Source organism: Meriones unguiculatus, assembly GCF_030254825.1.
Source record: "Meriones unguiculatus strain TT.TT164.6M chromosome 13 unlocalized genomic scaffold, Bangor_MerUng_6.1 Chr13_unordered_Scaffold_34, whole genome shotgun sequence".
Lineage (NCBI taxonomy): Eukaryota > Metazoa > Chordata > Mammalia > Rodentia > Muridae > Meriones > Meriones unguiculatus.
The window spans coordinates 4,919,729-5,063,907 of NW_026843646.1; the positions used below are offsets into that span (position 1 = coordinate 4,919,729).

The window sequence follows — 144,179 nt, forward strand, 5'->3', positions numbered from 1 at the left end:
AGGAATAGGTAGTAATGGGGGAGAGAAGGGAGTGGGACTACAATTGGAATTTAAAGCAAATAAAATTATTTTTAAAAAGAATACAATGAATGGTGAATATCAATTACATGCAAAAGTATTATAAAATGTGTTTAGGGAAGACTTATTGATAAATCTGATTCTCAATATTTACTGTTTTCCATTGCCTCACTGTAGACAAGAAAAGTTCAGTCCAGTGGATGAATATGTAGGGAATGGTGAACTAACACCAGCCAGGAAGTTCTCTGAGAGTAATATAATAGTGGTAACCTGTAGAAGTTTCTTTGTGTATACATATATATTGTTCCAGGGGTTCTATTGAAAACCATCACAACCCAGACTGAATTTTGAGATGTGAAGGAGGAGGCTTTCTCTTCCTTGTATGACCCTGGTGCTGGCCTAGTTGTGTAACAATGTAAGGGTGAGTTTTCTGTGCCTGACTTCAACTGGGGAGTGTCTTTAGACATAGATGCTACTAGCAAAATTTGATAGATGGCTTTTGACACTGATCCCTGCTAACTCTCTCCTCCTTTTAAATATAGGATGATTAGGATCTATGCTCTTGTTCATATGATAGGAATGTGCTATCTAATGCAAATCAAGCATTCTTGAAGTACCTAGTTTTGAACAATTATATACACCTATCCATGGAGCATCCCAATCATTTCCCAATGGGTATATAGCCTCTGTTTTCTGGAATTCAATTTGAACTTATTTCCTGAGGTGGTTCCTCTAGACAGAAGGAGAACCAAATTCTTTGAAATGCGTGTGATCAAATGTTTCAGACTTCATAGCATTTCATATTTCACATGTTTCTGGATGTGAGATGGTCAATTAAACATTGTCTTGTGTGGGGGACTCTGTAAAATGAGTTATACTTAGTGTTAATTTCACAGTAAGGTTGCAGGCAAGCTTCAGGGTATGGAGTCTTCTGACGTGAGCAGACTGGCCTATGGAGAAGTAATAAGAGCACAAATATTATTTCCTTGTTTTAATAGCTGAGTAGTATTGTGATAAGACATGGGTGGATGGCAGAGGAGGGAAACTCACCTTTTGAGTGGGATAGAGGGAAGAGAAAGGATGTGACCAGTAGGAGTTGAGGGAGGGGCCTTCAGTCAGGATATATAATGAATAAACTGTGAAAAAATTAAAAATAATTAATAAAAGAAAAACGAATTAGAAAAACAAAACCAGAGAGCAAAAATTTGAGTTCAGTCTGGGTAACTGCCCTTGCTCAAAAAAAAAAAAAAAAGATATAAAGAAACAAAAGTTTAAGCATCTTACCATGGTCTTCCTTCTTGATTACCTTCCCTAGGTCTACAGATTTTAATATGAGCATCCTATATTATATGTCTAATATCCACTTATATGTGAGTATGTACCATGTGTGTCTTTTTGCTTCTGAGATACCTTACTCAGGATGATAATTTCTAGATCTCACCATTTGCCAGCAAATTTCATGATTTCTTTGTTTTTAATTGCTGAGTAGTATTCCATTGTGTAAATGTACCACAATTTCTTTATCCATTCCTCAACTGAGGGATATATGGCTTGTTTCCAGCTTCTGGCTATTACAAGTAAAGCTGCTGTGAACATGGTTGAGCAAATATCCTAGTTGTATACTTGAGCATTTTTTGGATATATGCCTAGGCGTGGTATAGCTGGATCTTGAGGTATCACTATTCCTAATTGTCTGAGAAATAACAGGAGCCTATCACAGAGGTCCTCTGAAAGACTCTACCCAGCAGGGTATCAAAACATATGCTGAGATTCAGAGCTAAACATTTTGCAGAGTGCAGGGAATGTTATGAAAGAAGGGGGAGATAGAAATATCTGGATGGAACAGAAGCTCCACAAGGAGAACAACAGAATCAAAAGGTCTGGGCACAGGAGTCTTTTTGAGACTGATATGCTAAACAAGGACCATGCATGGAGATAAATTAGAACCCTTACACAGAAATAGTCCAATGTGTCTCTGTATCCAAGAGGGTTCCCAATAATAGTACTAGGGACCATCTCTGACATGAACTCATGGGCTAGTTCTTGGATCAGCTCCACCTGAGTGGGGAACTATCCTTCCAGTCCACAGAGAAAGACAAAGAAGCCAGTCCTGATGAGACCTGATTGACTATAGTCAGATGGAAGGGGAGGAAGTCCTCCCCTATTACTGGACTGGGGGAGAGACATAGGAGAAGAAGAGGGAGGGAGGGTGAGATTGAAAGGGGATTGTGGAGGGGCTACAGCTGGGATACAGAGTGAATAAATTGTAATTATTAAAATAAAAAAGAAAAGAAAAATTAAAAAAAAATGTTTAATAAAAGAAAGGAGAATCAAAGATGGTGGTACCAAGAGGACAGTTTCTGCAGAGCAGTAGAGCAGTGACTACACAGCAAGCAACAGACCAAACTCTGAGCCCTAAAACAGCAGCAATTGTGTTTCCAAGTTAAGAACAAACCCCACGGAGTGGGAAGTAATCGCTTCTTTTCTCAGGCTACCCAGATAAACCATGGAAGATTTCCTGGGTCCCTGCAGGCAATAGGTCACCAGCCCAGAGCCACATGACTTTTCTCTGGCTCTGGTCACCATCCCAGACTGTACTGTGGGCCCCACAACACCAGAGATTGGGATTTCCAGGCTATAGAAAACCCCATGGAGTAGGAAGCAATCAGGACTGACCTCAGGTCACCCAGAAAATCCCTGAAAAAGGTCTGGCCTCTAGAAGGTGCTCAGGCCAGAGAGCTGCTTGTATGCCCAAATCACTGTCCCACACAGAACTGTGGGTACCAAAGCACCAGGGACCAGGTTTCCTGTTGGGAGGAAACCCCATGGTGAAAGAAACATCAAGTCCAACCTCAGGGCATCCAGTGGAATTCCACCACACTCCCCCAACAACTTCTAATGAAAAGTTTTTGGGTTCCTTCAGATGCCCAGTCAGCAGCATAGAGCCACTTACCTGCTCCTGTTTGTTCTACTCAACATCCTAGACTGAACTGTGGACCCGAAAACAGGACAGACTGGGTCACCCTGTTGGGAGGTAACCATAGGGTGGGGGAAACATCAGTTCCAAACTCAGGACAGCAGTTCAGGAAAAGTTTCTGGGTTCCCACTGGCTCCAGGATCTAGCATCCTGCTGTATGCATGACTGCTGCACTTACCTGCTGCTGATTACCGCTTGGGTACTGAGGCACAGAGCTCCAACCTCAGATCTACAGAAACCTGGGATCCACAGATCAACACTAGACAAAACAGTCCCAGCATGATTCTTAAATTTCTAGCAGGGTGGCAGTTCTACCCTAGCCTCGCCCTAACAACAGAGGAAACACTCTGTCTGTACACCCTCAGGGACACAGAGCTAAAGTCAGTTTCACTGTTATCTGCAGTCTGTGGCCTGGAACACAAAATGTGGACCTGAAACCATTCAAGAAAAAGACTGGCAGGCATGAAGGTGCAGGCTTGTAATTGGAGGACAAGAAGCTGAGGGAGGATGATGAGTTCCAGACCAACCTGGGCTTCATGTTTCCAACTGCTTGTCCCATCAAAACCCAGAGAACTGGACTGAAGATATAGATCAGTAGTTAAGACACATGCTGCTCTTGCAGAGGACTGCATTAGGCTCCCAGAATCTGTATCAGGTGGATCACAACGACGTCTAGCTCTTGGGCATCTCCTACCCTCTTCTGGCCCTTGCCAGGCATGTATACCCACATGCACACAGATAAATAAAATAAAGCTACTTAAAAACTGAGAATGACAGACAGACAGAGAGATGGACAGGTGGACACAGCATGAGCTTGCCCTGCACTGGAGACTACTACTGTGCCTAAGACCCCTCACTGTGCCTGCCAAGCTGCTGTGCCCATCGACCTGCTGCAGTTCCTGCTAACCCTACTGCCAAGTCCATCAAATCTTCTGCCACTTTCTCTGTTCATCACTGCACAGTAGTTCACTGTTTTTTTTTTTTTCTTTCTTGAGGTGGGATCTCATATACCCTGGCTGCCCATAATCCTGGTCTGTAGCTGAGGGTGACCACAAGCCTGAATAGTCTTTTGAGCTTTTGCCATTCTGATGGGTGTAAGGTGAAATCTCAGGGTCATTTTGATTTGCATCTCTCTGATAACTAAGGGCATTGAGCATTTTTAAGTGTTTCTCTGAGATATTCCTCTACTGAAAATTCTATGTGTAGCTCTGTCCCCATTTTTGATTGGATTACTTTTGATTTAAAACATAGTTTTTGAACAATTTTTGAACCATGTTTCTTTGGAAGAAATAACAGATTTTCACAACAATATGTGTGTGTAATAGATATATGACAAAGATGATAGATAGACAGATGATAGATGTGAGATAGATGGTTATGTAACTGTAATAATATGTGTGCAACAATAGGAGGGAGACTTGTATAAAACATCATGATAGGCTAGGGTCAAATAGAAGGGGAGTAGGATCTTGCCTATCAGTGGGCTAGGGGAGGGCCTTAGGTGCAGAAGAGGGAAGGAGGATGTGAGCAGATGGAGATGAGGGAGGGGCACAGCCACAGTACAATTGGAATAAATTGTAATAAATGATAATAATAAACAGTAATGTAAAAAAATCACCTTGAAATTTATATTCATCTCCAAAGATTATGAATACCTAATTCTTTTAAACTGTTAAAGGTCCATGGTGAAAATAAAATAACAATAAGGCAAGAATTCTAGAAAAACCAGAGTGTGTAATCTTGACTGCTTAGAAGGACAGAAAGGCCCCAGGTGAGGCTTACATATCAAGCATTATTAACTACTCATACAATGTCTTTGAGTCCTTTAAAAAATAAAGATTTGAAGTTGGGCATCTTGGCGCAAGCCTACAATTCCAGCAACTCAGGGAGGCAGAGGCAGGTGGATCTTTTTGATTTCCAGGACAGCCTGGTCTACAAAATGAGTCCAGGATAGCCAAGCTATAAAGAGCAAAGAAGGAAGAAGGAAGGGAAGGTAGAAAGGAAAGTAAAAAGCCAGACCACACTAGTACATGGAGCTGGTCTTTTTAAGTTTTAATAAAACGCATTCAAAGTTTTCCAAACATATGTTCATACCTATCACAATGAGATTTCTCACATGGGGGGGTGTTTAATCAGCTAACCTCAATTCTTATCATTTCTTCTACCAATATTCTGTAATTTGGTTAGTAAAAACAACAATCAAATAAGGAAAGTTAGAGTTAAAAATGATCCTTTATGCCAAGCAGTGATGGCACACACCTTTAATCCCAGCAGTGCTCAGGAGGCAGAGACAGGCAGATCTCTGAGTTTGAGAACATTCTTAATTTACAGAGGAAGTTCCAGGATAGTCAGGGCTACATGGAGAAACCCTATCTTGGGAAAACAAACAAACAAACAACAACAACCAAAAACTGAAAAAAAATGTATAAATTCTCAAAAGAGTACATCATTCATTAGAGTAAACTTGCAGTTCATGATTTGCTATTCAATGATGGAGTTAAATACTCACAAGTAAAAATGGGAGGCCACAGGAAGGAGGGAGACTTTACAGTCTCCTCCTTATCTGTACAATGCATATAAGTAGATCATCTGTACATTCAACCACAAAGTTCTTCAATAACTGCTTCTCTCAATGGTGCCCTCAATTGTTTACACATGACACTGAAAAACATTCCTTCACTATCTATGTCCCTGGATCCTGATAACCCATCCTGTCACCTTGTACCTGTTTTGCCAGCATGAAACTGAAAACTCAGATTTATAGTGCTTTAAACATATAATGTTATTATTTATCATGTTAAAAACAAAGAGAAACAAAACACAAAGCAGCTATCTAGACCTGCTATGGCAACCCTACTGTCAGTCATTAGTTATCCAGGATCTTTCTAGCTGTTTGCTCTGTTACTCCTACCCAAGATGGCTGCTACATCTCCAGTCCATTTCTTGCTTGCTTGCTTGGATTGGGTTTCTCTGTGTAGGTTTCTCTGCTGTTCTGGAACTAGATCTATAGACCAGGATGGCTGTTAATGCAGAGATCCAAATGCTTCTGCCTTGCCTCCCAAATTCTGGGATTAAAGATGAGCCACCACCTCCCAGCCAATCTCCAGTCTCAGCTAAAGAAAGGCTAGGAGGGAATACACACCATTATCCCCTTAGAACACTTTTGAAACATTATATTCATCATTCTATTTATATTCAACTAATGTAGACATAGTCACATGATTATATCTGTTAAAAATTTAAAAAGCACTGGAGTTGACTCAGTGATTAAGAGTACTGACTGCTTATCAAGTGGTGCAAGCCTTTAATTCCAGTGCTTTTGAGGCATAGGCAGGTGGATCTCTGTGAGTCTGAGGAAGAGTTCCAGAACAGCCTGGACTACACACCCAGAGTCCATGTCTTGATGACTCCTTCTCTCCCCCACAAAAAAGTAGGAAAAAAGAAATGTAAAAAATTCGTTTTAATTTGAAAACAATCTCTTCTATACAGCCATGTAACTAGACAAAAATTATGGCTCATATCACCTACAAGAAAAATAATATCTATTAGGGAGAGCTGAATATCTCTTCCAAGTTCACAAAATGCATTTGCTGCTCCTCCTCTTTCACCCCTAAGCAATGGTGTACCCCAAAGCCTGGGCCTTCGTCATTTAATCATATCTTTGCTATGCTTGTAGACAGGAGACCAGCATAACTGTCATCTGAGAGGCTTCATCCAGCAAATAATGGAAACAGTTGCAGAGACCCACAGTCAAACAAACATTAGGCAGAACTCTGGGAATCTTGTGGAAGAGTTATAGGAAGGATTGGAGAGGTAGGAGACCATAAAAAAACCTACATAGTCAGCTTCACCTGGGACTATGGGGCCTCATAAAACTGAACCACCAACAAACGAACATGCCTGGCCTAGCCCTCAGCCTCTTATACATATGAAACTGATGGGTTGCTTGTCCTCAAGTCAGTCCCCTAGCAACTACAGCAGGAGCTGTCTCTGACTTGGACTCTGTTGCCTCCCTTTAGATCCCATATTCTTATCCAGGGCTGCCTTGTCTTTCTGCAGTGAAAGAGGAGGTACTTAATCCTGATATAACTTGATGTGCCTGGGTGGGTTGGTTGGGGGAAGTACAGGGAAAGTGTTTGGGAGTTTGGGACTGGCAAGAGATGAGGGAGTAGGGCTGTGAGTGGACTGTAAAATGAACAAATAAATAAATTAATGAAGAAAAAATATAACTGACCTATAGTCATCAAAGTGACAAGATCATGAAAAAGTTGAGGGAACTGTTCCATACTGAAAGAGACTAAAGAGATAAAAAAAATGAAACACTTAAATATACCAGCTTCTTTTGACATTTCTGTGAGTAATAACATAGTCAATAAAACCCACATTAAATGGAATATTATGTCAGCGTGAATTTCCTATTTTGATAACTGCACTGTCATTATGTAGGACAACATTCTTGTTTGCATAAAATTGACACTAAACCATTCAGAGTGACAGGGCATAAGGTCAACAGCTTCCTCTCAAAATGTCCAAAGTAAAACAGCACTTAACTGTGTACCATACTTGGAACTTTTTTCAAGTTTGTTATTGTTTTAAAATTGTTGTGGGGGAAGCTGGGCATGGTCTTTAACCCAAGCAATTGGGAGGAAGAGGAAGGCGGGTCTCTGTAGGTTCAAGACCAGCCTGTACTACATAAGGAATCCCAGAACAGCCATCCAGGGTTCTGTAGAGAGAATTTGTCTCAAAAAAAAAAAAAAAAAAAAAAAAAAAAACCTAAATAAAATTATTGTAGGGGAAAGAACAATGTAACTGAAAACTGAACAAGATTAAAAACAAAACTGAATCTCCACACTAGCAGTCTGGGTAAGATTATGTCTGTAAGAAACTGACAAGTGAAATGACATGACATTTTGGAGCAGCAATAATATTCTCTAAATACAGCCCAATGTCGTCTTTGTGTGTGTGTGTGTTCATGATGCTGGTGAAGCATGCATACTAGGGAACACATAGGAAGGTTAGAAGACAACTCTGTGCAATCACTTCTTGCCTTCCACCTTTTCATAAATTCAGGGATTGAACTCAGGTCTCCAGGCTTGCCCAACAAGAGCTTTTATCTCTTGAGCCATCTCATCGACCTGCAAGCGGTTTTTTAAGTGACCTCAATTAGGCAGTAGTGAGAAAAAACTGGGAAGAATCCCTTCTCTGAAACAAATTCTTAGGAATGAATAAATAATAAACATTGGTACTCTAGTGCTACCAACGACTAACAATCAGCAAAACACAACCTAAGCATCTCCAGAGACAAGGGGATGCAGGGTTAGTAGCTAAAATTCCTTGCAAGTGTAAAACTGGAATTACCCTGAAATAAAAGAGCTTTCCCAGCTCTACAGTAAACTTGTTATTATGTCCTGGTTATCTATACATAACAACACAAAGAGATAAAAATAAGAAAATAAGCCTGCGTGAACCGTGTATACTCCTGGTTGTGCAAGTCCATTAAAGTATAAACAGCAGTGTATCTGCCAAACTGTTCCTTATGAAGAATTCTCGGACAAATAAAGGGAACAATCAAAACTCATGAAAGCCCAGTGAGAGAGAGCACTGGCTTTCTTTACCCAAGAGTCTGGCTGTCTTTACTTAAGAAGAATCATTTCATTCTGGAATGCTGGCATATACATCCTGAAAAAAATAATGTTCCTAGAAATGTGCACGGATCCTGTAGCCTTTCCAAGTACCCTGCTTTCTTTCAGCCCAGATGTGTAAGCTCCCCACCCCACGAGCTCCAGAGCAGGGGGGAGGCAGCACGGGACTCTCTGCTCTTACTTTCCAGGAGGACTGGTCCCAGCATCACTCTTCCTCAGGATGCAGGGCACAAGTGTATCCCTAGGAACGCCATACAGTCTGGTCCTGCCCTCCCAACCCAGGCGGCCCGAGGGCGTGGCTCCGGATAGCAACAGCCTCCACAGAAGCTCATGGAGGAACTCGGGCAGGCTCTCCCGACCCCCCGACCCGGCCAGCCCACCAGCCTCCAACTGCACAGCCCTGGCCTCGCTCCACAACCGCCGTCCTGCGGGTCCCTCACACACGCCCACATCCAGCCAGGCTTGGCTGCTCCGCGATGGCCAACACCTGTGGGCCCGCCGCCCCTCCACCTTGGGACCCAACCTTCTCTCCTCCCCGCCTCCCAGCCGCGTTGCCAGGCCCAGCACCGCCTAGCCCACTGGATGGCTGCTGGGGGCGGAGGCGAGCCCAGAGGCGGGGCGGGGGAGGAGCCTGTAGGCGGAGGCGGAGCCCGAGGGGCGGAGGCGGAGCCAGGGGCGGGGGCAGGGGAGGAGCCCGGCGGAGGAGGGAGGCGGAGCCCGCGGTAGCAGAGGCGGAGCCTAGCGGAGCGGGGGCGGAGCCCGGGAACGAAGGCGAAACTCGGGGTGGAGACGGGGAGGGGCCCGGAAGCGGAGGGAGGAGGAGCCCTGGGAGGTGAAGGCGGAGCCCGGCAGAGGAGGGAGGCGGAGTTCGGGAGAGCAGAGGCGGAGCCTAGTGGGTGCAGAGGCTGAGCCTGGGGCGGAGGCGGAGCCCGAGGGGACGGAGGCGGAGCCCGGGTCAGGCGGAGGCGGAGCCCGGGACGGCGCCTGCCACACACCCTTACCTGGCTTCTCCTGGTCTCAGCCTACCACAGTGAAGTAGTCTACTAGCCAAACCACGACCACCGCCACCGCACCCAGAAAGCGGGTTCCCGCCGCCAACCCTCGCCGCCATTGCCCTCCCAGCACGGGACGAGCTCAGCGTTTTCCCTTCAGCGTCTGTAGCCATAGCAACGGTGCTTACGTCACACTTGACAATGGAGGCACGCACTGCGCCTGCGCTGAGCCTCGTTCGAGCCCCTCCCCCGCCCCACCCGAGAGGGCTAGACCTTCTGGGTCAGGACGCTCTGAGGCCTGATATTTCTGAAATCTTGTTATTAATTTTACAGGACAAAAGGATCTTTGAGATAAGTGTACATCAAAGCATTTCTCTCCTGTTTTCAAACCCCTTGTCTTAGTTACTTTTCTATCACTGTGTTAAGATATCATGACCATGGCTGCTTATAGAAGAAACAGTTGGTTGGGTACCTAGAGTTTCAGAGGGTAATTCCCCGAGCATCACAGCACAGACCATAGTGGCAGACAGGAATGGCAGGCAGAGAACCAGACAGAACAGTGGCTGAGAGCTTACATCCTGATCTACAAGTATGAGGCAAAGAGCTAACTGAGAATGGTGTGCAATTTTAAAACCTCAAAGCCCACCCACAGGAACATACCTCTTCAACAAGATCACACTTCCTAATTTTTCCAAAACAGTTCCACCAACTGGGGACCAGATTTTCAAATATATGAGACTGTAGGGGTCATTTTCATTCAAACAACTACACTCCTCAATAGCTTCCTATGGAGCCAAGAATTAAGATAAAAAAAAAAGAAAAAAAAAAAACTTGAATGTCCCAAAGCATCCCAGGCACTCAGATTCTTGTGCTGTTTTGTTGTTTCTGCTGCTGTTTTGTTTTTGAGACAGAGTTTCTTATAGTCCAGATTGACCTTCATTCCTGACCTTCCTGATGCTCCATTTACAGGCATGTGTCAATACTTGTGTCAACACACTTGCTTTATGATCTTGTTTATTTTTGTATTGTTTTGCTTTGTTTTGTTGTTGTTGTTGTTTTGCTTTTCAAGACAGTTTTTCCCTGTGTAGCTTTAGCTCGTCTGGACTCGCTCTGTAGGCAAGGATGGCCTCAAACACACAGAGATCCAGTGGGTGCCACTATGCCTGCTGACCTCCTTTTTTGAAGGGGGGTATTTTTAAATTTTTCATAGATCAGTGATAAGAGTATTTTACTTGTATGAATCTAAGTGTACCCCATGTGTGCCTTATATCCAAGGAGGTCTAATGGCATTAAATTCTCTGAAACCGGATCTAGAGAAGATTGACAGCCACCATGAACATGCTGGGAACTCGGGAAAAAAAAGCAGAGAATGTTTTGTTTTGTTTTAAGATTTATTATTTATTATGTATACAATCTTGTGTTTGCATGTACACCTACATGCCAAAAGAGGGCACCATATTTCATTATAGATGGTGTGATCCACCATGTAGTTGCTGGGAATTGAACACATGACCTCTGGAAGAGCAGCCAGTGCTCTTAAATTCTGAGCCATCTCTCCAGCCCCAGAGAAAGTATTTTTCATCACAAAGCCATCTATTCAGTCCCTCTAGCTTTCTCTTCAATTATTATTATTATTATTATTATTATTATTATTATCATTATTCCTTTCTTCTTCCCTAATATGTTGCAAACAAATTCACCTTCTTTCATTTCCCCTACTGAAATAAAATGTTCTTACCTCTAGGCCTTTGAATATATATATTCTTTATCCCTTTTGGGGTGTTAAGCACCTCTTGCTTTTCTTTAGGTTTCATAGTGTAATTTATAGTGATGTATGCATTTCTATGCATGGTCTATAGGTTTATTTTTGGTGGATTACCCCACAAGACTGTAAGCTTATAGAGAAAAAAAATGATGTTTGCATGAATCATTTTTGTGTGTTCAGGACTTAGCACAGTATTGAGTGCCTAATTTACAAACAGTACCTGTCTGCAGGACAAATAACATTTTAAACAGTAAATGCTATTAACAAAGTTTTCATAATCTGATGATAGTACAGAATTCCCACCTAGAGGATAGGAGTACTTAGCATTTTATTTGTTAATGACAGCCATTGTGCCATTTGTAATAAACTTCTCCTGAAGTATTTTTTATCTTTGTTCTGTTTCTGCTGTTAGTAGAAACAGCCTCTATGTCTGTTGCCTTCGCTGTGTTCTCTTTCATTTATCCCATAACCAGTTACTTTCTTTAAGCTTTAGTGAGTTTTAGCATCTGGCTTTATCATATGCAAAGACTATCTGTATCTGCTTGTTTTGTACAGAAGCTAGAAATGTAGCTTGGGGGTAGAACATTTCCTTCACATATATGAGGTAAAGAAAGAGGAGGAAGACGAAGAGGAAGAAAAGGAACAGGAGAAGCAAAGCATTGCTTTTCTTTATGCAGATGCTCTGCCTTAAATACAGGGGTTAACAGTCTTCCTGTCTCTGCCTTCCAGATAAGATAGAAATTACAGGTACATCAACAGTGTTAATTATTTGGTGTTAGATTTTATCCTGGTCCTTCTCCTGACATTTGCTATATACATGCTTATACAGAGATGGTTTTATATACATGTTCATTTTCTGCAAAGAGTCTATGTTTTCATTAGGTTTTATAAGAGGTCAGGTCCCCAGAAAATGTCCTGGGCTTTGCATCCTGCCATACTTATCCCTAGGAGACCATATCCACAAAGCTGATTGTGTCCTCCCTGTACATCAATAGATGTTATGACTTCAGGATGCTTCTTGAACCTTGTTTTCAAGAGCATGCTGTAAACAAGCCCTAAGCTTAACAGGCATTTTGTTCCTCATGAAAAGATTTCATCATAAAATGACCTGTCTGAAAAGATCATCTGAGATTACTGTACAATGCTCTCAGTTACTTTCATTTTAGTCACTAACATTATTAGTACTGTTTATTGTTTTTCATTACTTGTCTAGAGACCCAAGTATGATGACCCTGGTGTAATGGACTGTGGACACACTATTAACTAAGAAAATAACACAACACATTCAAAACAAGAAAAATCTCCAAATATTGATAAGAATTGTGTCTAGATTTAGGGCCCAAAAATAATTCAGTTGAAATGTAAAGAAGATATTGAAACACCATTATTCAGCAAGAATTTTCATCATATATGTAAATATGGTGAAAGGGTTTACACATAAACACAAATTAAGAATTCTTGGACACACAAAAGGTGGAAATTCATTAAGCAGGGTTTTTTTTTATTTTTTGTTTTCTTGCCAGGAAGATTTTGAACATGATTCCTTCCCTACCTGTCCATTCCCCTACTCTCTCCTCCCCTTCACTTTCCTCCCATTCCTTTCCTTCATTGCTCAGTGTGAATTTACAAACATTACAAGTGAATGGATGCAATGCTGCAAAAGCATTGCCAAAAGGACCCCTGCAGCCTCACTTTTAGACCTTGAACTTAAAATACATTCTAGCTATTTTTTTTTGCACTAGTGATTAAGTAAATCAACTCATTTACTAGGGGGAGGAGTAGATACCCAGACATGGTGAATTCTTCATCTATCCCTCTCCCTACCCTCTACTGCACCCTCCACTTAAGTCCTTTTGCACTTTGAAGAGCACATTGACAGAAGTTCCCTGAGGAGTTTAAGTTAGCATGTGTGACTCCATTTTGAAATAAGGCAACATCTTGACTAGGAGCTGAACTCAGGTACCAGGAAATATCACAGAATGTGCACCTGACAGAATACAAAGTTAGCTCTCCAAGCAACGGCCTCCAGGAAATATGACAGAATAAATGTTTAGTAAAAAAATAGAGACAATCTACCAGGGAATTGTGATTATGTAAACGGTCACCTCTCCCTTTTGGCTTCTACCCAAATCTGTAAGATCAAGGCGTGAACCCCCCTGCTTTCTCTCATGAAAACATGTATCCCCCTACTTGCTGTTATGGAAACCCACCTGCTTAGAGTCTTTCTCTTTAAAAACCCTGCTCACTCAGGGCTCAAAATCCCAGTTCTCTACTGCTGTGTCAGTGAGACTTGGGCCCCAAGTTCAGTCACTCTTGTAATAAAGCTTTCTTGCTCTTGCATCAAGTCATCTCGTGGTGGTCTCTGAGGGTCTTGTGTTCCTGGTATTACATCCCCACCCAAGCAAACCACAATCATACATGTGCTTTCTAAGATTTTCTAACAAAATTCTTATAGTTGCCAGTCTGAGACCTCACCTAAAAAAGAATTGGCTGGGTTGGAGAGATAGCTCAGAGGTTAAAAAGCAATGACTGCTCTTCCAAAGGTCTTGAGTTCAATTCCCAGCAACCACATGGTGGCTCATGACCATCTATCATGAAATCTTGTGCCCTCTTCTGGCCTGCTATCACACAATGCAGGCAGCACACTGTATAAAAAATAAATCTTAAAAAAATAAAAAACCTGTCCTCTCCAGCTCTTACTATTTCCCACTTCTTACATAAAATTCCATTCACTCTGCCCAACAGTTGACCATCAGGCTCAGCATCTGCTTTGATAGTTTGTAGGGCAGAGGATTTCAGAGGCCCTCTGTGGTAGGTTCCTAGTTTGTTTCCTGTTTTCTTCTTCTGGTTTTCAGAAGCCCTCTGTAGAAGGTTTCTAGGTTGTTTCCTGTTTTCTTCTTCTTCTGATGTCCATCCTCTTTGCCTTTCAGGATGGGGATTGACTGTTTTGGTTAGGGTCCTCTCTTTTGCTTAGTTCTTAGATTCACAGATGGACTGCCTCTGACATAATCTGATTGTCCTGCTCTTTGATCACCTCCCCCTGAGGGGGGAGCAGCCTTACCAGGCCACAGTAGAGGGCAATGCAGCCACTTTTGATGTGAACTGATAGACTAAGATCAGAAAGGAGAGGAGAACTTCCCCTATCAGTGGACTTGGGGAGTGGCATGCATGCAGAAAGGGGAGGGAGGGTGGGATCAGGAGGGGAGGAGGGAGGGGCTTATGGGGGGATTCAAAATGAATAAAGTGTAATTAATAAAATAAAATAAAGAGAGGGACAAGATGGCGGCACCGGGAGGACTCTCATTCTGAGCAGCAGCAGCAGTATCAGCACAGTGACCAGCAATCAGAACTCGAGGCCATAAAACACAGTCATTGTGTTTCCCAGGTGAGAGGATACCCCACAGTGGGGGATTCAATCAGCTTTTAACTCACCTGGCTAAACCGCAAAAGAGCTCCCAGTTCCACCAGATGCTTGGCTGCTGGCCGCCAGCTCCAGGCCCAGCCCAGAGCCACAAGCCAGTGTCTCTGGTCACGGTCCCAGACTGAACCATGCGCACCACACTTTCAGAGACTGGAATTTTCAGTCCAGAGATAACCCCATGGTGCAAGAAACGATTGGGACCAACCTTAGGTCGCCCAGACATCCCCTGGAAAACACTCGGGTTCCATGGGTACCCCAGGAGCCAGCCCGGAGCCAGAACTGGGGAGCCAAGCTCCAGCACAGAGCCCTGCCTGCCTTAGTACCTGATTTGCCACCTGAGATAGAACTGTGGGCACCAAGGCACCAGCGAATGAGTTTCACTGTCCAGTGCAAACACACTGGGAGGGAAACGGCTGGTCTGATCTCAGAGCACTCAGCTGACACCCCCACCCCGAAAAGGTCATGGGAAAATTACCCAGTTTAGGTAGATGCCCAGAGTCCCAAAGGCCAGAAAGGCAGACACAGGCAGTTTCTGTGAGCCAGAGAGCTGGTGGAGACTGAGCTGCCATCACTCAGCTGTGATCCAGACACAGGCAGGTTCTGCTGCCAGCCATTTGGCAGAGACTGAGCAGTGTGCACCAGGGCTAAAAAAAAAAAAAAAAAAGAGACTGGGAGTCCCTGTCTCCAGAGAATCTACAGGGAAGGAAGGAAAATGTATTGACTTAAATCACCCCAATCCTTCCCTGGAAAAAGTCTAGCAGACCAGTGGGGCTGAGGCGCCATCACTCAGCTGTGCTCCAGACACAGGCACAAACAGTTGCTGTGCGCCAGATGTCCAACTGGGTCACAGCGGCTGATCATTAAATTTACAGCAAGAAACCCAGAAACAGGGCAGCTGCCCTCAGGACTTCCCTGGGTGAGAGGAGAACCCTCTTGACTAACAAAGACCACAGTTACCACTCAGGTCTATATCCCTGAGGTGAGCAACTCCTGAGAAAACACCAGCCATCCAGGGACTATACCCAAAAAGCTGAGAAGACATCCTTCAGGAAAAACCAGCTTTCTGCAAAGGGGATTCTCTCCACCATAGCATCCCCAGGAACCACCAGAAAATAACCCCAAACACCTAAGATAGCACAATGGGTAGAGGCCAGCGTAAAAGCTCAAGCAACAAAAGACAGAGCAATATGGCATCTCCAGAACCCAGTTACCCAGGGGCAAGTAGCCCTGGATACCCCAGCATAACTGAAATCCAAGAAGATGACCTAACAACTATGCTCATGAAGATGATAACAGAGGAAACAAATAAGATACATAAAGACATAGAGGAAGATAAACTCAAACAGAATATTGCCATCCGTAAAGAAATAGAGGAAGCTGCAGCCAAACAGTTTATGGCCTTTAGAAAGGAAATGCTTAAAACACTGAATGAAATAAAAGAAACAGAGATGAAGGAACTAAAAGAAAAACAAGAAAGCACAATCAGACAGGTGAAGGAAGTAAACAAAACAACTCAAGACCTGAAGATAGAATTGGAAAAATTAAAGAAAACACAAATGGAGGAAATAATGGAAAGGAAGAATCTAGAGAAGAAAACAGGATCTACAGAGGTAAGCATAACCAACAGACTACAAGAGATGGAAGAAAGAATCTCAGGTGTAGAAGATACAGTGAAAGAAATCGATGTATCTGTCAAAGAAAATGTTAAATCCGAAAACTTCCTGACACAGACCGTCCAAGAAATGCAGGACAATATGAAAAGACAAAACCTAAGAATAATAGGTATAGAGGAAAAAGAAGACTCCCTTCTCCAAGGCCCAGAAAATATTTTCAACAAAATCATTGAAAATTTCCCCAAGCTAAAGGAGAGGCCAATTAGAATACATGAGGCTACAGAACACCCAACAAATTTGACCAGAAAAGAAAATCCTCCTGCCACATAATAATCAAAACAGTAAGTATACAGAACAAAGAAAAAATACTAAAAGCCGCAAGGGAAAAAGGCCAAGTAACATATAATGGCAAACCCATTAGAATCACACCTGACTTTTCAACAGAGACTATGAAAGCCAGAAGGGCTTGAACGGATATCATGCAGACCCTAAGAGAACACAGATGTCAGCCCAGGCTACTATACCCCGCAAAACACTCAGTCCTCATAGATGGAGAAAACAAGATATTCAATGACAAAAACAAATTTCAACAATACCTACAAACAAATCCAGCATTACAGAAGATACTAGAAGGGAAAATACAACCCAGGAAAACTAGCTACATTCAAGAAAACACAGGAAATAAATAACCTCACTTCAGTAAAACAAAAGCAACCAACCACACAACCCGATGACCACAGCCAACATCAAAATCAAGGGATCTAGCAGCCACTGGTCATTAATCTCTCTCAACATCAATGGACTCAACTCTCCAACAAAAAGACACAGATTAACAGAATGGATACGTAAACTAAACCCAGCTATCTTGCATATAAGAAACACATCTAAGACACAAAGATAGACATTACCTGAGGGTAAAGGGCTGGAAGACGACTTTCCAAGCAAACGGACCCAAGAAGCAAGCAGGAGTAGCCATTCTAATATCTGATAAAATAGACTTTCAACCGAAATTAATAAAAAGAGATGGGGAAGGACACTTCATACTCATCAAGGGAAAATTTCACCAGGAAGACATCACAATCCTGAACATCTATGCCCCAAATACAAGAGCACCCACATTTGTTAAAGAAACATTGATAAAATTTAAAGCACATATAGATCCCCACACATTAATAGTGGGAGACTTCAACACCCCACTCTCAACAAAGGACAGGTCAACAAAACAGAAATTAAACAAAGAAACAATGTCTCTGACAGAGGTCATGAATCAAATGGACCTAACAGACATTTACAGAACTTTACACCCAAACACAAAAGAATTTACCTTCTTCTCAGCACCTCGTGGAACCTTCTCCAAAATAGACCATATAGTGGGTCACAAAGCAAGCCTCAACAGATACAAGAAGATTGAAATAATCCCATGTATCTTGTCTGATCACCATGGAATAAAGCTGGACCTCAACAATAACAGAAATAGCAAAAAGCCTACACACACGTGGAAACTGAACAACTTGCTACTAAATGACAGCTGGGTCAGGGAAGAAATAAAGAAAGAAATTAAAGTCTTTCTAGAAATCAAAGAAAATGAAGACACAACATACGGAAACTTGTAGGACACAATGAAAGCAGTGCTAAGAGGAAAGTTCATAGCACTAAGTGCCTTAAAGAAGAAATTTGAGACAGCTCATTCAAGCACCTTAATGGCTCACTTAAAAACCCTAGAAAAAAAAAGAAGCAGATGCACCAAGAAGGAGTAGACTGCTGGAAATAATCAAACTCAGGGCTGAAATCAATCAATTGGAAACAAATAAAACAATTCAAAGAATCAATGAAACCAAGAGCTGGTTCTTTGAGAAAATCAACAAGATCGACAAACCCTTAGCCAAGCTAACTAAAAGGCAGAGAGACACCACCCAAATCAACAAAATCAGAAATGAAAAGGGGGATATAACTACAGAAACTGAGGAAATCCAAACAATTATTAGGACTTACTTCAAAAGTCTATATGCCACAAAATCTGAAAATTTAAATGAAATGGACAATTTTCTTGATCGATTTGAATTACCAAAGCTGAACCAGGACCACGTGAATCAACTAAATAGTCCTATATCCCCCAAAGAAATAGAAGCGGTCATCAAAAGTCTCCCATCCATAAAAAGCCCAGGACCAGATGGCTTCAGCACAGAATTCTACCAGACCTTCAAAGAAGAGCTAACACCAATTCTCTTCAAACTATTCCACAAAATAGAAACAGAAGGAACATTACCGAACTCATTCTATGAAGCCACAGTCATCTTGGTACCTAAACCTCACAAAGACTCAACAAAGAAAGAGAATTTCAGGCCAATCTCCCTTATGAACATTGATGCAAAAATACTTAACAAAATACTTGCAAACCGAATCCAAGAACACATCAAAGATATCATCCACTATGACCAAGTAAGCTTCATCCCAGGTATGCAGGGGTGGTTCAATATACGGAAATCCGTCAATGTGATCCACCATATTAACAAACTGAAAGAAAAAAAAAAAACACATGATAATCTCCCTAGATGCTGAAAAAGCCTTTGACAAAATCCAAAATCCATTCATGTTCAAAGTATTGGAGAGATCAGGGATACAAGGCACATATCTAAACATAGTAAAGGTGATATACAGCAAGCCTATAGCCAAGATCAAACTGAACGAAGAGAAACTTAAAGCAATCCCACTGAAATCAGGGACAAGACAAGGCTGCCCACTCTCTCCATATCTCTTCAACACAGTGCTGGAAGTCCTTGCTAGAGCAATTAGACAGTTGAAGGAGATCAGGGGGATACAAATTGGAAAGGAAGAAGGCAAATTATCACTATTTTCAGACAATATGATTGTATACCTGAGTGACCCCAAAAATTTTACAGAGAACACCTACAGCTGATAAATACCTTCAGCAAAGTGGCCGGATACAAAATTAACTCAAAAAAATCAGTAGCCCTCCTGTATATAAAAGACAAAAGGGCTGAGAAAGAATTTAGGGAAACAACACCCTTCACATTAGCCACAAATGACATAAAATACCTCGGAGTAACCCTAACCAAGGAAGTCAAAGACTTGTATGAAAAAAATTTCAATTCTCTGAAGAAAGAATTATAAGAAGATATGAGAAGATGGAAAGATCTCCCATGCTCATGGCTAGGTAGGATTAACATAGTAAAAACGGCCATTTTACCAAAAGCAATCTACCGATTCAATGCAATTCCCATCAAATTACCAACACAATTCTTTACAGACCTGGAAAGAAAAATTCTCAACTTCATATGGAATAACAAGAAACCCAGAATTGCTAAAACAATCCTCTACAATAAAAGATCTTCTGGAGGTATCTCCATCTCTGATCTTAAGTTGTACTATAGAGCAACAGTTTTAAAAACTGCATGATACTGGCATAGAAACAGAATGGTGGATCAATGGAACCGAACAGAGGACCCAGAAATAAACCCACACACTTATGGACACCTGATCTTTGACAAAGATGCCAAAACCATACAATGGAAAAAAGATAGCATCTTCAACAAATGGTGCTGGTCCAACTGGATGTCTACATGTAGAAAAATGAAAATAGATCCATACTTATCACCCTGAACAAAAATGAAGTCCAAGTGGATCAAAGACCTCAACATAAAACCAGACACATTAAATTGGCTAGAAAAAAAAGTGGGGAATACCCTAGAACTCATTGGTACAGGGGAAAACTTCCTGAACAGAACACCAACAGCACAGGCTCTAAGAGCAACAATCAATAAATGGGACCTCATGAAACTGAAAAGCTTCTGTAAAGCAAAGGACACCGTTATCAAAACAAAGTGACTGCCTACAGATTGAGAAAGAATCTTCACCAACGCTTTATCTGATAGAGGACTCATATCCAGTATATATAAAGAACTAAAGAAGCTGAAAAGCAGCAAACCAAGTAATCCACTTAAAAAATGGGGAACAGAGCTAAACAGAGAATTCTCTGTAGAGGAATACTGAATGGAAGAGAAGCAATTAAAGAAATGCTCAACCTCACTAGCCATTAGGGAAATGCAAATCAAAACAACCCTGAGATTTCACCTTACACCCATGAGAATGTCCAAGATCAAAAACTCAAGTGACAACACATGCTGGAGAGGTTGTGGAGAAAGGGGAACCCTTCTCCATTGCTGGTGGGAATGTAAACTTGTACAACCACTCTGGAAATCAATCTGGCACTTTCTCAGACAACTAGGAATAGTGCTTCCCCAGATCCAGCCATACCACTCCTAGGCATATATCCAAAAGAGGCTCAAGCATACAAAAAGGAAATTTGCTCAACCATGTTTGTAGCAGCTTTATTTGTAATAGCCAGAAGCTGGAAACAACCCAGATGCCCCTCAACTAAAGAATAGATGCAGAAATTGTGGTACATCTACACAATGGAATATTACTCAGCAATGAAAAATAAGGAAATCATGAAATTTGCAGGTAAATGGTGGAATCTGGAAAGGATCATTCTTTGTGAGTTGTCCCAGAAGCAAAAAGACACACATGGTATATACTCACTCATATAGACATACAACATAGGACAAACCCACTAAAACCTGTGCATCTAAAGAAACTAATCAAGAGAGAGGACCCTAACTAAAATGTCCAATCCCCATCCAGAAAGGCAAAGAGGATGGACACCAGAAGAAGAAAACAGGAAACGACCTAGGAACCTACCACAGAGGGCCTCTGAAAGGCTCTGCCCTGCAGACTATCAAAGCAGATGCTGAGCCTGATGGGCAACTGTTGGGCAGAGTGAATGGAATTTTATGTATGAAGTGGGAAATAGTAAGAGCTGGAGAGGACAGGGTCTCCACAAGGAGAGCAACAGAAGAAGAAAATTTGAACACAGGGAACTTCCCAGAGACTCATACTCCAACCAAGGACTATTCATAGAGATAACCCAGAACCCCTGCACAGATGTAGCCCAGGGCAGTTCAGAGTCCAATTGGGTTACATAGTAATGTGAAGAGGGACTGCCTCTGACATAATCTGATTGGCCTGCTCTTTGATCACCTCCCCCTGGGGGGAGGAGACTTACCAGGCCATAGTAGAGGACAATGCAGCCACTTTTGATGTGAACTGATGGACTAAGATCAGAAAGGAGAGAAGAACCTCCCCTATCAGTGGACTTGGGGAGTGGCATGCATGCAGAGGGAGGAGGGAGGGTGGGATTGGGAGTGGAGGAGGGAGGGGCTTGTGGGGGTATGCAGAATGAATAAAGTGTAATTGATGAAAAATTAAAAAAATAAAAAAAAGAAAAGAAAAGAAAAGAAAAAAAAGCTTCTGGAGATATCTCCATCTTGGATCTCAAGCTGTACTACAGAGAAACAGTAAAAATGGTGTTGTATTGACATAGAAACATACTGGTGAATCAGTGGAAGTGAAACAAAGACTCAGAAATAAACCCACACAGCTACAATACCTGATTTTTGACAAAGAAGCCAAAACCATTCAATGGAAAAAAGAACATCTTCAACCAATGGTGCTTGCCTAACTGGATGTCCACATATAGAAAGATATAAATAGGTCCATACTTATCACCCTGCATAAAATAAAGTCCTTGTGGATCAAATACCTCAACATAAAATTAACACTCTTAATCTGTTATTAAAAAAAAGTGAGGAAGATCTTGAACACATTGGCACAGGAGACAACTTCCTGAACAGAACACCAGCAGCACAGGCTCTAAGATCAACAATCAATAAATGGGACCTCATGAAACTGAAAATCTTCTCTAAACCAAAGGACATTGTCAGCAGGACAAAATGATGGCTTACAGACTGTGAAAGGATCTTCACCAACTCTGCATCTGACAGAAGGCTAATATCCAGAATATATAAAGAACCCAACAAATCAAATAATCCAATTAAAAATTGGGTACAGAGATAAAGAGAAATTCTCAACAGAGGAATATTGAATGGTGTAGAAACACTTAAAAATGCTCAACGTCCTTAAAAATCTGAGAAATGAAAATCAAAATGGCTCTGAGATTCCACCTCACACCCATCAGAATGGCTAAGATCAAAAACTCAAGGGACAACACATGCTGGGGAAGCTGTGCAGAAAGGAGAGCCCTCCTCCATTGCTGGTGAAAATCTAAACTTGTAGATTTTCGGAAATCAGCTGCTTCGGAAATCAGTCTTGTGCTTTCTCAGAAAACTGGGAATACTGCTACTCCAAGACTCAGCTAAAAAACTCCTAGGTATATATCAGAAAGATGTTCAACCATACAACAAGGGCATTTGCTCAACTATGACTGTAACAGCTTTATTCATAATAGCCAGAAACTGGACTCAAACTAGATGTCCCTCAATGGGGGAATGGATACAGAAATTGTGGTAGATTTACACAAGGAAATAATACTGAGGTATTAAAAACAAGAAAATCATGAAATTTGCAGGCAAATGGATGGAACTAAAAAAGATCACCCTGAGTGATGTATCCCAGAAGCAGAAATACATGTTTGGTATATATTCACTTATAAGTGGACATTACCCATACAATATAGATTGGACATACTAACATCTACAGACTTTAAAAAGCTAAAGTACAGGGAGAAACATAGGGAAGATGCTTAATTCTCATTCAGGAAAGAAAACAGGATAGATGCCAGAGCACATAGAAGAGAGAGAACAGGATAGGAGCCTTCCAAGGATGAGCACTAAGTGACTCCACTTAACAGGTGATTGAAGCAGATGGAGAGATCCACAGCAAAATTTTGTATAGAGCACAAAAAGTCTTATTGAAGAAGTGGGAGATAGAAGGACCTAAAGGGGACAGGAGTCACTCAATTAGACCAACAAAGCCAAAATATCTGGGTCCTGGGGCCATGCAGAGACTGATGCATCAACCAAAGAGTATGAGAGGACTTACATCCCTGCTCAGATGTAGCCCATGGACAGCTCAGTCTCCATATGGGATTCCTAGTAAGGGGAGAAGAGACAGTCTCTGAACTTGGTTGCCTGCTTCTTGATCACTTCTCCCTGGTGGGGCCACCTAGTCAGCCCACAGATGAATAGGATACAGGGAGTCTTAATGGAACCTGATAGGCTAGGGTCTGATAGGACCTTCCCTATCAGAGGACTACATGAGAAGGATAGGGGATAATGGAGGAGGGAGGGATAATGGTACATCGAGTAGATGAGGGAGGGGGCTACAAGTGGAATTCAAAGTGAATATAAATGTAAAAATTAATGATAAATATGGGTGACAGAATGAAGCATACATAAGACACAATTTACTGAGAAACACAAAAAATACTCATCTTTAATCATAGATCTATCTAGAAAAAAGAACTTAGGCAACCAAAACCTCAAATGACAAATAATATATGTTTAGTGTTCTTCTTGGCACTATAGTAATAGAGAATGTGATAGGATGCAGACAATATCATTGGAAATCTTTCTTCATGGAGTGACTAATAGGAGTTGAGATGTTGATTTACTTTCTCCCCACATATCAGCAGGAATGTATCCCTTGCTGAATTCAAGAGTACCCAAACCTTGAGAGAAATTACTGCCTGCCCATGGCAGTGACCTTCCTGTCATTTGAGGAACCTCTGGGTTTGGCCCTGGCCTGTATGGCTTTGTGCTTATCTGTCAGCACAGCTATAGTTTTGGGGATCTTTCTCAAGCACCATGACTCACCCATCATTAAGTTCAATAACTGGACTATAGTAAGTTTATATAAAATGTATATCTAACCATAACTATAAGAGCCCTTCATTTAAGCAATGTTATATAGATACACTCTATTTTAGAACAGAAACTACTTCTGAAAACATATTTTAGTAAGTTATACATGTTACTTTTTAATTTCTGGAAAATATAAGTAATCAAATTTTAATTACATAATAGTAATTTAGATAAATAATACAGGTATTATATATTTTTCCCTTAGTATTTTATTTTTCTGGAGGAAACAGGAATTAGGTTGACAGTTGACATCTTCTGTTGGACAAGCAAAAACCTGGACCTCTGGCAAAGGGAGCTTGCTAAATTGTACATCCACAGCGGAAATCAGTGTTCAGAATTCTCAAAATTATGAAAATAAATCTACTATATGAACCACTTGTAACTTTCCTTGACATATGCACCATGGACTCAACATACTCCTTCAAAAATATTTTCTCAACCATACTCATTGCTATTCTGTTCACAATAGGTACAAAACGAGAACACCTAAATATCCTTCAACTGATATAGATAAGTGAAATGATATACACATAAGTAGATAGAAATATAAATGACGATGTTGATTTAGGTAACTCAAATCTAGAACACAGATTTCACATGTCCTATCTACTCTGAAGCATATAGCTCTAGATCTTCAGTTGTGAGTATTCACCCTAGTGTGAAAGAAAAGAAAGTGTGGCAAAAGATTGGGTACCAGCCCCAGCCTTTGATAGTATCCAGAGAGGAGGGAAGGATAAGGTGGAGGAGAAATGAGTCAGACATGGTTGTCCAAAGAAACTTAGAGTCTTGACTCACTGGCAGTCAGAGTACTTCTTTATTTAGACAGATTTCAATAATAAAAGAGAGATTCACGTTGTTCTAAAACATAGATTATATCATTTTTGTCTCCAGATAGGTGTTTTAACTGTTTCTTGGTCATAAATTTAGTCATCATTGATAAACCTTCTCTTTTTCCTATCATTTTTTCTTCATCAATGCCATAACCTGACATTTTTGAGAATCTGGAGGCATATTTGCCACAGCCTGAAAGCCCATTCTCAGGTTGGACACATTCTCAGATTCAAAGGCAATAGATAGAAAATCTTCAAGCCAGCCTGGGCATATTGCTTTGTCCCAAGAAGTATATTATCATATTTTAATGGACAGCCTCATGAAAAACAATTTATGCCAAAGGAGCAACAGTTGTTATTAAATTCCTGGCATAATGCATTGTCTATACCTCATATCTTTGTAGAATTTACCTATGTGCTAAATCTAAGTATTCTTTCATTATTTTGATCATACAACACCACAGTGATACTCTGAAAGCTGATATTTACAGGAAAAGGAGGTCATAATTGTTCACTTTTAAAATCATTTTTACAAAACATTCTTTGTCCATCATTATAGACCCTTGTGTAAGGTGAAGATGTCTCCAGCCATTCATTTACAGTTCTGTCTAGTCATTGAGGGGCATACCATATGTAGCTCCTAATCTTATATGCCAATTAATCGCCTGAGGATACAGCAATACGAGGTATTTAATCTCAAATGCTATCAACTCTCCTAGCACTACAAACTGTGGTTGCCTTTTAAGAGTATGTTGTTCTGATTATTTTCTTCTTGAGGAAGCACAGGGGTCGATTTTGCAAGACTATCTTGGAGCTGAAGTCTCATAAAGAATTCCCTGCCATTTTTATGTGAATTACAACTTCCACAAGGAAGACATTCATGTAGGACAAGAAAATTTATATTTCTGAGAGAGGCAGTATGCTCAGAATTTTTCTGGAGAAGCTTAGAAGCAGTACCACAGAGTGAAGGCATAAATGATTCATTGAAGTATTTCCCATTGCTCCAATGTCTCCAGGTCTTACATGTACTGAAAGCCCTCTAAGCATGTAGCAAGTAGAGATAAAGACCAAGCCTGAAAGACAGCATGAAAGCTATTGTAACATGCAACTCAGCTATGCTGGATCTTTGTCAAATAGCTGTGCTGACTTCAATACTTTAACTGTATATAAATTTTGGTGAAGTTTTAATCCATTTGGAGGTGACTTCATGTGAAAATAAGAACCTATTTCTATGTTTCTACATATAGACATCTAGTTTGGTCAGCATCATTGTTGAAGATTTTATCTGTTTTTACAGTGTGTATTTCTAGCTTTCCAGTGTGTATCTCTATTTTTTCTTATACTAGTAGTACATTTACATAATCAAATATTACTCAGACATTTAAAAATCAAATCATGGAACATGAAGGTAAATGCACATTTGCAGGTAACTGAGAGTGAAAGAACCTAGACCCCAAAAGAGAAATAGGGTATGTATTTGGTTTACATATATATTAGTTGCAAGATGTATGATATGGAAGCAACTGAATACAATACCACAGGGGATACATACAGATTAAGAACTGGAGCTTAGGGGAGGCAGAGATTTCTCCATAGGAAAGGGAAATAAAATACTTGGTACAAGTGGAAGGTGGGCTAAAAAGATAGAATTGAAGGGGATTGGGAAAGGAAGAGGGCAATGAAAAGGTAACATGAAAAAAGACAGGTAAAATTAAGGGTCATTTGTTTGGTACAGTGGAAACCTAATGCAATAGAAACTTTCTAAAATATATACATATAAGAAGCCAATATAAATGAAATCACCACACAAGAAGAAAGTCCCAACTGGAAATCTCTTGTCACTAAAGAAAGCATCCAGTAATGGTAATAGTTTATATTTAACTGAGGTATTGTCCAAAGTAGTGTGATTGTAATGCCAAAACAATACAGGCTTTTGCCAAGACTATAGGCTGCTCTCCATAAATTGACTGCAATGCCCTCTTGCTGGAGATAACACTTACACTTACATGGAACACAAATAACTAGAGCTTGTACCTAAATAGAACCTTCAGACTTATATTCTAGCAACCTTGATATGGGAAGTGCTCGGCAACTACAAGAGGAGAAATATAAACACTAACCCAGCTACCAAACTTTTGAACTATAACAATGTCCTACCTGTAAGACATATTAGTGCAAGAGTTGTAGGAGTGAATAACCAATCTATAGTTTGACTTAAGGCCCACTTCACATAATGGAATCCACACCTGACACTGGTTTATTGATCAAGAAAAAGAAATTACACAGCCCATGGTTCTGGGGGAAAAACAAATACTACATTCTACTAAAAGTAATGAAATGACCATTGACACCATTCTGCTATACTCATAGACCAGTATCTTGTTCAGCCATCATCAAAAAAAAAGTCATCCTGCATCTGATGGAGACAAATTCACAGACCCATAGAGAAAATAGACAGTTAGTGAGAGACGTCAGAATATGCCCTTCAGGCTCTTAAGTAATTCAGCTAGAAGAGTGTAAGAGCCAGAAAGGATAGAGGATATCAAAGAACAAAGCACTATAAATTAAGAGGACTGAAGAATAGATAAACTGTGAGAGACTGAGGCAGCATGCACAAGGCCTTTAGTGTTCTGTCCCTAGCCCTATCTCTAATTGATAAGTGCTTGCAAATGAAAATGTAGTTTTCTCCAAGGGACACTCATTTTATCCCAGGCACTACTCTTAATTGTATTTTTAAGAGTACATTCCAAAAGGTAGATGGCCAAAAATTTCCCTCACTGGCAAGTTTGGATTCTCATGTCCTAGAATTCTGGCATGCATTTAAAAGTTTTTTTTATCATAGTTCTTATTTTAATTTGCTGACTATTTTTTTCTATTTTTAAAGCTACAGGTTCTCTGTGTGTATACTATTGTTTCAAGTTTAATATTTTATGAAAGTCCTGCATGTATGATCAAGTCTTCATCACTTCCCAACTTGGGCTCTTTTTATTTTTCTTTTCCTACTCAGATGTGTTTGCTTTTGTCTTTTTGCTATTTTATTTTCTTATTATACATTATAGCCCTCCTTTTTTAATATGAGGGTGAATTTAGACAGGATAGAAGGGGAGATATAAAAGATGCCAGGATTAAAGGAAGGGAAAACTTTAATCCGGATGAATATATAAGTAAAGTGACTATTTTTAAAAGAAAAAAGGAGAAGGAGGAGGATGAAGAGAAAGAAAAAAGAAGGAGGAGTTGGAGAAAGAAAAGAGAAGCAGGAGGAGGAGAAGGATGAGAAGATGATGATGATGATGAAGAAGAAGAAGAAGAAAAAGAAGACTAACAACAACAATTGTGTCAAAAGAAACATTAAATAGCCATGCACAAAAGATCCAGAAAATCTGAAAAGTTCAAAAAAGTAATTTATGAATAATAGAAATAGAAAAAAAAGAAAAAAACTCACATCAAAATCCTAGAAAATATTTTCAGCAAAAAAAAAAAAAAAAAAAAAAAAAATAGAAGAATGTATCCTTAACCTAATGAAGAAGGGGTAGCCTGTAAAAGTACAAAAAGTATATAGAACAACAATTAAAGCGTACCGAAAAGAAATTGTGCTCAGCACACAAAATCAAAACATTAAATGTAAAGAAAAGTATATTAAACAAAGAAGGGATATTAAAAGTTATAAGTTGAAAATACTAAGTTGCATATAATTTTAGAATAACTCCTGATCTCTCAAGAGAGATTCTAAACCTAGAATGGCTGAGACAGATTACATATAATCTTTAAGGGACCCTTATTCCTACATCCAGTAAACTTTCAATAATAAATGATGAATAAAGATATATTGCATAATAAAACCAAATATGAGCAGTATCTCTGTAAAACTTCACTACAGAAGCCAATCAATCGAACACTCCAATCTAAAGTGTTAACCACACCCAAGACAACACAAAGAATGAATAATCCCAAGCATCAAATCAGGAGGCAAAACCCCACACCATTACTACAAAATACAGGGAAATAATAAACATTGCTCATTGAAATCTTTCAACTTGGATGTTCAATTCTCCAATAGAAAGACAGGAACTAACAGAATGGACTAGACAACAATGTCCATTCTTCTGCTGCACCTACTGAACACTCTTTATCATCCAGGTTGGAGAGCATCTCTGTGTAAAAGGATGAAAGGAGACAGTAGAAGAAAGTGGACCAAAAAAGAAGTTTAGTGGAACTTTATTTTATAATGTTTACACAAACAAATACTAAAATTCTTGAGTCAATTTAAAAGAGAGTATGTACTGTACACACTGAATGAGGAGTTCCACCATTATCCATATGAAACAGATGACTTGCACTGATCCAGCACACATCTACACTCATGTTTACTGAAGCAAAGCTTACCATGTGCTAAGATAGAATGGACTTGATTGTCCTGAATCACATGAGTGCAAAATATAATATTATTCATTTTTTTTATTCATGGAAAACATGTACTTTTGTTTTTTGAGATTTTTAATATAATAACATTATTTCTCGTTTCTCTGTCCTACCTACAAAATCTCTCATATATCCCTCTTTTGTCTCTTTCAATTTCAAGTCTTGGGTTGCCAATAACTATTACATTTATCATGTGTGTGTGTGTGTGTGTGTGTGTGTGTGTGTGTATGCGTGTATGAGAGAGGGAGAGAGATCATTTAACATTTCAAGAAAGGCAATCATTTTACTTTGAAATTGTGGATGAACTCAAAATGTATCATCAAAAGTTATGACCTGCGTTAGACACAGAAATCAAACATTGTTTGACTTCAGTCCTAATTTGGCTAAAAGCAGTCAGTGCTCTGAAATAAGAATTGAATACTCAGTATTAGAGCCTGAACATCACGGTGTAGTGGCATGACTTGTCAAAGAACACATTTCAGTGAAAAGAGGAATAATATAAAGAAATACTTTGGGGTGTGTGCATAAGAGCTATTAATAATATTAATAATAGCTTACATTGTTTACTTGAGAAATATTCTGTGTATATTTTTTAAATCTCAATACCCAAAATGTTATAATTACTGTGTAAGAGATATTAATTTATTTATATATTATTTATTCTTCCATCAATTTTCCTTCCATTTTCACTCTCCTGAGTTTTGAGTAATCATTCTTTGCTCTTTTGAAAGTTCAAGCCACTTTTTCATAAAGTATTTTTACACACTTAACATATCAAAATTTGATTTGTAAAATATTTTATAATATTATAATACTAGGAATATATAACAAACCACTGAATTTTATCAAGGGTATTTATTATATATAGTATTACAGGAAAAAGGAAAATGTGAAGAGATGAAGTACTATTCTTTCTAGTTGTTTTTAAGAGACAGTTGCCTGAGTCCAACCATTTCAGGAAAAAAAAACCCTCATTTTTTTCTTTTTTATTGAATATTACAATTTATTCACTTTGTTTTCTGGCTGTAAGCCCCTCCCTCATCTTCAACCAGTTACAACCTACCTCCCTCTTCTACACCTATGCTGTCTCTCCTACTCCACTAATAGGGGAAGTCCTACTTCCCTACTATCTTATGCTAGCCTATCTTATCAAGTCTGACAAAGAATGACTGCACCTTCTTCCTCCTTAGCCAGGCAAGGCTGCACCTTCTAGGAGTAGGTGATCAAGGAGCCTTCCACTGAATTCATGTCAGAGACAGCCCCTGTTACCCTTAATAGGGAACTCACATGGAAACTGAGATACTTATGAGCTACATCTGAGCAGGGGTTCTAGATGTTCTTCATGCATGGTCCTTGGTTGGAACAGGACCCCCTGGGCCCATATTTTTTGGCTCAATTGGCCTCCTTGTGGAGGGCCTCTCACATCCAGGTCTTTCTACCTCCTGAATCTTCCATATTAATCCATGCTTTCTGCCCAAAATTTGGCTATGAGTCTAATCATCTGCTTCAATACCCTGCTATGTAGATTCTTTCAGAGGCCCTCTGTGGTAGTTTCCTGCCCTGTTCCCTATCTTCCCCCATTACCGATGTCTATCCCATTTGCCTTTCTAAATGAGGATTAAGCATCTTCCTTAGGGTTCTTCCTGTTGTTTAGATCTTTTAGGACTCTAGATTTTAGTATTTTTAAACCCAATATTATATGACTAATATCCACATATAAGTTAGTATATACCATGACTGCCTTTCTGCTTCTGGATACCTCACTCAGAGTGATCATTTCTAGTTGCATCCACTTGCCTGCTGATTTCCTTGTTTTTAATTGCTGAATAGTATTGCATTGTATAAATGTGCCACAATTTCTGTGTCCATTCCTCGGTTTGGGGACATCTAAATTGTTTCCAGATTCTGGATACTGTCAATAAATCTGTTATGAGCATAGTTGAGCAAATGTCCTTGTTGTATGGTTGACAATCTTCTGAATATATGCCCAGGGTTGGTATAACTGAATATTCTAGTAGCACTATTCATAATTTTCTGAAAAAACACCAGATTGATTTCCAAAGTGGTTGTAGAAGTTTATATTCCCACCAGCAATGGAGGAGGGTTCACTTTTCTCCACATCCAGTCCAGCTTGTGTTGCAAATGATGTGATAGTATCCATGAATAACACAAAAAATTCAACCAGGGAACTCCTACAGCTGATAAACAACTTCATCAAAATGACTGGATACAAAATTAAATTTAAAAAAAGTGAAGCCCTCCTGTATACAGAAGACAAATGGGATCGGAAGGAAGTTAGAGAAACAAAACCCCTTCACAAAAGCCACAAATAACATAAAGTATCTTGGTGTGACTCTAATCAAGCAAGTGAATGACTTGTATGAAAAAAAAAGAACTTCAAGGAAGATATCAGAAGATCTCCCGTTCTCCAGAATTGGTATGATTAACATAGTAAAAATGGCCACTCTACCAAAAGAAATCTAAAGATTCAATGCAATTCCAATCAAAATACAAGCACAACTCATTACAGACCTTGAAAGAACAATTCTCAGTTTCATACAGAAAAACAAAAAAAAACCCAGAATTGATTTTTAAAAAAATGCCTGTACAATAAAAGCTTTTCTGGAGGTATCTTCCTGTGAGATCTCAAGTAGTGCTATAGCACAACAGTAATAAAAAATGGCATGGTACTGGCACCTGTACTTTAAATCTTGAAGGGGAGTGCATCTACTCATTAATCATTTTTATTAAATCATATCAAGAAGCTGAGGGGAAAAACAAATATAGGTGAATCAACTGCTGTCTCAGTTTTAGACCCAGTTTGAGGGTGCCCAGACAGCCAATGCTGTCTTGGGCTATTTTTTCTGCTCATCAACCTTAAAGCGTTCCTGCTTTTCTATTAAGAGTGTACTTTTCTTAACTTAAAATTGTTCTCCAAGATTTTTTACATTAGCAAACACATCTTCCCTGAATTTGTTACACAATCTATTTTTCCAAATTCTTTCTAAGTGTAATGGCTATTGCTAACAATCTACATTTATGGCTCTTTTCAAGGGCAGTGGTTAATTCATTAAACTGCTCCAGTAAACATGTGAAAAGAGATCAAGCATTGTTAGTTTTAAATGCCAGTGATATTGCCCAGTGATGAGATAGAAGCTTTCTTAGAGTTTTCATACAACTCATGTTATAAGGAATATGGGCATCATAAGGGCAGCAAGCAGAGATATGCTACATAAGAACACAAAGTCCTCCAGAAAATCAGTTCTTGGGATTATGCTTCTCCAAGACAAACTCATCATGATTATGCTAACAGGGGAGCCACATTCCATGAGTTCTACAGCTGTTCTGCTGTTGCTCCTGCATGGTGCTTGACAGAACCAGGTAGCCAAAATAGTTTGCCTATATGTGGGTGAGGGTGGGGTAAGGTTATCTCAGGCCCTGGGAAGGAGAATTCAGGGTATTGCATGGGCTGTACTAGTCTGGACGGCCAGATAACATGGAAGGACTGAAGGATTTCTGAGAGAAAATGGCAGGTAGCTTTGATTTGATATGTTAACTAGGAAACTCTGCCATTAGTTTCAGGTTTGAATCCTACTTCTATGGTAACATAAACTTCAGAGAGAGAATCATGGTCTCCATTGCATAATGATCTTCAACTGAGCTCACAGGGAAGATAGGTGACAAAGACAAAGATTCTGTTTTTCTTTTCTTTCTATATATCTTCTTTCTTTTCTTTGAGGGAGGGCAGTTAACCAAACTAGACTCAAATTTTTGCTGTTTTGCTTTGTTTTTCTTCCTATATTTTATTTTATCAATTGTTTTTATTTTTCACAATTTATTCACAATTTATTCATTATATATGCTGATTGAAGGTCACTCCCTCGACTCCTACTGGTCTCTCCCTCCACCTTCCCCCATCCCCTTCCCATAGACTACTCAAAAGGAGAGTTCCTCTCCCCTGCCATTCACCCTTACATTATCAGAACAGTACTCAGCTATTAAAAACAGAAAAATAAAATTTCTGCTTGTATTTATTTTCCATGGGCCACTGTACTCACCTTAGAAGATTTCATACCATGAAGCTTGCCTGCAACCTTACCTTGAACTAAACACTAAGTATAACTCATTTTAATGAGTCCCATCCCAAGATACTGTTTGATTGACCATCTCAAATCCAGAAACATGTGAAATTTTAAATGCTACGCAGTCTAAAATATTTTATCACAGGCATTTCAGAGAATGTGATTCTCTTGCTCCCTGGAGGACCAGGGAGCACCAGCCCAGGAAGGCATGAGGGGTAGAAGATGAGTAGTATAAAGCTTGGAAAGCTTGCGAGCATAACAGTGGTTAGCCACTCTGGGAACCACCTCAGAAAGTAAGTTCAACTTTAATTCTAGAAAACAGAACACAGTGGCTTATATCCCTTGGGGAGTACCTGGGATGCTCCAAGCATAGGTGTAGATAATTGTTTAATACTAGGAAATTCAAGAATGCTAGATTTGCATTAAACAGCACATTCCTATTATATGAAAAAGAAGAACAAGAACACAGAACCAAATTATTCTATATTTGAAGGGAGGGGAGAGTTATCAGTGATCTGTGTCCAAGGCCATCTATCAACTTTGATTGGTGGTTTCCATGTCTAAAGATACTCTCCAGATGAAGTCAGGCAGAGAAAACGCACCCTTGACAGGGTTACCCATCTAGGCCAGAAGGAGAGTCATACATGGAAAAGAAAGCCTCCTCCCTCATATCTCAAAATTCAGTGTGGGTTGTGATTTTTTTCAGTAGTACCTCTGAAACAATAGGTATGTGTACACAAAGAAACTTCTACAGGCTACCACTGTTGTGATACTCTCAGAGAACTTCCTGGCTGGTGAAAGTTCATTTCCTACATATTCATCCACTGAACTAAAAGTTTCTTGTGTAAATTGAGGCAATTGAAAACACTAAATGTTGAGAATCAGGATTATCAATAAGTCTTCCATAAACACCTTATTATATGATACTGTTGCGTGTGATTGATATTCACTATTCATTGTATTCTTTTAAAAAATTAGTTTATTTACTTTACATTCCAATCTAAGTCTCCCCCCTTTCACTCCCGCATTACTACCCTCCATTCCTATTGCCTCTATTCCCTTTCCCCTTCAGAAAAGTGAGGTCATTTCCATTGAGCTAGTTTTACAGTTCTGTTGCATCTCAGTGGACCAAAGTACACAAAGGCCTTTCCACCTTGCTTATAGTCACAGAATTCCTCTCCAGTAAGGATACTTTTATGATGATGATGACGACTCTAGATTTGTGCAAGGCCTCACCATTTTAACACATTCATAAGTTCTCTCAAGTATGAATCATTTCATGATGATGAAGATTGTACAAATATAGAATGGTTTCACCATGTTAAAAGCACTCATAGGCTTTCTGTCCATTAGGATTTCTTTCAGGAGTTTGAAGATGATTCTGAAGTGCAAAAGTTTATTCACATTGGATGCAGTCAGACAGCTTCTTTCCAGTATGTGTTCTTTTATGTACTAAGAGATGTTATATGCAAAGGCTTTGCCACATAATTATAATCATATGGTTTCCCTCCAGAATGTGTTGTTGTCTTAGGAGATGACTGTTACATGCAAAGGTTTTATCACACTAATTACCCTCACCAGGCTTCTCTCCACTGTGTGTTTTTTTCATGTTTTTGGAGACTACTCTGTTGTGCAAGGGCTTTATCATGTTGAGTATACGTATAAGGTTTCTTTCCAGTATGTGTTCTTTTATGGCTTAAGAGATGACTGTTTTGTGCAAAGGCTTTACCACACTGGTTACATTCATAAGGTTTCTCTCCACTGTGTGTTCTTTTATGGCTTATGAGAGGACTGTTTTGTGCAAAGGCTTTACCATACTGGTTACATTCATAAGGTTTCTCTCCAGTGTGTGTTCTTTTATGGCTTAAGAGAGTACTGTTGTGTGCAAAGGCTTTGCCACACTCATTACATTCATAAGGTTTCTCTCCAGTGTGTGTTCTTTTATGGCTTATGAGAGCACTGTTTTGTGCAAAGGCTTTACCACACTGGTTACATTCATAAGGTTTCTCTCCAGTGTGTGTTCTTTTATGGCTTATGAGAGCACTGTTTTGTGCAAAGGCTTTACCACACTGGTTACATTCATAAGGTTTCTCTCCAGTGTGTATTCTTTTATGGATTAAGAGAGTACTGTTTTGTGCAAAGGCTTTGCCACACTCAGTACATTCATAAGGTTTCTCTCCAGTGTGTGTTCTTTTATGGCTTAAGAGAGTACTGTTTTCTGCAAAGGCTTTGCCACACTCATTACATTCATAATGTTTCTCTCCAGTATGTGTTCTTTTATGCCGTATGAGCTGACTGCTTTTTGCAAAGGCTTTACCACATTGATTACATTTGTAAGGCTTCTCTCCAGTGTGTGATCTTTTATGCCATATAAGAACAGTGATATAGGGGAAGGTTTTCCCACATAGAGTGCATTTAAAGGGTTTCTCTCCAGTATGACTGCTTTCATGCCTGCAAAGAAAATTGGCACATGTGAAAGATTTACCACCGTCATTTCATTACACTAATAAATATATTTATCTATATGAATTAATTTCATAATTTGGTCTAATGGTAAAGAAGAATCAAATTTTAAAGTTTTATCACATTATTTACATTCACGGTATTCACCTTCATTATGGGTATTTTTGAAGATCCCTGTGATGGTAAGAGAATTTGTTATGTGGATCACTTTTATAGCATCATTTTTCTATAAGAGGTTTTCTCCTATATATGAAGAGTATTTAAGAATTCAGAGTTTTACCACAGCAATCCCATTCACAAATTTTTGTACTGTATGAATGATAATTCATTTACAAAGTGAGCCAGGAAAAGTAGAAGTTCCAAATTTCTAGTATTCATAGGTATTTTCAGCAATATGAGTTTGCTGATAAATTCTCAGTGAAGTTGCAAAACCAATTAACAGTAACTATTTATCACATTCAGAAAATTTACTCACAGTGGGGACTACTACCAAATCAATTGTTCTTGGAGAAAGACAGGGACACTGCTTCTTTCAATATCCCTATGCTCATGTGTCTTAGAATCATTTTGACATATGATATACCAGTTTAATTTACAAAAATAATAAAGATTCCCACATTGAATTAACACAGTTTGTTTTTTGTTCATCATAGACATGTCATATAGGGATTAAGGTTTCTCCACAACAATATTCTTGATTCTCATAAGCTGCTTCTTTCACTAAACTTTACAAAGTTACTGCACGAAAATGAGTAACACTGGTTCTACTATGAAATTTTTGCTTATTAGAAGGTTTTGGACACATACTGATCACCAATTCAGTGTGTATACCTCTTACAATATCTGAGTAGATAGAATGAGACTAAACAGATTGGCAGTTCAAGTCAGTAGTTGTAATGTCCATATGATTCAAATGGTATTTTTGTTACAATATTATTTTATTTTCTTCTATCTTAGGGGAGTGCCTTGTAAACACAAATCAGATACCTGACATTGAAGTACATGGAATTATGAGATTTTAATGATCATCAGTACACGTAAAGCAGTGCTGTTTTTACACTGTTGCTTTTCTTTAAAACTTCCAGGACACAGCCATGTGTGCTGGTACATGCCTTCAATCCCAGCACTTGTGGAGGCAGAAGCAGGCATATCTTGCTTGTTATTTTGAGGTCAGGCTGGTCTAACAAGCAAGTCTAAGAAAGTCACAGATACCCAGAAAAAATCTATTTCAAAAACAGAAAATAAAAAGCAGCCAATAAACAAACAAACAAAAAACACCAAACTTCCAGGACACATTAAAATTTAAGATTCATATCTGTATCAGTGTGCACATAAAGTTACCTTTTATTACTGGTAGAACTTTGAAAATGTTCTTCAATATTATGGTCATCCCAATTGTAGCCTAAAAATATAGTACGAAAAAATATATATTATTGGAAATAACATGTTATTATTAAGACAAAACTTAAATCATTATCTTCTGTGACCCTTAGAATCATGCCTGATTTATTTACCACATTCCTCCTCATTCTCAATTGGAATTACAGAAGAGGATCAATTACAAAGTAAGAGTTGTCTCTTTATTTTAAAAGTGAAAGAAAAATTGCAGTCTTACCTATAGCAGTGAGGTTTTCACAGGTCTCTAGCATCACATCTTTGTAGAGTTGCTTCTGGGAAGGTTCCAGCAAGGCCCACTCTTCTTGGATGAATTTCACATGCACATCATTGAAGGTCACTGAATTCTAAAATATGCCATACATTTGTACAACAGAAACCGTGGCAACAATATAATTTATACGTCATTGTCAATATAATCATATAATTCTACTGCTTCGTCCATTTATTTTCTGACACAGAAGTGTGAATGTTATACAGTTGGGTGCTGTGCGTGATGTGAAGTAGGGGAGATGAAAAAGCCTAAAGGTTAGATTGAAAAAAAACAAAAACAAACAAAAAACAAAGGCGTGCTTCAAAAACCTGTGTTTCATCAGTTTGTAAGACATGAATATAAAGTAGCCATTAGTTGGGTACTTGAGCAATCTATGAATCATTTTCAGTTACTTGGGTGAGTAGGTCAGGACCCTGTCATGAGACAGGTGGAAGGACAAAACACAGTCATGATATTTTATATAGCAACAAATGAGATGTGTTGATCAGGGGACACTGAACAGATGGGTAACATCAGTCAAAAGACAACATGGTACTGAATATTATGTTTTGACCAGGGCTCAGGGATGTGGCATATCAGTATGTGAAGAGGGGGGCTCATATATTTGTGGAAGGGAAAGTGGACTACAGTGAATACATGGATAAAAATAATGTGAGTGGCAAGCAACAACAATCATAGCCAATAGCACCATATTTCTGAGTGACCAGACAAAAGAAAAGGAATTGAACACATGATTATTCTTTGATCATTGTTTTGTATATCCTCCTTACTAAATAATGTAGTCTATAGATTAAAAATAAAGATTAAAACTTTTTTATTAAAAAAGAAGTATTAATGTTATCACTAAGTCATTTTAGAAGAAAACGGAATAACAAGTTTTAACTGTATCATATCTGAACTTTTTGAAGAGGATATAGCTTTGGAATAGACATGGCAATTAATGCGGACAAAGACAAACAGAGAGAAGGGTTTGAAATAGAGAGACAGAGACATAGAGACAGAGACACACAGAGAGAGAAATTAACAGATGATCAATACTAAGTACAGATCAGAGAAATTTATTAACAGTTACTAACTACAAAAATTGGTGGACAAGCTGGGTGTATTCTGTCATGCTTTCAATTCCATCACTCAGGAGGCAGACGCAGCTGTATCTTATTGAACTGGATGTCAGAATTATCTATTCAAAGAGTTCTAGGACAGCCAGACCTATATAGTAAGACAGAGCCTCCCCTAAAAGTCAATCAAACAAACACAAAATATTGAAAGAACTCAGAGGTCTTTACTGAAGCTTCTACAAGGAATTATACATTCACTCCTGTTGTATATTTATTTTCCAGAAATCCGCAGTGCCCCAGCTTAAACTGTAACTTCAATGATAACTTACTAAAAGGGAATGCATGTTTAAACAGGTAAAAATAGAAGACAAAAATATTAGCGGTGTAAATGATGATCATAAATGAGCAACATAAGATAGGAGAAATGGCTCAGCAGTGAGGAGCTATTACTGCTCTTGCATATAATTGGGCTCAATTGTTAGTGTTTACCTGGGACCCGCTACTTTCAATCGCTATAAGTTCATGAATTCTGAAGACATCTTCAGACTACTGTGAGGATTAGGCACACAAGAGGTGCATATTCATGCATACAATCAAAATACTTATATTCAGTAAAACCTAAAAATAGATCCCAGATGGCTGGGGTGATTGTACACTGTGTCTGATAACCTGGGTAGCAGAGACTGCACAGTGACCAGTAGTTGGATCTGTGGTCCCCCAAACACCACTGACTGTGTTTCCAAGGTAAGAAGAAAACCAATGATGAGGGAAACAATTGGGTCCATCCTCAGAGTGCCCAGCAAATCTCTGGGAAAATTCCTTGGATGTTGCAGCAGGAATAAGTTTTTCAAGCAAAGGGACCCAAGAAGCAAGCAGGAGTAACTATTCTAATATCTAATAAAACAGACTTTCAACCAAAATTAATTGAAAGGGATGAGGAAAAGGGAATCCAAGATGGCATTGCCGGGAGGACCAGGACAGGAACAAGACAGCAATGTTGGTACAGCAACTAAAAGACTGAACTCTGGGTCCTAAAAGAACAGCAATTGTGTTTCCCAGGTGAGAGGAAACTCAGTGGTGTGGGGATCATTCAGTTCCACTCTCAGGTCATTCAGTGAGAACCCGGAAAATATCTCAGGCGTAGGATGTACCTGTGTGTCCTGATCACCTTCCCAGGCAAAACTGTGTGCTCCTGGGCACCAGAGACTGGGAGCCCCAGTCTCAAAAAAAGAAAAAAAAGAACAGGGAAGAAGAAAGTTGGACTGACCTCAGGTCACCCATTCTATCCCTGGAAAAGGTCCTGCAGGCTGGTGGGTGCACAGCTGCCAGCCTTGAGTGGGCCTCCAGTTGCGAGACCTGCATGCCCTACTCTCCATCACAGACAGAACTCTGTGCCCCAGGACACTAGAGGATGGGTTTCCCTGTCTGGAGAAAACCCCACAGGCAGGGAAAGAGCAGGTCCCAGCTTAGAGCACTCAGCCAACTCCCCCCCCACACACACTACCACCACCACACATGGGAACATTCTTGGAAATGTTTTCAGGTTCTTTCCCAGTCACCAGCTTGGTAGCCATCTGGCAAGTGCCTACCCATTCTACACACCATGTCAAACACCACAGACTAGGTCTTCTTGTTGGGAGAAAACCCAAAGGTGGGGAAAACATCTGGCCCTACCTCAGGACACCTAGCTTTAGAGAAGTTTCTGGTTATTCACAGGCTCCAGACTCTAGCCTCCTGCTGCACATGTGAGAGCAGTGATCAGCTGCCACGGGTTACTGCTTCGGTACTGGGGCACAGAGCTCTAACCTCAGACCTACAGAAGCCTGGGATCCCCAAGATCAACCCCCCAGATACTGCTCCAAGGGACAACCAGTTATCCCTAACTAAGCTGACCAAACCATGGGGTACCCAGGTTACAGCTACAGCTTACTAAATTCACAGCAAGAAAGCCAGAAGCAGGACAGCTGTTTCCAGGACTTCTCTGGGTGAGAGAAGAGCCCCCTTGACTAACAAAGACCACAATTACTGCTCAGGTCTCTATGCCTGTGGTGAGTTTTGGCAGTTCCTGAGAAATACCTGCTATTCACTGACAGTACCCCAAAAGCTGAGGAGCCCTCCTTCAGGAAAAATCATCTTCCTGCCAAGGGGATTATCCCCACCACAGGATTCCAGGAAGCGCCAGAAACTAACACCCAACACCTAAAATAGCCAAATGGGTAGAGGCAAGTGTAAAAGCTCAAAAAGACAGAGCAGTATGGCATCTCCAGAACCCGGTTATTCAGGGGCAAGCAGCCCTGGACACACCATGGTAAATGAAATTCAAGAAGATGACCTTACATCTGTGCTTATGAACAGGATAATAGCGGAAAAAAATAAACTACATAAAGATCTAGATGAAGATAAAGTCAAACAGATTATTGCCTTTTGCAAAGAAATGGAGGAAGATAAAGTCAAACAGATTATGGACATCCTTAAAGAAATACAGGAAGTTGCAGCCAAGTAATTTGTGGCTTTTAGAGAGGAAATACTTAAATCACTAAAAGATATTAAAAAAACAGAGGATTGTTTGAACAAACAGCTGAAGGAATTGAAGGAAAATACAGTCAGAGAAGTGAAGGAAATCAATAAAATGGCTCAAGATCTGATAAGAGAATTGGAAAAAAATTAAAGAAAACACAAGTGGAGGAAACTGTGGAGAGAAAGAACTTAGGGAGGAAAAGAGGAACTACAGAAGTAAGCATAAGCAATAGACTACGAGAGATGGAAGAAAGAATCTTAGGTGTGGAAGACACAATGGAATAAATAGATGTAGCTATCAAAGAAAATGTTAAATCTAAAAAATTCCTGACACAGACCATCCAAGAAATCCAAGACAACATGAAAAGCAAAACCTAAAAGTAATAGGAATAGAGGAAAAAGAAGATTCCCTCCTCCAAGGCCCAGAAAATATTTTCAACAAAATCATAGAAGAAAATTTCTCCAACTTAAAAGAGAGGTCTACAAGAATACAAGAGGCCTAAAGAACACCCAATAAATTAGACCAGAATAGAAAATCCTCCCACTACATAATAAACAGTAAGTATACAGAACAAAGAAAAAATACTAAAAGCTGCAAAGGAAAAAGGCCAAGTAACATATAATGGCAAACCAATCATTATCACACCTGACTTTTCATCAGAGACTATGAAAGGTAGAAGGGCCTGAATAGATATCATGCAGACCCTAAGAGAACACAGATGACCACCCAGGCTACTATACCCAGCAAAAGTCTCAGTCATCATAGATGGAGCAAACAAGATATTTAATGACAAAAACAAATTTAAACAATACCTACCCACCAATCCAGAGGTACAGAAGCTCCTAGAAGGAAAACTAACTACAACCCAGGAAAGCTAACTACATTCAGGAAAACACAGGAAAGAAATAATGTCTAAACTAAAAGTAACCAAGCACCCAAACACACTACCACAAGCAACATCAAAATAAAAGGAACTAACAGCGACTGATCATTAATTTCCCTCAACATCAATGGACTTAACACTCCAATAAAGACACAGACTATCAGAATGGATATGTAAACAAGACCCAGCAATCTGTTGCATACAAAAAACACATCTAAGTCACAAAGATAGACATTACCTGAGAGTAAAAAGGTGAAAGGTTCCAAGCAAATGGACCCAAGAAACATGCAGGAGTAGCCATTTTAATATCTAATAAAGTAGATTTTCAACCAAAATTAATCAAAAGACATGAGGAAGGTCATTTCATACTCATCAAAGGAAAATTCCGCCAAGAAGAAATCACAATTCTGAACATCTATGCTCCAACGACAAAGGTACCCACGTTTGTAAAAGAAACATTAATAAACCTAAACCACACACAAATCCCCATACATTACTACTGGGAAACTTCAACACCCCACTCTCAACAAAGGACAGGTAAACAACAGAAATTAAATAAAGAAACAATATCTCTAATAGAGGTCACGTATCAAATGGACCTAACAGATATCTACAGAATCTTACACCCAAAGAAAAAAGAATTTACCTTCTTCTCAGCACCTCATGGAACCTTCTCCAAAATAGACCATATCGTTGGTCACAAAGTGAGTCTCAACAGATACAAGAAGATTGAAATAATGCCTTGTATCCTGTATAATTACCATGGACTAAAGCTGGACCTCAACAACAACAGAAATAGCAAAAAGACTACACTCACATGGAAACTGAACAACTCACTACTAAATGACAGCTGGTTCAGTGAAGAAATAAAGAAAGAAATTAAAGTCTTCCTAGAATTCAATGGAAATGAAGACACAACACAACCAAACTTATGGGAGACAATGAAAGCAGTGCTAAGAGGAAAGTTCATAGCACTAAGTGCCTTCAAGAAGAAATTTGTAACATCTCACATAATCAACTTAATAGCTCATCTAAAGGCCCTAGGAAAAAAGAAGCAGACGCACAAAAAAAAAGAATAGACACTGGAAATAATCAAACTCAGGACTGAAATCAATAAAGTAGAAACAAATAAAACAATTCAAAGAATCAATGAAACCAAGACCTGGTTCTTTGAGAAAATTAACAAGATATACAAACCCTTAGCCAAACTAACTAAAAGGCAGAGAGAGATTATCCAAATTAACAAAATCAGAAATGAAAATGGGACAAAACAAAAGACACTAAGGAAATCCAAACAATCGTTAGGACTTACTTCAAAAGACTATATGCCACAAAATTTGAAAATCTAAATGAAATGGACAATTTTCTTAATCAATTACACTTACCAAAGCTGAATCAAGAGCAGGTAAATCAATAAAATAGTCCTTTATCCACTAAGAAAATAGCATTCCTCAAAATACTCCAATCCACAAAAAGCTCAGGACCAGATGGTTTCAGTGCAGAATTCTACCACACCTTCAAAGAAGAGGTAACTCCAGCTATCTTCAATTTATTCCACAAAATAGGAACAGAAGGAACACTACGAACCTCATTCATTGAAGCCACAGTCACCTTGTAACCTAAACCTCACAAAGACCCAACAAAGAAAGAGAATTTCAGGCCAATCTCCCTTATGAACATTGATGTAACAAAATAAATCAACAAAATACTTTGCAAACCCAATACAAGAACACATCAAATATATCATCCATTATGACCATGTACACTTCATGCCAGGTATGCAGGGGTGGTTCACTATACAAAAATCCATCAATGTGATTCACAATATTAAAAAATGGAAAGAAAAAAAAAAACACATGATAATCTCCCTTAGATGCTGAAAAAGCATTTGAAAAAATCCAGCATCCATTCATGTTTAAACTATTGGAGAGATCAGGGATACAAGGCACATACCTAAACATAGTAAAAGCAATATACAGCAAGCCTGTAGCCAACATCAAGTAAACAGAAAGAAACTTAAAGCAATCACACTGAATTCAGGGACAAGGCAAGGCTGCTCACTTTCTCCATATCTCTTCAACATAGTTCTTGAAGTCCTTGCTAGAACAAGAAGAAAATTAAAGGAGACCAAAAGGATACAATTTGGAAAGGAAGAAGTCAAAGTATCAATATTTGCAGATTATATGATTGTATACCTGAGTAACTCCAAAACTTCTACCAGGGAACTCCTACAGATGATAAACACCATCAGCAAAGTGGCTGGATACAAAATTAACTCAAAAAATCAGTAGCCCTCCTGTATACAAAAGATAAAAGGGCTGAGAAAGAAATTAGGGAAACAACACCCTTCACAATAGCCACAAAGAACATGAAGTACCTTGGTGTGACCATATCCAAGCAAGTCAAAGACTTGTATGAAAAAAACTTCAAGTCTCTGAAGAAAGAATTGGAAGAAGATATCAGAATATGGAACTATCTCCAATACTCATGGCTTGGCAGGGTTAACATAGTAAAAATGGACATCTTACCAAAAGCAATCTACAGATTCAATGAAATTTCCATCAAAATACCAACAGAATATTTTACAAACCTTGATAGAAGATTTCTCAACTTCATATGGGATGCAATGAAAGCAGTCTGAAGAGGAGTTTGAATACCAACAAAGGCCATCATAAGCTATTGCAGACATCCCATACAAGCAACTTAATGGCATACCTGAAAGACCTAGGAAAAAAGAAGCAGACACACCCAGCAAGAGTAGACCACTAGGAAAAACCAAACTCAGGGCTGATAACAATGAATTAGAATCAAAGATAATAATTCAAAGAATCAACAAAACCAAGAGCTAGTTCTTTGAGAAAATAAAAAACACGGACAAATTCTTAGCCAAACTAAGTAAATGGCAGAAAGACACTATCCAAATCAACAAAGTCTGAAAGAAAAAGATATAACAAACACTGAGAAAATCTAAAGAACCATTAACTCTTATGTCAAAAGCCTATATGCCCCAAAATTTCAAAATCTAAAATATACAATTCTCTTTAGATTCCACTTACCAAAGTTGAATCAACATCAGGTAAAGATATTAAATAGTCTTATAGTGCCTAAGGCATTAGAGGCAGCCATCAAAATACTCCCAACCAAAAAAAGCCAAGGGCCAGATGATTTCAGAGCAGAATTCTACAAGACCTTCAAAGAAGAGCGAATACTGATATTCTCCAAATTATTTCACAAAATAGTAATGGATGCAACATGACCAAATTCCTTTTGTAAGAACACAGTCACCTTGATAAATCCACAAGGATTCCCCAAAAGAAAGAGAACTTCAGACCAATCTATTTTATGTACAATGATGTAAAAATACTCAATAAAATACTTGCAAACCAAATCCAAGAACACATCAAAGATATCATCCACCATGACCAAGTAGGCTTCATCCCAGGCATGCAAGGGTGGTTAAGTATATGGAATCCATCAATGTAATCCACTGTATAAACAAATTGAAAAAAAGACCATTTTCTTAGATGCTGAAAAAGCATTTGACAATATCCAACAGTTATTCTTGTTTAAAGTCTTGGAGAGACCAGGGACAAGGCACATATCTAAAAATAGTAAAGATAGTATACAGAATATATACAGAATATACAGAATATATACAGAATAGTATATAGCTAACATCAAACTAAATGAAAAGAATGTTTAAGTCAATTCCACTGGACTTGGGGACAAGACAAGGCTACACACTCTCTCCAAATCTCTTCACTACAGTACTCGAAGACCTATCTAGGGCAATAAGACAACTAAAGGAGATTAAGGGGATACAAATTGATAAGGAAGAAGTCAAAGTATCTCTATTCACAGATGATATGACAGTATACAAAAATGAGCCCAAAATTCTACTGTAGGGAACTCCTACAGTTGAAAAACACTTCAGCAAAGTGGGTGGATATAAAGTTCACTTAAAAAAAACTCAAAAAAATACACTCCTGTATGCAAAAGACAAATGGACTGAAAAAAAATTAGGAAAATAACACCCTTCACAATAGCCAGTAAAAAAACAAAACAAAAAAAAAAACAACAACAACCAAAAAAACATAATGTATTTTGGTGTTATCCTCAACAAGCCAGTAAAAAACCTATATGAACAACAACAACAACAACAACAACAACAACAAACCCCAAAAACTTCAAGCCTCTGAAGAAAGAAATTGAAAAAGATACCAGAAGACAAAAATATCTCTCATGCTCATGGATCAGTAGGATCAACTTAGTAAAAATTGCCATCGTAACAAAAAACAATCTACAGATTCAATGATATTCCCATCAAAATATCAACATAATTCATTAAAGAACTTGAAAGAACAATTCTCAGCTTCATATGGAAAAATAAAAAAGCCAGAATAGCTAAAACAGTCCTGTACAATAGGGGATCTTTAGTAGGTATCACCATTCTTCATCTCAAGGTCTATTATATATCAATAGTAATAAAAACTGCATGGTACTATAATAAAAACAATCAGTGGATCAATGGAATTGAAGTGAAGACCCATAAATAAACCCACACACCTATGTTCACTTGATTTTTGACAAAGAAGCCAAAACCATGCAATGGAAAAAGGACAGCATCTTCAATAAACAGTGCTGGTCTAACCTGAAGTTTACATGTGGAAACATGAAAATAGATCCATATTTATCACCCTGCACTAAACTGCAGTCCAAGTTGTTCAAAGACCTCAACATAAAACCAGATACACTAAATCTGTTAGAAAAAAAAGTGGGAAAGATTCTCGATCTCATTGGCATAGAAGGTAACTTCCTCAACAGAACACCAAGAGCACTTGCTCTAAGATCAGGAATTAATGAATAGGATCTCATGAAACAAAAATCTATGAAGCAAAGAACACTGTCAATAGAACAAAATGACTGCCTACAGCCTGAGAAAAGATCTTCACCAACCCTACATACAACAGAAAGAGCTAATAAACAATATATATAAAGAGCTCAAGAAATTAAACTCCAACAATCCAAATAATCCAATTTAAAACTGGGGTACAGAACTAAACAGAGATTTATCCACAGAGGAATATCAAAATGGTGGACATTAAATGCTCAATATCTATAGCCATCATGGAAATGCAAATGACATTCCATCTTAAACCCATCATGGTTAATGTTAAAACCTGAAGTGACAGCAAGCTAGCAAGAATGTGGAGAAAGAGTAACACTCCTCCATTGCTGGTGGGAGTGCAAACTTATACCACCGCTTTAGAAATCAATCTGATGCTTTCTCAGACAATTGGAAATAGTTTTACTTCAAGACCCAGCTATACCATTCCTGGGCATATATAAAAAAGATGCTCCACCATTCAACAAAGATATTTGCTCAACTATGTTCATAGCATCTATATTCATAATAGTCAGAATAGGGAAACAAACTACATGTCTCTCAAACAAACCATTGTTTTACAGAAATTGTGGTACATTTACACAATGGAATGCTACTTGGGTATTTAAAACAAAAAGGAAACCATGAAATTTTCAGGCAAGTGGATGGAACTAGGAATTATCATCCTAAGCGAGTTATTCCAAAACCAGAAAGACATGCATGATATATACTCATTTGTAAGTGGATAATAGCCATAATACAGGATAAACATACTACAAGCCACAGGCCTAAAGGAGCTAAATAAAAAGAGGACCCTATGGAGGATGGTCAATTCTTATTCAAAAGGGCAAATAGAATTGACATCAGAAGTGACTGAGGAGAGGGAAGAGGATGAGAGCCTAACATACATATTCTCTGAAAGACTCTACCCAGCAGGGGATCGAAGCAGATGTTAAGACTCACAGCCAAACTTTGGGCAGAGCACAGGAAGTCATAGGAAAGACTGGGAGGATAGAAAGACCCAAAGCTGACAGGAGGTCCATAAGAAGACCAACAAGTCCAATGAATCTGGGCCCAGGGGACCTGCAGAGACTGATGCACCAACCAAAGACAATTCATGAAGAGGACCCAGACCCCTGCTCAGATGTAGCTGATAGGCAGCTCAGTCTCCATGTGGGATCCATAGTAAGAGGATCCCACGTCTCTCATATGGACTCTGTTACCTGCTCTTTAATCACTTCCCCGTGGTGGAGCGGGCATTGCATGTCACAAAGGAAGAGGATACAGGCAGTCCTAGTGAGAATTGATAGGAGGGCTCCTACCATCTGAGAAGTAGAAAATTAGATAAGGGGGAAAGAGGAAAGGAGGGTAAGGCCAGCAAGAGACAAGGGAGGGGTTTCAACTGGGATGTTAAGCAGATAAATTATTTTTAAATGCTATTTATTTATTTATTACAATTTATTCACTTTGTATCCCTACTGTAACTCCCAGTCCCATCCACCCTCCTTCTTCCCTCCCATGCCCTTTTTCTAGTCTCCTGATAGGGGAGGAACTCTTCCCCTTCTGTCTGATCCTAGCTTATCATGTCTCATCAAGGATGGCTGCATCATTTTGCTCTTTGGCCTCACAAGGCTGCACCCTCCAGGAGGAGGTGATCAAAGAGCCAAGTTCATGTCAGAGAATAAATTATTAAGAAACAAATTTAAATTAAAAATGAATTAAATGTGAATAAATAAATAAATAAAGTTAAAAAGAACCAAACAGAACAAGTAGGAAGGTTGTCATACACCTGACCCTACATTCCAGGCTCAGCGGCCAATGATGATGATGTTCATGCCAGGCATGTTGGACTAAATTTAAGCCAAATACTCAACTGCAGTTAGACTTGTAAGTTCAAAACCTGCCTGGTCTACATACCAACTTTCAGGACAGCCACAGCTACATAGAAACTTTTTCTTCAATGTCAAAACAGAAACATTATCTTCTCTGGGAGCTATTTTGATTCAATCAAATATGTTCTGACCAAATTCACTGTAGAATTATTGTCATCCCATAATGAAAATGTAGTCTAATTTCAATGATCCTAAAATTCTGCAATAGCTCATACACTGTCCAAATGTCCAAAGTCTCTACTGACACAGAAGAAAAATCTCTTGGGTGCCACATCTTGTAACATCAGAAACAAGTTACATCATTCCAACATAGATGCACAGAATACCCATTTTCATTCCAGTATATAGTGATGGGAGACTGGACCAAGGAAAAAAGATCAGCAAGGAAAACAACAAATCCTGTTGCTGATTCAAAAGGCTTAGATGGTCCTATCCCTGCAATGTATCATACATCTCTGTTTGGTTACTTCCACTTCCTAAAGGCAGCACTATATTAGATGTGTCTCATAACTTATGTATCTGAACATCTTGTAGTGTCAAGGTACAACTTGACCCTGCTTCATGCAATGAACCTTTACAGCATCTTTGCTGGGGATCTGATTCTGCCAAACACAGATGGCTGGCACAGTGCTGAACAGAAACCACAAAGAAAGCATCCATTACCTTAAATTTTGAATCTTTCTTGTTTCCAGAACCAGCACAACATGGGTGAGCCTGTCAAGTTGGATTCTAAATTGGGATGGACGTTGTCACACTTTGACCACATTTGGAGCAGCTTTTATATGAAGCTCTTTCCTGGCACTAGGAATCACGTTGCCTACTCCTTCCATTAACAGAAGAATTAGCAAGAGGGAGTATTAATCTATGGAAACCATCTTAGGCTTCAGATCCAAAGCTAGGACCTTCTCTTTGATGGCAATAATCTCCTTGAAAATTCCTGTCTCTGTTTCACCACGTTTCTGCCATCTAAAACTACCTAGTGTTTTTCTCTACAAACCAAAGACCTTACATTTATTTCTGCTCCACTTGGCTCATTCTTTTACTCTGGCCCTGAACATCTCACTAATAATATCCATTCAACAGATTCAACATTCCATGTAAGAAATCCAGCCCATTATTTTTTAATTCTACTTTACTCAATTTCTCAAGGCATGGGCAGAATAAGCATGATTTGCAGCTAAAATATCACACAAATGACCTCTAGCTTAATTTTCCATGGAGTCTATTTTCCACTGAAATCCTATGACCTGGACTTACTTTGTCTGTATTACTGTCAACACTCTGATCAACTAAGTCCTACCAGAATAGCCGATGAAGCTCTGTATACAGCTTTCTAAAGTTTTTCCCATCTTAAATCCTGATGTTTTCCATATTCCTTAAAAAGTGAAGATTCCAAGGTTGTGTCCAGCAGTGAAATCACTCTTTGTATATATATATATATTTGTTCTAATTTGCTACTTTGTTCTGTGACTACATCCCGTAACCAAAAGAATCCCAGGTCATAAATGGGTTTACTCATTGAGTTTGGTTGTGTCAGATCACAGTCCATCATTTTGGGAGCTTAGCATAGAAAGTCAAGTTTGAATGAAATTAAGGCAAAAGCCATGACAAACGTTTTTGGGTTGGTCTCCTACTTAATCACTGTCTCATGCTCAGGTAGTTATCTTACGTGGGCCAAGCCCATTTTCTTAGGGTTATTGCATCTCTCAGTGGAAGAGCCTTCCCACATCAATCATCTGTCAACACAATCTCTCACAGATATAGCAGCCAGCTTCTCTGTTGAGGGCATGCCCTTAATTGAGGCTCCCTCAGATGACTGTAGGCTTTGAAATGTTGACAACTGAAGCTAATAAGGACAAAGATACAACAGTATATGAAAAACTAAGAGGGAACAAGTCAGGAGCCTGACACAGAGGACCCATGAAAATCTCTGCCCTGCAGATTATCAATGTAGATGCTGAGACTTATGGGCAACCTTTGGGCAGAGTGCATGGAATCTTAGGAAAGAAGTGGGAAACAGTAAGATCTGGAGAGGACAGGAACTCCATAAGGAGAGCAACAGAACCAAAATACCTTAGCACAGGGGACTTTCCTGAGACTGATATTCCAACCAAGGACTATGCATGGAGAAAACCTAAGAGCCCTGCACAGATGTAGCCCATGGCAGTTCAGTATCCAAGTGGGTTCCATTTTAATAGGAACAGGGACTGTCTCTGACATGAACTGATTGGCCTGCTCTTTAATTACCTCCCCCTGAGGGGGAAGCAGCATTACCAAGCCACAGAAGAAGACAATGCAGCCATTCCTGATAAGACCTAATTGACTAGGATCAGAAAGAAGGAAAAGAAATCCTCCCCTATCAGTGGACTTGGGGAGGGACATGCATGCAGAAGGTGGAGGAAGGGAGGGATAGGGATGGGAGAAGGGAGAGAATCACAGGGGGAATACAAAGTGAATAAACTGTAATTAATAAAGAAAAAATATAAAAAAACAAAAATATTGTGTTAATTCTATCAGTCACTTAAGTAGTAAAAACCGATACATTGATGATTGCAAGAATTTGAAAACACAGATATACCAAGGAATGAGGAGAGGGAAGCCTTTAAGATCAAGAAGAGAAAAGTAAAACTGTTTCTCTAAATCAAGTCCCCAAATCAACAGAAACTCAAGGAATTATAGCATAATATAATAAATTTTCAGAAGGCAAAAATATGTGAAGGTCTATTCCTTTCAAGAGAAAAAATTAATATAATATAATATAATATAATATAATATAATATAATATAATATATATAAACAAATCACACAATATACATAGCACCCCTGTCAAAAGGAAACACAAAGATAGGCCTATAAATATAACATATTCCTATAAGCAAATACAATAGGATTATAGTCAAAATCAAAATCAAAGACATCACTGGCCATTACTCAACTTGTGAAATCTGGTTATTTCCTTTGGCAACAATAAAAAATGTATTGGAGGTGGAGGGCTATTCCAATTGAAGAGATTCCATTAAAGCATACAAATGTTTCAACATTAGAATAAAATAATTTTGACTACTAAAATTATCTCATACTCTTATGATAAAGAAAGGGATATCTGTTATGATCATTTGGGAACCATATTATTTTCTGTGATTGATGATTGGATATATGTCTGCACCAGTGTCAGAAAATGTAAACTTTTAAATGTCAAGTAGAAGAAAGCAGATTTTTATAGAAACAGTGTGCTTGCATTATATACTTAAACACCTCCTTTTGCACCAATTGCTGTAATGACCAATATCATCTTCATCATCTTCATGATGTTTGTTTGTTTAAAGATTTTTTTTGTGTATGCTTTCAGCTATGTTTGTATATTCAGGATGTGCTGTGGTATGTGATATGAATAAATTCCATAAGGAAATCCAGGCAAAACATAATCACACTATTGGAGGAAACCAATAAATTCCTTAAATAAAGCCAACAAACATTTGAGGGATGTGAGGCTTTGCTGGATTAGGGTAAACTCTGACATCTTTGGATAGCCATTTATTTGCACTCAGTCTATGAAGGTGAACTATGTTTTCTCAAGGAAGGGCCTAAAAATCCACTCCCTGATATGTTTGACCCCAGGTCTGGTAAAGAGCCTCAGGGCAGATTATTAGCCAAACCCTTTCCTGATAAGAAAACTGCTCCAACAAGCATCTCTAAATTCCTAGAAATGCATCACCCTGCTTAGGATCTTATTCTTCAGCAGTGACATTCAACTGTACTCAGAGATTTTCCCCCTACAAATAGGATAATTAAGTACTGTGTTCTCCTTCTTGCAATAGGACCATGATACTGCATGGAAAATGAATATACATTTTCATGCATACATAAGCCAAGTATCCTTGACCCCTAGACCATAGTAAATCAAACATTCATCCTCAAAATCCTTCTCTTTGCCCAAGGTTTATAAATCCCTGACTTCAAATAAACATGCTGGGTGTGAATCCATGTGGTTGGTTGTATGCCACTTGATACCATCAGCCTTCCATCTTGGCCCCTGAGAGTCATCATTTGTTTCCCTTTGGGCCTGCTCAATGGCCCACTGGGCCTAGGACTCACTGGGTCTGTGTCTCACCAGGCCTGAGTCTTGGTTGCAACCAACCAGGCATGGACTTTCACCTGCACTTCTGAGGTGCTTAGCACAGCAGCTTAACCAAGAATGGTAACACTTTGCTATTGCCATAGGCTAGAACACCCGAATTTCTACTACCACTGGTGATCTCATTCTAGCTGTAATAGTCCATAGAAAATTCTTTTGATACTCCAGCCTAGTGAACATATCAGATTCAGAAGCCAGAAAAATATCAATTGAATTTTTGGCTTTTGAAAATGCTTATTTAAAATGCAAAAAGGTGATTAGACCTTTAAAAGCAAGATCAGCACCAAGAGAGGAATGGATTAGAAATACAATGGATATTTGATCTCAGGTTTATGATACTAACCTGATAGGAGAAGAACTTTCTAAGAATCTAAGAAAAGGAAAGGGGTCCAGCATGGCAGCAAACAGTGTGCAATGTTTCTGAGGGGAACAGGATCTAAAATTCTGAAATTTGTGAATGGAGGGGCTGCTGAAACCAGAACATCCACATTGAGGTTTCCTGGGTGAGAGGGGAAAATCTGTGAGTTTGGAGAGTTTGTAGCCAGGTCACCCATGGACATCTCTGAGGATTGAGAGTGTCGAATATTCAACCCCCTCTGTACTTCCCCTTGCCCAAGCATGGGTCTCCCTGCTCAGCAGAGGTGGCAGTAGTTGTCCCATGCATATGATGATATACATGAGTGATCCCATAATTTAACCAGAGAACTCCTTCAGCTGATAAACACTTTCAGCAAAAGGGCTGGATACAAAATTAACAAAAATTCTGTAGCCCTCCTATATATGAAAGACAAAAGGGCCAAGAAAGAAATTAGGGTAAAAACACCCTTCAAAATAGCCCCTAATAACATAAAGCACCTTGGTGTGACTCTAACCAAACAACTGAAAGACCTGTTTAAAAAACAATTCAAGTTTCTGAAGGAAGTAATTGAAAAAACATATCAGAAGAAGAAAAGAGCTCCAATGCTCATGGATTGGTAGGATTAAAACAATGAAAATGGCCATCCTGCCAAAAGCAATCTACAGATCCAGTACAATTCCCATCACATACCCACACAATTCTTTACAGACCTTTAAAGAAAAAAAAGTCAGTTTCATATAGAAAACAAAAAAATCCAGAATTGCTAAAACAATCTGTACAACAGCAGATCTTCTGGATCTCAAACTGTTCCACAGAGCAATAATAATAATAAACTGCATGCTACTAGCATAGGTACATAATGGTCGATCAATGGAATCAAACAGAAGACTCAGAAATAAACCAACACAGCTACGGATACTTTATTTATTTTTTTTGACAAAAAAAAACCCAAAACCATACAATGGAAAAATGACAGAATCTTCAATAAATGGTGCTGGTCTAACTGGATGTCTACATGTAGAAAATGCAAATAGATCCATATTCATCACCCTGAACCAAATTAAAGCACAAGTGGATCAAAGATCTCAACATAAACCAGATACACCAAATCTGTTAGAAGAAAAAGTGGGGAAGAGCCTTGAACTCATTGGCACAGGAGACAACTTCCTGAAAAGAACACCAACAGCACAGGCTCTAAAATCAACATTCAATAAATAGGACCTCATGAAACTGAAAATCTTCTGTAAAGCAGAAGACTGTCATCAGATCAAAACAACATCCTACAGACTAGGAAAGTATCCAACCCTAAATCTTACAGAGGAATATTGAATGGCAGAGAAACATTTAAAGCAATGCTCAAAGTCCTTAGTCATCAGGGAAATGCAAATCAAAACTACCCTGAGATTTACCTTACACCCATCAGAATGCCTAGGATAAAAAACTCAATTGACAACACATGCTGGTGTGGATGTGGAGAAAGGGGAACCCTCCTCCATTGTTGGTGTGAATATAAACTTGTACAACCACTTTGGAAATCAATCTGGCTCTTTCTCAGACAATTAGGAATAGTGCTTCCTCAAGTTCCAGCTATACCACTCCTAAGCATATATCCAAATGATGCTCAAGTACATAACATGGAAATTTGCTCCACCATGTTCAAAGCAGCTTTATTCATAATAGCCAGAAGCTGGAAACAACCCAGATGTCCCTCAGTTGAGGAATGGATACAGAAATTGCACATTTACACAATGGAATACTACTTAGTAATTAAAAACAAGGAAATCATGAAATTTGCAGGCCATTGGTGGGATCTAGAAAAGATTATCCTGAGTGAGGTATCCCAGAAGCAGAAGGACACATATGGTGGATATTAGACATATAATATAGGATAATCATACTGAAATCTGTATAGCTAAAGAAGAAGGAGGACCCTGGGTAAGATAATCAATCCTCACTCAGAAAGGCCAATGGGATGGACATCAGAAGAGGGAGAAAACAGGGAACAGGGCAGGATTCTACCACAGAGAGCCTCTGAAAGACTAAGGAATATGGAGACCACTGGACAAATAAAACTTTGGAAGAAAAAGGATAGATCACCTAAAGAAAATGTCCAAAGAAAAGGAGTAAACTGGCCAAGTGGTATCACCTACCTCCATGTTGTCTCTTCTGCCTTCTACAGACATAAGTGCAAATGATCTTTATGTGCTTGTTAAAGGAGAATTCAAAATCTCAATCTCATATCAGAAAAGCCACCTGGTAAGAAATAGAGGAAAACAGAAAAATAAGGGATGATTCTATTGTCATGAATTTCATAATCTTCTGGCAAGATGTGATTTCTGTACTTACCACAAACTTCAATAATCAAGAAGAATGTGTACAGTGTTTGTGAAAGAATGAAGGGGTGAGAGAAAAAGCCAAAAAATAAGCCTAAAATATAGCCAAGTTTACGTGAAAAGACCTAAGGAAACTCTAGCATGAAAAATGTGCACTGGACCAGAGATAACTTTTATTTTGTAATTAATACAAATTAAATAAACACAGATTTCACAACTGCTACAAGACAAACACAAAGCGACACCTAAACTGTTATATTTCTGACACTCCAGCTACTACTAACCTCCTTTACAGAGAGTCTTTTTACTCTGGAAGTCTCTTGGAAAATGGAGGTGATCATAAAGCTGGGCTATGGCTTGCAGTCCCTCATGTCCCCTTGTGGGTTCAGGCACAGCCCAGCCCTTGCCGACACTCACACACAAAAAATGTTGGAGAATAATTTAGTATCTTTTTCTTGCTGCATGAATTATGTCACAAGATGTGGAATCTGCCCTATCCACTTATCTAAAACCAGGCACACCTGACAAAATTCTGCATCTCAGAAATTCCTTTTGTACCCTCGAATTGAATTTCCCTAAATCACACCATTGTGACTAGTGGTAGTTGAAAGGTAAAAAACAACAACAACAACAACAACAACAACAAAACGTAATCAAGTATTGCTGAAAGATGACCACCACCACCTCTTTTCTTCTAGTTTCAAATGATTTGTAAAATTTGTTACACAAAACTGTATGTGGAATACAACGTTCATCATTTCTAGAAATGAGACCTTCAGTTTTCCAATTTGTCCACTGCAATACCAATGCCTGTGTGTGCACACTAGGTAGTCAAATTATAAGCACCACAACTTTCTACTGCTCAGGTCACAAAATCCTCATTTCTCTGGTCAATAAACACTCAGGAAGGGTTGAAGGCCAAGGGTCTCTGCCGAGATCACCACATGGAGACCAACAGAACCACAGCCTGAACCACAGTCTGAACCACAGTCCATCTCTTTCAAAGCAGATCAGGCTGTGAGAGCTCAGCAGCCTTCTCTTCCTGGCCTGGGGAAAATGGCCCCACACTCAGCATGACATGGCCTCTGGTCTCACTCACAGCTCTTTAGAGCTACATCAGAGGAAAATCCCAGAACAAACCCATCAACTACCTCCCACTATTGCTTCTGACTGCTATGCCTGCCCAGAGTTCCTCATTAGCTTGAACAATAAAGCTGAGTCTCAGAAAAGTAGTAGCCCCTTTACCAGTGGATCAAAGGTCAAATGATGCAGATAACAGAGGCATTCTAGCTTTGCCCTAACCCCTATGGGTACACAGAGCCCTAGTTTTGTTCTAAAAGAATGAAAATCCCAATTATTCGATTTTAAAACCTGCTAGCGCAGAAAAGGCAAAGAGAGCACCCATCTGATTTTGCTACTCACCTCACCTCTAAGAGGAAGAAGCTCCAAAAGCTCACCAGTTCAGATGACAGCTCTGGGGGCGATAGGCGAAAGGAACCCAAGGCCAAAGGCTTCTAGCTCAAAGCTCAAAAAGCCCAAAATCTACAAAGCTAAAACTCCTTCCACTTTTACACTCTGTCTTAAATACATTTCAGCTGAAAGTTCCACTTACTCCTTAATCCCTGTTAGCTGGTTTCTTGCTTTACCTCTTGACCTAGAATTAACATTAATAAATCCTGTGCACAGAGAGCTTTTGAATTAAAGGCATGTTCTAGGGCTGATGGAACCATACCGTAATGACCTGTTTACAATAAATTGTAAGTTCTTGGAATTAAGGTTTGTATTAGGGCTCACCCACACCAAACAAAGCACGGGTTTTTACAGTTCACAATCTCAGGTATCACACTGGGATCAAATATCCTGCAACATCCTCATCTTCGAAATGTTTTAAAATACAATCTTCCACTTTTCCAGGGCACCTGCTCATCTTCCCAGATACAAGCCATTTATGTTGCACATTTCATTACACACTCAGTGTCCAGTGCAATCACCTCTACCTCATAGTTGGGAAGTCCTTCATCAAAACTTCAGTCAAAGCCAAAGAGTAACAACCATTAAAGAAACAAATGGCCATGGATTTCAGAGCAAGGAGTAGTTAATGAGAGCTCAATGAAAATGAGAAATAAAACAAAAAGGATATGGCTGTACCTAGAAATGTTGGAGTAAAAAGTTTATTATAGATAGACAAGAGAACATAGTCAGACACAGGAAAATCTGGGACAGTTTAGAGTTGACATGACCCTGAGTTATGTGAGACGAGAGGAGAGAGGGAAGTGGAGAGCCAGAACAAAGGTCTAGAAGGATAAATGATAAATGAAAATGACCAGGTAACTAAAACGGTTAGAATACATAAGGAAGGACAGCTGGGAGGAGGGCAGCTCCACTCCTGGGCTAGAGATCTGTGTTTGACACCCATACCTTGTAACAGGTAAGGACTGAGGGATGCTGGGAGGACCTGACAGCAAGGTCTACTTTGCTTTGGTAAGTAGGCTCCTCAACCATTCATCCCAGCATTTGAGACCTAAGAGTAGAGAGGAATGAGTAGGTTAAAACAATTTCATTATAATCTTAAAAATTATTTTTAAAAGTTGAAATTGGCCTTATGGTCCAATATTCTTCGAGGACTTCAGGTATATATTAGCGCACATCAATTGTTACTCACCTTTTCTCTCTGGTTTTGCAATTTCAAATGGGGGAAACATTCCTGTTAGGCAGTACCACAACAGTTTCTCCAGATCTTCTGTATTGTTTTAACTAGTTCAACTATCAAAATTTGCTTTCCAGAAACAATCTCAGCTCTTAATACATATTCTTGATTTCATTGTGTATGAATCCCCTCAAACATCCAGTTTTCACTTTTACTGACTGTCTGAAATTGATTACCTGACTCATTACCATCTTTCCTCCTCCTCCTCCTCCCTTTTTGTGTTGTAACCAGCTTCAAAGTAGGTCAGTGAACTCAATTCTCACACAAGTCCCATCTTCAAAAAAAAAAAAAAAAAAACAACCAAACAAAAAAAAAAAAACAGGAAAATCAGGGCTGTCAGTGGACACTCATTGACTGGTCTCTTTTACTTCACAGAGACCAGTCAGGGCCCACCTGAAAAGACTTGCAAGACTGTGTTCTAGGCACTGGGCAGTAGTGGTAACATTCAGTGTTGAAATAAAGTGTAAACTATATAACAAGTGAAAAGCTGATCTACAGGAGACATTGCTTTAAACAAAACAAATATCAAAGTACTAGAGGAAAAGGAATGAAATTCTTAATGACTGGGGATTATCAGAGAATATTAACTAATAAGAGACTAGGAAAATGATGCATCAACAAAAAATTTAATAATACCAACAACTGACTTTTCTAAGTATTTATTTATTTATTATTATGTATACAAAGTTCTACACGCATGCACACCTGTACACTGAAAGAGGGCCCCATATCTCATTATAGATGGTTGTGAGCCACCATGTGCTTGGTGAGAATTGAACTCATGACTTCTGGAAGAGCAGCCAGTGCTCTTAAGCTCTTAGTTGAAAAAAACACATAGGCATGCAGACTTTGAAAAACACAGGCCATTCTGTGGTAGAGGGAAAGCCATTAATAAGATACTGTTTAATGTTGCCCCTGTGTCCAATATTAGCTGCTGAGACTGGTAACCTGACAGACATAGCTTTATCCACTAGCCTGTGTCTCAAATTTGAACTGACAGAACTATGTCAATGAGGATTGTACATACAGGCATAGGACAGTCCCTTAATTTGAAATTCAATATTCACTGGATCAAGCTACCTGACCCAAATTGTACACCCACCAATCTGGTATGTTTTCATTCACATTCATGAATTAATAAATACACGTTGGAAAATTACAAATTAGAAACCTCATCCTGCCACATTTCTAGATAATCCTCGTGAGCAAACATGTATCCCGGGATCCTAATCTCTAACAGGCCTAGTTAGCATACTACTTCTCTGTGGAGTGTTTTACAGGCAGTCTTCCCTCATCTAAATTCTAACTGGTGTCACTCATTTGTAAGCAATAGTAAATACTTTACATCATCAGTTCTAATCTTCTATATCACAGCTTAATATTGGAGTGCTCTCTGACACAGGACATACCATTTACAACCCCCACAAAATCCAAATGCATCATTAGAATTGAGAGAACCAGACCTGGCACCTCCAAAGGTAACCATGAATTAGGCCTAAAAATGGTTACCTAAAGGTCACCAAACTAGTGGCCCCTCCACAAGGTTACCACAAACTAGGTTATGGGTCACCAATTCCAGAAATAAGGTCATAAGATTCCCTACCCAAGGAACAGTCTGAGGATAACTACAAGAATGTGAAAGTATCTTATCTCAAGTTGGGATATTTGTGCTGAGCAGCCCACCAACCTTGTATTAGAACATTCCATGGCACAGAAATTAACTAACATTCCTGAGACCTATAGCTACCTCACTCAGTGTTAGTTATGTTAGCTAGCCAATCACTTTGTAAAATGTTTGCCCTCACTGAATGTCACCCAATCCTGTAACTGTTAAACTGGAACTTCCTGTTCCTTCTTCAGACTCCAATCAAAACCCTGCCATGCAACTTCTCAGGGCTTTCCTCTCTGGTCTGCTGTGTTGGTGATCATGGAGGGACTGGGGTTAAGCCCCTATAAAGCTCTCTGCTCTTGTATATGTCGTCCAGCTCCTGATGATCTTTGGGGACCCTAAGATCTGGGCATAACATTTGGGTGCTCATACAGGATTCCCAAGAGCCCCAAGCACCACTGGCACATGAAGCTGAACACCAGCCTGTTAAGTGAGCACTCTGCCCATGTCTGTTTGTCTGCATCTGCCTCTGTGTTTCCGTAGTTTCTGTTTTCAAGCCTTGAGGCAAAATCTGTAATCTATGTGGTCAGAAAGGTTAAAGCTGATGCTCTGGAGAGCTGTGAGCCACACGGGGCCTGGAAGACAGTCCATATCCCCCTTGAAGGGGCGCATCTGTAAAGAGAGTTGAACACCCAGTTTTCTGTGATCTCTGGATCTCAGAGGGCATGAATGTGCCCCTATTTGTAAAGGGTGGTAGATAACTCAGTTTTCTGTGATCTCTGGATCATTGGATAAGGACAAGGCAGCTAGCTCCTGCAGCACAGATTTGCTGATTTCCTACTTTCATTTTTTCCACTGCAGGAGTGGTGGGATCTGTTGTCTGGCTCTGTGTATTTTTCTACTGCACAAGCAGTGGGATCTGGCTGTTTTGTCTTTTTGTTTGACTGTCTTGTCTGTCACTGTCTGGTTTTTGTTATTGGGCCTGACTGAGGACATGGGACAGAATCCTTCTATCTCCCTAAATTCTATTATTTCCCATTTCAAGGAGCCTTGAGCCATGCTCCAAAGGCTAAGTGACAGTGGTAAGGAGGTGCCAAGGGATGTATGTGGTATGCAGAGCCCCAGGCTTGGCACCTCTGCCACTGGTCTCTGGTCTCTGGTCTGGCATAGCTTGGCTACTGCTCTGGGTGTCAGATCTGGTAAAGATCAACAGATACTGGAGTTGCTACTCCAGTCTCTGGTCTGGCTGATGCTTGCCGTTCCAAACTCTGGTGTAGTTGGGTGGATCCTGATTTCAGGGCAGGCCACCACGAATGGAACAGGATAGAGGGCCCATAGAGAGACAGGCCACTGTTCTGAGTTTTGGTATTTTCTTCTTCCATTCTCTTTGCGTGCATTGTACCCAGTACATTTTTTCTTGTGTTGTTCTTTTGTGGTTTTGTTTGCTTGTGATGGTCTCAGTGGGCCAGTGACCAAACAGTTGTGCTCCACGGTGACTTTGCCTTCCCCACACACCCAGAACTACAAGCTGAGGCACCTCTGGTCTCCAGTGGGAGCACACATTTCCACATGCTTGGGTCAGAAGGCTTGGTTGGAGAGGGGTATGTATGCAGAAAATCCTGTTGCGCTGGACCTCATTGTTTCCTTGCTTCCTCTCTGAGGAAAGTTGGTGACCTGAGGTTAGCTCTGACTTGGAACAATAATCGTCAAATATGCTCTTAGCCAAAGCATATTGTGGTTATTACTGTTATTATTATTTGGTTAGGATCCCCTGTAGCCCAGCCTGGCCTGAAACTAAACAGCTATAAGATGACCTTGAATTCCTGATCCTTCTGCTCTGCCTCTTGACAACTTTCTTCCTTGCTCAGTGTGAATTTACAAACATTGCTCTTGAAAAGATGCAATTATGTGAAAGCATTGCCAAAGGGACCCCTGCTGTCAGGAGGGGAGGGGAGGAACATGTTCAAAAATTTCCTGGCATGAAAACAGAAAGGAAAAAAAACCCTGCTTAATTAAGTTCCACATTTTGTGTGTATGCCCAAGAATTCTTAAGTTGTGTTTATATGTACATCCTTACATCATATATATATACTCTAAAAGCTTGCTGAATAATGGTGTTTCAATGTCTTCCTCACATTTCAACTGAATTATTTTGGGGCCCTAAATCTAAACCTAATTCTTATTAATATTTGAAGGTTTTGCTTGTTTTGAATGTATGGTTTTATTTTCTTAGTTAACAGTGTGTGCACAGTCCCTTACACCAGGGTCATCATACTTGGGTCTCTAGAAAAGTAATGATAAACAACAAACAGTACTAATAATGTTAGTGACTAAAATGAAAGTTACTGAGTTCATTGTACAACGATCTCAGATGCTCTTTTCAGACAGGACATTTTATGATGAAAATTTTTTTAATGAGGCACAAAATGGCTCTTAAGCTTAGGGCTGGTTTACAGCATGCTCTTGAAAACAAGGTTCAAAATGCATCCTGAAGTCATAACATCAAATGATTTACAGAAATGGACACAATCAGCTTTATAGATATGGTCTTCTGGGGATAAGTATGGCAGGATGCAAAACCCTGGACATTTTCTTATAAAACCTAATGAAAACATACATTCTTCCCAGAAAATGAATATTTTCATAAAACCAACTATGTATAAAGCAGGTATTCAGTGAATGTCAGGAGAGGGACCAGGTTAAAAACTAACACCAAATAAGTAGCACTGTTGCTGTATCTGGAATTTCTATCTTGTTTGGAAGGCAGATACAAGAAGACAGTTAATCCCTGTATTTAAGGCAGAGCATCTGCATAAAGAGAAGCAATGCTTTGCATCTCCTGTTCCTTTTCTTTCTCCTCCTCTTCTTCCTCCTTCTTTACCTTGTATATGTGAAGCAAATGTTCTACCTCTGAGCTGCATTCCTAGCTTCTGTGCAAAACAAGTAGATACAGATAGTCTTTGCATATGATAGAGCCAGATGCTAAATCTCACTAAAGCTTAAAGGAAGTAACTTGTTATGGGACAAATGAAAGAGAACACAGAGAAGGCAACAGGCATAGAGGAGGATGTCTTAGTAACAGCAGTAACAGAAAAAGATAAAAAGACTTCAAGAGAAGTTTATTACAGTCGGCACAATGGCTGGCATTAATAAATAAAATGCTACATGCTCCCATCCTTTAGGTGGGAATTCTGTATTACTATCAGATTACGAAGACTTTGTTCAAGGCATTTACTACTTAAAAGGTTATTTGTCCTTCTACAGAGAGTTACTGTTTGTGAATTAGTTACCCAGTACTGTGCTAAGTCCTGAACACACAGAAAATGATTCATGAAAGCACCATTCTTTCTCTAAAAGCTTACAGCCTTGTGGGGTATTCCACCATAAACAAACCTATAGACCATGCAAAGAAATGTATACATCACTATAAAATCCACTATGAAACCTAAAGAAAAGCAAGAGGGATCTAACACCCCAGAAGGGATAAAGAACATACGTATTCAAAGGTCCAGAGTTGAGAACATTTTAGTTCCATAGGGGAAATGAAAGAAAGTGAATTTGTTTGGAATATAAATGGGAAGAAAGTAATAATAATATTAACAACAACAACAATAATAGTAATTGCCAGAGCCCGCCAGTAGAGTTGAATTGTTCTTGAGTCTGGAGTGAGGACTGAAATTGATAAACCAACAGACAACACATGGGACCTTTCCGAGAGGCTCTAGTGGAAGCTAGATGCCTTGCTTTATATCAGACTCCTCTTAAGACAGAGTAAAAGCACTTTAGTATAATGAGTTAAATTCACAAGTAGGTGAAACAAGAGGTGTGATTTTGATAAGGTATCCTACATGCTGTCTCAAAGAAAAGAAGCTAGACTTGGAAATTCTTCACTAACTCCAGTGAAGGCCTTAAAAAGCAGTCTTTCTGCTGAGACTTAAATATCAAAGCAGCTGGTAAAACAGCAGTTCCCAACAAGAAATAACAAAGACTAAAGAGGAAGCTGAGGAGATGGTTTAGTGATGAAAAATACTTTCTGTGGGGCTGGAGAAATGGCTCAGATGTTAAGAGGACTGGCTGATTTTTGTCATGAGTTCAATTCCCAACAATCACATGGTGGCTCACAACCATCTATAATGAAAATTGTTGCCCTCTTCTGGCATGCAGGTGTATATGAAAACACAACATTATATACATAATAAATCTTAGAACAAAGCAAAACATTCTCTATTTTTTTGCAGAGTTCCTAGCATGTCCATGGTGGTTCACAATCTTCAGTAGCTCCTGTTACAGGGAATTTGATGCCATATGGCCTCCTGGGAAATAAGACACACATGTGGTACACTTCTATACATACAAGTAAAATAATCTTATCACTCATCTACACAAAAGATAAAAATACCCTCTCAAAAAAAAAAAAAGAGGTCAGCAGGTGTGGTGGCACACACTGGATATCAGTGATTTTGAGGCCACCCTGGTCAACAGAGATAGTCCAGTCAGGCAAAGCTACATAGAGAAATCCTGTCTTGAAAAGCAAAGCAAAATGACAACCAACCAAACAAACAAACAAAACAAAACAAAAAAGATCATAAAACAAGTGTGGTGACACATGCCTGTAAATGGAGCATCAGGAAGGTCAGGAATGAAGGAAAACCTGGACTATATGAAACTCAGTCTCAAAAACAAAACAGCAGCAGCAACAACAAAACAACACAAGAATCTGAGTGCCTGAGATGCTTTGGGACATTAAAATTTTTATCTTAATTCCTGTCTCCATAGGAAGCTATTGAGGAGTGTAGTTCTTTGAATGAAAATGACCCCTACTATCTCATATGTTCGAAAATCTGGCCCCCGTTGGTGGAACAATTTTGGAAACATTAGTAAGTGTGATCTGGTTGAAGAGTTGTGTCACTGTGGGTGGGCTTTGAAGTTTTAAAATCCCACACCATTCTCAATTAGCTCTTTGCCTCATACTTATAGATCAGGATGTAAGCTCTTAACCACTGTTTGCTCTGGTGCTCTGCCTGCCATTACTGTCTGCCACCATGGTCTCTGCCATGATATTCATGGACTTATCATCTGAAACTCTAAGTACCCAAACAACTGTTTCTTCTATAAGCTGCTTTGGTCATGATATCTTAGCATAGTGATAGAAAAATAACTAAGACAAGTGATTTGAAAATAGGATAGAATTGATTTGGTGTACACTTATCTCAAGGACCTTTTTGTTCTATAAAATTAATAGTAAGATTACAAAAATTTAAACATACACACACTTTTATGCACTGCCTGGGGATGGGTCCATGTGGTCTTGTTCTCAATTCCCACCATAACTTAAAGGGGAAACTTACACAATGTTCTGAGCCCTTGATGTCCTGCAGATGAAGGAGGAGGATGTCCTCAAATTCCTTGCCACAGTAACCCAGTTATGTGGCACCAACCTTGACTTTCAGATGGAGCAATGCATCTACAAAAGGAAGAGTGATGGTATCTACATCATAAATCTGAAGAGGACCTGTTGCTTTTGGCTCAGACTACTGTTGCCATTGAGAACCTTGCTGATGTCAGTGTCATCGCCTCCAGGAACACTGGTGAACAAGCTGTGCTGAAGTTTGTCGCTGCCACTGTAGCCACTCCAATTGTTGCCCCTTCACACCTGGGATCTTCACTAACCAGATGCAAGCAGCTTCAGGGAGCCATAGCTTCTAATGGTAACTGATCTCAGGGCTGAAACCAGCCCTTCCCAGAGGCTGCTTAGGTGAACCTGCCTACCATTGCTCAGTGCAAGACAGATTCTCTGCATTATGTGGACATTGCCATCCACGTAACAAGGAAGTTCACTCAGTGGTGGATGCTGGCCGAGGAAGTACTCCTCATGCATGGCACTATCTCCTGTGAGCAGTCATGGGAGGTTATACTTGGTCTTTACTTCTACATATACCCAGAGGAGACTGATAAAGAATAGCAGGCTGCTGCTGAGAAGGCCATGACCAAGGAGGAATTCCAGGGTGAATGGACTGTGCCAGCTCCTGAGTTCACTGTCGCTCATCCCGTGGTGGCAGACTGGTCTGAGGGTATGCAGGTGCCCTCTGTACCCATGCAGAAGTTCCCTAATGAAGACTGGAGTGTCCAGCCAGACACTAAGGACTGGTGAACAGCTCCCACAGCATAGGCCACTGATTGGGTTGGAGCCACCCCTGAGTGGTCCTGAGCTCCTCTGCAGAAACCTGTGCAAACAGAAAAGGTGGAAGGAAAATAAAGTTCCTAAAAGCTGAAAATATGCACACACACACACACACACACACACACACACACACTTTAGAAACAATAGTTTTGAGTGTTGGGTGTAATGGTACACTTCTGTAATCCTGGCTCTTAGGAGGTTGGGGCAGAAGGATGGTGAACTTGGGCTATGTAGTGAGATCATCTCAACAATAATGACAAGACTAGAACAACTAGAGATTGTTTTGAGGCTGGGGTATGTAGCTCAGTGGTAAATCATGTGCTAAGAATGCACAAGGTGGTTCTAGGTTTCATTGTTATCTCCAAAATACCAAACAACCAAAGCAGAATATTGGGGCTGGAGAGATGACTTGGAGGCTAATAGAACTGGCTGTCCTTCCAGAGGACCTGAGTTCAATTCCTGGCAACCACATTGTGGTTCACAACCACCTATACAGGGATCTGATGCCCTCTTCTGGCATGCAGGTGTATATGCATGTAGAGAACTCATAGACATAAAAATCAAAATCAAAAAAAGAAAAACAAATGGGCCGAAGAGATGGCTCAGAGGTTAAAAACACTAGCTACTTTTCTAAAGGTCCTGAGCTCAATTCCCAGAAACCACCCCCCCTCTCTACTCCAGCATGCACACAGACTGCACCAACAGAGTCAGCTTTGTGGAAACACACCCTGTTCAGGTACTAGGGATCTGCACTCAGAGGAGCCCACCTTTGTTCTAATGCTCTGCTAAAGCTTTTGAAATCTTTAACTTTTGAACAAGGGATCCTTCACTTTTGTTTTGCACTGGACTCTGCAAATTATGTAGCCAAGGCCTGTGTACCAAATATTCAATCTATATAAGAACAGCCTGCAAAGCCTCTCAGTAGCACTGTGACCACTGCAGTCCCAGATACTTCGAAAAAAAATGTCAAGACACAATGGCCTAAGACACAGTCTGTCAGCCATCTCTGGATTTCTCTTTCCTGCACTCCAAACATAGTTCAAACTGAAAATGTGTGCTTGGTACACTAACTTTTTTTTCTCAAAATAGGGCTTTTCTGTGTAGACCAGGCTGGCCCTGAACTCAGTGCGACCCACCTGCCTCAGCTTCTCTGAGTGTGGGCTCACAGGTGTGTGCCACTGCTCCAGGCTTACAGACTTAATTTTAAGACTGGGTCAATATCTTGCTTTTTGTCTTTAGGTTTTCTATATAAGGACTTGGAACATAGCTTAGTTGGTAAAGTGCTTGCCTTGCATCCAGGAAACCTCGTGTTTTGTACACACCTGTAATCCCAATAAGGAGGTGCAGTCAGGGGCATCAGAAGTTCAACATCATCTTAATGTGCTTGGAATTTTTGAGGCTAGCCTGAGATAAGTAAAACCTGATTTTAAAAAATAAGTTTTACATATAAAAAGCCATTTTTTACACACATGGAACCAATGAAGAGGGAAAAGGGTAAGGAAGGTATTATAAACTATCAAGATGGGAAATGACAATGATGTGAGTGTGAAATGGACATGTGGGAAGTAGGAGCAACAGGACTGAAAGACAAATGTGGGCCTGAGTGAAAGGCCAGTATCGAGGGTAGCAGTCATTGAGATTTTTGCTTAGGCAACTTCGTGTTTTGAGATATGGCAGTCATCAGGGAAATTTCCACATCTCTCAGTCTCCTAAGTTATGGGTTGGGAGAAGAAATCTGAAGGAGCCCTGGTTGTGGCTGCAGGAAATATGATCAAATCCAACTCTCAGACTGCCTGCCTAAACTGTAGTGGCTAACCACAGCAAGCATTGGCAATGCCTGTACAGTGAAACCACTTACCCCACCACAGTCCACACGGGGAGTATCAGGCTGAGAAATCCCCCCCCACACTAGGAATCAGCTTCATCTTGTCTTGTAAGGCAAGAAAGGCTGTCTTCTCTCTTGCATAGCTTCATCACTTGAGGCTCCCAGCCCTCAGCAAAACAAATCTGGACTTGGATTGTTCTCTCCCTTGTTAGTGAAAGATGATGGTAGTTATCTTAGGGGGTGGAATGGCCTTTAGCCAGCCTCATCAATCAGGCTGTCCTGTCCAGGCTTATCAGTTTCAGCAGCCTGGCAGTTGTTAGGTGAGAAACCAAAGTATATCTTCAGTGGATGTTAATGTGTTCATGCATAGATAGAAACACACAGTACTTTTAGGCCTTTACCTTATGTCATGGGAAAACTTCATTTACAAAACAGCCATTTAAATGTCCACTAGTCTATCTAAGACCTTAATAGAATAAACATCGTCAAGAAGGTAGTGCTCAATTCTAGGTTTGGGAAACAACTTCGATAAAGAAAAAGAAAGAAATTAAAATAAACTTGCAAGTTGGGAATGTAGTTTAGTATTAGTAGGATGAACAATGATTACCTCAGGTTAATGTCAATATTTTCAAAGAGAATTTGAACAATATGTATTTAAAGAGTAAATGGGGACTGGGGAGATGGCTTAGTGGTTAAGAGAACTTGATTCTCATCCAAAGAACTAAGTTCAGTTCCTAGCATCCATGCTGGATGTTCACAGTTGTCTCTCCCTCTAGATCTGGGGTCTCTGACACTCTCTTTTGGTCATCACATGCACACACATACATATGTACACACAAATAGTTATACACACACAAAATAAACATAGATCTTTTAAAAAAAGGTAAAATGAGAACCCTATCATTACAAAGTCAACCCAAAATGGATCAAAGGCCAAAATATAAGAGCTATAAGTGTGCAAAGGTTACATAGTAGTGAACTTTCATGATGTTAAATTCAATAATTAATTTTTAAATATGACACAAAAATCATAGAAAACCAATAAAACTTTGGACTTCATCAAAGTAAAATACTTTTTTGAACCAAAGGGTAATATCAAGAAGATAACATGACAGTCTACAGAAAGAAAGTCTGCAGAGTTTTTATTTGACAGAAGTCTAGTTTTTAGAATAACAAACACAACAAAAACAAACAGGGCTGGGCTAGGGGTATGGCTCAGTAGAACAGAGCTTGCCTAGCATGGGGGAAGCCAAGGGTTAGACACCTCAGCAGGGTGTGGTAAAGGTGTAGTTAGGCAGAGGACTAGAATAGATATTTCTTCAAGGAAGATTTAGAAATGGCAGTCATACAGAGGAAAATATGCTGAACACCATGAGTCATTAAAGAAATATAAATCAGGAGGACAGTAAGACATCTACTCAGCTAGGCCTGGTGGTTAATTCCATGCTGTTAACCTCAGTATTGGGGGTGAAAATTAGGCTGGAGGATCCAGAGTACAAGAGTAAACTAGGTCACAGGTTAGTTGGGTCTCTAGTGAGACCCTGTCTTAAGAGCAACAGCATAAGTTAATAATTCACACTTATTGGGCCAGGCAGTGGTGGCACACTCTTAATCCCAGCACTCACTCAGGAGTACAAGGCAGATAGATCTCTGAGTATGAGGCCAGCCTGGTCTACAGAGTGAGTTTTAGGACAGCCAGGGCTACACAGAGAAAACCCCCCCTTTTTTTTTAAACAAGCTAAAAAAGTAAAGCAAAACAACAAAACCCCAAATAAACAAAAAGTAATCTATACCTCTTAAGATATCTATAATATTTTAAAAAAACAACCAAGGAAACAACTGTTGACAAAGATATAAAGATAGAAATAAAGTTAGAATTCTTGTTCAGTGTTGGTAGGTAAAATCATTACCATATGTAATTTACTACTGTCCATTAGTGCTACTCTTAAGGATATACCAAGAGAATTGCAAACTGGTACTCAGGCACTTTTTTTTTCTTTTAAGATTTATTCATTTTATGTATGTGAGTGCTCTATCCGTATGTACACTTGCATACCAGAAGAGGGCATCAAATCCCAGTACAAATGGTTATGAGCTACCATGTGGGTGCTGGGAATTGAACTCAGGACCTCTGAAAGAGCAACCAGTACTCTTAACCAATGAGATATCTCTTTAGCTCCACTCACATATTTTCTATACATGGTCATGGCGCTAGACAGAAACAATGCTCTATGCTCTAAATCACCAGTGGATAAGCAAGGCCTGATTTGTACATAGAGAAGAGGGGTATTCAACAGTAAGGAAGAATGCAGTACTGATGCTCTGATATAGTACAAGGCAGCACTAATGATAGAGCATGGATAAAACTAGGAAAAAAGCCAGGTGGTGGTGTGATGGCTCACACATTTAATCCCAGCACTCAGGGGGCTGAGGTAGGCAGATCTCTGTGAGTTCAAGGCCAGCCTTGTCTACAAAGAAAGTTCCAGGACATCCAAGGCTACACAGAGAAACCCTCGCTCAAAATATCAACCAACCAACCAACCCAAAAGCAAAAACCCAAAACCTAGGAAACAATATTCCAGACAAGATTAATTCAAGTTATAGGAAACAGGCAAACCCATAGAATCAGAAAGTGAGTGGTTATTGCCAGGGCCTAGAGAGAGAAATGGTAGTGTATATTTAATGGATTTTGGGTGGGTGATGAAAATGGTTTGAAACAAAAAAGACAGCTGTATTCATTGTCCAATGGTGAGATATATTAAATGCCACTGGAGTGTATATTTACTTTTATGATATATAAATTTATTCCAAGTATAAAAAGATTGTTTATTTTATGTGTATGGATTTTGCATGTCTCTGACATGAACTGACTGCCCTGCTCTTTGATCACCTCCCCTTTAGGGAGCAGCCTTACCAGGCCACAGAGGAAGACAGTGCAGCCAGTCCTTATGAGACCTGATAGACTAGGATCAGAATGAAGGGGAGGAAAACCACCCCTATCAGTGGACTGGCAGAGGGGCATGGGTGGAGAAGGGAGAGGGTGAGTGGGATTGGGAGAGGAGGAGGGAGGGAGCTACAGGGGGGATACAAAGTGAATAAATTGTAACTAATGAAAATTAAAAAAAATAAGAAAAGAAATAAAAAATAAACTCAATCGACTAGGATAATCTCTAGACTGGACAAAGAGCCCCATGAATTTATCTGATTGCACTTTTGCAATAGAGCAACTTGGAAGTTAATACCTGTTTCGGCTACCAGAGCTTTGAAACAAAAAAGCAGTGAAATTCAGGTGAGCAGGGCTCCCTGGGAAGCGACAGGACCATTTCAGGAGGATCCCTGGGATGCCCTGTTCTTAGGTGGAACCCAACTCTCTTGGGCACTCAGAGGAAAGCCCAAGGTGAACGCTCCCAGCCCAGGAATCCCAGAAACCATAGGTGTCTCTGAAGATTGCGCAAGTCTTTTCCTCCCCCGCCAGCTCGGTGGCATGTTTCTAAAATCCCAATCTGCACAACATAAACAGAAAACGTTCAGCCAGAAAGCCTCGGTGGTGCAAATTAAAAGCTTCCAGCAGAGGGCGGGAGAATCTTTGCTGCGCGGCCAGTGGCAAGCAGGCAGCAGAGAAGAGCAAGCTTTCCAGTGACCTCACGACCCTCCATGCCCTTCTCCCCCCACTGCAAAAGGGAGAGAGAAGGTGGAAGGAAAGACCCCTGATAGAGGAAAATAAAGAATAGGGGAGGGGGGCGTTGAGGCAGAGGGCGGCCTCTAAGAGCTCCCCCTCGGAGCAGCCGCCCACTTCCTGAGCCGAGGGTCCAAGCCGCCTCGGGGGAACCCGAAGGCCGAGCACTCGCAGATGGGGCGGGGGAGGGGCTTGCGCGAGGCCCAGCGCAGGCGCAGTGCGCGCCTCCATTGTCAAGCGTGACGTAAGCGCCATTGCTATGGCAACAGCCGCCAAAGGGAAAAGGAAAATCCCTTTGGGTTGCGGCGGCGGCGGCAGCGAGGGTTGGCGACTGGAACCCGCTTCCCGGGCACGATGGCGGCGGTCGTGGCTTGGCTAGTGGACTACTTCATCGTGGAAGGCTGAGACCAGGAGAAGCCAGGTAAGGGTGTGGGGCAGGCGCCGTCCCGGGCTCCGCCTCCGCCTGACCCGGGCTCCGCCTCCGTCCCCTCGGGCTCCGCCTCCGCCCCAGGCTCAGCCTCTGCACACACTAGGCTCCGCCTCTGCTCTCCCAAACTCCGCTTCCCTCATCCGCCGGGCTCCGCCTTCACCTCACAGGGCTCCGCCTCCCTCTGCTTCCGGGCCTCTCCCCGTCTCTACCTCGAGTTCGCTTTCGTTCCCGGGCTCCGCCCCCCTCCGCTAGGCTCCGCCTCTGCTACCACGGGCTCCGTCTCCCTCCTCCGCCGGACTCATCCCCTGCCCCCCCTGGCTCCGCCTCCGCCCCTCGGGCTCCGCCTCCGCCTACAGGCTCCTCCCCCGCTCTGCTTCTGGGCTCTGCCTCCGCCCCCAGCAGCCATCCAGTGGGCTAGGCGGTGCTGGGCCTGGCTTTGCGGCTGGGAGGCTGAGAGGAGAGAGGGTTGGGTCCCAAGGTGGAGGAGCCTGTTGGCCATCGCGGAGCAGGCGATGTGTGTGAGGGACACACTAGACGGCAGTTGCGAGGCAAGGCAGGGCTGTGCAGCTGGGGGCTGGAGGGCTGGGCGGGTCGGGAGAGCCTGTCTGAGTTCTGCCAAGAGCTTTTGTGGAGGATGCTGGTACCTGGGACCGCGCCCTCTTGCTGCCAGGGTTGGGAGGGCGGGAGTACACTCTGAGGAGTTTCTAGGATACCCTTGTGCTCTGCATCCTGAGGAAGAGTGATGCTGGGGCCAGTCCTCCAGGAATGGAAGTGCAGAGTCCGGTGCTGCCTCCTGCCTGCGCTAGGGCGGGTAGAGTGGGGGAGCTTGGACATCCCAGTCGAATGAATGCCTTAAAAATGTACTTAAAAAGGCTACAGGATCCGTGCACATTTCTAGGAATATTGTTTCAGGACGTATGTGCCAGCATTCCAGAATGAAATGACTCTTCTTAAGTAAAGACAGCCACTGCAGGTGCTCTCTCTCATTTAGATTTCACTTGTTCACTAGATTTAATTGTTCTCTTTATTCATCAGAGAATTCTTCATAAGGAACAGTTTGGCAGATACACTGGTGTTTATACTTTGATGGACTTGTACAACCAGGAGTTTACAGGGTTCATGCGGGCTTATTTTCCTATTTGTATTTCTTTGGGTTGCTATGTGTAGATAATCAGAATATAATAACAAGGTTACTGTAGAGCTGGGAAAGCTCTTTTATTTCAGGTTTATTCCAGTTTTACACTTGCAAGGAATTTTAGCTACCAGCCCTGCAGCCCCTTGTCTCAGGAGGTGCTTGGTTGTGTTTGGATGATTGTTAGTCGTTGGTAGCACTAGTGTACTAATGTTCTACTCATCTCTTTTTTATTAATTATTCATCCCTAAGAAATTGTTTAAGAGCAGGGACCCTTCACATTTTTTTCTCACTATTATCTAATTGAGGTCATTTAAGAGAATCACTTGCAGGTCGGTAGGATGGCTTGCTGGGCAAGCCTGGAAACCTGAGTTTGATCCCTGAATTCCTGAAAAGGTGGAAGGAAAAAATGACTGCACAGAGTTGTCATCTGACCTTCCCATATGTTCACTGATATTCATCCTTTACCCACATCATGAACACTCCCCCACACACACATACACAATAACAAAAGAAGACTGTGGGCTGTATTTAGAGAATCTTCTTGCTGCTCCAAAATGTCATGTCATTTCACTTTTCAGTCTCTTACAGACATAGTCTTACCCAGACTGCCAGTGTGGAGAATCAGCTTTGTTTTTAATCTTGTTCAGTTTTCAGTTACATTGTTCTTCTCCTTACAACAATTTTATTTAGTTTGTTTTTTTGACACAAATTCTCTCTACAGAAACCTGGTTGTCCTGGGCTTCCCTATGTAGACCAGGCTGGCCTTGAACTTACAGAGATCTGCCTTCCTCTGCCTCCCAAGTGCTGGAGTTAAAGACCACACACAACTTCCCCACAACAATTTTGAAACAATAACAAACTTGAAGATAGTTCCAAGTATGTACAGTTAATTGTTGTTTTACTTTGCACATTTTGAAAGGAAGCTGCTGACCTTATGCCCTGTCACTCAGAATGGTCTAGTGTTGATTTTATACAAACAAGAACTTTGTCTTACATAATGACAGTTCAGTTATCAAATTTGGTAATTCACACTGACACAGTATTACAGTTAATTTGGGTTGTGTTGACTATGTTATTACTCACATAATTGTCGAGGAAGTGGGTACATTTAAGTGTTGCATTGTTTCCTTATCTTTTTAGTCTCTTTCAATATGGAATAGTTCTGTCATCTTTTTCATAATCCTGTCACTTGTGATGACTGTGGGTCAGTTATATTTTTTCTTCATTAATTTATTTATTTGTTCATTTTACATCTCACAACCCCACTCCCTCCTCTCCTCCCAGTCCTGCCCTCATCCCACTCACCCATATTCCACAGATAGCCCCCAACCAACCCACCCTGGCACATCAAGTTACATCAGTATTAAGTACCTCCTCTTTCACTGAGGCAAGACAAGGCAGCCCTGCAAGGAAAATGGGATCCAGAGGGAAGCAACAGAGATAGGAGCCCAAGTCAGAGACAGCCCCTGCTCTAGTTGTTAGGGGACCCACTTGAGGACAAACAGCCCATCAATTTCATATGTGGAGGGATCCTAGGACTAGTCCAGGCATGTACTCTTATTGGTTCTTCAGTCTCTATGAGTCCCCATGGTCCCAGGTGAGCTGGCTATGTAAGTCTTGTGGTGTACTACCCCCTCCCAGCTCCCTAAATCTTTCCTTTAACTCTTCCACAGGACTCTCCAAATTCTGCCTAATGTTTGTTTGGCTGTGGGTCTCTGCAACTGTTTCCATTATCTATTGGATGAAGCCTCTCAGATGATAGTTATGCTAGTGTCCTGTCTACAAGCATAGCAGAGTATTATTAATAGTGTCAGAAGTTGAGTCTTTTCTATGGGTTGGGTCTCAAGTTGTTCCAGTCACTGGTTGGCCATTTCCTCAATCTCTGTTCCATCTTTTATTCCTGCATATCTTGTAGATGACAAATTTGGGTCGAGGGATTTGTGAGATGGTTGGGGTCCCCCTCCCTCCTCTGGCTACAGGATGTGTCTACTTCAGTTTCAATATCCCTGCTGCTAGGAGTCTCAGCCAGGGTCAACCTCATATCTTCCCAGGCACCTCCAAAATTCCAGGTCTTCATCTTATCTCAGAGATGCCTCAACACCAATTTCCCTTCTTTCTTAGCCCTCTTACTCCCCCATCTCCACTTTACCCACACATGATCCCCCCTCCTGTTCCTCTCTTCACCCCCTCTCCCACCCACTTCCTCTGTCACTCCACTTCCCATGTCTGTCCCCTTCTTAGTGGGATTTAAGTATCCTCTCTTCTACCCTCCATGTTACCTAGTTTATTTAGGTCTGTGGGCTGTACCATGGTTATTTTGTGCTATATGGCTAATATCCCAGGTTAGTTATTTTTATGGACTCTCTCTAAGTTCTTTGTGTTCTCATAGATCAATACATAAACTGGGACAAGTGTATCACAAAAGTATAACACATTGTGTCCTATCAGGTGGTACATATTTTGACTTTGATTACTTGTAATCAGTGTTTTCCAGGATTTTCTACTACACAGTTAATACCTTGCACCCCCATGAGTGCCTTGACACTCTGTGTCTTGGTCCTCATCAGAATGTTAATGCATTTGCCATACACTTACATCAATATGGATTCATGATTTATGTGCCTTCTGTAGTGGACTGGACTGTTACTGTTTGTTTTAGTCTGCTGCGGCTAAGTGACAAATGATTTATAAACAAAGGCTTTACTTTTCAGAGTTGTGAACTCTGGAAAGTCTAAAGTTAAATTATGAGATCTAGTTGGGGGCATGCTTATCTAGTCCTGTTCTCACTTTAAACTCAGTGTTATAGGATCTCTTCAATAAGGTTATGAACCTATTTATAAGGGCTTCACCTCCCAGACCTGGGTACCTCCCAAAGATCTCATGCAGCTCTGTTACTTTGGGTCTTAGGACTTCAACATAGGAATTTTGGGAGGACATAGATATACGTATCATTTTGATGTTTAAATTGTTTTGTCATTTGACCAATGAGAGCTTATAAATCTTGCTTCTGTGTCTTTTATTTTCTTTCCATTTTTAATCTTAATTTTTACTCATTACACTTTATTCACATTGAATCCCTCCATGCCCCCTCCCTCTTCCTCTCCCAATCCCATTCTCCCTCCTCCTTCTCCACACACGTGCCTCCCCAAGTCCACTGATAGGGGAGGTCCTCCTCTCCCTTCCCCTGATCATTGTCTATCAGGGCTCATCAGGAATAGCTTCACTGTCTTCCTCTGTGGTCTGGTAGGGTTGCTTCCCCCTCAGGGGGAGGTGATCAAAGAGCAGGCCAATCAGTTCATGTCAGAGACAGTCACAGTTCCCATTACAATGGAACCCACTTGGACACTGAACTGCCATGTGCAACATCTGTGCAGGTTTCTAGTTTATCTCCATCAATGGTCCTTGGTTGGAGTATCAATCTCAGAAAAGACCCCTGTGCCCAGATTGTTTTAGTTCTCTTGTTCCCCTTGTGGAGCACCTGACCTCTCCAGGTCTTATTATTTTCTACTTCTTTCATGAAGTGCTCTGCACTCTGCCCAAAATTTGGCTACAAGTCTCAGCATCTTCTATGATATCCTGCAGGGTAGAGCCTTTCAGATTCCCTCTGTGGCAGGCTCCTATCATGTTCCCTGTTTTCTCCCTCTTCTGATGTCCATCCTCTTTGTCTTTCTGAATGTGGATTCAGCATCTTAGCTAGAGTCCTCCTCCTTCATAAGTTTCTTTAGTTGTACAGATTTTAGTATGTTTATCCTATATTGTATATCTAGTATCCACTTATGATTGAGTATACACCCTGTGTGTCTTTCTGCTGCTGAGATACCTCACTCAGGGTGATATTTTCCAGTTCCCACCATTTGCCTGCAATTTTCATGATTTCCTTGGGTTTTTTTGTTGTTGTTTTTGTTGTTGTTGTTGCTGAGTAATATTCCATTATGTAGATGTACCACAATTTTTGAATCCACTCCTCAGTTGAGGGGCATCTGGGTTGTTTCCAACTTCTAACTATTGCAAATAAAGCTAATAAAGCTGTTACAAACATGGTTGGACAAATGTTTTTGTTGTATACTTGAGCATCTTTTGGATATATGCTTAGCAGTGGTATAGCTGAATCTTGAGGAAGCAGTATTCCTAACTGTCTGAGAAAGTGCCAGATTGATTTCCAATGTGATGTACAAGTTTACATTCCCACCAGGAGTGCAGGAGGGTTCCTCTTTCTCAATATCCTCTTCATCATGTATTGTCACTTGAGCTTTAGATCTTAGCTCTTCTGATGGGTGTAAGGTGAAATCTGAGGGTTGTTTTGATTTGCATTTCCCTGATGATTAAGGGCATTGAGCATTTAAGTGTTTCTCTGCCATTCCTCTATTGAGAATTCTCTGTTTAGCTTTGTACCCCCCCTTTTTTTAATTGGATTATTTGATTTATTGCTCTTTAACTTCTTGAGTTCTCTATATATTCTGGATATTGGCCCTCTGTCAGATATAGAGTTAGTGAACATCCTTTCCCTATCTGTAGACAGTATCCTTTGCTTTACAGAAGCTTTTCAATTTAATGAAGTCCCATTTATTGATTGTAGCTCTTAGAGCCCGTGTTTTTGGTGTTTTGTTACACCAGAAAAGACACAAGACCTGAGAAAGAGATTTTCCTGGCACAGGCAAGAAGAGCATAAGAGTCCTTTCCAAAGCAATGGTTTGCTTCAAGAAAGCAAGCACCGGAATTTAACTTATGGCATATGGATAAGTTCAAATGTGGGTTTGTCTACTCAGAGACATTCTAAATTAAGTCCTATTCTGAATGTGAAAATAATGTAAAAATAAGAGATAAAAAGGCACTCTTGTCATTTCTTGGCACAAATAGATGTAAAAAATTTTAAAATTATGGACAGAAATGCCTCTGGAATGTTTACTTTTGACCACAGTTCTTAGCTGAAAATGAAGTAAATGAGGCCATGAAAGTAGATTTCTCAGGGAGCAATGACATCTGGTAATAATATCTGATCTATGAGAGGGATATTACAATGCTACAGTTCTCACTCACAGAAAGGACAGAGAGCCCAATTTCAGAAAACTTCTAACATCGCTGTGTACACTATCCCTCAGGAAAAAAAAATCTATTACTTGAAAGATAGTTTGCATTTTGAAATCATTTTGATACATGATATTCCTACATAGTCAGGCCTGTTTTAGAAGTGTCCGTGGAGTTGGGCATGGTGGCACACACCTGTAATCCCAGCACTCAAGGATGAAGAGGCAGACAGATTTATGTAATTTTGAGGATGGCTGGGTCTACAAAGTGAGTCCAGAACAATCAAAGCTACACAAGAAAATTGTGTCTCAAAAACAAAAAAAAAAAAAAAAACTGAGAATACAGTCTGTGGAACAATCTGGCCTCAGTCTCAGAGAGATCAGCCTGCCACTGAATCCTAGGTTTAGGGTGACAAGGATGCACTTCTGAGCCAAGCTATGATTTTTAAGTCGTCTATCCTTGAATTAATAAATTAAAGGATAAAATAAGATATACAGAGGAACCATTTTCCTTTTCAAGAACAACAATAAGACTTCAAATTCTACAAATAATTTCTGTCATCTATAAGTGGCTCCATTGCTTTGTTAATTTGATCATTTATAACTGGATATAAGGTATATAATACTAAAATCTGCACAGCTAAAGAAGCTAATCAAGAAGGAGGACCCTGGGTAAGATGCTCAATCTTCATTCAGAAAGGCAAACGGGATGGACATCAGAAGACAGAGAAAACAGGGAACTGGACAGGAAACTACCACAGAGGGCCTCTGAAAGACTCTATCCAGCAGAGTATCAAAACATATGCTGAGACTCATAACCAACCTTTGGGCACAGTATAGGTAATCTAATGAAAGAAGGTGGAGATAGAAAGACCTAGAGGGGACAGGAGCTCCATGAGGAGAGAAATAGAATGAAAAACTCTGCACACAGGGATATTTGGAGACTCATAATCCAAACAAGAACCACAAATGGAGATAATGTAATATCCGACAGATTTAGCCCATTGCAGCTTAGTGTCCAAGAGGGTACCCTAGTAATGGGAACAAGGACTGTCTCTGACATGAACTCAGGGCCTGGCTCTTTGATCACCTCTGCCTGCAGGGGGAACAGCCTTACCAGTCCACAGAGGAAGACAATGAAGACAGTCCCCATGAAACCTGATATACTAGGTTCAGATGGAAGGAGAGAAGTACCTCCCCTATCCAGTGGACTGGGGGAGGGGCATAGGAGAAGAAGAGGGAGAGAGGGTAGGATTGGGAGGGGATGAGGAGGGGTCTATAGCAGGGATACAAAGTGGATAAACTGTAATCAATAAAAATAAAAATGAATTAAAAAATGCTGGAGTGTGTTTGTGTATACATACATGTTATTGTGTATATGTGATAGAGTACAACTTATTGCTATTTATTATCTACATCCCATATATAAGTTCTTGACATGGAACACAATGAGTCTTTTGGCCAGTGACCACACTGGCCCTTATTTAGCCTGAAAATATATTTACGTATATGCTAGTGTGTGATTTTGCATATACAGCAGCCCAACTATAGAAACATTAGAAAAATCTATAGCACTGATATGAACTACTCAGGGATTGAGCTCAAATCATCAGGCTTAGCAATAACTAAATTTACCCACTGAGACAATTCTCTGACCTTCACTTGCAGTTTTGAGAAATTCTTAAGAATAAGTCTTTACTCCTAAGAAGGAACTAACACATTCCAAAACAAGACAGGAGTGTATAATTTTCATTTGCAAGTAGAATTTATTATTCAAATAATTTCTTTTTCTTCCATCCTCAGATGACAATATAGTCATAATCAGAATGGAAGACAATATTGTACTGATGTAATTTTTCAAGTAAGTTTTATGAGTCTCAATGAGCTTAGTGGGGAGTGTTTGTGGTATGCAAAAGAGACCACATACCTTGAAGATCATAGAACCATGACGAAAATAGATCCCACACTCTTCGTATATCTGTCATAGCCTAAGAATGAATAGTCCATCACACACATAACATGTCTTTTTGAAATAAATCTTGTTGCTGTTACATTAACTTTCACTTCTAGATAAATCTCTAAGAAGGCAATACTTCAAGATGATGTGCCATATAGTAAATATAGGAACATGTAGAAGCATGAATCTTCAAACAATATGTACATACATACGTACACACATACTATTAAGCATAAATTAATTATTTATATCCAAGCAAGGCTTAAAAACAAACATCTTAAATGAATTTGTGAAAACATAAAAAAGTACAAGTTCTCATAGACCCTTTCTTGAAAACTATGATCTCACACTGTCTGATATAAATGAGCAATGTGCCACATAGAGGATGTGGATTCCATTCTATGCATTGCAGCAGAAAAATACCTATAACCAAGTGGAAATGCATTAGAACATGAACAGCCACCACAGAAGGAATATCAGAACAACCTAATAAACTTCTGTGAATGGATTTGCTACACACACAGCAAATTTAATACCTACTCCAATGTTTCAAAATTCAGACCACAACCACAATTGGTGATCTCCTCCATTATAATGAAGTGAACATGGTAAATAATTACTTCTTCTGAGGCTCTGATAAAAACAGATTCAAAATAGTTTCTTTTCTTGGAAATGAATACATTTATTATGTCCAAAGTAATAAACACTTTTGCATAAATAAGATTGCTCTCTTCTACGAATGCTTTTCTACTTCCTGACATCAAGATGATATATTAATATTTAAGATATTTACAGTACTGGATACATGGTTTTGCAGTTAAGACAAGTTCATTCCCAGGACCTAGGTCAGGTTTTTGACAACTTTCTATAATTTTTGTTATGAGAAAATCAGTGGGTCTGGTCTATATCGAAAGTAAAGTGGACAGGCACATGAACAGACAAAGACAAACTGTTATCACGTAAGAAAAATTAGAACAAATTCTTAAATATACTCATGTTTTACCTTTATAAGCATTCATTACTGAACTCATGTGTTGAGGGAACTACAGGCTTATCTACAAATGTCTTCATCATGAATTCCTTCATGTAACAGAAATCAAACATGTAGGTTTGAAATCAGAGAAATGAATCCTTTTCAGTTGGTGGTATCATTTTGGGAATGTTTAAAAAAATGTATCCCTGCTGGAGAAAGTATGTTACTTGGGGTGGGCTTGATAGTTTTCAGCTGCATACCATCTGTAGTTCCCACTCTCTGTTTCATGCTGCAGGTGGAGGTTGTGAGCTCCAAGCTTCCTACTTTATCTGCCATGTATGACATTTGTTTTGCCCAATTTAAAGTGATCCCATATCCTCTCCCATATCATAAGGCAAAGTAAACACATTTGGAAGTTGCCATAGACATTGTGTTTGGTCACAGAATATGCACTAATATGCACACATAAATTTTACAACTGGATGATTTATTTCATGTAATTGAAGTGAATTGTGAAATAAAAATGGATTATCTTACTGTTTCAATCCATATGCCTTTGGTCCATGAGATTTCAATTGGAAACAAAATAAGGATGGATGTCACAAACACATGCATACATCGTTGACACTTCTTAGAATTTTCCTCCAAACTAATCTAGTGTAATTGAATGCAAGTTGGTGGGTCAAAGACCTTTACAAATCTTTTATTCTAATAGATATTCTACAGAATGAGTTCTTTTAGGTTCTCAAAGGCTACTGTGATATGCAAAGGCTTTAAGATGTAGCCCACAGAGTAAAGCTTTTACTCTTATATAATGGTAGCATAAAGCAGAAAACCTTATCATACTGACTATATTCATGGTTTTTCTCTGCAGCATGACTTTTTCTCATGATTTCAAGGAAAACCCTATGAAAAGGATTTACCACATTGCTTATTCAGAGGGTTTCCCTGCAGTGTGTTTTCTTTTATATATTTGGAGATAACTGTATTAAGAAGAGGCTTTATCACATTGAAGACATGTATAAGGTTTCTCTCTACTATCTGACCGTTTATATACTTGAAGATGACTTTGATATGCAAAACATGTAAAAGCAAATTGTATGTGGGAACATGCAAAAGCAATTTGTCCTAAGTATTTCCTTTTAGTTACCAGCATTCATTGATATATAGGGTGAACATAAGTTCAAGTTCATAGTCCCTAGGAAAGCTGTAGATTTCTCAATAGCTGACCGGCTTTAATTACTTAACTTTTGTTGCCCAAAATGACTGTTCCATACCATGATTTCTGGTCCCCTAACATAATGACTGACCCAAACCACAATTTCTCTTTATTAAAACACAATACCTTTTCCTAACCACAAAAGAACAAATGGATATGATTGTTTTGACTGTTAAACCTACATTTTGCATCAGGTGACTTCCTCTAAGACATAAACAAATCCCATATCCCTAAACCATGACTAATGGAAATAATTCAGTTGTAAAACGCTAAAGATGTTTATGATTTTCAAGCTCAGAACCTCTGTAACTTTCTGGCTCATTGGATGGGTAGGCATCACAGTTATACATTATGTGTCCTTCATCAAACTGGATGACAATATTTTTTTATCGGTATTGATCTGTTTGAGTTATAATGGATTCAGTGGACAGAAGAACACAAAAGCCTTACCATATTCATTATATTCTCAGATTTTTCTCTCCATTTTGAAACGTTTATGATGATGTAGAATATAGATATGTGCAAAGGTCTCCCATTTTAACACATTCATAAATTTTCTCTCTGTATGAATTCTTTCCTGATGACGAAGATTATACAAATGTGGAGTAGCTTCACCACGTAAATACACTCATAGTCTTTTGTTCCAGTATGAATTCTTTCATGACATTGAAGATAATTGTGAAGAGCAAATTTTTATTAGGAGATGACTGTTTTGTGAAAAGGCTTTACCACATAGATTACATTATTAAGGTTTCTCTCAAGGGTGAGGTCTTTTATGTATTAGGAGATGACTGTTACATGCAAAGGCTTTCACACATTGATTACATCCATAAGAGTTCTCTCCAGTGTGAGCTCTTTTTTGTATTAGGAGACTACTGTTACATGCAATGGCTTTATCACCTTAGTTACATTCATAAGGCTTCTCTCCAGAGTGCTTTCTTTATTTCATAGGAGATTACTATTATGTCAAAATGCTTTATCACATTGGTTGCATTCATAAAGTTTCTATCCAGTGTACATGGAGATTATTATGGCATGCAAACTTTTTCACTCATTGGTTATATTCATAGGGTTTCACTCCAATAAGTGTTCTTGTTCAAGATAAGTCTTACATGAAAAGACTACATGACATCAGTTATATTCATAAGGATTTTCTGCAACATGAATTTTTATGTCTTCGGAGAACACTGTTATCTGCAAAGGCTTTATGACATTGGTTACATTCATAAGGTTTCTCTCCATTGTGAGTTTTTTATGTACTAGACCAGTGTTACATGCAAAGGCTTTACCACATTGGTTACATTCATAAGGTTTCTCTCCATTGTGAGTTTTTTATGTACTAGACCAGTGTTACATGCAAAGGCTTTACCACATTGGTTACATTCATAAGGTTTCTCTCCAGTGTGAGTTCTTTTATGTACTAGAAGACTACTGTTCTGTGCAAAGGCTTTACCACATTGGATGCATTCATAAGGTTTCTCTCCAGTGTTAGTTCTTTTATGTACTGGAAGACTACTCTTGAATGCAAAGGCTTTATGACATTGGTTACATTCATAAGGTTTCTCTCCACTGTGAGTTCTTTTATGTACTAGAAGTCTACTGCTACATGCAAAGGCTTTACCACATTGGTTACATTCATAAGGTTTCTCTCCAGTGTGAGTTCTTTTATGTACTAGAAGACTACTGTTACGTGCAAAGGCTTTACCACATTGGTTACATTCATAAGGTTTCTTTCCTCTGTGAGTTCTTCTATGTAGCAGGAGATGACTGTTACATGCAAAGGCTTTACCACATTCATTACACTCATAAAGTTTCTCTCCAGTGTGAGTTGTTTTATGTATTAGGAGATGACTGTTACGTAGAAAGGCTTTACCACATCGGGTTACATTCATGATGTTTCTCTCCTCTATGTCTTAGGAGATGACTTTTATGTGCAAAGGCATTGTTATATAGGCTACATTCATAGTGATCTGCACCAGTATGCATACTTTTACATGTGTGGGGACTACTGTGATGTGCAAAGACTTCCTATTGAGTATCTTCAGGGAGTTTGTCTGCACAACGATTGTTTTCATACCTGCAAAGATAATTGGCACATATGACACCTTTTCCACATTCATTACACTAATGGATGTTTTTGACACATGACTTAATTTTGCAATTTGAATTAAAGGTAAAGAAGAATTACCTTTTATAGAATTATTTTTATATTTATGATGTTCTTCTCTACGGGTTGTTTTGCATATTTGAAAATACCTGTGATGGTAAAAATATTTTTTTACCTGGCACACATTTATCATACTTTCTTCTATAGGATGTTTTACCACATATTTATAGAAAACTAGAATACCTCAGAGCTTTAACACACTAACTGGATTAATAACTTTCCCTATACTGTGCGCCAAACTAAATATGTAAAGATAATTGTTAGAAAAAGAATACTTTTTATATTCCTAAAACTTATATTTTTTGCAGTGTGATTTTGTGAGAATTCCTAATGAAGGTGAATAGCCAGGTAAATGATGTTAGTGTATATTCTGGGAAAATGTGCCAGTACAGGTGAATGCTGATTGATGAGCCAGCAACCAGCTAAGTACTGACGAAATCATATTATTGTTGGTTCTATGGCTGATCACCTGTCATATATTTTGTAAACATTTGTCCTTCCTTACTTATCTATTGGAAATAATAAAGAGCTAACAAGTGATAGCACTGCACAAAATGGAGGACAGAACTTCTGAGTGAGAGAGGGTTGCTGGGAAGAAAGCAAATGATAGGCTACTCACCAGCATGACAGTGAGGTTAACAGATGGACATGACCATGAACAAAGAAGTAGAGCTGGCCATGCATCCGGACACTGTGCTAGGTTTGTGTTAGGGAAAAAAAGGGTTCAGAATCTGCCCAGTTAAATTGCCTAAGCTTTAAAATATTAAAAAGCCTCTGTGTCATTATTTGTACTGCTGGCAGCTTTAAATAGCCCATATAAAGTATAATAGGTATCAATTTTTAAACATCCACTCAAAATGGGGACTACTATACCTTTTAGTTGTTCTGGGTGGTACATTGTTTCTTTCAATATACATATGTTATAATGACTTGTATACACTGTGATACATGATTATATCACTATTAAAGAATAATAATAAATAACATGATTTCATGATGTATTCACACATATCTGAGTTGTAGGAGACTAAACAAATTTCACTTTTACCTCATAGCGCTAATGAGTAAACAATTTAAACATTGATCTTGTGTAAGTATGATTTCCTTGCATTCTTTCTTAGAGGAGTGCCTTGCAAGCACACATCAAATACCTAACATGGAGGTACATGGTTTAGTAACAAGTTAGACATCATCAATTAATACACTTAAAACAGTTCATTTACACTCTCCCTTCTCTTTCAAACTTCCAGAACATATTAAAATTTTCTCAGAACGATATTCATTCATAAAAATTACCTTGCATGTCTTCTAGAATTTTGAAAATGCTCTTCTATATTATGACTTTCCCAATTGTAGCCTAAAATACAATAACACAATATGTATGATTCATTATCAGAAATAAGACAAAATTTAAGTCGTGCTCTATGGTCAATGAGGGAACCATTCACCTCATTCTTGCTCATCCTCAAGAGAAATTGCAGAAGCACTTCAATAATGAATAAAGAGTTTTCCACATATTTTAAAAGGTAAAAAAAAATTCACTGTCCTACCTATAGCAGTGAGGTTCCTGTAGGTCTCCAGCATTACATCTTTGTAGAGATTCCTCTGGGAAGGATCCAGCAAAGCCCACTCTTCTCGAGTGAAATTCACATGCACATCATTGTAGGTAAATGCTGTCTAAAATATACACACATGTACAACAGAAAGCATGATATTTAGAATACTGGAAATGTATCCTTCATTTAAAATATTTTTAGGGGGAGCCAAGATGGCGGCGCCGGGAGAACAGTGCGTCTGAGAAGCAGGACAGCACTCTCCGTGCAGAGACCAGGAGACTGAACTCAGGGCCCTGAAACTACATCGATCGTGTTTCCCAGGTGAGGGGAGGCTCCCACAGCGTGGGAATCGGTCGGGTCCTCTCACGGCTACCCAGCCAGAACCCGGAAGAAATCCCAGGTAACGCAGGCTTTGGGTATCCAGGCTGGAGCCGCAAGCAGGCGTGTCCCAGTCACTTTCCCAGACTGATCTGTGGGCACAAGGGTACATGAGACTGGGAGTCCCAGTCGTGGGGGAACCCCACGAGGAAGCAGGGTTGCGGGTCTGATCGCAGGTCACCCAGTCTTTCCCCGGAAGGTCTCTGCCGCCATCACAGTCGAGCTCCTGCCGTGCTTGGAGAGCTTTGCGCACAGCTCAGCAGTACAGACAAGCTGTACGCCCCAGAACAACAGGGACTGGGAACCCCTGTCTGGAGAGGACCCCACAGAGAAGGAAGAAACCGTGCTGCTGGGGTCACCTAGGGAAAGTCTAGCAGACTGCAAATTGCAAACAGGTGATTACAGCCACCCATCACAGATCTGGGCCCAAAGAGGGAACACAGAGTGATTGGAAACTCAGCTCCTGCAGACTAGCAGGTGGGCGCAGGCTCCACCAGCTCAGAGGCCTGCTTCATAGCAACTACTCCTTACAGACAGAACTGAGTGCCCCAAGACCCCGGAGCAGTACTCACCCGCCACAGATTATCTCTTGGGTTCTGGGGCACAGAGCCCCAACCTCAGACCTACAAAAGACCGGGAACCCTGAGATCAACCCCCAGATACTGCTCCAAGGGGCAACCAGTTATCCCTAACAAAAGCGACCAAACCACGGGACACAGAGGTTACAGCAGCTGATCACTAAATTTACAGCAAGAAAATCCAGAAGGAGGGCAGCTGTCTCCAGTACTTCTCCCGGTGAGAGGAGAGCCCTCTTGACTAATCAGGACCACAGTTACCACCCAGGTCTCTATGTCTGAGGTGAGCTGTAGCAACTCCTGAAAAACACCAGACATCCAGGGACTATACCCAAAAAGCTGAGAAGGCTTCCTTCAGGAAAAAGCATTTTCCTGCCAAAGGGATTCTCTCCACTACAACAGTCCAGGAACAACCAGAAACTAAATTCAAATAACTAAGATAGCCCAATGGGTAGAGGACAGTGTAAAAGTTCAACCAACAAAAGCCAGAGCATTATGGCATCTCCAGAAGCCAGTTATCCAGGGGCAAATAGCCCTAGACAGCCCAGCATAAATGAAATTCAAGGAGACGACCTAACATCTATGCTCAAGAAGATGATAACAGAGGAAACAAATAAAATATGAAAAAAATTGAAGCTGCAGCCAAACGGTATGTGGCCTTTAAAGAGGAAATGCTTAAATCACCGAATGAAATAAAAGAAACAGTGGATTGTTCAAACAAACAGCTCAAGGAATTGACAGAAAAACATGAAAATACACTCAGACAGGGGAAGGAAACCAACAAAATAGCTCAAGACCTGAAGATAGAATTGGAAAAATTAAAAAAAAAAACACAAATGGAAGAAATTGTGGAGAGAAAGAACTTAGGGAAGAAAGCAGGAACTACAGAGGTTAGCATAACCAATAGGCTATAAGAAATGGAAGAAAGAATCTCAGGTGTGGAAGATACAATGGAAGAAATAGATGTATCTGTCAAAGAAAATGTTAAATCTAAAAAATTCCTGACACAGACCATCCAAGAAATTCAAGACAACATAAAAAGACAAAACCTAAGAATAATAGGAATAGAGGAAAAAGAAGGTTCCCTGCACCAAGGCCCAGAAAATATTTTCAACAAAATCATTGAAGAGAATTTCCCCAACTTAAAGGAGAGGCCAATAAGAATACAAGAGGCCTATAGAACACCCAATGAATTAGACCAGAAAAGAAAATCCTCCCGCCTCATAATAATTAAAACTGTAAGTATACAGAACAAAGAAAAAATACTAAAAGCTGCAAGAGAAAAAGGCCAAGTAACATATAATGGCAAACCCATTAGAATCACACCTGACTTTTCGACAGAGACTAGGGCCTGGACAGATATCATGCAGACCCTAAGAGAACACAGATGTCAGCCCAGGCTACTATACCCTGCAAAACTCTCAGTCCTCATAGACGGAGAAAACAAGATATTCAATGACAAAAACAAATTTCAACAATACCTACAAACAAATCCAGCATTACAGAAGACACTGGAAGGGAAAATACAACCCAAGAAAGCTAGCTACATTCAAGAAAACACAGGAAATAACCCTACTACAGTAAAACAAAAAAACAACCAAGCACACAACCGTATGACCACAGCCAACATCAAGTTCAAAGGATCTAACAGCCACTGGTCATTACTCTCTCTCAATATCAATGGACTTATTTCTCCAATAAAAAGACACAGACTAACAGAATGGATGCGTAAACAAAACCCAGCAATCTGCTGTATACAAGAAACACACCTATGTCATAAATATAGACATTACCTGAGGGTAAAGGGATGGAAGATGGCTTTTCAAGCAAATAGACGCAAGAAGCAAGCAGGAGTAGCCATTCTAATATCTGATAAAATAGTCTTTCAACCAAAATTAATCAAAAGAGATGGGGAAGGACACTTCATACTCATCAAGGGAAAATTCCAAGAAGACAACACAATCCTGAACATCTATGCCCCAAATACAAGAGCACCCAATTTGTGAAAGAAACATTGATAAAACTTAAACCACATATAGATCCCCACACACTAATAGTGGGAGACTTCAACACCCCACTCTCAACAAAGGACAGGTCAACAAAACAGAAATTAAACAAAGAAACAATATCTCTAACAGAGGTCATGAATCAAATGGACCTAACAGACATTTACAGAACCTTACACCCAAACACAAAAGAATTTACCTTCTTCTCAGCACCTCATGGAACCTTCTCCAAAATAGACCACATAGTTGGTCACAAAGCAAGCCTCAACAAATACAGGAAGATTGAAATAATCCCTTGTATCCTGTCTGATCACCATGGAATAAAGCTGGACCTCAGTAACAACAGAAATAGCAAAAAGCCTACACATACATGGAAACTGAACAACTTGCTACTAAAAGACAGCTGGGTCAGGGAAGAAATAAAGAAAGAAATTAAAATCTTCCTAGAACTCAATGAAAATGAAGACACAACATACCCAAACTTGTGGGACACAATGAAAGCAGTGCTAAGAGGAAAGTTCATAGCACTAAATGCCTTCAAGAAGAAATCTGAGACAGCACATTCAAGCAACTTAATGGCTCACTTAAAAACCCTAGAAAAAGAAGAAGCAGATACACCAAGAAGGAGCAGACGGCTGGAAATAATCAAACTCAGGGCTGAAATCAATCAATTAGAAACAAATAAAACAATTCAAAGAATCAATGAAACCAAGAGCTGGTTCTTTGAGAAAATCAACAAGATAGACAAACCCTTAGCCAAGCTAATTAAAAGTCAGCGAGACACCATCCAAATCAACAAAATCAGAAATGAAAAGGGGGACATAACTACAGACACTGAGGAAATCCAAGCAATCATTAGGACTTACTTCAAAAGTCTATACGGAACAAAATTTGAAAATTTAAATGAAATGGATAATTTTCTTGCTCGATTCCACTTACCAAAGCTAAATCAGGACCAGGTAAATCAATTAAATAGTCCTATATCCCCCAAGGAAATAGAAGCAGTTATCAAAAGTCTCCCATCCAAAAAAAGCCCAAGACCTGATGGTTTCAGTGCAGAATTCTACCAGACATTCAAAAAAGAGCTACCTCCAATTCTCTTCAAACTATTCCACAAAATCGAAACAGAAACAGTACCAAACTCATTCTATGAAGCCACAGTCACCTTGGTACCTAAACCTCACAAAGACCCAACCAAAAAAGAGAACTTCAGGCCAATCTCCCTTATGAACATTGATGCAAAAATACTCAACAAAATACTCGCAAACCAAATACAAGAACACATCAAAGATATCATCCACCATGACCGAGTAGGCTTCATCCCAGGTATGCAGGGGTGGTTCATTATACGGAAATCCATCAATGTGATCCACCATATTAACAAATTGAAAGAAAAAAAAACACATGAAAATCTCCCTAGATGCTGAAAAAGCATTTGACAAAATCCAACATCCATTCATGTTTAAAGTACTGGAGAAATCAGGGATACAATGCACATATCTAAACATAGTAAAGGCAATATACAGCAAACCTATAGCCAACATCAAACTGAACGGAGAGAAACTTAAAGCAATCCCACTGAAATCAGGGACAAGACAAGGCTGCCCACTCTCTCCATATCTCTTCAACATAGTTCTGGAAGTCCTTGCTAGAGCAATAAGACAGTTGAAGGAGATCAAGGGGATACAAATTGGAAAGGAAGAAGTCAAATTATCACTATTTGCAGATGATATGATAGTATACGTGAGTGACCCCAAAAACTCTACCAGGGAACTCCTACAGCTGATAAACACTTTCAGCAAAGTGTCCGGATACAAAATTAACTCAAAAAATCAGTAGCCCTCCTGTATACAAAAGACAAAAGGGCTGAGAAAGAAATTAGAGAAACAACACCCTTCACAATAGCCACAAATGACATAAGGTACCTTGGTATAACCCTAACCAAGGAAGTCAAAGACTTGTATGAAAAAAATTTCAAGTCTCTGAAGAAAGAATTAGAAGAAGATATCAGAAGATGAAACTATCTCCCATGCTCATGGCTTGGCAGGATTAAAATAGTAAAAATGGCCATTTTACCAAAAGCTATCTACAGATGCAGAAATTGTGGTACATCTATACAATGGAGTATTACTCTGCAATGAAAAATAAGGAAATCATGAAATTTGCAGGCAAATGGTGGGACCTGGAAAGGATCATCCTGAGTGGGTTGTCCCAGAAGCAAAAAGACACACAAGGTATATACTCACTCATATAGACATACAACATAGGAGAAACCCACTAAAATCTGTGCATCTAAAGAAACTAAGCAAGACAGAGGACCGCGACTAAAGCGCTCAATCCCCATCCTGAAAGGCAAAGAGGATGGACATCAGAAACAGAAGAAAAGAGGAAACAAACTAGGAACCTGCCACAGAGGGTCTCTGAAAGCGTCTACCCTGCAGACTATCAAAGCAGATGCTGAGCCTGATGGGCAACTGTTGGGCAGAGTGAATGGAATTTTATGTAAGAAGTGGGAAATAGTAAGAGCTGGAGATGACAGGAACTCCACAAGAGAGCAACAGAATAAGAAAATTTGAACACAGGGACTCATACTCCAACCAAGAACTATTCATGGAGATAACCTAGAACCCCTGCACAGATGTAGCCCATGGCAGTTCAGTGTCCAAGGGGGTTACATAGTAATAGGAAGAGGGACTGCCTCTGACATAATCTGATTGGCCTGCGCTTTGATCTGAACATTATTTACCAAGACCACAGTGACTTTGGAACTGATGAGGGTATCTCCAGGTGTTAGAAAGAGTTGGGTTCTCAGAATCTGAAGGAAACCCTCCTCAAACCCTCCTTCCTGAGGTGGGGAGCAGCCTTACAAGGCCACAGAAAATGACAATGCAGCCACTTTTGATGAGAAATGATAGACTAAGATCAGAAAGGAGAAGAGAACCCCCCCTATCAGCGGACTTGGGGAGGGGCATGCCTGCAGAAAGCGGAGGGAGGGTGGGATCGGGAGGGGAGGAGGGAGGGGCTAATTGGGTGATACAAAATGAATAAAGTGTAATTAATAAAAAATTTAAAAAAACAAATTATCTTCTAGATATAACTGATTATTTTTCAAAGAAAATACCCATGCTCTAGACCTCTATCTGTAAATGGAGGTCACCAGAAAGGTGGGCTATGGGGTTATAGCTCATGTGCCCCCAGTGATTGAAGATAAACACAGTTCTACTGAATCCCATAAACAAAACAGTGTGAAATAGTAATTTTAAGTCTCGTTCTTGCCACATGTATTCCAGCACAAGATATGAAATCTGTCCTATGTAACTGCATAACACTATGTACACTTGGGATACCTCTGCAGCTCAGAAACTCCTTTTAATCCTGGAATTCTGTTCTTAAGTCACATCATCGTGGCTGCTGTGAGTGGAAACATAAAAGGATGCTAATCAAATACTGCTGAAGACTGATCTACATTTCTTCCTTGACACCATTTTGAAGCCTATTTGTGAACTTGTAACATTCATCACAAAACAACTGAATTAGGAAACAATGTTTAAAGCTTCTTGAAATCTGACTTTCATTTTTTCCAAGCTGTCTTCCTACTGCACACACAGTAGACAGCTCATTGTATGTCTCAAATGAGTAATTTTTAAGACTCTGATGTGCACAGCCTTTAACTTCAGAATTTAGGAATTTTAACCAAGAGGAAATCAAAGTCATGCATCTGGGGAACAAGAGACTAGGAAAAATGTGACTTGAGCCAACAACACTTGTCTCAGAAATATTTTTCCAAAACAATGAAGATGCAGCTATTCTAGAGTTAATATCCACCATCAGGGAGAATGTATGCCACACACAATTAAATGGTTAATTAAAAAAAGTTTTCTTTAATAATAGCATGTATCTAGCTCTAGTTAATGCTATAAGACAACCTAAAACTGATTTTGTACTCCATACATGCAGTCTTCCTTAAGTCTCTTTTAGGCTCCAGTTTATATATTAAACAATTTCAATATGGACCAGAGAGTTCAAGTCTAGCCACTGAGCCAGTTGGGAGATTTACATAGCAAAGATATTCCTAGAATGATTTATGTACTCCACTCCCCTAATACAGTAGGTCATTATTCAGTGACAGGGTATAAGTGAGATGTCTCAGAGGTTTCAAATATTAGGAAAAGTAGAAGGTAGAAAATGTAGAAGCTAGGGTGGGAAGGTTTTACACAAACTATATCTTATCCTAATTAAGCTTCTTAAGGAGCATAGCATATTGTACACTCCTTGGGGAGAAATGGAAGGAAACAGGAGACATCTATGAATTGATCAGACAATCTCATACAATGGTATAAAACCATGAAAAGTCTAATAAACAACACTGCACAAGGGGAACACAGGATCTCAAGAATATTATTTACCAAGAACACAGTGACTTTGGAACTGATGAGGGTATCTCCAGGAGTTAGAAAGAGTTGGGTTCTCAGAATCTGAAGGAAACACTCCTCAAATGCCCTGAACCTGCAGCTCACCCTATTCCTGGTTTTAGAATAGGAACAGTGCTTTATTTTAAATACCTCATAATCTTGGGCAAATCTCCCAAAGACTAGGCCACAGGTTGATCTGGTTCTGCCAAGCATATCTGTGGAGTACGAGAAGAAGTTAGGTCACTCTCCATACACGAGGCTCTTGGGGAAAGCTTTGTTTGATCAGGGCAGTGTTTTTCCTGTTCAATTGTTTTTCACCAGATGTCTTCCCCATGTGACAGAGCTATGCTTTTCTCAAGAAAACTGTAACTTTATGGCACAACAGTCTTTAATGCTGGCTGTCAGTCTGTAATGGCAATTAAGCAGCTTGTTAGATGCCTGTTCTTTGACATGGACATGGGCCAGTGCTTCATATGAATCAGGGCTGTCTCCCTGGTTATGACTGTAGACAAATTTGTTGACTATCGTCTTATGCAAACATGTATTTCCTAGCATCCTTATCTCAAGCATGCCTGGTTGGCATGCTACTTATCTATGTAGCCCTTAGCTAAATTCTACTTGGTGTGACTTCCTGTCACCTAAGTATTGGTAAATCCTTTACATGAGCAATTATAGGTGTTTACACCACAGCTTTATAATGAAGTGCTACTCAACACATGTTATTTACAACCTCCACAAAATTAATTCCAAAGGAATCTTATACCTGAATGTTAAATTCCAAGGTCAGTACTTGGAAAAGATACTAGAAACTAGGCCTCTCTGAGTTTGCATCCTACCAAGGACATTTCTGTGTTCAAGCCCCTCTTGCAAATACTTTGTAAACATGCAAGCCCATAGTGTGTAAGGAGGCAGCCTCCAGTGCCCCAGCCCTCTCCAAGCAACTCTTCCACTTTACTAGCAAGATTAAATTAACTTCACATTCCAAACCTTTCAGCGCCATCTCCCACTGAACCCCTTGAAACATTTTCCTAATTATCAGTTAACTGGTAAAACTTGCTGCTACCTTAACCAATGTGCCTGAATTGTAAAAATATATCACTGACAAAGCCCTGCCTTATTACAGACAGAGCACTCATGTCTTTGTTTCTGTTTCTTTATCACCTTGAGCTCCAGACCACGTGTCAAGGGATATAAATGAAGGGCCTTGGAATCCAGACCAAATGTCTTGGAAAACAGTTAAAGGCCTTGAGCCCAGTGGATCAACACAGCCTCCAACAGAAACTCCCTTGCCTAACCCACAATGTTAAAATTTGATTGGATGACCCCAGGACTCAAGGGGCCCTCGCCGTGTGGATTTAACTCTTTAAATATACAATAAAGCTTACTCTGGGTCACCTTTCAGATCCTGAACTGGCTGCCTCCCTGAGCTCAGAAAATAAAGCTTTCATTTTAACTTTCTGTTCTGGAAATGAGTTTTCTTTGCTCCCAACCAAAAGCTAACATAGCCAAGATATTCAGATGCTCTGCTCTGTTCAGAGCTAGGAAAAGGGACATCTCCCATGGCTGATTCTAGCTGCTGGTTCCCACCCAGCCCCATGAAAGACCCTACACAGAAGCTCTTGTCGTTCAGCCTCCTGCTCCACCAGGTTGGGGGCACTGACCACAAACTCACCAAACTTGTCTGAAATCGCCTCACAGCACACAGCAGCTGCACTCATACCAGAGCACACCAACCATTCAATCCAGCTCAGCTATAGAGGGAACATGCACCATGTCACCAAGAAGAACCGGCCTCTTCCTCAAATGGAGGGATGGAAGATTCTGATTGGCCAGTGAGTCTTGAGTGACATGAGCACCTCCCTTAGGTTTACACTGTAATGAAGGGACAAGGCTTAGTTATCTGTGGCTCAGGCTTCGGTTTCAGTACCAAATCTTCTTCAGATATGCAGAGATTTGCATTTCATCATTTGTGCCTGTCCTCCCCTAGCCTACCCTCTGTCTTCCACACTCACAATGCAATTTCCCTCTTCCTGCTGGAATCAAGGTGGACATTGCACAACTGTTATTCAACCTGTAGCAGAGCGAACAGCCTGTCCCACAGGAGGAAGGGTGCCAAGAGTATTAAAAATTATAGAGAGATTTTAGAAAATGGAAGGAGATTTTATGTTCTGTGAATTCACGCTGGGGTCAGGTAAACTGCAGCAACTTTTCTCCTGGAAGATCAGAGAAAACCCAGGAGAAAAAAAAAGCAGGAAAAACATGACACATTGGAGTACTATCATCAGGTAAAAATTTCTCCTCAATGGGAAGATGTAGAAAACAGAAAGTTATACTAGTGAAGGCTCTACCCATGAAAAGAACTGACAGAATAAATTTCTCTGTGTATGTATACAGCTAATACATATATGTATACACACACATACAGACACAGAAATATATATTATGATTTGGTATTTTGAGACAGGGCTTCTCCTTTTAGCCTTTGCTGTCTTGGACTAGATCTGTAGACCAGGCTGACATTAAACTCACAGAGACTGGCCTGCTTCTTTCTGCCAGAGGACTGGGATTTAAGGCCTGTGCCACCAAATCCATCTCAGATTTTCTGTTTTGTTTAGGCCTGTTATTGTCAACCAGCCTGAACTCACAAAGAACAGCCTGTGTCTGCCTTTCATGTGCCTAGATTAAAGGCTTGTGCAAGCATGACTGGCAAGACCTTAGGCTTTAAGGATTTGTTTAAGGGAGGGTTTCTTATATTATATAACTAAATTTTTATAAGATTTTTGAGTGGGTGGATGAGGGGACCTCTAATTATTATTATCTGTGCACAGACGTTAAATCAGACATTGCTGCCATCCTCACAAAACCTTCTTATATCAGAGCTTTTAATCTTATTCTTAAGAAATTTTATTTTATTTTTTTGAAAAACATCTCACCAGGCAGTGAGTTCTGTGCTGAGCATCAATTGCATTGTGGGTCCGGTCCTCTGAGGGCAAGGAATCATATGAAAGAAGAGAGAGTTAGTATTACATGGAGAGGACAGGAGTGCCACAAGGACCAATTAATTATATATGGGAACAGGGGTCCTTTTTGAGACTATATCTCCAACCAAGGACCATGTATGGATATAACCTAGAATCCCTGCTAAGTTGGAGCCCATGGTAGCTTGGTATCTAAGTGTGTACCCTGGTAAGGAGAACAGGGTTTATTTCTGACATGAACTCAATGGCTGGCTCTTTGACCTCCCTCTTCTCTGGGAGGATCAGCTTTGCTAGGCCACAAAAGTGGACACTGCAGCCAGTCCCAATGATACCTGATAAGCTAAAGTCAGATTGAAGGGGAGGTGGACCTCCCCTATCAGTGGACTTGGAAAAGGGTAGGGAGGAGGGTGGGAATCAGAGGTAATGAGGGAGCAGGCTACAGCTGGGATACAAAGTTAATGAACTGTAACTTATATTTAAAAAATAAAAATATAAAATAAAAAACAGAGAACAGATCTCAATAAAGAATTCTCAACAGGAGAATCTCAAATAGCTGAGAAACACTGTTCAGGTTCAGCATCCTTAGCCTTTAAGGTTTGAGGTTTAATTTTACACATGTCAGAATGGTGAAGTTTATCAGGACAAGCGACAGCTCACTCATACTGAAGGTGGAGAGGTGGACCAGGTGCAGGCTGAAAGACTTCACCCCTATGCTCTAGTCTCTTTGGGGTGAGACAGTACTGTACAGGCTCCCGAAAGAGAAACCTGGACACAAACCCAGAATAAAAACCACTCCACCTAAAATCTGTACTGCTTACAAGATGTAAAGGGGTGGTGGTGGCACCAAACTTGCTTGAGTGGTGAGCTAATGTTTGGTTTAACTTACAGCCTAAGCCATGGGATGGAACTCACTCCCTGCATGGCCAGGAATGTCACAGAGACATAAATGGCAAGCATTGCATGTGCATGTCTCAGCACCATGTCCTCTACTGAGGTGTCATGGCTGTTAGCTCTGTATTTTTGTGGGAATCCTAACATTAGGAACAGGTGTAGCTTTGACTCTCTCACCTGCTCTTGAGAATCTTTTTCCCCTATCAGGTTCCTTTTCAATCCTCAATGTGAGGTCTGTTTGCTTTATCGTTTTGTATCTTGTTTGGTCTTGTTTGGCAGTCCTATCTTGGAGGCCTGTTCTTTTCTGAAAAGGATACAGAGTGGAAGGAGTGGATCTGGGGAAGAAGGGAGGTATGCTGGACGTGGGAGAAGTAGAGGGAGGGTAAACAGTGGTCAGAATATATTGTATGAGGGAAGAATCCTTTTCAATTAAAAAGCATTAATTAAATTTTCCTACCTAAAAAATGGGAAAAAGGGATGCAATCAAAGAGAAGTGAAATAGTGACGACTAGGCAAACACAATCATGACGTACAGTTATTGTTCTCTGTGCATAGAGAGAAAGCATCACTCAGGAGTTTAACAAGCTTATTCTTTAGTCCCATCTAGATCTGTGAAATCAGAAGTTTTGCTCTCACCAATGTGAAATATATATCATGCAGGTAAAAAAATGGTAATTTTCTGCTGTTATGTGGAATTATAGGGGTCCCTGCTCACTTAATTCCAAAAGAGTACTCTTTCTTCTCTATAATAAAAACTAAAGTTTGGAGCTGGAGAGGTGGCCCAGCAGATAAGAACACTCTCTGTTCTTTCAGAGCTCCTGAGTTCAATTCCTAGCAACCACATGGTGGCTCACAACCATTTATACTGTGGTCTGTTGCACTCTTCTGGCATGCAGGCGCATGTGCAGACAGAACATTAATTAAATAAATAAAATCTTTAAAAAGAAGCAACCAAAAAGAATGTTTGAATAATATTCACAATAACAGAAATAATTGCATAATGTTATACACTATACATTAAATATATAATACATTAAGTATATACAAACTGATGTTTTAAAATGTTAAGTGTTTAGACATGTTTTTCCAATAAAAATAAAAGTATTACCATCTAAGACAGGTTAGCTGATCAGAACAAAACTAAGAAAAGTGTCACTTGTGTAAGACTATTACATTTTTAATCAACTGTAATTTATTGTCATTATTTCAATTCAAACAAAACAAGTCAGTCTGTTTCTTAACTCATTTTCACTTCGTGTAGCATGACTCATTGGCATAAAGCTCTCAGACCATCAAAATAAACCAACTGTCTGCATTTTTATACTATACTATAAAAGCACATTTGCTTTTTTTCCATAACAACTTTTCCATAATAATTTTGTTCCATAACAAATTATTTCATGACTCATTGGCATAAAGCTCTCAGACCATCAAAATAAACCAACTATCTGCATTTTTATACTATACTATAAAAGCACATTTGCTTTTTTTCCATAACAACTTTTGCTCTAAAAAGTCTGATATTTGATTTTCCTTCTCCACATACCAACTAAAAAATGTTATAAAAATTCTTTGAAAGTGATTGCTTCACCTAGGTTGTGTTGTTTCTGCCTTTCATTAGGTAGACAAGATAATTGAACGTCTCCTACCCAATGGACAAATAGAAATGCAGCAAGATTGAAATTAGAGAGAGAAAGAGAAGTTTGTTGATTTAACACTGTTTATGCTGTACTTATATCCTCTTTCATGACTAATACAGCACTGACTGTGAGAGTCTTTTAAAAATGTGTAATCCTTTAACCATTGCTATTGTCTTCATTTATTTACCATACTGTCCTCCTGAGATACTCAGAGTGACCTCAACAAATGAAGAATTAGGTTATTTTGAAAGGTATGCCACTACGAACATAAATGCAATAAGCATGAGAATTCAGATACTTATTTAAAACCAATCTAAAGTACCTGAAAATTTACTGAGAAGACTGTTAGGATCCATAGCAATTCTGTCATTTTATGAGAGCTCTGTGCAATGTAGGCACACATAAACATGGAAACAATGAGAATGTGTAAAAACATGGTTTATTGTGTTGCTTTTGGTAATGAGGGTGTGTGGGTAGGGGTAATATCTGCAAAACCATCAGATTACATACATTAAATACTTGCAGTTTTACATTGACTCTAAAACTACTTGATGTTACCTAATTTTAGTTTGTATCCACAGGAAATCCCAAATTCTGCTATCAAGAGTTGATTTTGTATGCTAATACACGATCCCATATCACATTCAAATTTATAGTTCAATTCTGGACCATGTATTATTTTCACTTTTTGTCTTCTCAAATTATACTTGATGAGATAGCTTTTCTGACTGTAACAATGTTTTTTCTGTCAGTAAACTCTATGCTGGTCTTCTTTTTATAGACTGAAAATTATTTCATATCACTTTCAATTTTATGTACTAACTGTAGTTTGCTAAACAAATGATTATGTAGGATAATATCATTTACCCTTTTATACTAGAGTAAACGACACTAATGAAATGATCTATTTAAAAATACAAAGATGTTGGCTATTTTTCAACATGAATTCAACAGAATCTGAAGAATATTTCTATGAATTTCTAAGAGGAAAGATGATTCCAAAGCTATATCCCATGAAAAATGATACAGAATTCCAAATAGGATTATGAAGTAAGAGTACACACATGGGCAGCTGTGACCTCAGAATGTATCTCAGAGCTACAACTACCAAGAATGTGTACAACAGTTTTGACAAAATTAGGAGATGAAGAGAAAAAGTGAAAACCATAAGCTTAAAAATAGATTCCAATTTCCCTCAAAATTCCCAATGAAACTCTGCCAGGAAAAATGTGTACTTGACCAAGTTACCTTTGGTTATATATGTGTAGAAATTAAATAAACACAGACTTCAAAACTCTTACAAAAGCAACTCAAACTGACCGCTAAAGTATATTTGTGACCCACCAGCTACTATAGATTGTCCTTCCAAAAGAAGAGAAAACATGCTCTATGCTCTGGAGCTCTCTGTTAAAAAAAAAAGTGATCCAAAAAGTGGGCTAAGATTCTACAGCCCCTCATGCATTCTTGTGGTTTCAGACAAATCCAGCCCCAATGAAAGCCACACACAAACCGATGTGGTGAATGTTTTCATGTTTGCTTACTCCCACATGGATTGTGCCACAAGATATGGAATCTGCATTACACACCTACCCAACACCATGCACACCTTAAAAACCTCTGCATTTCAGAAATTCACTTTGTGTCCTGAAATTAAATTTTCCTGAGTCACAACACTGTGGTTGAAAGTAGTGAAAAGATAAAAAGATTGCAAACAAAAATTGCTGGAGGATGCACATAGCCCCTTCTCTACCAGCTTTAAAACTATTTATAAAATTTTCCACACAAACCTGAATGTGGAATGCAAGGTTCAGAACTTCTAGAGAGCAGACTATTAGTTTTCCAGTCTGTCTTCCCAATACACACCAAAAGCAATGTATGTGTGTGCACACTGGACAGTGATATTTTAAGCATCATTTTAAACTGCCAGGGCTGCAGAGGAATTCTCCCAGATCCCCACCCAAGGCCCCCAAGAAATCCATACTCAAGGGAGAATCAGTGACAAAGGACCACTCCCCAAGTCACCACATAGATCAACAGAACTACAGTAGACTCACAGTCTCAGCATCACCATATCAGACTCAGAGAGCTTAGCAGACCTGTTCCTCCTGGTTTTTGGGACAGTGGCCCACAGACTCACCATTGCATGGTTTGTGGTTCCCCTCACAGTTCTCTTCAGCTGCATCAGAGAAGAATCCTGAAAAGAAAATATGAGCTACCTTCCAGTGGTGCTGCTGATTGGTAGGTCTGCCCAGAGTCCCTTGTTTCCTTCAGCCACCTGGCTGAGCTTCAGGATAGTAGCAGCTCCTCTACTGGGGAATCCAATCAAAAGGCTCAGACAGCTGAGGCCTTCCCAGTTGGGCCCTTCCACCTTAGGGTCAGACAGAGCCCTACTATAAGAAATCTGTATTTTAGTACAACATTCCAGTCTCCAAGACACAAGGAGACAGTTCCTCTTCCAAGACACAGGGTCCTTTGTGTGCATATTCCAACACACAATCAATGTTCAGTGCAGCTATCCCTACCTCATAGCTGAGAAATCCCAAAGCCAAACAAGTCAAAGTCAAACAGTAACAACAATTACAGCAAAAAGTGACCATGAATTTAAAAGTAAGGAGTGGTAAATGAGAAATGAATGAAAAAAAGAAAAAAAAAAGGTAAGGACATGGATGATTCTAGGTATGTTACAGTAGAAAGTTTATTATACATAAAAGAGACAGAATAGCAAGAGGCAGGGATGTCTGGGAGAGTTCAGAGGGGACATGACTGAGAGCCTTACAAGGAAAGGGAGGAGAGGAGAGGGCAAAGCCAGACCAAGAGGCTAGGATATTAAATAATAGATGAAAAAGACCAGGTAACCAAAATGGTTAGATTACATTAGTAAGACCATCCAGGGGAAGGGGAACTCAGACCCTAGGCTAGAAGGCTGAAATGCCAACCATTAACCTATGGCAGGTAGAAACAGAGTTATGCTGGGAGAACCAGCAACTGGGCCTGCTTTGAGTTGTTAAATAGGTATCTCAGCCATTTGTCCCAGCATTTGAGACTTAACAGTAAGGAAGAATGAGGAGGCTGAAATGATTTAATTATAATCTCAAAAACTGTTGTAAAAGTTGAAACAGGGTTCATGCTCCAATAGTTTTCTAGGACTAGACATGCCTAGCAGGGCACACCAAGTATTATTCACTCCTTTTATCTTGGGACGCACCATTATTGTTAGAGTAATAACATTCCTGTTAGGCTCGGCCACACCATTTTGTCCATATCTTCTGTGTTTGTTGAATCAATGTAACTACAGAAGTTTGGTTTCTAGAAATAAGTTTAGTTCCTCTTCCAGAATCTTAATTGCCTTGGTATGTGAAATCCAAGTATTACTAGTTTGGACTTTTCCTAACCATCTAAAATTGAATAACTGACACTTCCTGTCCAAGCAGGAAAGCTCTCACCATCCTTCTTCTCCATCCCTTTTTGTGCTATGATGACACCAGCTTCATAGTTGGTCAGTGAACTCATTTCATACACACGTCCCTCTTTATTTGTAATTGCCCACCCTATAAAAGCCAGGGATGTTTGAGGAACCTCATTCACTGGTCTCTTTTCCATTTCACTGACCAGGTTAAGGTCCAGCCTGAAATGAGTTGCAAGGCACTGGGCCACAGACGCAGGATTATGTGTTCAAAGTAACTCTTAACTACACAGCGTGAAGAAAGGATGCATTTTGGGAGACAGTGCTCTAAACAGAAACTAATGAGAAATCCCTTTTTAAATGGGAATGAAATTCTTTTAAAAAATCATTTAATATTATTTTTTGTGCAGTACTGTGAAGGTATCAGATCCCTTGGAATTAGCATTACATACAGTTGTGAGCTGCTATGTGGGTGCTGAGAATTGAATCTGGGTCCTTTAGAAAAATAGACAGTGCTCTTAACCACTGAGACATGTCTCCTGTCCCAGGAATGAAATTCTTAATAACTGGGAAATGTTGGAAAAGAGAAACAAATAAGAAATTAGAGCAGTGATACATAAAGAAAATAAAACTTAGTAAGTAATACCAACAATTGACTTTTTTAGAAAGATAAATATAATTGAAAAATGCGTAGGTATACTGACTTTTAATAAAAGCAGGCCCTTTTCTGGTAGAGCTATTGGCATTAATTGGACACAGTTTCGACTTGATTCTACCTGCAGTATTAGCTGCTGAGATTACTACCACTAGCACTAGTCTCAAATTTCTGAGCAGACATAGCCCTGTCCAAGAAGACTGCACATAAATGCATAGGATAGACCTTACTTGGAAATTCAATATTCACTGGCTCCATCTAAGGTACCTAAATTGAACACCCACCAATCTGGTCTATTTTCACTCACATGCAAAAGTTAATATGTGCTAGAAATTGAAAAATCTCACTAACCCTGTGGGGATCATGTCCTTCTTCATAGGGTGATCCCTGCAGCTGACTGCCTTAAATTTTAGTCCTTGATCTAGCTATTGCCTATCCTGTTTCACCCAGCAATTGTACATAAAAAAAATGTTCTTCCTGTTCTGAACAGAAGGCAGAAACCATGCTCCACATGGAAATCCTTTCACTGTAACTACAATGGACAGTATATCACTAATTCAAATTATAAAGTTCTTTTTTGGTACAGCCCATTAACTAAAGAATTTAGAAAGTTTAATCAAGAGGAAATCAAGGTCATTGCCCTAGGAAGAAACAGACTGGGATGAAGGTGACCTCAGTCTGAATAGCTTGTCTTGGAAACATTTATCTACCAGGCTGAAGATGCAGCTGGTCTAGAATTAATATCCCCTCCCAAGGAGAAATCACTGCAAACACAATTAAAAGATTAAGACAGCATGCAATTAATGACAGCATACATTCAGCTCTGGCCAATGCTCAAAAGGAGCCAGCTGAGGACAAAATTTTGCATTACACATATCTTGTAACCTTTAAGCCACTTTTAGGTTCAGTCCCCAGGTTATGTTTTCAACAATTTAAATGGGGACTGGAGACTTGTAAGTCTAGCCACTTAGAAAGATTTACACAGCAAAAATATTGCCACAAGTAGACTAGTGCCCTCAAACAGCAGGTCATTCTTCAGTGACAGGGTCCTGAAGTGAGTGTGCCAGAAGAGAAAAAGGCAACATTGGAAAAAATAAAAGCTGGGGTGGGGATGTCTTATAAAAGCTATGTGTTAAGCTGAGTAAGCATTTTATCCTTCAGTTCATTTATTTAATCACTTAACAGCCAGATGGAAAAATCCACCCTCCTTTCCTCCCTGTCTCATCCCCACACCCCACTCCTCCCTACCTCTATCCTCATAGGAGCAGATCTCCTTCCCCACTTAAGTACCAACATACCCTGATGCATCAAGTCTAAATGGAACCAATTTTACCCTTTCCCACTGAAGCTAGGCAAGGCAGTCCAGGTGGAGGAAAGTGATCCAAACCCAGGTACAGAGTCAGAAACAGCCAGGACTCCCATTGTTAGGAGAGCTACATGATGACCAAGATACACATCTGCTACATATGTGGAGGGGTTCTATGTCCAGCCCATGAATACTATTTAGTTGGTGGTTCAGCCTCTGAGAGGTCCATGGCCATGTTAGCTTCTCAAGAATAACATCTGGTATACTACTTTCAAGGGTTTTGTAGGAGACAATTAATATTTACTATTGGTTTATCTACTGGTAATGCTTGCAGTTAATCTTAAACAGCTGTATAACCAAATCACCACACAGAGACTTAGCTTATAGTTAACCTAGAACACAATGCTGGGCAATATTTACTCCCTCCTAAACCTCCAAGCCCTCAGTTTCCTAATATTTAGATTTCCCACATTAAACTTGCTTTTTGTGAAATCTTAGGTCTGGTTCATGTTCCATGTCCTCCAAGATCTCTCCTCCAGCTCTGCTCTCCTCACTCTCCTCTCACCCCTTCTCCTCCCACTCATTCCTGCTTTCTGGCTCCTCTCCTCTTTCTTGTCCTCTGCCTCCTCCCTGATCAACACTGTGTCTAGTTGCTTTATATTGTCCTGTTTACACAAGAGTTGAGACAGGATGCCTAAAATGAGTATCACAATGCAATATCCGGATTGAAACCAGAGAGTTGGGGGTGGGGTGCAGAAGAAATCAGTATTTGAATGAACAAGGGTAAGGTGTATATATTAAAAAATATATCAACAGAGGGGAAATGGAAGGAAATGGTTAACTTCTATAATGTCAGCAGAAAATATCATATGTAGGAACAAACTCATGAGGAGTCTAATGAAACAAAGCTGCATTAAGAGGAACACAGGGTCTCTCAAGAACATTATTAACTAAGCCTACAGTGGCCTTGGAAGTGACAACCACAGCCCCAAGTGGTGGAAAGAGCTAGTATCTTATGATCTAAAGCAATGCCCCCCCCAAAGGCCTGGGACTCAGACCATTACAGGCTCTCCCAAACATGTTCCTCGCTTTTGAGAAGGAACTCCATTTTATTCTAAATACATGGATAACTTAGTGAAAGCTCCCAAGGCCTAGGCCCCTGTCTGTTACTGGCTATGCCAAGAATGTTAATGGGTTTGAGAAAGAACTATGCCATTCCTCTTACATGAAGGCCTCATGGAATGCCTTCATTGATCATGTCAGCCATGAACACAAAGACATTTTTTGTTTGTTTGTTTGTTTGTTTTTTCTGTTGTTGTTGTTTTCCTTTTCAAAGTGTTGTCAACCAGTATAGACTTGCCCCTGTGGAAAAAACTATTCTTTTCCCAAAAACAAATCTGGACCTTTAGGTAAATGAATTTTAATTCAGAACATGACTGTTCTAGCAAGAGATCAAATCCAAAGACTTTCTAGGTCTATACAGTCTGGTTGGAATACAAACACAACTTTAATCACAGGAGAGAGAGATAAGCTGATCCTTGTGGACTAGGCAAGCCAGGTATAGTGCAAGCTTCAGGAAAGAAAAGCTTAGGTCTGGGTGTGATGGTATAAACCTTTAATCCTAACCCTCAGGAAACTGAGGCATGCAGATGTTTGAGTTCTAGCCATTTCTGCTCAGGCTGTTCAGCTGAGTGAGTCAGTGAGTTGAGAGGCAATGCAGTCAAGTTGAGTTTGCAGAATTCAGAAAAAAAGTTTTACTGGGAGACTTTTACAGACACAAGTTGAAGAGAGAAACTAGGCACAGGTGAAGACAGACAGAGCCAGAGAATGAGAACCATCTAGAGGATTATAACATATTGCCAAAGTTAGTATGAGGTCAAACAGAGCAATTCAGTCAGAAACTAAGAGAAGCCAGACTGGAGGGGAGTCTGAGCCAGAACAGCTGAGTTGAACAGCCTAGCAAGAGTTCTAAAAGAAATAGAAAGGGTGAGTTTATTCAGCACCAAGTCTCAGAGGATGAAAACATTCTAAGCCTAGATTTGATTGTATGGAGGCTAGAAGCTTGCAGGACTAGGCCTAGGTTAGCAGATGAAGGCACTAATTTCCTGGAGGAAAACTACATCAGGGGAATAAATGTTACTTTAACACCTTTATGTCACCACAGGCTATAATGTTGGTAGTGACCCTGAGACCGCCTTGAGCCACTCCGTAGAGGCCTGTTCTTTGATATGAGGATCGGCCCGGTAGCTGGTTGTAAATCACATTTATCTCTCTTTTTTGCTAGGGTTAGAGCCAAATTTCTGGACAAGCCTGGTCAGCATGTGTATGCTAGCATGCTAATCTCTAACAGGCCTGGTTAGCATACCTGTGGGGTGACTGAGAGGCAGTCCTCTCGCCTGGCTAAATTCTATTTAGTGTCACCTATACTTCCCAATCCTTTACATCATCAATTCTACTCTTCCTCATCACAGCTTAATATTGGAGTGCTACCCAACACAAGAGATGCCATTTCCAACCCCCACAAAACTACCTCTGAATGGATCTCACACCCAAAGGTTAAATGCTAAGAGCAGAACTTGTAGAAGACACTAGAGAAACTGGAACACTGAAGACAAACTCAAGTATTCCGAGTTTGGTGTCCAGCCACGAGGATGATTCTGCACAAGAACCCCTGCTGCAAACGCTCTGCGTGGATGCGATCCCCTCAGTGAAGTGACTCAGATGCCACCACTGGTTCCAGCGAGAGCTCAGGACCACAAGGTTCCTCCCCAGGGGCCACCGCTGACTAGCCAGTCCTGGAAGAGACCCCGCACACCAGCTCCCGCCGCTCAGCCGCCTTCTTCTCCCTGCACTCACCATGTTGCAACTTCGTAGCTTGCCTCAGTTCCCTTACAGCACCCAAGCAGTGGCGGCAGCGATCAGAGCTCTTCACCTGGAACCCTGAGAACCTGCTCAGCAGCAGGAGCTGAACCCATACAAAGGCACACGGAAGAACACGCCCCCTCTCTTGACTGGCAGGTCCGGTCAGAGGCTCTGATTGGCCAGAGATTTTTGTGTGACAGGAGGGCTCCCTTAGGGTTAGGGTGTCTCCCTTAGGGTTAGAGTGTGTGGAAGGGACTCAGCCCGTTATTCCCTGACCCTGGCTTCCAGGCCAGGACCGTGCCTTCTTCAGGTCTAAGGAGATTCACATTTCAGCAGCACTAACGCCTGTCCTCCCAGCCTCGGGACCACCCAGCCCTCCCACACTTGCCGCTCAGCCACTTGCTGCTCTCCTCTGTGGGAAGGGACCCTAGGCTCCCAAATTCAAGATCTCAGGGCATGCCGGAGGCCCCACAGCACTCAGTAAGCAGTTCTCTTTCTTCCTCCTGGTGGATCAGGCTTCCTTAGCCCATTCCTCAACTGCAGTGGAGTTACCCATCTGTTCCACAAATGGAAGGTGCCTTTGAATATTAACAAGTAAAGAGCATTTTTTAATTATTTATACATTTTATAATTAAAGAACAAAATACAAATTAAGGTGAATTCTTTATTAAATTACCATGGTGTTTAAATGCTTTAGCAGTAATATACATATATAATATATAAAATATAATATAATATAATATAATATAATATAATATAATATATAAAAGGTGAGAATCACATACACCAAGAAGCCCATTCTTGTGAGATGATTAATATGATTAATATGTCTAGAGAACATACTTAGTAGAATCAAACAATGCTGACAAAAATGATTGCAGGATTCTTAAGTTATGCTACATCATATTCATCTTTGGTGAAATGTCGAGTTTACAGTGATTTACAAGTACTACAGAGGAGTTTATTAGGATTTATAAATGACTCCCACAGGAGTCATATAGTCTTCTCAGAGAACAATATGGATTGTGTTTTGTAATAAATGCAAAATGCCCTCTTGGCAAAAAGTGTAAAAGCTGCTAACAAAATTTGGGTTGAGACTGAGTTCCTTATACATTTCATTTCTGAATATAAATGATTTTTTAACATTTTATTTTTTTATAATATTCCAAGTTTATTCACTCTCTATCCCATCTATAGGCCCCTCCTTCAATCTCTCCCGATCTCACCCTTGCTCCCTCATTTCCATCCATGCCCCACTCCATCTTTTCTGAGACTTATTCTCCAACCAAGGACCATGCATGGAGATAACCTAGAACTCCTGCTCAGATGTAGCCCATGGCAGCTCAGTATCCATGTGGGAACTCTAGTAAGGGGAACAGGGACTGTTTCTGACATGAAATCAGTAGTTGGCTCTTTAATCACCTCCTCCTACGGGGGGTGGGAGCAGCCTGACCAGGCCACAGAGTAATACAATGCAGCCAGTCCTGATGAGACCTGATAGGCTAGGGTCAGATGAAAGGGGAGGAGGACCTCCCCTATCAGAGAAATTTCAAGAAACAATATTTTTGTTTTGTGGCTTCATGCTGGGCTCAGATAACTGCACCTAAGTTTTACCTGGTACCTGTGAAAAACCGTGTGCCCGCAAGGACCAATGAGAGAGGTTGTGTGTGTGTGTGTGTGTGTGTGTGTGTGTGCATGTGCAGGTCTTGGGGAGGTTTTCCCTGCAGATAAAAATTATGCACAAAAAAAGCCAGACACTTTTCTTTATTTGGTGAGGGTGCTTTGATGGGGAACCATGAGAAACCAGAACTTAAGAGCTGAAGAGCTGAATGGCCTTATCTGATTTAAAAACTCATGGGTGGGTGCTGGAGAGATGGCTCAGTAGTGAAGAGCATTGGCTGCCCTTCCAGATGGTCTGGAGTTCAATTCCCAGCAGCCCACATGATGACCCACAACTGTCTACAATGGGATCTGGTGCTCTCTTGTTTCATACAGGCATATATTCAGACAGAGTGCTCATGTATAAATAAATAAATATTAAAAAAAAACAACTCATGGGTTTCTCTTTAAGGTTTAAAGCTTAAAACATATGTTCTGTTTGGTGCAGATCCAAAGAATTTGAAGGGAGCCAGTATGCTGGTGAACCACTTAAAAGACAGGCCTATCCACAGCCAGGTCAGGGTCACCTTGGCTCCCAAAGTACAAACCTTCCAGAAGTTCTTATCAGGGGCTGTTCTGAAAACACAGTCCTCACTTAAACTGAACAAGATTATATTGAACTTTGGAGGGGAAGTCGAGGCCTGTCATCTGAAAAAATGTTCTCACCTCAATGTCTCCAAAAGGAAACAGTGCAAATTCTGGCTGTGGAGGAGGCCCTTAATGAGACGGTTTCCCTTGGAAATGGACATGTTTGGGGAAGGTGCAGGAACTGACTATATGGGAAGGATATGGGCCCTCATACCAGTCTGATTTTTGCAGGAAGGATATTAAGTCACTAGGTGAACTCTTGGTTGTGCAAGGACTCGCTTGAATGGAAAAAAAATGTTTCCTAGTGGCCTGATTTAACAATGCATTCAGCCAGTAAAAATACACAAGAGCAAGTTCGGCAGCACATAGACATATCTGAGATGTCTCCCCAGTCCTTAAAAGACACATTGATTTAAGTCCTTTTGGGATAATGGTGGTTTTGGTTGAGTTGCCCCTGGAAGTTGGTCCTACTTCTATATGTGTCCAGTGTCTCTGTCTATTTTGGCTTTTGCATAACTAGAACCTGGGTGGCTGCCTCCTCCTTTTATTCAGGGTAACAAGCCTGATTGGAGTCAAATGGGTTCCCGACAATTGGAGGCCACAGTGAGGAGACAGAATGGAAGTGCTGGGAATGTTGTGTGAATTTGTTTCCATCTTAATCCCAAGTGTGGGATTTCAGTTTGCACATAGTTCATCCACACCTATTAATGGTCTCTCAGGACATGGCTTTTTGACAGCTGATAACAGGCCTGCCTCGTGCACTGAGAGGGCCTCTGAGCACATCCTGGAGTAGAGAGAAGGTGGCTGTATCTGCAGTTGATGGGGACTGATATGGAGACTCTCAAAGGACCCTTGATCAACAACAGCCCAGAGAAGTAAAGCTGTCTGTTTTACCTATTCCCCACAATGGGGAGGCTGAGGCTTAAACACCCCCAAATAAAGCAGAATTGTAAAAAAACAAAAACAAAACATAACAAGCACTTATAAGAAAATAGGAAAGAATTGCTACCCTCCCATGATTCAGAAGTCATGATGTGTTAATATTATAAAGCATTCAGTGAGCAGAAGCATAGTGATTTTTTCTTAATTGGGTTTACAAAATTTATTTTTAATATATTATATATATATTAATATAGATATGTGATATATTATATACTGTATAACATATATTTATATGTAATTGTATATATATTATATATTTTTATATATTTATGGATTGTTATTTTATATAAATATATTAATATAGTTATAGAGATATATTTTATATATATTATGTATACCATATATATTTATATATAATTATATATTATATATTTATTGATTGGTTTTTATATACATATATTTATATAGATATATTTTATATATTTATGGATTGTTTGTTCACACAGTACCCTAGTAGTGCAGGACACCAGACTTATGTTACTAAAAAACAAACCTTTAATCATCAGATGAGAGTGCATATAGAGTTGACACAGCCTTACACTCGTGTATGCACATCTTGAAAAGTTGGCAAAATCACAAGGCTCTGCTTTATACATTCCAAAGAACCACTGGATAATGTAATTCATGGTTATGGTTTCTTGTTGCTGGTGGGAAGACTACAGAGAGGAGTAGGTTGTTGGCACATGACCTCATTCTAGTGAGCTCATCATCGAAGGGCAGGGACATGATTCATTGGGGTGCGGGTGGCAGGGAGGGAAAACAAGGGAAGAGAAATAATGGAACCCTTTGATGCACATCAGATCAGAATTGAAACCCAAGCCAGGGATGAATCCAAGGCTGTTTGTCTCATGGCCGAATCTTTTCTCTTGCCTCTGATGCAACTGCTCTGTAGTGAATCCTATCTAAAAAGAGGTTCAGTTGCTGCCCTTTCCAGCCTGTCCTTATATGATTCAACTGTGAAATTGTTGCAGAAGAAATAGAAGAGAAATAGTACTCACTAGGACCTCAGCAGTTATTTTCCTCAGTAGGAGGCACTGGGGAACAGAGAGAAAAGTGAGTGTGGATGTGAAGGTTGAGTTAAGGCCATGACAAGATAGAAGCTGGGTTTATTTCCTAAATTTTATATAGTAAAATACATACAATTTCAACTTCCCATAGCAGCTGTTTGTGTTTGTCTGTTTTGATTTGTTTTGGATGGTTGGATTTTGTTTGTTTGCTTGTTTTTGTTTTTCTAGGCTGTCCAGGACTCTGTAGACCAGGCTGGCCTTGAACTCACAGGCCAGGCTTCAGTCAGATCTTACTGAAGAAAGGAAAAAGAGGCTCTATGTCAACAGTCTTTCACTACAGTGGCAGTTTCCCGAACTTGGCTTATGGGAAAGAAATATGATTTCCATTGTCATATTGTAATGTTCTCTATGTTCCTTTGTGTCAGTCATTCTTCAAATACAAGAATAGGAAACTGAGGGACTTAAACAGAACTCGAGAAAGACCCATGAAGGAGCCACAGCATCTCAGCCCATGTGGAGGTCAGGCAGTGGCTTCAAATTTTTTCTCAAGAAATTGGCATAGTGAATTCAGGTGGCACTAACCGCTCTGGTGACTGCAGGGAATTCAAAACTCCTCCAGAACTCCTCTCGTCCAAGGGTTTGGATGAATTCCTCTGCGAAGGTTCCTATGTGTGTCTGAGCTTGGAGAGCATCTCTGAAGAGGAGGAGAGGGTCTTCTTCCCCTCACCCTTAAATGTGTCTCATCATCTACCTGTGCAGGCCTGACCCAGGTGCATTTACCATTTATAAAACCATGAGGGTGTGCATTTGCGGCCTGTGGTCTCCTTAAATGTCATAATCACTATGACACTATTCTATCCTATTCTATTCTGATTACTGTAATCCTAGAGAAACTTCTTTTTCTCAGGGGTCCCGATCTGATCGTGAAATTGTTGTCATATGTAGCCAATATGGGGGAGGGGATGGGGTGGAGTGGGTAAGGTGTGTCTATGCAGGCTCAGAGTAAGATTTCTTTCCCTGTTAAGAAACAGAGAATTCAGTTAATCTCACAGATGGCTGGGGAAAGCAGTGGAAGTTGATTGCTTTGTTTTTAATGGCTGAGTAGAGTATATTCTTTTGTGTAAATGTGCCAAGGTTTCTTTATCCATTCTTCAGTTGTGGGACATCTCAGTGGTTTCCAGATTCTGACTATTACAAATAAAACTGCTATGAATGTAGTTGATTAGGTGTCCTTCTTATAGAGCTTCTTTGGGGGATATATCCATTAGTGGTATAGCTAGCTCTTTCCAAATTTCTGAGAAATCGCTAGATTGATTTCCAAAGTGCTTGTAAAAGTTTCCACTCACACCAGCAAGGAAGGCTTGTTCTCCTTTGTCCTCATCCTCACCAGGATCTGCTACAACTTGAGATTTTTGATCTTAGCCTTTCAGACTGTGTATGAGATAGAATCTCAGAGTAATTTTGATTTGCATTTCTCTGAAGATGATGGAAGGTGAGCATTTCTTTAAGTGCTTCTAAGCCATTCAAGATTTCACTGTTGAAAATTCTTTGTTTAGTTCTGTAAAATTATTTAATTGGGTCATTTTTTATTGTAGTTTGATTTCTTGAGTCCATTGTATATTTTCAATATTTGTTGAAAATAGGATTGATGTGTTCGTTTCCTAATGTGTAGATTGACATTTAGTTCCATTGATAGTGTTTACTCCTTACAGATCTGTTGGTGTTCTTTTCAGAAAGTTGTCTCCTGTGCCAATGAGTTCAAGGCTCTTTCCAGGTTTCTCTTCTAACAGATTTAGTATTTCTGCAGTTATATTGAGGTCTCTGATCCACTTGGATTTGAGATTTTTTTTTCAGGGAGAAAAATATATATCTATTTGCATTTTTCTACATGCAGAGATAGTTAGACCATCATGGTTTGTTGAAGAGGCTGTGTTTTTTTCATTGTACGGTTCTGGCTTCCTTGTCAAAAATCAATTGACCAAAGGTATGTGGGTTTATTTCTGCGTCTTTGATTCAATTCCATTGATCAACCAACCAGTCTATCTCTATGCCAGCACCATGCAGTATTATTACTATTGCTGTGTGTTGTAGCTTGAAGTCAGGGATGTAGATAACTCCAGAAGTTCTTTTGTTGTCTAGGACTGTTTAAGCTGTTCTGGGTTTTTTTTATTCTTCCATATAAAGTTTAGAATTGTTCTTTCAAGATCTGAAAAGAACTGCATTAGTATTTTGATGTGATTGCATTGAATCTGTAGATTGCCTTTGGTTAGATGGCCATTTTCACTATGTTAATCCTATGGATATAGGAAATTGGGAGATCCTTCCATTTTCTGACATCTTCATTTTCTTTCTTCAGACCATTGAAGTTCTTTTCATGCAGGTCTTTCACTTATTTGGTTAGAGTCACACCAAGATACATTATAACATTTGTGGATATTATGAATGGTGAAGTTTTCTTAATTTCTTTCTCAACACATATGTCCCTTATGTACAGGAGGGCTATGGATTTTTTTAAAACATTAATCTTGTATCCAGCTACTTTGCTGAAGCTGTTTATCAGCTGTAGGAGTTCTCTTGCAGAATGTTTGGGGTCGCTTACATACACTGACACCTGGTCCGAAAATAGCAATATTTTGACTTCTTCCTTGCTGATTTGTATGCCCTTGATCTCCCTTCATTGTCTTATTGCTCTAGCTAGAACTTAAAGTACTATATTGAAGAGGTACAGAAAGAGTGGACAATCTTCTTCTGTCCCTGATTTTAATGAAATTGCTTTGAATTTTTCCACATTTATTCTCATGCTTGCAATTCAGTATATAGTCTTTATTATGTTTAAATGTAGATATTGTATCCTTAATCTCTCTAAGACTTTCATCATGATGGGATGTTGGATTTTATCAAGCACATTTTCTCCATCTAATGAGATGACAGTGATTTTTTCTTTAAATTTTTTAATGTGGTGGATTACATTGAAGACATTTTGTATGTTGAACCATCCCTGCATCCCTGGGATAATGTATATGATGTGTCCTTGGATTCAGTTTGTATTTTATTGAGTTTTTTTACATGGAAGTTCATGCATGAAATTGGTCTGGAATTATCTTTCTTTGTTGGGTTTTTATGTAGTTTAGGTTTCAGCATGACTGTGGCCTCATAGAATGAATCTGGCAATGTTCCTTCTGTTTCTATTTTGTAGAACAATATGAAGAGTATCTGTATTAGTTCTTTTTTGAATGTCTGACAGAATTCTGCACTAAAACAATCTGGGTCTGGGCTTTTTTTTTTTTTTGATGGGAGGTTTTTGATGATTCCTTCTATTTTCTTAGTGGTTATTGGACTGTTTAAACATTTTCCTGATCTTGATTTATCTTCTGTAGGTGAAATCTATCCAGAAAAATCCTTTGTTTACTTTAGATTTTTTAATTTTGTAAAATACAGGCTTTTGAGTTAAGTCCTAATGATTTTTTTTTTATTTCCTCATTGTCTGTAGTTATGTTCCCCTTTTTGTTTCTGATGTTTACCTGGATACTCTCCCTCTGTCTTTTAGTTAGTTTGGCTAAGGGTTTGTTTATCTTGTTGATATTTTCAAAGAATCAGCTTTTGGTTTTATTGATTCTTTGTATCAGTCTCTTTGCTTCCAATGTATTGATTCCAGCCTCAAGACTGAATATTTCCTGTCAACTGCTACATGTTGGTGTGTTTGCTTCCTTCTCTTAGAAAGCTTTCAAGTATGCTGCTAAATTACTAATTTGGGATCTCTCCAATTTCTTTATGAAGGCACTTCATTTATCAAAAGGCTGTGAGTTTTTCTCTTAGGACTACTTTCATTGTGTCTCATAAGCTTGGGTATGTTTTGCCTTCATTTTTATTGAAAACTAAAATGTCTTTTATTTCTTCCTTTGTTTCTTCCATGATCATGTGGTGTTTCTCTTGTTGAAGTCTAGCTTTAATCCATGGATGTCTAATAAGATTCATGGAGTTATTTCAATCTTCTTATATCTTCTGAGGCTTGCTTTGTGACTGATTTTATGGTCAAATTTGGAGGTTTCCCAAGCCACTGAGAAATGTTCTGTATATATCTGTTAGGCCCATTTGATTCAAGATGTCTGTAAGTTTATTTATTTCCCCACTTACTTTCTGTCTTGATCTGTCCTTTGGAGAAAGTCTGTGCTGAAGTCTCTGACTATTAATGTGTGAGATCCAATGTGTGATTTAAGCTTTAGTAATATTTCTTTTATGAATGACACTACCCTTACATTTGCATCATAGATGTTCATTATTGAATGGTTGTAGTGGTGGATTTTTCCTTTAGTGCGTATAAAGTGTTCTTCCCCATCTCTTTTGATTAATTTTGATTGAAAACTTATTTTGAGACATGAAAATGGCTACTTCATCTTGTGTTTTTTTTGGGTCAATTTGCTTTCAAAACCTTTTCCAGCCCTATACTCTGAGGTAAGGGCTATCTTTATGCATCATTATTTTTTAGTGTAATCACCCACATCTCAGAACACTCTCTTGATAGTATCCCTAATGACCTATCTATCAAGGCACACACTCAGAAGAATTCTCTACAAGACAATAAACAGCCAACATCCTTTCCTAAGATCCAGAGAGAGAAACAGAAGTGAAGAAATTAAACATCATAAACCTAAAATAGACAAGTGAAGATAGCAACAACTAGAATCACAATTATCCCAAACCCAGATAACTAGACACCAGAGTGAAATCAAAATCATTAACACCCAAGACAACAAATCACCACAACCCTACTAGAGGAGACCCTGAGGAATTCAATATAACCACAGAACAAGACAATGATTTCAAAACAAAGATAAATCAAGGATATAGCACAGGATATATATAAAACCTCAATGATGTCTGTGAAAACAAAAAGTGAAATAAAACACTGAAGATAGTTGAAGACATTTTATTACAAAAGGAATCGATAAAATGAAAAACTGAGATATATCTAGAAATAAAAAATGGCAGAAGTCTAACAAAAACTCAAGTGATAAGCCTCACCAACACAGTCCAAAACATGAAAAAGACATTCTCATGACTAGAGAAAAATACTATTCCTTAATTTCTCATCCATCATATTCTCTGATTCTTGATTTTACTGAGCTCTTTAATCTATTTTGGTGAGTTTTGTTCAGAGTGATACATAAGGATCCTTTGAATTATTTTATGTGCACACTTCTAGTTTGACCACAACAATGTGATGAAGATGCTGTCTTTTTTTCCAGTGTTTATTTCAAGATTTCTTATTTTAAAAATATTAACTGTCCATAGGTATTTGGATTTCTGCATGGGTTTTTCATCTCATCATCAAGCAAAGTGTTTGTTACTCTGCCAGTACCATGCTGTTACTACTATAGTTTTTAGTTCAATTTAATCTTTGGATGGGTGATCCCTCTTGCAGTTCTTATTTAGGATTTTTTTAGGTTTCATGGTTTGTTTGTGCTTCTATTTAAAGCTGAAAATTGTCCTTGCAACAATTGTCCTTTCAACAATTGACAACAGAATTGTCTGGAATTTTGATGAAGATTGCACTGAATGATTGCAATGAGGATTGCATTTTTTTATGATGGAGAGTTTTGCTGTATTAATCTTAGTTGTCAATGAGTAGGGGAGATCTTCCTAGCCCTTGCCCAGGCTTAAAGATAAACCATCTTCAGTATTACAGCAGATAACTGAAAATCTTCTTCATAACAAAGGACCGCCATCATTCTGAAAATGAAGAAGTGTACAAAAAGCTAAAATACGTTCACCAACTACACACCCAAATATATTCTAATATTCAAATGAATAAATAAGTCAAAAGAAAAATTAGATATCAAGAAAATATACAATACAAATAATACACAATATAATTCTAAATAAAGAATTCTTTATTACTATTATTAATTACAGTTTATTCACTTTGTATCCCAGGTGTAGCACCCTCCCCATCCCCTCCCAATCCCACCCTCCCTTTTCTTCTCCTATGCCCCTCCCCCAGTCCAATGATATCGTAGGACTTCATCCTCTTCCATCTGACACAAGTCTATCAAGGCTCATCAGGACTGGCTTCATTGTTTTCCTCTGTGGACTGGTAAGGCTGCTACCCCCTCACATGGAGGTGATCAAAGAGCCAGCCCATGAGTTCATGTCATGTCACAATTTGCAGATGATATATGGTAGTAGACCTGAGTGACCCCCAAAATTTTCCCAGGGAACACCTACAGCTGATAAATCTATTCAGCCAAGTGCCCGGATACAAAATCAACTCAAAAAAATTAGTAGCACTCCTGTATACAGAAGACAAAAGGGCTGAGAAAGAAATTGGGAAAACAACACCCTTCACAATAGGGTGGAGGCTCCCAGAAACCTGTTCTGTAAGACTCTCTACTGTTGTGGTGTGTCTCAGGTTGGGTCAATTATTATTTGGAGTTTTCCCTCAATCTTTATTCCTGCACTTCCTGTAGGCAGGGTAAGTTTTGGATCAAAGGTTTTGTTAATGGGTTGATTTCCCCTCACTCCACTAGTCCTGCCTGGCCAAGAGGTGGTCACTTCAGGCTTCACGTCTCTCCCTGTTAGGGGTCTCAGTTATAGGAACACCCACATCCTCCCACCGACCTCCATCTTGACAAATATATTACCTTAGTTTCCCTTCTTGTTCCCAGCCCTAGAACCTCCCACTAACATTGTCCCTACATCTGATCCCAACTCTTGTTTCTCTCCCAATTACATCTCTTATCCAGTCCCTCGTCTTTATCCACTTCTGCTGTCTAATCTATGTCCCCTTCTGAGTGACATTCCAGCACTCTCCCTTAGACCTTCCTTCTTACTTATCTTCTTCGTGTCTGTGGATTGTTGCCGGAGCCCGCCAGCAGAGTTGAACGGTTCTTGAGCTGGGAGTGAGGATTAAAATTAAAAAAACTAACACACAACACACATGGGCCTTTTCCAAGAGGCTCCAGTGGAGATATTAGACTCGACCAGCCAGCAGCCTGACTTTATTGCAGAGAGCTTTTAAGCCAGAGTAAAAACAGCTCAGAAAAATGGGTTAAATTTATGAGGAGGTGAAACAATAGGTGTGATTTTGAAAAGCTCTCCCACCTGCTGTCACAAACAAAGGGAGATGGACTTGCAAATTCTTCCCTGGCTTCAGTGAAGGCCTGGTAAAAGCAGTCTTCCTGTTGAGATTTAAATATCAAAGCAGCTACCAGAGCAATGGCTTCCAACAGATCGTGGTAGGTTTATCCTGTACTATAGGTCTAATATCCTCTTGTAAGTGAATATATACCACATGTGTCTTTCTGCTTCTGGATTACCTCACTCAGGATGATCTTTTCTAGTTCCCACCATTTGCCTGCAAATTTCATGATTTCCTTGTTTTTAACAGCTGTGTACAGTTCCATCGTGTAAATGTAGCACAAACTCTTTACCCACTCTTTGGCTGAGGGACATCTAAATTGTTTCCAGTTTCTGGTTATTAAAAATATACCCTGTATAAACATAGCTGAGCAAATGTCCTTGTTGTATGGTAGAGCATATTTTGGGTAAATGCCCAGGAGTGGTATATCAGGGTCTTGAGGTAGAACTATTCCCAGGTTTCTGAGAAATTGCCCGCTTGATTTCCAGAGAGGTGTGTAAATTTCCACACCCATCAGCAACGCAGGAGTGTTCCCCTTTCTCCACATCCTTGTCAGCATGTGTTATCACATGAGTTTTTGATCTTAGCCATTCTGACAGGAGTAAAATTGAATCTTAAAGTCATTTTGATTTGCAATTCTCTGATGGGTAAAGACATTGAGAATTTAAGTGCTCCTCAGCCATTTGTGATTCCTGCTGTGAATTCTCAGTTTACCTTTGTACCTCATGTTTTAATTGGATTATTTGATATGCTGATGTTTGATTTCTTAAGTTCTTTGTGTATTTTGGATATCAGCCCTCTCTGTGATGTAGGGTTGGTAAAGATCTTTTCCCAATCTGTAAGCTGCTGTTTTATTCTTTGATTTCTTTGGTTTACAGAAGCTTTACAGTTTCATGAGATCCCACTTATTAATTGTTGATCTCAGAGCTTGTTCTATTGTCACTCTGTTGTCTGCTATGCTAATGAGTTCCAGGCTTTTCCTCCATTTTATCTTCTAATAGATTTAGAGTCTCTGGTTTTGCTTCAATGTCTTTGATCCACTTGGACTTGAGTATGTGCAGGATGATACATACAGGTCTATTTGCATTTTCTACATGCAGACATCTAGTTAGAACTTCAATTTGGTTCGGCTGATCAACCTGTCTGTTTCTGTGCCAATACCATGCAGGTTTTATTTCCATTACTATGTAGTATAGCTTGAATCAGGAATGTTGATACTGCCAGAAGTTTTTATTATACAGAATGTTTTTGGCTATCCTGGGTCTTTTATTTTTCCATATGAAGTTAATGGTTAAACTTTCCAGGTCTGTAAAGAACTGTGTTGGAATTTAATGGGAATTGCATTTAATCTGAGGATGGCTTTTGGCAGGATGACCATTTTTAGTATGTTAATCCTAACAATCTATGATCATGGGAGTTCTTTCCATCTTCCAAAATCTTCAGTTTATTATTTCAAAGACTTGAAGTTCTTGTCATACAGGTCTTTCAATTGCTTGGTTGGTGTTACCCCAAGATATTTTATAGTATTTGTGGCTCTTTGTGAAGTGTGTGTGTGTGTTCACCTACTTTCTTTCTCAGCCTTATTGTTGCTTGTGTACAGAAAGTCTATTGAATTTTTTTGAAATAATTTTATATCCAGACACTTCACTGAAATTGTTTAGTAGCAGTAGGAGTTCACTGGTAGAATCTTGGGGGTCACTTATCATCTTCAAAGAATGATACTTTCAGTTCTTCTCTTCTTGTTTTATATCCCTTTGATCTCTTGTTTTATCACTCTAGGTAGAAATTGAAGCACTGTATTGAAGAGATATGGTGCAATTGGCAGCCTGGTCTTGTCCCTAATTTTAGCAGGAATGCTTGAAGTTTTTGTGCATTTAACTTGATGTTGGTTATTGGCTTGCTGTATATTGCCTTTATTGTGTTTAGGTATGTGTCTTGCCTCCCTGATTGTATGATGTCTCTTTGAAAATTTAAAATTATTATTATATTCTATATTCTTAGCTCTATTGTGATTGTGAGCTTGTGTGTGACTGAGCACATGTACTTGTTAGGGCCACACTCAACACTGGTTATCTTCCTCTGTTGCTCTCCCTTTTATTTTTAAACCGGTTATCTCTCTGAAACCTATGCTTATGGTCTTGCTGTATTCAGTGGAAAGCATATCCTTGAATTTCTCACTGTCTTCATGACCACAAAATTTCTATTACAGGAATATATTCTACACCCAACTTTTCTTTCAATCCCTTCAGGATGATCAGTTCAGGTATTCATGTTCATGTGACAAGAATGTTAAATGCTAAATCATCTCTTCAGTCCAATTTGATTATTTTCAGAAATAAACCACTACTTAACTACTTCCTGCAGATTCAATTAGATGAAGTAAATTTAAATGTGTGTTCATTCATGCTGCAGTTAATGAATGAGTGTTCATGGTTATATAGGTGTGTAGGTGTGTGGTTTATGTGTACATACACATGCATACAAATGTATGTACATATTGACATATTTATTATACATGCATGATCATGCTCAAGCGTCCTTCCATTTATACAACTCATACTCAAGCATCTCAATAATTTTGCACATTTGTGAATTAGCGTGAACAGAAAATAAACTATGGATTTTGATAGATCACTTTTCTGTAACAAATGTATATGACCTGCCAGATATGTGTGCCAGGAACTGAACTTATATTTCTCTGCAAGAAAAATATGAGCTCTTAACTGCTGAGCCAGTTATCCAGAAGTGTATTCCTGTTAATATGTTAAAATTTATGAGATAGAAAATGAATCCAAATAAAGGCAAAAAAAGAGGTCTTAGATAGAAATGTTTGTTCCTGTCCTACACAATTTTTAACATATAACAAACTAAAGTTGTGCTAGTTTAGTAGTTAATGTGATTAACTAATGTGCAACTGGTGAAAATCCTATGTAACAGTGTAACTAATATTTAAAAAGAAAGAAGTATTCCTAGCATTGGGAATTAAAGGTAAAAGTCACAGTAATAGGTCATAATTCACCAATGGCCAAACCATCTTTCATGAGAAAAGTAAACTTCCTTTTGCAGCTGAATCAGAGTGCATGGGTATTACTACATGATTGGAAATGTAAAGGTAGAAATAGATGAGGAAAGATGGACTGGGTTTCTGTCTGACAGTCCAACTGTTTCATAATTCATATGAAAAATGAGTTCTGGCTTGCTGCCTCACAGGAGAAAATATATGGACATTGTACACATTTCACAAAGGCTAGGAAGAAGTGAGTCACAGATTAGTCACCATAAAAGGATGTTGAACATTTAGCATTGGAAAGTGTGCTAACTTCAAATTTCCATTCTACACTCTTGTATTAAACACTCTGATTTCCTCATAAACCCATAGAATTTCCATAAGATATATGAATTTAAGTTATTTAGCCTAAATTATTTTAAATTAATGTACAATATTACTACCAGTTTTTCTGTGTTTCCCTCAGATTCCTCAATCTGTATGTTCACAGAGCTGTGGTCCAGGATTCTTGAAAGTTCCACAAGAAGAGAGACCTATCTGCTGTTTTTCTTGTGTATTTTGTCCAGAGCAGCACATTTCCAACCAGACAGGTATAAAAATAATATCTTTTCTCAAAGATATATATTATATGTTATATGTTAATATCTTACATGCTTGGGAATGTAGAATCAGAAAGCTAAGAAGTGACCATGGTATCATAATGTAGTGCTCTTCTCTATGTCTCTTTCACTCATCCCTGAATCCATTAGTAACCACTGCTGATTCCACACGATGTGTGAAGGTTTGAGTGGCAGTTCTCTTGCTATTGTGTCACAATCAACCTACTTAAAAATTCTTCCTTTTGGTTCATGAAATGGCCGTCTCAACTCTTGCAGTGATACTTGCTTTAGGCTACCCATTGAATGTGAGATATCCAGTTGTTCAAGACTGAATTATATTTCTGTAATAAACAAATGTAATGATCGGTGCCTGAAAGTAACTCCGGGAAAAGTAGATGTGTAATTGTTTCCTCAATACACAAGAAATGGAACTGCATTTAAAACACTTAAAAGTTGACATTTCAAGTACCAACAATAGCAGAAAAAGCCAATCTTCATAAATGAAAGTATGGCTGCCTGTTTAAGGTTATTGTCATCCATGTGATAACATATACATGTAACATCACATGGAATGAGCAATTAGTATTTATGAATAAAAAGACAAAGACACAAATACAACATTTAATGAGAAAGAGTCCATGAATTTGAGAGACACTAAATATAAGGTGGGTCCAGGAGAAGGTCTGGAAAGAAGAACAAAGAGGTATAGTGAGGTAAATGTGTTATTTTAAAAATGAAAAATTTTATTAAAAAAATAAAAAGTCATAAGGAAGAAGCATTATTATAATGATGAGAATCTATTATTATTTATTAAACTGAAAAAGGCCAACCCTTAGGCAATTTTATAAGGCTTGTCTATGCTGTTGATTTTCTCAAAGAAATCAAAAAATGGTTTTGTTGGCTCTTTGAATCATTTTGGTTTTAGTATATTGATTTTAGCACTGAGTTTGATTATTTCCAGCCATCTACTCCTCTTCAGTGTGTCTATATCTTTTTTTATTTACTTAGGGGAGATCGGCCTATTTAATTTATTTACTTGATCTTGATTTCACTTTGGTAAGTGGAATCTATCAAGAAAATTGTGCATTCTATATAAAGTTTTTGTAAAGTATAGGCTTTTGAAGTACCACTTAAAGATTCATTTTTTTTTATTTCCTTTGTGTCTGTCCTTATGTCCCCTTTTCATTTTCAACTTTGTTCATTTCAGTACTGTCTTTCTGCCTTTTGTTACTTTGTTTCAGGGCTTGTCTATGCTGTTGATTCTCTCAAAGAAGTAAAAAAAATGGTTTTGTTGGCTCTTTGAATCACTTTGGTTTTAGTATATTGATTTTAGCACTGAGTTTGATTATTTCCAGCCATCTACTCCTCTTCAGTGTGTCTATATCTTTTTTGTTGTTTTGTTTCTAGGTCTTTCAGGTGTGACCTTAGATTGCTTGTATGAGATGTCTCAAATTTCCTTAAGAAGCACCGAGTGCTATCAACTTTCTTGTAAGCACTGCTTTCATTGTGTCCCATAATTTTGGGCATGTTGTGTCTTCATTTTCATTGAATTATAGAAAATCTTTGATTACTTTATTTCTTTGATTGCCCTGACCCTCAGGGCTTCAATGGGGTTCCTAAGGTGGATAGATTGGAAGGAATGGGGGAAAAAGGAACAAGAGAAGCAAGAAATGAAAGCCAAGTCTGTTCATCTGATCAAGGCTTCTGTTTATTAAAAATTTTTACCCAACTTATATAGGGAGAAGGCAGGAAAGGGGGAAGGTTAATCTACTGCTGCAGGAAATAGGAAGAGTGCTTTCATGGGTTAAATATTGTACCTGCAAGATACCATAAGGATGTTCTCTTAAGATATCTTACAGATGCTCTAACAAAGGATGTCCTCACAAGGCACTTCTCTATACAAGTTTCACAGTACAAACACAGACTAATGATTACACAAGTGATTCAGAGTGGGTGTATGATTTTTTTCAATTACATATCCAGGGTTACAAGTTCAGTTGCAATTTAAAAAATACAAAAGGAACAGATATTATTGTTAGCTCAATAACTCTACTTTAAGGAATCCACAGGATGTCTCCTTAAAAGAAAACACATTTACTATATTACAGCCTGCTTTTAGGCTGGCAGTGTTTGCAGAATGATTGCAGTCTGATTGCAGTCCAGAGATACAGAAAATACATGAACTTGTCTTTTATGAATAGAAAATAATAATAAACAACTCCTTTTACTAAATGTATCATCATCTATGATATAAATTAGATTTAGTCTATTTTAGTCAATTCTTATTTATTAAATTTTATTTCATCAGGAATGTATGCTCCATTGCCTCATATCTTTAAACAACATTTACAGGGAGTTCTCAGCCTATAATAAAAGAAATATAAATTTTAACACAAATCTCTTGGCTTCTCAGGGTTTGCATATTGTCTTTGTTTACCCTGCACCAATATACCGTTTAGGGGCATATAGCCCAAGAAAACTCCTGAAATGATGGCCTCATCTCTCTATCTGTTTGTCTGTGCTTAATGATCTCCAGGGCCTATAGAAGATTTCCAAACAGTGGACAGATATAGTTAAGTTTAGGCTTTTCATAAAAAAGACTCAAACATAACTTTTGTGTAGGAAAAACAAACAAACAAACAAACAGAAATTGAATCATATTGCAGAAAGTCCCCTGTAATACAACACATGGAAAAAGAGTTAGATATAGAATAACAGTGATCCTAACAATCTGGGATTGTGTCAAGCAACTGTGCTGGCTTCATGACTCTCAACAATTTCAGTGAATATGGCTGTGTCATTCTCCCTTTTTGATTTAATATTTATAGATTTATGGCACTATTATATGACATGTAGGTCATTTTTCAGTCTTCAGAATATTACTGAAAGAACAAGACTGAAAATTAGAACAATTCCCAGGATTATTTTGGAATTAATAATGAAATATTAAGAGTCCTGTCCTGAGTCAAAGGATGTCAAAGACTATAGAAATTTATTTGCAACTTCCACATCTGAGATAGGTACTAGTTGATCTGAGCAGATAGCTGCTCTTTGTTGATGCAAGTGTTGTATATTTACTGCCAAATCAGAATTGCTCCATAGTCTATGGAGGTCAGATATAACTTATTCCCATGTTACCTTAAAAAAATTATATAGAAGTGGGGTAACAAATATCCATTAAAACTGTGAGTAACAAGAAAATTGAGAAGAACCCACAATGGCACAATGGTGGAATTAATGAAGTATATTTTTATACATGGAAGTGATCAAAGTACTTTGTATTGTATACATACTTAGAAACTCACAGTATATAAAAAAGCATTTGAAGGATTGCTTGACAGTGTTACTGCATCTGAATATGAGTAATATATATTTCACTGCCCTAGAGAAATTGATAAATTCTTCAGCAGAAAGTTTATTGTTAATTAAAGAAGATAAAGAGTAAAAATGGGAATTATAAAGATTTCCTTCCTTGGCAGTATCAGAAAGCAGAATATGCCAGGCTACACTTATCAATGGAAAGCACTCTCATGAATTAAATGTGCAATGACTAAATAATTGTAAAAGCTTAAATGTTGATTCACTTCCTCCCCTCAGATCAGCAGGTGTGTATCCCTTGCTCAAGTCAAGAGTACCCAAACCCTGAGAGAAACTATTGCCTGCCCAAGAGATTGACCTTCTTGTCCTTTGAAGATCCTCTGGGCATGGCTCTAGCCTGCACAGCTCTATGCTTCTCTGTCAGCACAACTGCAGTTTTGGGGATCTTTCTTAAACACCGAGAATCACCCATTGTTAAGGCCAATAACCGGACTCTCAGCTACATCCTGCTCATCTCCATCCTCCTTTGTTTCCTCTGCTCTTTTTTCTTCATTGGCCGTCCAAACACAACCTCCTGCATACTGCAACAAATAACATTTGCACTTGTGTTTACCTTGGCTATTTCCACCGTTTTGGCAAAAACTATAACTGTAATTCTGGCCTTTAGAGTCATGAAACCAGGGAGAACAATGAGAAGATTCTTTGTCTCAGGTGTCTATAATGCTGTCATTCCCATCTGTGTCCTGATCCAACTTATTCTCTGTGGAGTCTGGCTGGGAACCTCACCTCCCTATATTGACACAGATGCACACTCTGAAAATGCTCAAGTCATCATTTTATGCAACAAGGGCTCAGTAACTGTTTTCTACTGTGTGCTGGCCTACTTAGGGTCCCTGGCCCTAGGCAGTTTCACTGTGGCTTTTCTGGTGAGGAACCTGCCTGACACATTCAATGAGGCCAAGTTCCTGACAGTCAGCATGCTGGTGTTCTGCAGTGTCTGGGTCACCTTCTTCCCTGTCTACCAGAGCACCAAGGGCAAAGCCATGGTGGCTGTGGAAGTCTTCTCCATCTTGGCCTCCAGTGCAGGACTTCTGGGATGCATCTTTTTCCCTAAGTGCTACATTATTCTCTTAAGACCTGATATGAACTCTTTGAGATGTATTAAAAACAAAAAATAGCAAATAAAAATTGATCGTTTTGATGTATTAGTTTTCTAATAAACCCATTAGTATACTAAAATTAAATTATTTACATACTTTTAAGTAACCTTTTTCTGAAATGTATATTTAAACAAAAATAAGAGCTCCTCACTTTGTCTCACAATCACAGACATTCTATTTCAGAATAGAAGCTGCTGCTGAAATAATTTTAGTAAGATATTCATGTTACTTATTAATTTGTGGACAATATTAAAAATGTAATTACATGATAGTAATTTAGATAAACAGTGCATGAACTAAATACTTGTTTTATTTCTTATTTTTGGGAGTATAACAGGGCTTTTGGTGGTATTTGAGATTCTTCTATAGAACAGGCATGAAAATAGATCTCTGGAAAGGGGGAGGGTCTTTTAAACAGTTCAGCCATTCCAAAAATCAGAGTAGAGAATTTTCTAAAAGAAAAAAATAAATCTACTACCTGGCCCTGCTCTCCTTTCCTAGATTCAGCACCCCACTCTAGAAATACTTGCTCAGTCACCTTCATTGCTATTGTGTTCACAATAGGTAGGAAATGGAAAATTATAAATATGTTTAACATGATAAATATCATACACATAATTAGTTGTAAGTAGAAAAATTATAATTTAGGTAACCCATATCCAGAAGACAAATATCTCTCATTCTCTATACTGGGGCATCTAGATCCCTATTTCAGATGTGAGTATCACCATGTGGAAACAAGAAAAAATGTTGGGCAAGCAATAAAATGGCAGGTACAATTGATCTGATTGGGATAATGTGGGGAAGGTCCCCTAATTATCAAGGTGGATAAATATGAAAGAATGAAACAGAACAAATAACAGTAAATATTTGTGAAAGGGTTTTAAGCAATCATACTGGGAATTTATCTACATAAAATCCCTATAATACATGTAAGTCCATGCATGAATATGTTACATGTTACAACCTAAATATTTTTTAATAATGAACACAGATAAGTATAGTTCACCACTGTCAGAAGAAGCTTTTCTTTGCAACAGTAATCATGACTGAAAAACACAACCAATCACAAGGCAGAATTCTGGAGAACACTCACACCTGATAAATCTACAAAACAATTCCCAGATCTAAGGCTCAGAGATTATGCAGAACAGATGATGAAAAATTATATAAGGCAGAGGATCAGAGTATGTTCTGGTAGTGTGTCTCCTAATAATACCAGAAGCTACACCCATAAGATGAACCAATATTAAAAAAAAGAAAAAGAAAAAAAAAGGCTTACCAATGTACCTGCACAAACATGAAGTGAAAAATGGAAAACGCCAATAGGCATGCAAAAGTGGTCCAGGAAGAAACCGTTGTCTTTAATCCTATGTAAAAAAAATTTTGTAGGGAACTAATAAAAACTGCGAGTGTGAGAAAAAAAAATCTTTCCAGGAAAGAGCATAAAATCAGTTAGTTATTCAACACCAAACAATCAACCCTGAAAACATACAGGGGACCCAGAAATATCCTGAAAAGCCCTTTCCAGTTGCCACATTGCACACAGAGTTTCCCCTGGTTCCCGGTGTCATGTAAATGTCCCCATCCTTCACCACTGGCTGTCTTCAAGATCCAGAGCTTTCAGGGATTCGGGATTCCTGATGCCATCGCCCCGCCTATCTGCTTTCGGAAGTAAACAGGCCCGGATGCTGGAAGTCTCATTTGTGCGAAGGAAAAATGTGCCCTTTGATTTCTCCTGATCTGACATGGTCCGGCTGGTCCCTGGTCCCTGGAGAAGGGATTCTGGGGTCTCTGCCCCCCTTTTTTAGTCATTTTGACTTTCCCAGTCAAAACAGAGCTGGTCTCTGGAAGGCAAAAAGGCACTCACACAGATAATAAATCTGTTTTAAAGATTAAAAAAAAAGCTGGAGGCTGGAAAGATGGCTCAAAGGTTAACAGAGCTGACTGCTCTTCCAAAGGTCCTGAGTTCAATTCCCAGCAACCACATGGTGGCTCACGACCATCTATAATGAGATCTGGTGCCTTCTTATAGTGCACAGGCATAATGCTGGAGAATGAATGAATGATGAATGAATGAATGAATCTAAAAAAAAATAAAGAAACAAATCACCGGACTCAGTGTCTCATGCCTGTCATCCCAAAAGCCAGGGGGCTCTCTGAAGCAGAGAATCCCTCTCTCTTCCCTAGGTGCCTGGTTCTATCCGCACGGATCACAGCGTCATCTGTCAAGGGATGTGGTGCCCTCTCGTGGCAAGCATGTGTCACTTAATAACGAGTTTTACATAGATGCTGTAATTAATTTAATACTATGTATTTATTTCAATTTAATAAGAACAGAACAAGGAGTGTCTCCAGAGCCGGCCTCCTCCTCGAGTCCTGTGGGGTTGGAACTCAGGAGGATTCTATGCTAGATCAAAACAGGGCCTGGGAACCACCTAACTTGAGTCCACCCTCTTCTGCTCTCCCAAACGTGATGGGAAGATTCTATTGCTGAGAACAACACCTCCGTTCATTGGACACAGAGAATCCCAGCTGGCACCTACCTAGAACCTTCACCTCCTTTGGACTACTGTTCATGATACTGGAACATTCACTGAGTGCCACCGGAAGAGAAAGGTCCACACCAACCCAGCCATGCAGCCTTTGCTCTCTAATGGTGACATGCCTACAAGATTTGCTGGTGCACTTGTTGTACAAACATCATGGAAGTGACCAACTAATATCTGGTTGGGTTTCAGGAGGCCCACACCATGAGAAGGAACCTCGATCCAATACTTGGGTACCCAGGAGCCTGAGTCTACACATGCCAGGAATATAAGAGAAATCTAAATGCTACAGTTACTCTAAAGGAGAACAGCCATAGTCACAGATCTGTGCCTTCTTTGGACATCATTGGGAACTTCCTCCTGCAGCAGATGGGAACAAATAAAGAGGCCCATGTCCAGTCGACCTGCAGGGAGAGAGAGGCCTTGAACCATCCCACCCTAAATGAGATGTCTCCAGCAAACTCTCACCCCTAAGGGCTCAAGGTACTCTTGTGTCTAGAGTGTAAGTGCCAGAGGGGATGAAGGACAGGAGGGTAACAATGCCTTGTAAACACTTCAGGACCAACACACATAAGAATGCACCCTGACCCACAAGCTAGCTTTTCTATCACTTTCCCCTTTCAGGGCTACCTCACCAGGCCACAGGGGAAGAGGATGCTCTCAGTCCTGATGTGACTTGATATGCTGACATGGGTGGACTTGGGGTTGGTGGATCCCATTCTCAGAGGAGCCAGCTGAGGGGTGATAGGGGAAACAGGGAGGGTAGGCCTGGGAAGAGAGGAGGAAGGGGTCTACGACAGGGATGTAAAATGAATAAATAAAAATAAAAATTAAGGGAGCTGGAGTGATGGCACAAAGCTTAAGAGCACCAGCTGTTCTTTCAAAGGTTTGGAGTTCGATTCCCAGCATCCATGTGGCAGCTCATAATCATCTATAGTAAAACTTGGCGACTTCCTCTGGCATGCAGACAGAAAACTGTACAAATAATAAACAAATCTTCTATAATAAAAAGAACTACACCACGAATCATAAATAAAGTTTCACTCCAAAAAGAACACTCTTTATCTCTTTAAATACTACTACTACTAATAATAAATGAAACACTTAGTTTTCTCCAAGAGAGTCTCATTGGGGCAACAAACCAGACTAAAATCCTAGGTCCCATGAACAGCAACAGATGGCAACAGAAAAGCTCAAGGGTATACTTGTGGTTTGTCAATGCTTTATATGTATATAAACACACACACACACATATATAAACATATATATATATATATATATATATATATACACACACTTCTGCCTACATACACACACACACACACACACACACACATATATATTTATATACTGTTCCTTTGTGTACATTATGGCTTCTGGTTTCATGCTTTTATGGTATTTCTTTGTGAATGGACATCTGTATCTCTGCACCCACATGTATCCCACATGTTCTTTCTTTGCTGTTTTATTAATTACAATAGACATGTAAATCATTTTAATGATTTCTGGAAAACTGGAGCCTAACAATTTCCTCTTCATGAAATAGGAAAGTGTGTGTCCATGAGATAAAGCCACTTCCCCAAACAAGTGATCTGCCCCACCTTTTAGGGTCCTCTGGTTATCGCTTTGGCACAGCTCTGTTGGTCTTTGTTATCACTGCTGTGGGTTCCAGTCATTGTGTAGATTACTAAGCCTTGACCCTTTGTTGATGGTCCCAGAATTCTAAGACATATCTTGATTATCTGGTGCTGCTGCTGCTTCATCTGCAGTGATGTGATGATGTTGGTATGTCCAGAGCCTAATAACGATTTGTGTTGGGCCATCTTTAGCCCTTATTGGCCATTCTTTGCCAGCCTCTTTGGTGGACCTACTCTACTAGGACTGAGGAATACCTGTACGGTTGTGCTAACTGTAACACAAACTTCTACCAGACCCGGTGTTAAGAATTTTACCTGATGGCACTGGAGGCCCATAGCTGAGTTTTCTATGCTCTGCCATAACCCACTTTTGTAAGGTATAACTGAGAGAATTTATGGCTGTTCTTATAGTAGAAATACTTCGTGTGACTACCTCAGATGTGCTCAGTTCATGAGACCACAAAAGACCACCAGGAGTTGAATCCATTGCAGAACACATGAGGATCTTTTTATTACAAGCTATAGGGCCCACACCCTCACTGACTCAGCGGTTGAGAGTAGAGTACCTTGTGCTTAGGGTAGGCAGACTTGACTCCTTTCTGTTACAGAGTGCCAACTCTCCTAGTCAAAACAGGGCTGGTCTCAAAAAGGCAGACACATACACAGAGATTATAAATCATTTTTAATGATTATAACAAGAAGCCAGGTGTGGTGTCACACACCTGTGACCATCAGTGGGGCAAGCAGAGGCAGGTGTCAGTTCCAGGACATCCAGGTTTGTAAAGCAAGTCCAGGACATGAAAGACCACACAGAGAAACCCTGTCTCCAAAAACAGGGGCTTGCATCCCCTGCCAGCTCATCACACTCACATGTCTAGACATGTTCTAAGTTACATAGTATGACTTTAACCAGGCTATAAGAGCCTGCTGCCAAGCATGGTGGCACAGAACTTTAATCCCAGCATTGGAGAGGCAGAGGCAAGAAGATGTTTCTGAGTTTGAGGCCAGCCTGGCGTACAGAGCAAGTCCAAGACAGCCAGGGATACACAGAGAAACCTTGTCCAAAAAATTCAAAATATTATTAATATTAATATTAATATTAAACCAAACATCAGAGCCATGCCTGCAGGCAGTTTGCAGGGTTCCTTTCACAAGGAAGGCACACAGTAGAGTTAATAGAAAAAATGGCAGATGGAAGAAAGATTTAAATCTTGATTTTATTTCAATATTTAAATCTCCATTATAAGAAATTCTTAATGGGTTGAAAACAAAAGAAGTCAAAGATGGCAGGAGAAACTACAGAAGACCCATGGGGCAAGGGCTAGAGGGAGACACAGGGTTCTATTTTTATTTTGTATAGAGAACATGTGAACACCTTCTACTGAAGAAGAATGGTATGAAACACTTGAGGAAATATTCTGCACATTAAGGTCACATTATCATGGTGCTTCTCAGCTACATCTCTTCAAAATGTGCTTTTCTGGTTGTGATGCCGATTACACATTTACTTTTTAAAAGACATATTTGTTCATGTGTGTGTGTGTCCCTGGAGGATAGAAGAGGATAGTGGATTCCCTGGAATTGGAATTTCAGTTGGTTAGGGGTTGCCTGACATGGCAGAGTGATACATTTTAATATCTTATTAAATGTGTGAGACATATTAAACATATCACGTTTGGAAATCTTAAAAGGTGATAATCATCACAAACAGATAAATATACCATCTGCTTCAGTATTCTTACTTTAGTGGCCCAAGCTTTGAACCCCAGCATTCAGAAGGCTGAGACAGGAGGATCACAAGTTCAAGGTTGGCCTCCCCACCTCCTGATGAAAAGGCACAATTTACTCATCCATCCAATTAGCTCAGCTAAGGCAGCATACAGCCTCCTAGTGGTCATGAGTAAGAAACACCATCCTGAAAACACAATGATAAATTTGATTCACCACATGGTGATATAAACTGTTGAGATATACTCGACAGTATTCAAATTTATGTGTGACCATAGTAAAGAATCATTAAGACATCTGTTAATCATCTTTTCATTTTCTTCCTTGAAAAAAAACTGCCTCCTTCTACATATGTTCATAACACATCATTTATGTTTTAGAAAATTTAAGTAACATGAAGTAAAGAAAAGTGAGACCAGGGCTAGAGAGGTAGCTCAGATGTTAAGAGCATTGGCTGCTCTTGTAAAGGTCCTGACTTCAATTCCCAGCAACCACATGGTGGCTCACAACCATCTATAGTGAGATCTCATGCCCTCTTATGGCTTGCAGTGGTACATGCAGGCAGAACACTGTAAAATAAGTAAATAGATAGATAGATAGATAGATAGATAGATAGATAGATAGATAAACTAATAAATCAGAAGAAAGAAAGTAGGAAAGAAAAAAAGCACCATGAACAAATTAATACCTTAAATTCCTTCTTAATGTTTTTGGATGATGCTGGAGAGGTGGCTCAGAGGTTAAGAGCACTACTCAATACTCTTCCAAAGGCCATGAGTTCAATTCCAAGCAACCACATGGTGGCTCACAAGCATCTATACAGAGATCAAGTGTGCAGGCAAATGTTGTATAAATAGTAGAAAAAATCTTTAAAAAGTTTTGGAAATGTGATCCTCCTGCCTCTGCCTCCTGAGTGCTTACCTTGCAGGTGTGTTCCCCACACCTAGTCTTACCAGGCCACAGAGGAATACACTGCAGCCACTCCTGACTAGTCCTTATAGACTAGAATCAGAGGGAAGGGGAGGTGGACATCCCTTATCAGTGGACTGGGGAAGGGGCACTGCTGGGAGAGATGGAGGGAGGGTGGGGTTAGGAGGGGAGGTGGGAGGGAACTACAAGGGGGATACAAAATGAATAAACTGTAATTAATAAAAATAAATTAAAAAATTCAAAAACATGATGTAGCCTTGTAGGAGAAAAGCTAATTAATAGACATAAAGAAGGGGAGACAATTAAACAGATCAACTGTGCTTAGCCCACCTCAGAGAAATTGTATGAACAGTTCCTAAGTATAAAAACAATGGGTAAGGTGGGTGTATTTTGTCATGCCTTTAATTCCAACAACCCTCAGGAGGCAGAGGCAGGTATATCTCATAGAGTTGGATGGTAGCCTGGTCTATGCAATGAGTTCCAGAATAGTCAGGGGCACAGAATACTCTACCAAAAATTAATCAAACAAACGAAAATTAATCAATCAAATCAAAGAACTGACAGCTCTTTGCTCAATTTTCTACACAAGCTATTCATTCCCTCTAATTATGTACATATAATCTAGAAACTTGAAGTGCCTCACTTTAAATTATAGCATTGATATGATCTTCCTAAAATGAAATCTATATTTAAACAGTTACAAATAACACATGAAAGCATCAGCAATGTAAATGGTGATCAAAAATAGGCAACATAGGGCATGAGAGTTGGCTCAGCAGAGAAGAGGTTTTGCTGGTCTTGCAAATAACTAGTCCTGACTGCCAGTATTTACATAAATATGGAAATCAGGGCCCATGGGGAACTGGAATGAGTGGCAACAGGGCCCACGCAGAATCCTGGGAATCAAACACCAGAGACAAGACTAAGAGGGGCATATCTAACTTTATTATCCATTGTAACAGCCTGTAAATGACTGAAAGCCCAATCAGAACCTCCCATGCTATCCTCAAGTACCAGGAACAATCAATGCAGTTGGTTCAACTATAAGGAAAAGTGGGAGTTGAGTGGAGAGGCAAGGTCATGTTAGGAGACACATTGGGAAAGAATCTTCACCAACCCTTTATCTGACAGAGGGCTATTATCCAGTATATATAAAGAACTAAAGAAGCTGAAAAGCAGCAAACCAAGTAATCCAATTTAAAAAATGTGGAGCAGAGCTAAACATAGAACTCTCTGTAGAGGAATATCAAATGGCAGAGAAACACTTAAAGAAATGTTCAACATCATTAGCTATTAGGGAAATGCAAATCAAAACGACCTTGAGAATTCACCTTACACCCATCAGAATGGCCAAGATGAAAAACTAAAGTGACAACACATGCTGGAGAGGTTGTGGAGAAAGGGTAACCCTCCTCTACTGCTGGTAGAAATGTAAACTTGTACAACCACTCTGGAAATCCAGCTGCCGATTTCTTAGACAACTAGGAATAGTGCTTCCTCAAGATCCAGCCATACCACTACTAGGCATATATCCAAAAGAGGCTCAAGTACACAATAAGGACATTTGCTCAACCATGTTTGTAGCAGCTTTATTTGTAATAGTCAGAAGCTGGAAATAGCCCAGATGCCCCTCAACTGAAGAATGGATACAGAAATTGTGGTACATGCACACAATGGAGTATTACTGTGCAATGTAAAACAAGGAAACCATGAAATTTGCAGGTAAATGGTGGGACTTGGAAAGGATCGTCCTGAGTGAGCTGTCCCAGAAGTAGAAAGACACACACGGTATATACTCACTCATATAGACATATAACATAGGATAAACCTACTAGAATCTGTACATCAAAAGAAACTAATTAAGAGAGAGGATCCTGACTAAAATGCTCAATCCCCATCCCAAAAGGCAAACAGGATGGACATCAAAAGAAGAAGAAAACAGGAAACAACCTAGAAACCTGCCACAGAGGGCCTCTGAAAGGCTCTGCCCTGCAGACTATCAAAGCAGACACTGAGACTTATGGCCAACTGTTGGGCAGAGTGCATGGAATCTTATGTAAGAAATGGGAAATAGTAAGACCTGGAGAGGACAGGAACCCCACAAGGAGAGCAACAGAACCAGAAAATTTGAACACAGGGGTCTCCCCAGAGACTCATACTCCAACCAAGTACCAGGCATGGAGATAACCTAGAACCCCTGCACAGATGTAGCCCAGGGCAGTTTAGTGTCCAAGTAGGTTCCATAGTAATGGGAAGAGGGACTGACTCTGACATAATCTGATTGGCCTGCTCTTTGATCACCTCCCCCTGAGGAGGGAACCAGCCTTACCAGGAAACAGAAGATGACAATGCAGCCACTCCTGATGTGATCTGATAGACTAAGGTCAGAAGGAAAGAGAGGAGGACCTCCCTTATCAGTGGACTTTGAAAGGGGCATGGGTAAAGAAGGAGGAGGGAGGATAGGACTGGGAGGGGAGGAGGGAGGGATTTATGGGGGGATATAAAGTGAATAAAGTGTAATTAATAAAATTAAATTTAATTTAAAAAATTCAGGCTTGGCATGAACACTCACTTTCTGGGTTTTTACCCATTTTTATTGAATAAAATTCCTAGGGTTTAGGAAGATGTGCTGCTATTCAGATGAATTAATTCCTGATTATATAATTTCTGATTTGATTCAAACAATTGTAGAAGTTAACTTGCTTAGAACTTCTAAAACAATTTTACAGTTTTATGGCTGCAATAAATACTTTTGTGGTTCTCCATAAGCCTCACTAAGAGAAGGGCTTGAGACTAATTGTGTCTTCAGATAAGCACTCACTCTAGGGATAGCTCCATTCATTCTTGTATATAGCAAAACTATAGGCAAGTTTACACTTCTAAAAATAGAAATTATAATGGTGCAACCAAGAAATGACTAAATTAAATACAAAACTTGATGTCAATATATACGAATTGTTTCACTGTAATTCCTATGCCTTGTCAGCTTATGGCATAAAATACTGTCAGTCTAAATTCACTTTGTATCTTGGAATGGAAGACAGATAAAATTTTGGCCCTGAACTCAATACAAACTAAGAGATAGCTGGATAATGTGTAGCCAGGTCAGTCCTAATTGAGCAGACATATATCTTCTTCTAATCTCTTGGACCCTGTTAACCTTTAACCCCTGTCAACCTTTGTCATTCTGAACTCGCCATGAAATTCTATAATGGATACACAAATACAAAATATTTAGTTTTAATGAAAATACATGTAACCTGTTACATTTTTTAATTCCTCTTTATCTGTAATCAATTACTTTTTTGATTATGAATTTATTCCTTTGTCTCAGAAATAAAAAAAAGCTAAGACCAGGCCATAAGCAGGACTGAAGCCCCCTGGAAGTTGCTTCATCCATGAGTTGTAAATATATAAATATGTGTATTGATGTGTTTGCATGAAATATGTCTGCTTTTGTGCATGTTAAATGAGTGTATGTCAATTGCTGCCTTAAGGTGCTCCTCTTTTGCATCATCCATGGAATATGTGCATAAATATGTACAGGTTTATATATCTGATCATTTGTATATGTGATTGTATGTGGGAGCCAGCCATAACTGGTGAACAGGGAAGATCTTCTCCCAAAGGCAGCCTAAATTTGCTGCAGTTTATGCAGAGGAAATGCTAGCTAAAACCAACACCATCATCATTATCATATGTAAGCTTTTGGGAATTTGTTTCAGTGAGTGTGTATGCCTGAGACCTCTTTCTTTCCTCTCCATTTCTCATTCATCATTCACAGAAGGACAATGGGACCCTAAACCTCTACCAGCCCTGGGAGCCTACCTCAGAGAGAGGACAGAGGATGGCCAGTGAGCCCATATTGTCCTGAAGAAAGTGTCTGAGTAAACAAGCCTGAAGCACTTTGTCAGTCTAATTAAGACCACCTGTTGTTAAGCAATAACAACATTAGGGAAAGAGTAATTTTGGTGGGAGGGAGACCAAAAAGCCTTAAGTGGCTCAAATGGTAAAGCACCAGGCTCCAAGTAAGGAGACTGGGGGTTAACACCTAAATAAAACTACTTTTGACTTCCTCATCAAGATGCTCAAACTAAGTTTAGGTATACAGAAAGATACAAATATCAGTCTCTGACCCTGAATTCATGTGCCACAGTCTTTTCACCCTCAGTATTTACTTCTGGATATTAAAATTTATCAATTATTTTGAGTCTATGGTTTCATCACAAAATTTCTTCCTTCCTTTTTTTCTCCCTCCAGGCCTTCCCACATACCCCCCCACACATACTCACCTTCAAATCAAAGACTTCTTTCTTCATTGTTACTTCATGTGTGATATATATATATTTTGAAATACAAACTGCTTATTTTTTACAATGCTAACTATATGTATGTTTTCAAGAATGAACATTTCTTTATATAAGACTAAGATCAGAAAGAAGGAGAGGAGGACCTCCCCTATCAGTGGACTTGGGGAGGGGTATGCATGCAGAAGGGGGGGAGGGTGGGACTGGGAGGGGAGGAGGGAGGTGCGTATGGGGGGATACAAATTAATAAAGTGTAATTAATAAAAGTTAAAAAAAAGAAAAGAAAACTAAATATTCTAAGTGATTGTACTTATAGTTAAATACAGGAATGAAAGTAACCAATAATAATCAATTTTTAAAAAACTAAGGAAACACCAAAATGAACAAAATAATGGGAATTTATAAACATCTTTCAGTAAAACCTCAGTAGTAAGAGACCCAATCCTACAACAAAGTGGCAAAGATTGTTAGACAAAACATTTAGAAAAAACAATTAGAATTTTTGCTGCATTCAAATTTTAATACATCAATTACAGTGATTTTATTTGTTGTTTTATTTTTTATTTTATCAATTACAATGTTATTTCAAGCATAATGTAATTTCATCATTACCCTTCTCATTCCTCCTTTGAAACACTCTCATATATTCCTCATTGTTCATTTGCAAAATTGTGGTGTCTTTTTTCATTGTTATTACACACACACAAAAACAAACACACACAGTTTTTGAGCATAGCATTAGAAACAATAACAAAGAAAAAATATCAGGCTGGAAAATGCTTGCTTAAAAACTACCCCACACTCAAGAATAACTTCCAGCACTCACAATTCCTGAATGAAACCTCAGAGGCAGAACTAAGTCCAGAAATTTATACACTGAAACCCCACAATATGTTCTCCAGCATATCAAGCTACTTAAAATCCCCAGCCCCTAGTACTACAGCACAGATTCTCCACTTCTTCCGTCAAAAGACTAGCACATCAGTGTTCTGACTGTGAGAAAAATCCTGCTTCTGGAAATACCTGTCTTCTCTCTATTAATTCCGTGTCAACTGCATCAATTTCGATATAACAGACACTATAGCATGCATTGAGGAAAACAGGAATCATAGGTTCATATTTTAACTCTTCTTTCAAATAAACATTCAAATGTAAAATATAAATTGGTAGAGTTCTACATGTATAAAATCTAACAAGATTAAATCAAGATGAAGTAAATTATTTAAACAGACATATAACAACCAAAATAGAAAAAGTAATTTAAATTTTTCAAATAAAAAGAAAAAAAAATAAAAGAAAGCAAGCATAGGTTTAGATTCAGCATGAATTCTACAAAATTCTCAAAGAACTCACTGCAATACTCCTTAAAGTATTCCACAGAAGGGAAAAGGAAGAAACACTTCTATATTTTGGTAAGACACCAGTATTATCCTGATAACAAAAAATCAACTCCTGAAAATTAGTAACTAAACCTAATACTGTGATAACTAATTCATAACTCATGTTATTAAAGAACTTCTGTATAGGTATACAGTTATCTGAACAAGAGACATATTAACTTACCGAACATATTATGACTAGAAGCCATGATTATAGACTATGTCAATATCTATGTCAAATATTACTTATTCCCATAACACTAAGTTACACAGTACACTAAAGATTCAGAGTTCATCTTGTATTTACCTATCATTGACTGAATGAAGAGATCTTGAAGAGACTGGCTCAACAATATTCTTGATGATACCCTATTTGGAGGTGATCTCCAAGGCTTGTTAAGTGTAAATGAGTCCTAAGTTTATATATTGTTTGTTTAAAATCCTCATATTACATTTATCACCAATACAATGAAATACGTCCCAGGCTCAAGAGCACTGTCTGTATTCCAAAATTTCATAATGGAAGCAGTTTTGGTTTCAACTTCATCTTACTTTACTAATACTAAATAATACAAAATACTAAATTAAAATTTGAAAGCAAATTACTTTTCAGTTACTGTTGACTCTAGGACAGAGTATTTATTGTCCACAAAGGGATCTTCTTATGTCTTGTGTCATAAATATAGATTGTAATTTTGGTGAAATGGCTACTTTGGATATGATCCCCTTGTTTATATCTTATGGTGTTGGACATATTCCATGAAATATAAAAAAAATTGTTACTGAACTTGCTATATTTTTGCAATGATTACACTTACAACTTACAGAATTTTATCTCACATTGGAGAAACATTTGTTGAAATATATTCAAATTTAAAGTCTTGAAATTGGTGCTTTCAGTCTCAAAATCATGTAAGATAATTATATTCATACATGCATACATTGTAATAGTTCCCTTTTCCATTTGAACTTATACTTTTAATTATAAGATGAAAATGTTTTATTGGCTTGACCACAGTAAATAACTTACCAATAATGTAAGATCCTGGTGCTTCTCTTGCTTATGGGTGAGGCTTACCAAGCATGGTAGAAGTCCACCCTTGTTTTTGTCTTATTTAGATCCAATTTTTTTATTTCCTCAAAAGCATTTCGTGGACGGTATAGGCCACTGCATACACTACATTCCATATAGAATGGCTGGGCTCAGAATTGATCATTACAGCCATTTCTTCTAGATTAATCTTCATAGAAATATGTTCTGGGTATGGATTACAATTTCTACAAAGCAAAGCTGGATGCGAGCAATCAAAATTGTCAATCCAGGATTTATGGAAGTAAGAATCTCCTGTTTGCTGGGTAAGTCTAGGTGCCTTGAGAAAATGCTTTAAGCAAGGGATGGTTCTTGTCTTTGAATATGTGAAGCTTCCTCTGAAAGTTCATCAAATCATTCTAATTTGATACAGACTCTAAATACAATGTGCTGCTTTGCCATGTTCAACAACTTCCTTCTAGTTGAAAATGTTATTTGTCATGAGGAAAAACATCAATTATTTATATAACTATAGAGAACGTGAACATTTTCCTATGTATTCTGGTTCAAGTTCAGCAAATTAACACCAAATATTACCCAAGTTTCAAATAGGTGGGAGTTTTTTTGAAAAAAAAATCACAGACTGATCGATCTTTCTTCTTTCTTTCCTTCCTTCCTCCTCCACCTCCTCCTTTTTCTCTTTGCCCATGTGTGTATGCCTTCAGGTCAGCAGAGGTGGCAGGATTCTTACGTACTGTGTACCCAGCACCCTAACCACTAAGCACAGAGCAATTTTCCTACTCAGCCCCTAACTCCCTAAGCGTTATTTACAGTGTCCTGCCTGCTCGGGCACCTGCAAGACAGCAGAGGGCGCCAGAACACCCTTTACAAGGTCGTGTACAACCTCAGCCCTGGCAGGGGTAAACCCATTTCCCCAGGATGCACGCAGGTAGAGTGGGAGAGGCTTGTGCCTCTCTCTTCCCGCCATCCCCCTGCCTGTGGTCGGCCCCACGCACGAGTCGCTCGAGGACTCTAGGCAGGCGGGCGGTGGACTGGGAATCCCGCAACCTCCTGATTGTGGAGTTCTGGCGAAGAGCTTGCATAAAGATGCTGACCTGATGGACAATTTTCTTGATCGATTTGACTTACCAAAGCTAAACCAGGACCAGGTAAATCAACTAAATAGACCTATATCCCCCAAAGAAATAGAAGTGGTCATCAAAAGTCTCCCATCCAAAAAAAGCCCAGGACCAGATGGCTTCAGCGCAGAATTCTACCAGACCTTCAAAGAAGAGCTAACACCAATTCTCTTCAAACTATTCCACAAAATCGAAACAGAAGGAATATTACCAAATTCATTCTATGAAGCCACAGTCACCTTGGTACCTAAACCTCACAAAGACTCAACAAAGAAAGAGAATTTCCGGCCAATCTCCCTTATGAACATTGATGCAAAAATACTTAATAAAATACTTGCAAACCGAATCCAAGAACACATCAAAGACATTATCCACTATAACCAAGTAGGCTTCATCCCAGGTATGCAGGGGTGGTTCAATATACGAAAATCCATCAATGTGATCCACCATCTTAACAAACTGAAAGAAAAAAACCACATGATAATCTCCCTAGATGCTGAAAAAGCCTTTGACAAAATCCAACATCCATTCATGTTCAAAGTATTGGAGAGATCAGGGATACAAGGCACATATCTAAACATAGTAAAGGCGATATACAGCAAGCCTATAGCCAACATCAAACTGAATGGAGAGAAACTTAAAGCAATCCCACTGAAATCAGGGACAAGACAAGGCTGCCCACTCTCTTCATATCTCTTCAACATAGTGTTGGAAGTCCTTGCTAGAGCAATAAGACAGTTGAAGGAGATCAAGGGGATACAAATTGGAAAGGAAGAAGTCAAATTATCACTATTTGCAGATGATATGATAGTATACGTGAGTGACCCCAAAAACTCTACCAGGGAACTCCTACAGCTGATAAACACCTTCAGCAAAGTGGCAGGATACAAAATTAATTCAAAAAAATCAGTAGCCCTCCTGTATACAAAAGACAAAAGGGCTGAGAAAGAAATTAAGGAAACAACACCCTTCACAATAGCCACAAATGACATAAGGTACCTCGGAGTAACCCTAACCAAGGAAGTCAAAGACTTGTATGAAAAAAAATTCAAATCTCTGAAGAAAGAATTAGAAGAAGATATGAGAAGATGGAAAGATCTCCCATGCTCATGGCTTGGTAGGATTAACATAGTAAAAATGGCCATCTTACCAAAAGCAATCTACAGATTCAATGCAATGCCCATCAAATTACCAACACAATTCTTTACAGACCTGGAAAGGAAAATTCTCAACTTCATATGGAATAACAAGAAACCCAGAATTGCTAAAACAATCCTCTACAATAAAAGATCTTCTGGAGGTATCTCCATCCCTGATCTTAAGTTGTACTATAGAGCAACAGTTTTAAAAACTGCATGGTACTGGCATAGAAACAGAATGGTGAATCAATGGAACCGAACAGAGGACCCAGAAATAAACCCACACACTTATGGACACCTGATTTTTGACAAAGACGCCAAAACCATACAATGGAAAAAAGATAGCATCTTCAACAAATGGTGCTGGTCTAACTGGATGTCTACATGTAGAAAAATGAAAATAGATCCATACTTGTCACCCTGCACAAAACTGAATTCCAAGTGGATCAAAGACCTCAACATAAAACCAGACACATTAAATCGGCTCGAAAAAAAAAGTGGGAAATACCCTAGAACTCATTGGTACAGGGGGAAACTTCCTGAACAGAACACCAACAGCACAGGCTCTAAGAGCAACAACCAATAAATGGGACCTCATGAAACTGAAAAGCTTCTGTAAAGCAAAGGACACCGTCATCAAAACAAAGCGACCACCTACAGATTGGGAAAGAATCTTCACCAACCCATTATCTGACAGAGGACTCATATCCAGTATATATAAAGAACTAAAGAAGCTGAAAAGCAGCAAACCAAGTAATCCACTTAAAAAATGGGGAACAGAGCTAAACAGAGAATTCTCTGTAGAGGAATACCGAATGGCAGAGAAGCACTTAAAGAAATGCTCAACCTCACTAGCCATTAGGGAAATGCAAATCAAAACAACCCTGAGATTTCACCTTACACCCATGAGAATGGCCAAGATCAAAAACTCAAGTGACAATACATGCTGGAGAGGTTGTGGAGAAAGGGGAACCCTTCTCCACTGCTGGTGGGAATGTAAACTTGTACAACCACTCTGGAAATCAATCTGGCGCTTTCTCAGACAACTAGGAATAGCGCTTCCTCAAGATCCAGCCATACCACTACTGGGCATATATCCAAAAGAGGCTCAAGTACACAAAAAGGACACTTGCTCAACCATGTTTGTAGCAGCTTTATTTGTAATAGCCAGAAGCTGGAAACAACCCAGATGCCCCTCAACTGAAGAATGGATGCAGAAATTGTGGTACATCTACACAATGGAATATTACTCAGCAATGAAAAATAAGGAAATCATGAAATTTGCAGGTAAATGGTGGGATCTGGAAAGGATCATCCTGAGTGAGTTGTCTCAGAAGCAAAAAGACACACATGGTATATACTCACTCATATAGACATACAACATAGGACAAACCCACTAAAACCTGTGCATCTAAAGAAACTAAGCAAGAGAGAGGACCCTAACTAAAACGTCCAATCCCCATCCAGAAAGGCAAAGAGGATGGACATCAGAAGAAGAAGAAAACAGGAAACAACCTAGGAACCTACCACAGAGGACCTCTGAAATCCTCTGCCCTTCAGACTATCAAAGCAAATGCTGACCCGGATGGGCAACTGTTGGGCAGGTGAACGGAATTTTAGGTAAGAACTGGGAAATAGTAAGAGCTGGAGAGGACAGGGTCTCCAC

The 144,179-nt window shown here is 39.4% G+C and overlaps 2 protein-coding genes across 2 annotated transcripts; one reads left to right on the forward strand and one right to left on the reverse strand.

Moving 5' to 3' along the window:
• Window positions 1–35,333: 35,333 nt before the first annotated feature.
• LOC132650859 (zinc finger protein 120-like) lies at window positions 35,334–86,257 on the reverse strand (the record flags this gene model as incomplete). Its single annotated transcript, XM_060376190.1, has 3 exons — window positions 35,334–35,697; window positions 85,892–85,952; window positions 86,146–86,257. Coding segments are annotated over 3 exons (537 nt in total), but the record flags the coding sequence as incomplete, so codon positions are not given.
• Window positions 86,258–126,159: 39,902 nt separating this feature from the next.
• On the forward strand, window positions 126,160–126,666 carry LOC132650837 (vomeronasal type-2 receptor 116-like; the record flags this gene model as incomplete). Its single annotated transcript, XM_060376144.1, has 1 exon — window positions 126,160–126,666. A coding segment is annotated over one exon (507 nt), but the record flags the coding sequence as incomplete, so codon positions are not given.
• Between the last annotated feature and the right edge of the window lie 17,513 nt (window positions 126,667–144,179).